This window comes from Sorex araneus, chromosome 2, assembly GCF_027595985.1.
Source record: "Sorex araneus isolate mSorAra2 chromosome 2, mSorAra2.pri, whole genome shotgun sequence".
In the NCBI taxonomy this organism is placed as follows: Eukaryota; Metazoa; Chordata; class Mammalia; order Eulipotyphla; family Soricidae; genus Sorex; species Sorex araneus.
Window position 1 is genome coordinate 162,227,729 of NC_073303.1, and position 104,788 is coordinate 162,332,516.

General features: G+C 38.8%; 2 protein-coding genes across 2 annotated transcripts; one reads left to right on the forward strand and one right to left on the reverse strand.

Moving 5' to 3' along the window:
* Positions 1–11,984: 11,984 nt before the first annotated feature.
* LOC101549814 (olfactory receptor 5AC1-like) lies at positions 11,985–12,908 on the reverse strand. The gene has a single exon (XM_004607013.2). It carries the CDS (start codon positions 12,903–12,905, stop codon positions 11,985–11,987), a length of 921 nt encoding a protein of 306 aa, XP_004607070.1. The 5' UTR covers positions 12,906–12,908.
* A 30,144-nt stretch (positions 12,909–43,052) lies between these two features.
* Positions 43,053–104,545, forward strand: GABRR3 (gamma-aminobutyric acid type A receptor subunit rho3). The gene is given in 12 exon segments (XM_055124522.1): positions 43,053–43,090; positions 49,136–49,250; positions 57,315–57,380; positions 66,411–66,492; positions 66,495–66,598; positions 66,601–66,635; positions 70,422–70,504; positions 72,639–72,779; positions 84,699–84,848; positions 93,426–93,500; positions 93,503–93,621; positions 104,258–104,545. Coding segments are annotated over 12 exon segments (1,296 nt in total).
* Positions 104,546–104,788: the final 243 nt, after the last annotated feature.

The window sequence follows — 104,788 nt, forward strand, 5'->3', positions numbered from 1 at the left end:
TCTCCCTTTCTCTTCTCTTTCTTTTTCTCTCTCCACACCCTCAAATATATTTTTCCCCTAAGTAAAACTAGCTTTACTTTATCAAAAAGTGTTTTGATAAAACTTCCTTGAAGAAAATAATTCCCCATTTTTACTAGAAAATTTCAGTTCAAGACTTACATTGGCTATTTAAAAAGCATAAACAGAGGCTGGTAACACTGGCAGTAATCGTTGAGTATGGTGCTGTAAACTTACAGGAAATTCCAGGTAATACCATTCATCCTGAATAAAATAATAAACCATGTCTTTTGGCAGGCATTCTGAACTCTTTTTTTCCTGCATGTTTAGAGAATTGCTACTTATATATATATATTTTTTTAAAAAAAAACAGTTGAAAACTGTTATTTACATACTCCCCTTAAGCACCCCCATAACTTCATTCTTAAATGTTGGCAAATATTTCTGATTGTGTGAAGTTTCAAAATTCTTGTCACGCTAGAATGCATATTCATTTTAAAGACATGATGTACTAAGTATATTGTTTTTTTCTCTTATTAGTCCAACAAAGAAATTGTCAGCAAGATGTGCTACATTTCTAAAGTATCTAGAATCAAGCTCACCTCTAAATACTGTGATATACCAAAGTCACTTGGGAACTGTTTTAAAATTCAGTTTAACGTGTCAATCTTAAACATGACTGACTCTTTGGTACTTTTCTGAATAGACAAAGAATAGACTTCATTAGGTGGTGGCATAAAAAAGTGGGTAAACACATAAAATATAATAGTATCTATTCAAATCCTCACTCAACAATATGTAGCTTTGTAAAGATTCAGAGAATTCAAAAGAACATATTTGTTTGCCTATTCAGTTTTCGATTGCTTTCTCTTTCATCTGATACATAAATCATCTGAAGATGTTTTTCAGATGTTCTGAGTATTCATGAAAAAATCCTTAAATTACATGTTCAGAGAAAAATAATAACAATAAAGGATTGCATTCTCACCCAATTCCTATAAAAAGATGTAGAGATGTCATAGCAAAGCAATAATATTCATGAAGATTTTTTAAGATGCAAGAACAAAAATCTTAAAGACACTTATTCATCTCATATTCATTTGAAGAGAAAGGTATATATATCTTCCCATCTTCTAACTTGTTTATTAAGATAATATTGTACTCCCTCAATGTCACATAAATATTCCCTATTGAATAGTGTCAATCTACTGGGCATTATGGACTAATAAACAAATCCCTCCTACAAATAGATTTGTGACTGTTATATTTCATTTCTATTCTAAAAACAAAAATGACAAGGAAAACAGATTTTGTAGTCGGTAAAACTGATATATATCATTATCTTTTTAATGCATATTTTTCTATCTTTTGCCCATGCATGTTGCTATAATTTTGCATACTTACTGATGCATCATTTAAATTTAAATATTTGATAGCATTAAAAGAAAAGTTGAGAAATGAAATATTTTAAGTTGTTTCCATTTTTAAAAAATGCATCAAATTAGTCAGTATCCAGCAATCAGAAAGAACCTTGGAAAAGTTGTGCAAAATGAAAGACTCTGCAGTTAGAAGCTCTGTAATAAGGATGTTAGAATAACCCAGAAAGGAAGGTGATTATTACAAGGTTGTTTGCTGAAGGAGAGAACAAGGATTCATCAGCTGATTACCCAACAGTTGCTGAACAGGCTGTTCCTGAATGACTAGTTTAAGATTTCTCTGGCAAGATAGTAAAAATTATAATTAAACCTCTGTTCTTAGCATTTTGTGCCTATTACCTTGTTTTTAAGTAATCAATACTTTAAATTAAAATTACATTACAGGTACATATACTATTTCATAAGCTACTTTTAGGTTGATACTACGTTTTAAATTTTTCTATGTCATTAGTTTGAAAACATATGACCTATGTAAATTATTCCATAATTTTTCATAAAAGTAGGCAATATTTTGTCCTAAAATTAAAGGAATTTGTAGGGTCTACAGCAGTAGTACAGAGAGGAGAGCACTTGTCTTGCACTCAACTCACCAGCTTCTACCTTCGGCATCCCAAAAAGTCCCCAAGCCTACCAGGAGTAACTCCTGAGTGCTGAGTGAAGAGTAAGCCCTGAGCATCCTTGGGTGTGACCCAAAACAAAACGATAAGGGAAAGAAAAGAATTTGTCTAAGTTCATGTTGTTAAGATCTTCAATGGGTCCACTGAGAAAACCTCAGCAAATTATGAATTTTAAAATTATTTATTTCCCAAGTTTATACAAGCAAAAAGAATTTAAACATAAGCCTGTAGATATTTGTTTTGTGTGTTAACACACACTCATAATGCACATAATTTTCTCTAAGAAAGTAGAATTTAGAATTGGATCTATAAGTATAAACAAAGATGTGAAGAACTCAGGAAACAACATTAGTAACAAGACAAAAAAAATGTAGAAATAAACAGAGATAAAGGAGATCAATTCTAATGGAAGAACTCGTAATTGAGTTTGAGATTTAAAAAAAAAAATCTATACATGAGGGCTGGAGTGATAGCACAGCGGGTAGGTCGTTTGCCTTGCACCCGGGTTCGAATCCCAGCATTCCATATGGTCCCCTGAGCACCGCCAGGAGTGCATGAGCCAGGAGTGACCCCTGTGCATCGCCGGGTGTGACCCAAAAAGCAAAAAAAAAAAAAAAAAATCTATACATGAGCTTTGTGCAGTGGCAGTATCATAGCCAGTGAGGTTTATCTGAGGCACAGTTATTGTTAATTTTTAAAAATCTGTAACTCTCCGGCCCCAATGGGCAGGTGAGCTGCCCTGAGGAGGAAGGGAGGGGAGGAGAGGGCCGCCCGTGGGCCAATGGGGACCAATGCCGAACATCTGCACAGCCCCGACTGCACGCAAGAGCATAAAGTCCGACCTGGCTTTCAGGTTCCAGAGGGACCCGGCGAGATGCCAGAAATGGATGGAGAATTGTAGGAGAGCAGACTTAGAAGATAGAACACCATATCAACTAAATAAACATTATCGATTATGCGCCAAACACTTTGAGACCTCTACGATAGGTAGAACTGTAATTAATAGAGTCCTTATAGGACAGTTCTTCAAGATAATGCAATCCCAACAATATTTGATCTTACCAGATATTAGAACAACCCGCGTAGTAGACACAGAAAACGGATAAAAGAATTAAGTGAAGATGAAATCAGGACTCTGAAACAGAAAAAAAAAAATTGAGGAACCGTCTGAATAGGAACTAAAACATAAAAAAAAAAAAAAACAGCAATATTCAGAACCCTGGTGCAGAAGAGAGAGGTGAAGAACAGGATGAAGATGTTTTATCTTTAACTCTTGAAGAGAAGGAAAATCTTTGTTTGAAATTTTGATTCTCATGGGAAAACAAAATATACCTCTGGATAGGACATGAAGCTGATGAAATCCCAGGTCTCTTTACTCCTGATAACTTCCAAGCACTGCTGGAGTGCCGAATAAATTGTGGTGAAGAGATTCTATGGAAGCGCTTTGAGACAACAGCAGTTAACACATTGTTCTGCTCAAAAACACAGCAGAAGGGCTGGAGTGATAGCACAGTGGGCAGGGCGTTTGTTTGCTTTGTACGCAGCCCACCAGGGTTCGATTCCCAGCATCCCATATGGTCCCCCGAGCAAGGCCAGGAGTAATTCCTGAGTGCAGAGCCAGGAGTAATCCTGAGAGTCACCGGGTTTGACCCAAAGAGCAAGGAAGTTAGGAAGGGAAGGAGGGAAAGTACACAGCAGAAACAGTTGCTCAAAACTTGTGAGAGCTGTATTCAGGAAGAAACACTCAGGGAAGTAAGAGACTCTCACATTCTTTTCCATTATCACTGACAAGGTCGTGGACATAGCAGGGGAAGAGCAGCTGCCGTGTTGGTGAGGTTAGAAGACTTTAAAATAGGGTTTATCTTCCATTTGAAAGCATCTTACAGAAAAGCTATGATGATCTATGTAGGCTACCCAGTCACTATCTTGACCAGTAGATCTCTTATTGAGTGTGTTCATTCATACGCCTATTTAAGTGGAGTTTGAACTCGTGCTTTGGAGACTGAACTGTTCTAAAACGTGGCATTGAGAGTTGTATTTAGTTAAGTCATTTTAGACATAACATTATCACTGTGGATGCAATATTTGGGTATTGAGTTATCAGTTCCTTGAAGAAATAAAATTTGAGGATGTATGGGAGAAAGGAATTTGTTTTATAAAATGTTACAATAAAGCTCACAACGGACCTTTGACTGGTAAGAGTTCTAAGTATTACTGTTAAAAATCTTTACTGAACAGTGAAGAGAATTACCAAAGAAATGTGAGCTTGTCAGAGGGTAGATTTTAAGTGTAGATTTTGTCTTTAACAAGTGAACTTAAAGAAACAGGTTACAGTTTGAATGGATGAGTCTGCCATGGTTGTTCCATATCTGTTTGTTGTTGTTTACATTCCTTTGTTGAGCCTACAAAAACTTTCAGCAAGAATATATTAAACTTCTGTTTCATGGTCAAAATAGGATCAGAGGTCATGGATACTGACAACTGATTTGCTTTGTTTTCTTGTCTTTTCTCCATGATTATTATCTATTGTCTCATCTTGATTTATAAGTAAAACTTGGAGAATCCACAAGAATTATTGTTTTGTGGGTTTCCTGGGAATATTATGAAAATATTGCTACTGTTTTTGGTGAGGGAAATCAATTTTGTATGATTTATCTAACCTAAATAAAATGTAAATTTTGTTTAAAGTTTGTGTACTTTATTTTGAATCATACATGCTGTTGTGTAAATTAAACAGTGTCTTTGTAAAAAGCAATGCTATAAGTGAATCCTACACAAACATCAAATGGAAATGCAAGATAATCCTGAGTCTAGCTTTTTTGTTAGATGTATACTGTGCAAATATTTTCTCCAATTCAGAAACATGTCTTTTCACTTTGGCCAAGTCAGTGAAAGTTCAGAAAATTTTCAGTTTGAAGCAGTTGCGTTTGGTTTAATTTGGTTTTACTGCTATTTTCTTTTCCAATAGAGTTGAACTCCTTGCAAACACCCCACAAATCAATATCATAAAATGGTATGCCTGGGTTTTCTTTGAAGTACATTCTTGGATTCAAGTATTACACTGAGCTATTTAATTCATTTTGAGTTGCTGTTTGTCAATGGTATGAGACTTTGGTCCAATTTTATTCTTTTACATGTAACTAACCAATTTTCATAGTACCATTTAATAAAAAAATTTTGACATCTTATTTCCTATTTTTTGTGTCCTTGTCATAAAAAAAGTCTTCAAACATATTAGGGAATAATTCTGGCCACTCAATTCAATTCCATTGTTCTGATTAATCATTTTTCCTCCAGTACCTCACTCTACCAGTTACTTTATTTTTTTTTTAATTTTTTATTGAGCCACCATGTGGAAAGTTTTCAGGTTTAAATCTCAGTTATACAATGCTCGAATACCCATCCCTTCACCAGTGCTCATATTCCACCACCAAGAATCCCAGTATAGCTCCACCCTGCCCCCTCACACCCCTAACCCCCCCACGCCCCTAGCCCCCCCACCCTAAGCCCCCCCCCCGCCTGTGTAACTAATAAATTTCACTTTACTTTCACTTTGATTGCATACAATATTTCAACAAAACTCACTGTTATTGTTTGGAGAGTCTCTCCCCTAAAGTCAGAACTGCTGAAAAGGAAGCATTAGATAATTTGTTTTCCATTGCTGAGGATGAAGAGGTATGAGGTCGAGTGACCACACTTAGCTGCCTCTCAGTTTTGGGTTTCTGTATTTTAGTATTTTAGTAACTAAGTCCAGAGAGATATCTGCCAGAAGTTGCATCGTTGCCTACTTGTACTTCTCAGTTACATTATATTACACATATGAGTGCAATCTTTCTATGTCTGTCTCTTTCTTTCTGACTCATTTCATTCAACATGATACTTTCCATTTTGATCCATTTATATGCAAATTTCATGACTTCATGTTTTCTGACAGCTACATAGTATTCCATTGTGTAGATGTACCAGAGTTTCTTTAACCAGTCATCTGTTTTGGGGCACTCTGGTTTTTTCCAGATTCTCTACCAGTTACTTTTTTAAAAAAATAGTTAATATATTGAAATGCCTATAATTTTGTCCTTCACTATGATATTACCTACATTTAGTCCCTTAAATATTCATATAATTTTAGAATCCTTTACTATTTCTGGAAAATATTTCAGGATGTACACTTGATATTTGTGCTCTACCAGATATGAGACATTTGATTCTTCTCTAACAGCTACCTTTATAGTAAATTGCTTTGATTCTTCAGGAGTTATTAGGATTATATACAATTTTTAGCAGTGCTTTTTTGTTTGTTTTATTTTGGTTTGGTTTGGGGGACACACCTGACAATACCCAGGGCTTACTCTTGTCCGTAGTGCCCTACTGACAATACTATCTCTCTGGCCCTAAAGCAATATTTTTTTGAATGTTATTAAAAGCCCCCTCTGGAATTCTGATGGGGATTTCTTTGAATCTGTATTATGCTCTGGGTATGATGACTGTTTTAGCATTAATTAATTTTGTTAAACATTTAAGTATGAAATATTTTTCCATTTCTTTTAATATGACTTAGTTTTCAATCTATACCTATATCACCCTCTCTGTTAATTCCTATGTATTTAATTTTCTTTTTACACAACTGTAAATACAGTTTCTTCTTCCTTCTTTTATAAATCATTTTTGCCCATTAAGAATTGCAACCAATTTTGTGCATTGTTTCTTTAACATGATGCTTTATTTGGATTTATTGTTTCTAGAAGGGATTTGGTTATTTGGTTATTTGCTGATTAAAGTATTATCTGTCATAACATTTGTTAGATCCTATGAATTCATGCTTCAACACACATTCATAAGTGATCACTAGGAAAGATTCTTTAAACATTCTTTAAATAATGCATTAGAATTTTTATATATGTATAGATATATGATTTTATTTGATTGACAATATTGTCACCTTGACTTATGATACTGTTAATAATAGGGTTTCATGTATAATAAAGTTTCATACAAAAAAATATTCCAACACCATATTCCCCAGCAGAATGTCTGCTTTCAGTTACCACCATCTCTATGTTCTTGCCATACCCAATACCTACCCAATACCACCAAGGTAAGCTCAGTTCTGTAGACCAGTTCTCAGATTCTGTTACATTTGGCCATTTGCTATTCTCTTACTATGCTTCTTTACACTACACATATAAATCAATTAATTCATAATTAAGTTATCAATTCCATTTTGAATTAAATTTTGCCATTGTGTGTGAGTTCTAAGTTTCAGTGAGTTAGGATCTGACTGCAATTTTTTTACATATTTTTGACCAGATTTCCCATACCAGTTTTTTTCAAGCAGTTTTCTTTTCTCCATCTGTTACTCTCAGATTCTATGTCAAGACTAGCTGCCCCTATGCCTAAGGATCTGTCTCTGGACTCTCAATTTTGTTTTATTGATCTGAGGTCTGTCTTTATTCCAGTACTATATTGTCTAGATTATTAGATCTTTGTAGTATAACAAAGTTGGAGGGAAAGCCTCCAATATTCTTTTTATACTTAGGATTGCTTTGGCTATTCTGGGGGATTTTACTTTGTAAAAAGGAATGCTATAAGTGAATCCTACACAAACTTCAAATGGAAATGCAAGATGATCCTGAGTCTAGCTTTTTGTTAGATGTATACTGTGCAAATATTTTCTCCAATTCAGCAGCATGTCTTTTCAATTTGGTCAAGTCAGTGAAAGTTCAGAAAATTTTCATATAAATACCAAAAGTATTTGGTCTATGTCTTAGAAAAAATAAAAAAATTGCTCCTGGTGAGGTTTAGGGGACTATGTGTAGTGCCAGGGATTGAACCTGGGTTGGCCATGTGTAAGGCAATTGCATTGACTTTCTACAGTGCCCTGAGTAGGATTGTCATGTTGACAACATCAATCCTTCTAATTTACACACAGGGGTTATGTTTCCATTTCCTCAAAACTTCCTTATTTTTTAATATTTACAGTTTCCTTATTTTTCATTATTTATAATTTTCTTCTTATAAATCTTTCACCTCTTTTGTAAAGCTGATTTCCAGATACTTAATTTCCTGTGGCACAATAATTAGTGAAGTTTTTCTTTCTCATCTGTTTTAATGCTGTTTTATAGGAATGTTATGGGTTCTTGCTTGTTAATTTTGTACTTTCCACTTTATTGTTCAAGTGTATTTAAATTTGGAGGGAGGAAGGGATTGGTAGTGTCTTTAGAATTTTCTACATATAACATCATGTTATCTGAAAATAGTGAGTTTGACTTCTTTTCCAGTCTGGATGCTTTTAATATCTTTCTTGCTTGATTACTGTGGCAAGGACATCCAATAGTATGTTGGATAATACTGGTGAAAATAGACAACCATATTTTATGCAAGATCTTAGAAGACTTCTAGTTTTTAATCATTGAATAGGATGCTATCTTTGGGTTTATGTAAATTATTACACACTGAGGAAACTTACTTATATTCCCATTTTATTGAGAGATTTTAACATTAATGGGTGTTGCATCTTGTCAAATTCTGTGAATTTATCTATTGATAATGATCATATGGCTCCTATTTTGCTATATGCTAGTATGGTGTAATTCATTGATTGACTTTACATATGCTTAATCATCCTTGCATGTTGGAATAAATCTTACTTGGTCATGGTGTATGATCCTCTTGACATTTTGTTGGATTTGGTTTGATAATATTTTGTTAAGTATATTTGTGTCTATATTCACTATGGATATAGTGGTCATGGTATCTCTACCTGCTTTTGACATGATGCTTGCCTCAGAAAAACTGTACAGAATGATTTCTTTTTCTTCAGCCTTCAGGAAGAGCATGAAAAAGACTGGCAATAGGTCTTCTTTAAAGGTCTAGAAGAACTTGTGAGTAAGCCCAGCTGGACACAGGGTTTGGTTTGGGGGAAATTTTTTATTACTATTCAATTTTCTTAGTATGCTCAACTGTTCTGTTTCCTCTTGGTTCAGACTTGCAACATTACTAGAGCCCACAATTTTATCCATCTCTTCTAGGTTCTTCAATTTTGTAGCATAATAATTTTATAGTAATTTTATAAATTACTATAATGATGATCCTTTGAATTTCTATTCAAACTCCTCTTTTATTTCTGACTTTTTGCTTTTTAATTTTTTTTCCACAGCCGTTGATGTTCAAAGCTGACTCCTGGCTCTGCACTCAGGGTTCACTTTGGGTGGGCTCAGGGGACCATATGGGATGCCAGGGATCAAGCCCAGTGTCAGTGGCATGAAAGGCAAGTACCCTACCCATTGTACTACCGCTCCAGCCCCTAATTTCTAATTTGAGTATTAGAGTTTTAGTTCTTTCTTTCTTTGTGAATCCCGAAAATGGTTTACCAATTTTATTTTTAAAAAAAAAACCTCAGTTTTATTCTTTAAAGATTGTTTAGCTTTGTTTCATTGATTTCTGCTCTAAATTTCATTTCCTTCCTTCTTTTTGCTTTGTGTTCCCTTCATTGACTCTTTTCTAGCTCCTTAAGTTAGGCTGCTAGGTTACTTAAGCCCTCTCATGCTTCTTTCTTTCTTTCTTTTTTCTTTTTTTGCTTTTTGGGTCACACCCGGCAATGCACAGAGGTTACTCCTGGCTTTGCACTCAGGAATTACACCTAGTGGTGCTCGGGGGACCATATGGGATTCTGGGAATAGAACCCGAGTCGGCCACATGCAAGGCAAATGCCACACCCACTATACTATTGCTCCACCCCCTCATGTTTCTTTTTTAATGAACACTTGCATTACTAAGAAATTCCCTCTTAACACCACTTTTACTGTGTCCCATGTGGTCTGATAACTCATTTGCTCCAGGAATCTTTTGATTTCTTCTCTGATTTCCTTTTTGACCCTCTGATTGTTCAGTAGTAGGTTGTTTAGTCTTCAAGAATTTGAGTTTTTTCTTCATTTATGCTCTTTATTAATTTCCACTTTTAAAGAATCGTGGCCTGAGGATACTTGATGCAATTTCTATCATCCTTGTTTTATGGAAATATGTTTTAAGACTAAGTATATTATCTATCTTGGAGAATGATCCATGCACACTGGGGAAGAATGTATATTCAAATTTTAGGGGATAGTCTTATTTCTGTCTTCTAGGCCTATCTCTTCCATTTCTTTCTTCAAAACCAGAGTTTACTTGTTGAGTTTTTGCCTAATTTACATATCCAGTGGTGATTGAGAAATGTCAAAGTCTTCTACTACTATTATATTACTGGCAATATCTTCCTTAAAGTCTCTGCAGTATTTTTAAAATATACTGGTGGTCCATCATTATATGCCTTTATGCTTAAGTGTATGTTATTTCTGATGTATTGATTCTCTGATGATTAAGAAATGACGGTTTCTGTCCTTTATAGCCTTTTTAAATTTGAATGTTTAACTTTATGTTGTTTGATATGAATATGCCACTCAACCCTCTCAATGGAAGTATACATTGTTTTCTAGCCTTTGACTTTGAGTCTGTGTTTACCCGGATGTTTAAATACACCTTTTATAGACAGCAGGAAGTTGAGTTTAATGTAAATTATTTAATTATGAGTTGATTATCTCATCTGATATTTCAGATAGTTAATTCTAGAAAAGTATATATTAATTTTCTGTATGTATGTCCAGAAGAGCATTCTCATTCAAATTATTTAATAAATTTTAAACAAAAGTTGTTAAGTATCCAGAACAGTTACAATTACAGAAATAAAATTATTTTACATATTTAAATGCTACATTTTATCTTTAATCAACTAAATACAAATATGTTAATTTTAAAATTATTTAAAATTTTATAGACACATTTATTTTAAATAGCTGAAAATAATATATTTTGTCATCTTTTGAGTTACAATATTACTTTGGTATACATATTTCTATGTCACCTATAAATATTTATTAGAGAAATGATTAAAAAATAATTTGCTTAAGAATTATTTAGTGACCAGGATGATAACTCATCTGATAGAGCATTTGCTATGTATACATAAAACTCTGGATTTAATTCTTCTTGGCATCAAAAAAAAACTAATTTGAAGAGCGTAATTATCTTTCAAGCAGGATTTATAAATGCTCGATCTTCCTAGAAAAAAAATAGCTCAAAATATGAGGGAAAAACAAGCTCGAAAATGTGTGAATCTGTATCTGTACCCTCATGGTGATTCATTAATTAAAGAATAAAATAAATTTTTAAAAAATTTTAAGAAAAAAGATAGCTCAAAAGAAGCTTAAAATTTAAAATATTCATATCTGGGAACACAAAAGGAAATTCATATTACAAATACTTAGTAACTTGGAGGTTTCTATTTCCCTTTTGTCCTTATAAAAGATGAGTTTAAAACAATAATAACAGAGCAATCGACATTGTGCAGGAATTAAGGTGCCTTGCACGTGACTGATCCTACTTCAATTCCTAGGACTGCATATAGTCCCCTGAGCACAGTCAGAATTGAGCCCTGAACACCTCTGGGTAAAACCCAAATTTCCCCACCAGTTTCTTTATTTAAATGATAAAACACACCCAGAGACATGTTTCAGCAGTTATACCACTTACCTTAAATGCTGCTGACCTGATGTTAATTCCAGGCACCCAATATGATTCCCCAGTTCCCAGAAGTGAGTCCTGAGCTCAGAGGCAAGAGGATGTCCTGAGCACCACCAGATGTAACCCCCAAATAAAACACAAATAATAAAACAATAACAAATGTATCAAGTGGAGTCTGTCCTCAATTTTCTCATTTCTTTTGATGATCTACATAATTTAGAACATCAGAAAAGATGAAACTATTTATTCAAAGGAATATTACTTATTTATTTAACATTAATCAAGTCTTCTCTATTTTGTACAAAACTAGAGCTAGATATTGTGCTTTATGTTAACAGAGTAAAATGGGAAGGATTATGAAAGTTTTCTTTTAAAATATTCATTTTTGGGTTAATTTTCTCAGAGCACCTAAAACTTCCTTGTTCCTTAAGCTATAAATAAAAGGGTTCAGCAGAGGGATTATAATTGTGTAGAATAGGGAATACATCTTATCCTGATATTGATCTGGGCCAGACCCAGGGCGCACATACATGAAGAAGAGGGTGCCATAGAACAAAGTCACAGAGAGCAGGTGGGCACTGCATGTGGAGAAAGCTTTGCTCCTGCCCTTTTCAGACTTTTTTTTCAGGATGGCAAAGAGGACACGGGTATAGGAGATTAAGATGGTCATAAAAGTAAAAGCTTGTATAGAAGCTGAGAAAATAAAAAGCACTGATGCATTAATAGATGGGTCTGTGCAAGAAATTGTAAATAGGGGCAAGATTTCACAGTAGAAATGATGTATGATATTGGACCTGCAGAAGGTTAACCTAAACAACAATCCTACGTGAACTATGGGATGCAGGAAACCGATAACATAGGACACACTTATCAACCAAGTACAGACTTTGTTGGACATCATCACTGGGTAAAGCAAAGGGTTACAGATTGCTACATAACGGTCATACGCCATCACTACCAGGAGGAAACATTCTGTGGTGGCACTGAAAGCAAAAACATAAAATTGGGTGAAACACTCAGCTATGGATATCATATGAATCTTAGATAAAAGATTCACAAGCACCTTGGGAGTCACAGAAGATGAAGACCAAGCATCGGCAAAGGCTAAACTTCCAAGGAAAAAGTACATGGGGGTGTGAAGATGGGGGTCCTTCCAGATGAGATAAATTAGCCCAAGATTGCCCACCATGGTGATAAGATAGATGATGAAGAACACTAAAAACAGGGGCACCCGGAGCTCTGGAATATCAGTTAGTCCTGTGAGAACAAACTCGGTCACCTGCGTCTTGTTTGTTTCCATCACAGTCACTTGGAGTAATCACTACAAAGAGAATAAATAAAGAAAAATTAATTAAATAGGTTTATCATGAAACTAGTACTGTATTGATAGTCCATATTATTCTATTTCAGATTCCTTTATTTTTTTAATTAGTGAATCACCATGGGGTACAGTTACAAACTTACGAACTTTCATGTTTGCATTTCAGTCATACAGTGATCATTTACCCATCGCTCCACTAATGCCCATCCTCCCCCACCAATGTTCCCAGCATCCCTCCCACCACCACCACCCCATCCCCCCTCCCCACCCCGCTTCTTTGGTAGGGCATTCCCTTTTGTTCTCCCTCTTTTGGGGTGTTGTAGTTTGCAATAGAGGTATTGAGTGGCCATCATGTTTGGTCTTTCGGCACGCATCTTTCAACATGAATGGGTCCTCCCAACATCCTCTACTTGGTGTTCCCTTCTCTATCTGAGCTGCCTTTTCCCCAGCATATGAGGCCAGTTTCCAAGCTGTGGAGCAGACCTCCTGGTACTTATCTCTACTACTCTTGGATGTCAGTCTTCCATTCTGTTACTTTATATTCCACAGATGAGTGCAATCTTTCTATGTGTCTCTCTCTTTCTGACTCATTTCACTTGACATGATACTTTCCATGTTGATCCACTTATAGGCAAATTTCATGACTTCATCTTTTCTAACAGCTGCATAGTATTCCATTATGTAGATGTACCAAAGTTTCTTTAACCAATCATCTGTTTTTGGGCACTCTGTTTTTTTCCAGATTTTGGCTATTGTAAACAGTGCTGCAATGAACATACAAATGCAGATATCGTTTCTATTATACCTTTTTGCTTCTCTGGGATATATTCCCAGGAGTGAAGATATGGGTATGGTGTGTATCTTTTAAAAAGATAACTAAGAATTCAAGTATATTTTAACTTGAGTTGAGGAATAAAGGGGGCCTGGACCATACTCTGTGGTGCTTAGGGGTTACTCCTGACTCTTACTCAGAAATCACTCACTTCTGATAGTGCTCAGGGACCATATGTGATATTGGGAATTGAACCATATCAATCACATGCAAGGCAAGTTTCTACCCTTGTACTATCTCCCTGGCCTCCTTTTAAAGTATTTTTGAGAAATGCTACTTTTTAAGACTTAAATATATACATATATTTACTTGAAGGATTATAGAGACTACAAATATTAAATGACTTGGTTCAATAATTAATAACTATAACTATCTTAAAATTGAATATATTAGCAGAAATGTTCTATAGAATTAAGAACAAAAAGGACTATTTATATTAAAATTTCTAAAAGACATTACTGAACCCTGGTTCAATGGTATCCTCAGTTTCTCAGAAACTCATTCATGTCTTACAAATACACAAAAAATAGACTCTATACTTTGCATGAATGATATATTCATTCTCTACTTAGAAGGTTATATAATAGGTTAAATAATAAACCCTAAAGTAAATTTTATTTATTCTATTTCGTTTTGGTCATCATTGCGACTTAAATTTTTTCCAGAATCACTCCTAAATTCTTAATAGACCCTTGATGACACATATCTCAAAACAACTTGAGATTTAGACTTGATTCCGTTTTACTTTCTCTGACAAACTCTCCTGAGGAAGAATATTTGTCAGCCAACAAGATTTTATTTTGTACCTCCAAAGATTCATACATACATAGAATACTAACTGATTTTATACCTGCAGTGATAAAATAACATTTCTTTGTTTTAAGGAAGTAGACAAATGAAAACAAGAAATTATATGGGTTTGGGATAGATCCAAGAGTTGTGTTAGACATGCAAAAGTAGGTAACTACCATCCAAGTAACAATGAATACCTCAACATTTCAGAGATACAATTCTAAAACATTTGTAAGAACTTATGCTTTCTGCTCTTTTTTTAGCTTGCAATGAGATTACCATTATCCAGAGAGAATGACATATCACAAAGACACAATGGTAGAATGGATGACCAGTGTTTTGAATATCCAGGCTTAACTGAAATAACAACAAAAAAGACAGTTTGTTTAAACTGTAAATCAAATTAGAAGAAAGGAGTATAGGCGTCGACTATCATAAATATAGTCAAGGCAAATTAGAGCCCCAATTTGAAAGTTCATCTATAAAGGCAAAGGAGCAAGTCAGAATCTATAAAAACCCAGGAGGATGGGAAGGGTTTAAGCCTGCCTGGTCAAGATACATTCAATAAAAACTCTGCATATTCTGAACACAAACGTTTTAAGTTTTGAATCCCTGACTCAGTAAAGCAAAGCAAAGTCAACCCATTTAAAATCAGGTATGCATGCAATAATTCAAAGAAATACTTAAAAACTGAGAAAGGGTCTTTAGTAGGAAGCAGACACCGCTATAGGGGTGTGGGGGGAAGGGGGGATACTGGGGCAATATGGAAAGAAGCTGACCCTCTGGTAGAGGGTGTGGTGCTGGAATATTTTGAGCATGAAACACTGTCATTGCCTCTATTATAAATCACGGTGCCTAAAACAAAATAAAAATTTAAAATATCCTTGGATTTAAAGCTTCCTGTTTTATGGCATGACCTCCAAAATGGGTTTATGTAACATTTAAAAATTTTTTGTAATCTATTGCTTTTTTCAATTGTATCACAGTGAGATACACATTTATAAAGTTGTTCATGATTGGGTTTCAGATATATCGTGTTCCATCATCCATCCCTTCCTTCACCAGTGTAATTTTCCCACTGCCAATATTCCCAGTGTCCCATTCCCCCCCCCACCATCCCCCTGCCCCATGCTTCTATGGCAGGCACTTTTCTTCTCGATCTCTCTCTCTCTGTCTCTCTGTGTGTCTGTGTCTGTGTCTGTGCCTGTCTGTCTGTCTGTCTGTCTGTCTGTCTGTCTCTCTCTCTCTCTCTCTCTCTCTCTCCCCACCTTAGGGCATTATGGTTTGCAGTACAGATACTGAAAGGTTATCAGTATGTCCCATGTCCCTTTACCTATTTTCAGCACTCAGTTCTAGTCCAGAGCGATCATTTCCAACTACTTTTATCATACTGGTCCCTTCTCTATCTATCCTAACTTTCCTTTGCCTCCCACACACTTGTGGCAAGCTTTCAAACATTGACTAGTTCTCCTGGCCCCTGTTTTCCCTGGCCTTGGATAATAGTCTCATACTATTGTTTTTATCCCACAAATGAATGTGCATTTTTTGTTACCACCTGCTTCTGTACAGAAGGCAGCTGAAGACTTTATTCCCCAACCGTGCCTCTCCTGATTTGAAACATTTTCTCCCCAGCATCCATGTGGTAACTGAAAAAGCAGGAGAAATGTGGAGAGTTAAAGACAGAGTTTTTGAATTGAATTTTGAGATGTTTGTTAGAACTTTGAACAGTAAAATGTCTACAGAAGAATTGGAGTATTTAATAGAAATGCTTCTAGAGGGTTCTCCCCCCTTAAAAAGAGGGGCTACTGTGTGCCATAGGGTATTGTCAGTACTAGAGGGGAGAAATTATATTAGTATGCTAAACTGTACTGAAGGAGAGAAATTTGCATTTGACATTCATGTCAATCATTCAAAAGCATGTGCACAGGAGGTGGGACATTTGTCTTGCATGTGGCTGACACAGCTATGATCCCTGATACCACATACGTTCCACCAAACCCCAGAAGTGATCCCTGAGCGAAGAGCCAGGAGTAAGCCTTGAGCAACACCAGGTGTGGCCCAAATACTAAAAAAAAAAAAATTAAAATTAATGTTTAAAAATACATGTGCATAAACACACTGGTAACATTTCCAGTAATTGTTGAGTGAGAGCTGTGTTCTCTAATTTAGTAAAAGATTAATTTATATTTTACAATCTGAGAGAACACAATGATATTTGGCTCTTGGCAGATGTGATGAATTCTTTGGATTTTTCTTCCCTTGGTTTATCTCCAGAGAAATATCATCTAAAAAAAATTCCAGTTTGTGACAGCTGTCAAAAATTCATAGCTATGATTTTTTAATTATTAAAAAGTCTTCCTGACTTATAGTTCCCATTGTAAATGGAAAATATTTTCCATACCATGATAAAATGTAATGCTTAAGGAAGAAAGTCCTAGGTAGATTGATTTTGTAATTTATTGTCAAATTGAAAAATAACTAAAAAAATTTTAAAAACCTTGAATCTCAACCCAAGTTTATATTTCTCAGTGAGTCTTTGAAGTCACACTTTGTGACCCTTCTTTAAGGTTCTCATTTGTAAAGCACTGACTTTTGTAATATTTATTCTGCCTTTTCTTTATGAGAATCTGATTTCTCTTAGTAGTTTAATAAGTTGCATATAGTAGTTGAGTACATTGGCTTCTCTATAGTAGCATGCATTCAAACCTTCTTTCTACAAATATATAGCCTGCAAAAATATATTTTAAAAGAATTGAACATGACTTTTTTAAATTACTTGATTCCAATTTGCTTTTTGTTCCATTTAGTATATGTCATCAGAAGGAAATCAGCTGTTTTTCACAACATAATAATAAATTCTTGGCACTAAAATGGTGTGTTTTATCACTTTTACTGGAAAGAATAATAATAAAATTAAGTACAGAACTCTCACCCAGTTTCTCTTTGAGGATGCAGTGCTGCCATAAAACACAAATTTTCATGAAGAAGGCTTAAGACTCAGAAACAAAAAAAAATCAGATAATTAATCATCTCATGTTCATTTTTTTTGAGAAGTGCAGCGTGAAAGGAAATATATTTATATCTGACAAGCTGTTTGTAAAGATAATATTAAAACTCCCTCAATGACACCAAAAGATTCCCTGTAGAATGACGTCAATCTACTGGGCATTATGGACTAATCAACAAATCCCATCTAACATCCCCTTTTGTATTTACTAATTTTATAATTTCTTTTTTCCTAATACAAAGAATCACAGGTTAATTAGAAAAAATAAAAATATAGAACGCACAAAAAATGAGTATTTGGAATCTACTATCTCATAAGTATAATTAACAGTTTTATTTCTTTTTCAAACATTTAAGTACATATATTTATGCAGACTTATATACACAAATAATAAATATTTATATATAATTTATGTAAGCATTTTATATATACTTATAAAATAAAACAATAAATTTTTAATTGAAAATATTTAGATGACTAATTGGAATAATAGCTGAAATACTAATTGAAAATACTAAAATGACAGTATTTTCTATGTCATTAATTTGAAAAAATCGGTGGATATTTTTTACCTGCTAATTTAATTTTTCACAAAGCACTGATTTCATAGACCTAAAAATAAGGCTAATTTGTCTAAGTATGTATGCTTTACTAACATTTTTTTTCTTAATCTGCCATAGGACCTCTGGGAAAATCATGCCAATTTATACAATACTATATTTTTAAACAACTCTTTTCCCAAACTTTATATTACCAGAAAAAGACTTCTTACATATGTATAATACACACGTATTTCCATAGTCATATTTATGTCTAAATATATTATTAAATTCGGTAAGAACTATATATTTGGCAAGATGGCAAACTACTATAAGATATAAAAGTATTCTTTAATGTATAAAAAAACGTACTATTGGGGCTGGAGCGATAGCACAGTGGGTAGGGCATTTGCCTTGCATGTGGCCAACCCAGGTTTGAATTCCAGCATCCCATATGGTCCCCTGAGCACTGCCAGGAGTAATTCCTGAGTGCAGAGCCAGGAGTAACCCCTGTGCATTGCCGGGTGTGACCCAAGAAAGCAAAAAAAAAAAAGTACTAGTTTACCTTAAATAGGATATTTTCCCAAATTAATAAATTTTATGCAGTCTCAAAAAAACATTTGCGATATTGTTTGACCAGTAGATTCTAATTTATCTGGAGGGCTAAATCAGTTTCTTTTAAATCAAAATAATTTTTGAACAAAACAATAAAAGATGTTCTATGTCAGGTTTTCAATGTCATAAAGTTGCCTATAAAGATTGAAGCCCAGTCTTATGTCATCTAAGTTCACTACTAGTATACAGACTCACTAAAACTTTACTCTCTCTTCTAGACATAGGGAAAGAAGATTATCAGTGGGGAAGTCAATGTTTTCAAGCAATTTTTCGAAAGTTAGAGTAGGGAAAGAGCTCAAATCTGACTCTGCCTCTGATTGTATGTAGCCAATTTGAATTCAACAAGACTTACCCTCTATATTTTGAAGTAATGCTAATAATCTGCTCTTATAAGTTTACAAAAATCAAATTAGAAGACTGTCAGGATATTTGCCTGGAAGGACCAATGATAGCTCGGTAATAGAACAAATGCCTTACAGGACCTTAGTGTCATAAAAGATCGATAAGAGATTATGAAATAGTAACTTTTTGTTCTAATTATTTATTTTAGTATATCAAAAGTTTTTAGCAAAGATAAAGAAAATAAACTATTTAGTTAGTGAATTTACTTTAGTTGAACAAAAATGAGATAAATATATGCTGTCATTTTGTCAATTTGTGACGAATGCAATTTTGGTTGTACACAAAATCTTTAACAATTAGCTTAAGCCATCTGCAAGTTGGTATAAAGATTTGAAAATAATAATTTATGGGGACTTAATACACATCTTCTTTAGGATGAAAACCTATAGACATAATTATTTATTTATTTTTTTAATAGTGAATCACCGTGAGGAACAGTTACATACTTACAAACTTGCATGTTTGCATTTCAGTCATACAATGATCGAATACCCATACCTCCACCAGTGCCCATTCACCACCACTGATTCCAGCATCCCTCCCACCAACCCCACCCCATCCCCCCCACCCTGCCTCTGTGGCAGGGCATTCCCTTTTGCACTCTCTCCTTTTGTGTGTTGTGGTTTGCAATAGAGGCATTGAGTGGCCCTTGTGTTTGATCTATAGTTATAGACATAATATTTTGAAAGAAAGCATTAAGTATTTTAATGAAAATTATAAACTCTGTATTTCACAGCTAGACACCAGATAGCAACATTTATATACTCGCATTTTTCCTTCTAACCACAGTATACTTTTAACTCAGAAAATTTATTACTTTTTTCACAACATCATCAAATAATTGTTCTATACTTAAATTTCACTAATTATTCCCAAATTTCTCATATGTGCTGCATTGCATTTCTTTGTTGTATCTAACAAAATTTCTTTAATCCAAAACAGTCTTGTTTCTTTCCTTTGTTTATTTTTGTTAACCTCAATGGTTTCCTGTTTTGTTCCTTCCTAATGGTCCACTAGATGAAACAATGTGCCAAGTTTTCAATTGTCATGTGGAATGGTCCCCATTCTGAATTTGACTAATTGGCTTTGTGTGGCTTGTTTTTCTTAATCTCTGTATTTTCTATTCCCTATAGAAATTATATCTAAAGTCTTGGTTGAGAATTTTGGCGAGAATACTTCATAGATGATGCTATCAGATGCACATTGTATCAGGAAGCACAGAATGTCTGTTGCATATTACTGAGGTTAGCATGATCCCTGGGCTAAGGTGATGGCAACCAAATCTCTCCACTGTAAGTATGCTTGACCTAACATCCACCAAGTAATTGATAATATGATATTTGAGCACTATGCAAATACCTAGGTCTCCATCCATTTCTTAGATAAGATTTAGTGCCTTTGGTAATTTAATGCCAAAATGATAACAGAGTTAACACAGTTATTAGCAGCTTTTAAATGGCAATTTTAATAATATCAGATGCTCTACATATGTTTAGACTGCATACTTTCAATACAAATGCAGAAAGAGAAAAGACTATTATAAGGTTTTAAATATATGAATTCAAGTATAGTTAAAATGTTCAAGTTAATATTTAAATATAAGGTAGTCTCGTACTAAAAAGAAATCAATATAAAATCTAAAGTGATCATTTTGGATGTTTGAGCAATTTTAGTGACCTGACTCTAAAATGTGACCCAAATCCTACCTGCCTCTGAATCATGTGACTTGCTTCTAAATAATGCAGAACTTCAGATCCACCAGTGATCTCTTGAACTCAATGTCTGTGGAGAGATACTCATTGAAGTTTGAAAATTACAACCTCAAATGAAAATTTTCTATCACTGACTTCTACTTAAATAACCACTTGTTAATAGTTACTTAGAAGGTATTCACTTCAGCTACATAAATATATAAGTAATTTATACTAGCTTAGTGATATGTATAATAGAATATATATAAAATAAATGGATTATGTAGAAATGCCCGTGGTTATAATGTATTAATTAAAAGTCACTGTCACTGTCACTGTCATCCTGTTGCTCATCGATTTGTTTGAGCCGGCACCAGCAACATCTCTCATTGTGGGACTTATTGTTACTGTTTTTGGCATATCCAATAACCAAAGACAAAAGCAATTATCTACTTTAAATATTAATGGTTGGAGAAAAATCATTCAATGAGGACATAAAAAGGAAGTAGAAATTGCTATTATAATTTCAGACAAAGCACACTTCAAAGAAGAAAAGTTATCAGGAATATTTTGAAGGGGCATTACATAGCATTAAAGGGCTCAATTCTCCAAGACATCCTTAACAATTTTTAATATTTCATAGAAATAGTACAGCAGGCAGGGCATTTACCTTGCATGAAGCTGACCTGACTTTGATCTCTGGAACAATATGATCCTCTGAGTCCACCAGAAGTGATTCCTGAGTGCAGAGCCAAGAGTAAGCCTTCAGCACATAAGAGTATGCCCTCCAAATTCCCCCTCTGAAAAAACACAATTCTTAATATGTACAGCCTAAAAACAGCATCAAACTTTGAATCTTAAACATTAATAGAGCTGAAAATTGGTATACGTGGATACACTTTCACTACTGGATATTTCATCACTCTTGTCACAAGTTGAGAGATCCAAAAATTCAGAAAATCAATTCGATATAATTGAGATCTACAGATTACTATGATGTACCATGTACCAATACCTGAACACACACACTCTTCTTAGGCTTAAAAGAAACATTAATCAATTATGCTCTTAGACTACAATGAGATTAAAATAGAAGCTAACAGCAGAAAAATATTTGGGGATAGATAAATATGAGAAAATTATATGACACACTAATAAATAACACATTGGTCAAAGAATAACTCTCAAATTTTATTTCAACTAAATGAAAATTCCACCTAGCAAAATTTTGAATGTTCTGTAAAAGCAATATTTAGGGAAAAATTTGTAATACTGAATGCATGTACTATTTAATCTAAAATAAATAACCTAATATTCCTAATAGGAAACTTGAAAAAGAGCAAATTAAATAATCAGAACAAGCACTGTAGCACTGTTGTCCAGTTGTTCATTGATTTGCTCAAGCAGGCACAAGTAACGTCTCTATTGTGAGACTTGTTACTGTTTTTGGCATATTGAATACACCACAGGGAACTTGCCAGGCTCTGCCATGAGGGCGGGACACTCTCAGTAGCTTGCCGGGCTCTCCGAGAGGGACGAAGGAATAGAAACTGGGTTGGCTGCGTGCAAGGCAAATGCCCTACCCTCTGTGCTATCACTCCAGAACAAAACAATAAAAATTAGAGCAGAAATAAATTAACTAAAAATAGCTTGATAAATTATAAAACAAAATCTAGGTATTTGAAAAAGAACAAGAAAATTAGTGAGATTCTAGCTACCATAACTCAGAAAAAACATTAATATGATATATTATTAATAACTACTAATATGCTGTATTAAAAGAGTCATCATTACATATACTAGGGTGTACTGAAAAGATAAAGTAACATAAACAAGTATGTGTCTATGAATTCAATGACAATGAGGAAATGGACAAATTACTTTGAATATACATTAATAAAACTTATACAATACGAGTGCAATATCAATCTGACTACTGCTAAAGAAATTGAATTAATAATTAATATACTACAAACCAGAAAGTACCAGCAATGTACAAAAATATTATATACCATGATCAAGTAAACTCTGTCCCACATATGTAAGGCTATTTTAACAAAACAACAAAGACCAGATACAATATAAAAATATACCCCATCACCACTTCTTTTCAACATTATACTGAAAGTCCTAAGTAAATCACTTGTATCACTTGTGATCCCATTGATCTTTGATTTGCCCAAGCAAGCACCAGTAACGTCTCCATTCATCCATGTCGCATGCTAGTGTAGCACAAAGGTATCTGCTCACTCCAGGAACACAAAGAGCCTCAAACCATTCATTCAGGTTTTGACGAAGAAGTCTGACCGACTCATTGGTGGGCGACTATGCGGTCTTTTGATGTCCTGTGGAATCCAGTCGGTAACAGCTCTAATCCAGCAGTTGTCTCTGAATCACATTACGTGTGCAGCCCATCTGATATTTGACACCTTGGTAAACAATCAGCATCACTGATTGTTGACCATCGACAGAAGTTGGAGCCCCGGATTCCTTCTCTCACTTGAGTGAAACATCATACTCCAAGCTTATCTCTTTCGATTCCTCTTTGGGATACCCGAATAGTGTTCTCATCCTGTTTTCATAGGACCCAGGTCTCTGAAGCATATATTAGTGCACGAAGAAAGATGGAGTCAAAAACATGTGCCTAGTCGGGCGGAATACAGACTAGAGACTGAACATAATGCCCACTCAACACCTCTATTGCAAACCACAACACCTAATCAGAGAGAGAGAACAGAAGGGAATTCCCTGCCATAGTGGCAGTGTGGGGTGGGGGGAGACGGGTCTGGGGAGGGGGGGAGGGATGTTGGGTTTACGGGTGGTGGAGAATGGGCACTGGTGAAGGGATGGGTTATTGAACTTTGTATGGGGGAAGCATGAACATAAAGATGTATGGATCTGTAACTGTACCCTCATGATGACTCTCTAATTAAAAATAAACTAATAAAAAAAAAAAAGATGTGCCTAGAGCTGGAGATTCTTCGTCCTCTTAACAACTTCTTCGAAGCTCTTGAAGGTGGTCCATGGTGCTCTCTTTCTCCTGCACAGTTCTGGCACCAAGCCTTTCCTCACGTTGAGTTCTGAACCCAGGTACACATAGCTGCTGCATTAGAAGATGTTTGTTCCATTGAGAGAAAATGGAATATCAGGGACTAGTTCGTTTTTCATGAATATTGTTTTGGTGAGACTCAGCTTCAGTCCGACCTTTCCACACTGGCAGTTAAGCATTCGTCAGCCGGCATTTGTGCCACTTGGCTAATATTTGGTGTTGTTAGAACAATGTCATCATCGAAGCAGAGGTGGTGTAGTTGGGATACCCGAATAGCTTTCTCATCCTGTTTTCTATCTTCACTCCTATTCCTTCCCATTCCAGTTGTCGCATGACATTCTCGAGGGTGGCACTGAAGAGTTTAGGTGAAATGGTATCAACCTGCCAAACCCCTCTCTTTATGTCGATGATCACTTCCTTGTAGAATGGTGAGATCCTGGTGGTGAATCCATAATACAGCTCGAAGAGGATCCTGATGTATTGAGTTTGATAGCCCTGTTTGGCTAGGGCTTTGATGACCGCTTCAGTCTTAACAGAATCGAAGGCCTTCTTTAAATCAGTGAATGTTAGACAGAGTGGCATCTTGAACTCTTGCAAAACCTCAATGAATTTGGTCACCATGTGGATATGGTTGGTCTTGCTGAATTCGTTTTGGAACCCGGCTTGCTTGCATTGTTGTCCTTCGTATAGTGTTCTGCCCATTCTATTCATCTTCCCACATTGCCACAATAGTGCAAAAGAGCTCCCAGTTGTAGTCATTCTGGGAGTTTTCTTCTTAAACTTAAACTTAAACTTAAACTTTGCATTCCTTTCTCCCCACTCTGTGAAGTAGAATTTTGCATGAAGGAGATGGTGGTCCAATCCTGTTTGAAATTTTGGGACAACAGCAACATCGGTCAGACAAAACCATCGATTGAATATGATGTAGTCAATTTCGTTGTAGAACTGTCCCCCAGGAGACTCCCATGTCCAATGTTTAGATTTGGTCGACATGATGAACTCAGACAGTCTCTCACCCTGTTCATTCCATTCTAGGCCATGGGTCCCGATGTGGAGTTCTTCAGGCAACCTTCTCAGTCCTATCTTGGTAGTAAAATCACCAACAATGATCTTGTAGAAGGTGTGGTCTTCTTTATAAAACTTCTCCAGCTCCATGTAGAACTTGGAATATCTTCTTCATCATAGTTGGATATGGTGCATAGACAATGCAGATAGAGACTGCTGGCAGTGAGCCACATCTATTCAAGCATAATCGTCCGATTCGAGTTGTTAGGCATTCGAATGAATCAATGCTCTTGTCCAGGTTCATGTTGACAAGGACACCAACACCACCAACGCCTCTATTGTCATATATTCTGAGGAACAGTTCTTCTCCAGTGTCGAAAATGGTATGATGTGATTGATGCCTTCTCGTTTTGGTCAGACCAATGATGCTGTACTTGATCTTCTGCACTTGCACCATCAGGTCCTTAATGGATGCTTCTGATGCCAGCATATGTGCATTGAAAGTATAAACAGTCATTTAAGTCCTTCTTCTTTTTGGCAGTTTAGCTTGTCCCTGAGATCTTATCAGCCTCTCCTTGCTCATCCTTCTTAACGTTGCCGTAATGGGGGCTCTTTCAGTGTCAGGCAAATGAGGCCCATTGTTGCTGCTTTTGGCAAATCAAGTATGCCACAGGTACTTTTCAGGCTCTGCTGTGCAGGCGGGGTACTCTCAGTAGCTTGCCGGGCTCTCTGAGAGGGATGGAGGCTTTTAGGGCGGTATCTAATCACCCTTACAGGTGTTCCCATGGTTCACATCATATTTGAACCCCATCAAATATAGTGCTGTAATTATGGAAAAGTCTTATGTTTTATAAAGTAAATAATAAGACAAAAAGGATATTTAAAATTACATTTTGTAAAGGAAGCAATAAAATTCTCTACTTATAAATGGCATAACCCATTGTGAGGAAATCTGAAAAAAGAATGACCCCCCAAAAAAAACCCTGAAGCAAATAACTGATTATAGCAAGAATAATCTTAGTGTATGAAAGTCCTTTCCTTTCCTAGATAACAGCAAGTAGAACTTGAGGTTAAGAAAGCGATATCATGGGACTGGAGCGATAGCACAGCAGGTAGGGCGTTTGCCTTACACGCGACCGACCCGGGTTCAATCCCCGGCATCCCATATGGTCCCCCAAGCACCGCCACGAGTAATTCCTGAGTGCAAAGCCAGGAGTAAGCCCTGAGCATCGCTGGGTGTGACCCAAAAAGCAAAAAAAAAAAAAAAAGAAAGAAACTAAATTTTAAAAAAAGCAATATCATGTACATTGTTATGCAATCAAATTAAAGCCTTAGATAAAAATCTTATAAAATACATGCTACACATGGATGAGGAATACTCAAAAGCTTGATGAATAAAGTCAAAGAAACAAAGAAAAATGTAGAAACAGTCCATGTTCATGGAAAGGCTCAAAACTGTCAAAGTGTAAGTTTTTCCCAATTTGGGCTATATTTTAAATGTAATATCAATTTAAATTTCAAAAATCTATTTTGCAAATGTCAACAAATTGACTTTAAAGTTTATATAGAGTCAAAATACCCAGACTAGACAACACAATTTTGTAGTACTGTAGCACTGTCGTCCTGTTGTTCATCAATTTGCTACAGCAGGCACCAGTAACGTCTCCATTGTGAGTCTTGTCATTGTTTTTGGCATATAGAATACGCCATGGGTAGCTTGCCAGGCTCTGCTGTGCAGGATACTCTCAGTAGTTTGTTGGGCTCTTCAAGAGGGATGGAGGACTCAAAGTTGGGCTGGCCGCGTGCAAGGCAAACGCCCTACCTGCTGTGCTATCACTCCAGAAGAAGAAAAAAAATAAACTGATGTAATCAACTTGAAGACTTTAAGAGCTATTTATTTTAGGCTTATTATAAAACTTTAATATAAAACTTTTAAGATAAAACTATAAAACATTATAAAACTTTAAGAGCTACTTGATTTAGGCTTACTATAAAACTGTCACTGTCACTGTAAACTGTCATCCCATTGCTCATTGATTTGCTCGAGTGGGCACCAGTAACCTCTCCATTGTGCTACTTGTTTTTATTGTTTTTGGCATATCGAATACGCCACGGGTAGCTTGCCAGACTCTGCCATGCAGGTGAGATACTCTCAGTAGCTTGCTGGGCTCTCCGAGAAGGGCGGAGGAATCAAACCTGGGTTGGTCTATGTCAATTTATAGAGAAATAATGAATGCATCATCTGTTTTTAAAATGATAAGGTAGTTACATTAAAATGTTAAAGTTCTGCTTTGCAAACGGCTATACCAGAATATAAGACATGTCACAGACAGGGGAGAGGGAGATTAATTATAAAGGATGAATCTGATACAGAACTGCATGCCAAAATACATAAGAACTCACAAAATTCAATAATAAGAAAACAAACAACATATTTAAAAGAAGGCCAAAGACCATTTCATGCATTTAGTTTGCAAAGAAGCATATCAAATACATCCCATATCAGAAATGTAGGGGAAATATAAATGAAAGCAATATTCAGGTACACCACCAGAATAGACAAATTCAGTACAGCGATAATACCAAATGCCTAGGATTAGGAGCAACAAGAATTTCTCATTTCTTTATGCAGGAATAGAGAATAAACTTTTAAAGACACTGGGAGTTTGGGGACTGAAGCGATAGTACAGCAGGTAGAATGTTTGCCTTGCATACAGTCAATCTGGCTTTGATGTCCAGCATCCCATGAGGTTCCCCAAGCACCACCAGGAGTAATTCCTGAGTTGCAGAATCAGGAGTAACTCCTGAGCACCACTGAGTGTGTGACTTAAAAAAGAAAAAATAAATAAATAAAGTTTAAAATAATTTTTTGGAAGACATTGGGAGTTTTGGATGATAAAAACAATAATTAACACAATTGCAAAAGAAACACAGGCTGAAACTAAAAGACAAATAACTGAATGGGAGAAAATATTTGCAGTTTACACATCAGTTAAAGTATATCCAGAATATATATAGTACTCACACAGATCAGCAACAAAATATCCAAACACTCCATCCAAAAAAAATAGAAAGAAGAAATGTACAGGGACTTCTCTGAAGAAGACCAACAGATGTTCAACAGGCATATAAAAACATTTAAAAAATGTTCACCATCACTTATTATTACATAAATCCAAATCAAGATGACAATGAGGTACTAACATATCAAAAATATTGGGACAAACTGTGTTGGTGGGGATGTGGTGAACAGGAACTCTCCTCCACTGTTGGTGCGAATATTGAATGAACATTCAACCTCTGTGGCAACAGAATGGAGGGCATCCAGTAAACTCATAAATGAGTTACCATATGACCCAGCACATTAGGCCATCTACCTCCAGGATAGAAAAGTATTCATTCAAAAGGATGTATGCACACCATTATTCATTGCAGCACTGTGCACAATAACTAAGATTTAGAATCAACTAAGATGACCAATAATAGATCATGCAAATGTGGTATGCATACACAGTTTAATACTACATAGAATGTAGTAAAGAATGTAATTTGCTGCAACATGGGTGGAAGTGGAAGATATTGAAGGAGGTAGATAGGAAGGACCCCTGTAGCAATGAGTTCTTGGGAGGGAATAAGACCAACTAGCCCTAAGACTGTCAGGACCCACCTTATGGGCACAGGAACTAAGGCCTCGTAAGACCTTTACCTGATGCCAGCACAGAACCAGTGCCATTTACAAGAATTCTGAAAAATATACAAATATGGTAAATATCTAACCAAATTTATATGAAATAAATATTTTGAAACCTATTTATGCTGATTTTCAAAATCTTCCTAAGTAGAACTATACTATGCTCTTTGGTTGGAAGGTTTAACATTATGATGTGGCAGCTGATTTTCAAAATCTTCCTAAGTAGAATTATACCATGCTCTTTGATTGGAGGGCTTAACATTATGATGTGGCAATTCTCAACTAATTGATCTAAGAACATAATGCAATGCCTACAAAATCTCAGCAGAAAATTTTGTAGATATGAAAAACTAACTCTTATACAGAAGAACAAAGGAACTAGAGCAATTAAAGCACATTGAAAAAAAAAAGGAAATTGAAAAGATTTAAGATTTACTTACTACATGGACCAGAGAGACAGGACATAGGGTAAGGTGCTTACCTTGAATGCGGCCAATATGAGATTGAGTTCTGGCACCACGTAAGGTCCCTCTAGCACTACCAGAATTGATCCCTGAGCACAGGGTCAAGAGTAAGGCCTGCACACAGCCAGGTGTGGCCCAACTCCCCAGCCTTCTCCCCCACCCCCACCAAACAAAACAGACTTACTACTATAAAGAAAGCTACAGTTAGCTATTGTAAAAGGAACAGTAACATAGACTCTTGTAACAGAATAAACTGTCTCCAATAAGCAGCAGAAAAATATGTTAGCCTAATAAAATAAAGTTAAACAAGTGTTATTATAAATTTGGCAACAGTCTATAAAGGAGAGAATATGACTTGTGTGAGGTTGCAGATGGAATTTATATAGTAGAGACAAAAAGAACTAGTGGCAACAGGAATATAAAAGTCTTAAAAATTAATTTTTTTAAAAAATGTATTAGTAAATCACCATGAGGTACATTTACAAACTTATGAACTTTCATGTTTGTATTTGGTTTACATTCCTCCACCAGTGCCCATTCTCCTCTACCAATGTTCCCAGTATCCCTCCCACCACCCCCACCCCAACCCCCACCACCCCACCCTACCTCTGTGGTAGGGCATTTCCCTTTTGTTTTCTCTCCTGTTGGATGTTGTAGTTTGCAATAGAGGTATTGAGTGGTCATCATGTTCGGTCTATAGTCAAAAATGAATTTTTGAAGAAATTAATTTTATCCTTCTTTGTTTTGGCATTCTAGTTCGTTCCTGAGATTTTATCAGACTCTCTTTGTTCATCCTTCTAAACGCTGCCATATTTGGGGCTTTTTTGGTGTCAGGCGAATGAAGCCCATTGTTGTTCCCGTTTTTGGCATATCGAATACACCACGGGTAGCTTGCCAGGCTCTGCCGTGTGGGCAGGGTACTTTCGGTAGCTTGCTGGGCTCTCCAAGAGGGATGGAGGCTTTTAGGGCGGCCTCTAATCACCCTTGCAGGTGTTCCCATGATTCACTTCATATTTGAACCCCATAAAATATGGTGCGCAAACTATGGAAAATGGGTATTAAGTGTCTTATGATGCGTCCGCAGACAGAGGATCTTGTTTCTAGGTCTCGTTGAACCTAGAGTTCAAGGTCACAAAGTTCTGCTTACCTGGTTTTTCGGGGCTTCACTCGTGCGTGAGGTTCAGCCCAAGTGTCCGGAGAGCAGCCTGGAGCGTGGAGGTGGCTGGGTAGTCTACAAGTTGTTCGCTCCTGTCATCCTGAATAGAATGGGCAGGACACTAGACGAAGGACAACCATGCGAGCAAACCGGGTTCCGAAGGGGATTCAGCACGATAGACCATATCCACACAGTGACCAACTCATTGAAGTTTCGCAAGAGTTCAAGATGCTGCTCTGTCTAATGTTCATCGACTTAAAGGAGGCCTTCGATTCTGTTGAGACTGAGGTGTTCATTGAAGCCCTAGCCAAACAGGGCGTTCAAACTCAGTATATCTTCGACCAAGAGTGTGGAAAGGTTGGACTGCAGATGAATCTCAACAAGACAAAGTTCATGAAAAACGAACTAGTCCGTGACGTTCCATTTGCTCTCAATGGAATGAACATCTCCAAATGCAGCAGCTATGTGTACCTGGGTCAAGAACTCAACATGAGGAATGACCTGGCGCCAGAACTGCACAGGAGGAAAAGAGCAGGGTAGAAAGCCTTCAAGAGCATCGAAGAAGATGTGAAGGGACAAAGAACCTCCGGCTCCGGGCATATCTTTTCGATTCCACCTTTCTTCCTGCACTAACAGGGAGCTGGGCCTTATGAAAACAGGACAAGAACACTATTTGGGTATCCAAAAGAGGAATTGAAAGAGCCATGCTAGGCTCTTTCTCACTTTCACTCAAGTGAGAGAAGGAATCCAGAGTTCTGACCTCCATTGACAATCAAGAATCAGGGAGACTGTCTCGTTTGCCAAGGCGTCGAAAATCAGATAGGCCTGACACATAATGCGGTTTAGAGATGACCACTGGGCTAGAGCTGTTACTGACTGGATTCCACAGGATGTCAAAAGACCACATGGCTGCCCCCCTATAAGATGGCTAGAATTCTTTGTCAAAACCCTTAACGAATGACTTGAGTCTCTGGAGTGAGTTTCCTGGAGTGAGCAGATACCATTGGGCTACACTAGCATGAGATAGGGACGGATGGAGACATTACTGGCACCCGCTCAAGCAAATCAAAGATCAACAGGATGACAAGTGATACTAGTGATTAATTTTGTCAAAAAAGAAACAAAAATTTTGTAAAAGTATAGCTCAAAGATAACTTCAATTTTAAGCCCGGGATTTTAGGAAAATGATATTTAACATGATCAAAATATTTATGCTAGAATCAAAATATTACATTAATATAAATCACTGGGCTTGAGTTGGCTGAAAATAATAATTGTGTTAATTGTATTTTCAGCCTACTAGACTCTATGCTAAACAGGCAGCATTCTCTCATCAGTTCTGACTATAATCCTAAATGATGGGTCCTTTAATGTTATTCTTAAATTAGTTATGAAGCAATTGATACAGAAGAAAGAGCTAATATATTACCAACAATCTTGCAATTCTTGTATGGAAGCATTAAAATATTTACCCAGGAAATTGTGTATTAAATACCACATTATCAGCCAATATGTCTTTCTATCTCCTACCAAACTTCAAAGCCCTCTAAAGCAGTCAGTTTACTGAATACCAAAGACAAATGGGAAGGCAAAAGAAGTGAAAAAGTGGTCTAAGGGGCTAAAGAAATAGTATATAGGTAAGACTCTTGCTTTGCAGAGAGACAACCAGGATTAGATTCCCAGAACTACATATAGTCAGTCCCCTGAGATCTGTCAGGAAAGATTCCTGAGCTAAGAAAGATAGGAAGAGGAAGGGGAGGAGGAGGAGGAGGAGGTAAAGAAGGAGGAGGAGGAGGGAGGAGGAAGAGAGGAGGAGGAGAGGGGAGGAGGAAGAGGAAGTAAGGGAGGAGGAGGAGGAGGAGGAGGAGGAGGAGGAGGAGGAAGAGGAGGAGGAGGAGGAGGAGGAGGAGGAGGAGAAAGAGAAGGAGGAGGAGCAGAAGGCACCATATACCCATCAGTAACAGGATTGTAAACCACAGTGCCTAACGGGGTGGGAAGAGGGAAAAAGAAAACTGTCTCTACTTAGCAGGCTGAGGGACAGAAGGGAAACTGGGGACATTGGTGGCAGGAAGTAGGGATTGCTGTTGGAATACTGTTTGCCTGAACAGCTTTGTAAATTTGTTTGATTCGGATAGTTTTTTCCTAATTTTACAAGCTCTTTACTTTGAGAGAGTTTCTTTTCCTGCTATTTCCTAGTACTGCCAGAGATAAAGTGAAATGCTAATCAACTATCTAAATTAGGAAGGAAACTTTTAAAATAGATTCAGTGTTCAAAGAAAACAATGGTCTATCTTCAAGATAAATGGATTTTCCTTGATAGCAGGGATTTTTCCAAGAATAATTAGGTTCTGTATCATTGATCTTTTCATAGAGTTTTCCTTGTGTTAGTAAGAACAAATCATTTTCTGTATGCTTTATAAGAGTGTGTGGTCTGCAAGAAATTTTTTCTCCGTGTGGTCTGCAAGAAATTTTTAGCCTATGCTGCCATCTCGTGGTAGTATTGTACCATTACATTATACTCGGGTGGAGAAGACTCGCTTTAGCGCGGCTCACATCCCTTCAGGGGCTCCAATCAACAGCCCACGGTGTACGTCTTGGGAATGAAAACGGTCTGGGGTTGGGGGTGGGGTGGGGTGGGGGAAGATGCTCTGTTGGGGGTGTGACGATTTGGGGCTACAAACAAAAACACCGTTTCCTGAGCGAGCAAGTGGTATAGCAAACGCCCCCTATTGACTATTCTTGGCATGAGCAGGTTTTATTAGATTGCAATAAACTAAAGCAAGAACGAAATTAGAAATCAGAGAGCAAATCTGAAGTAAAAGAATGAATCCGTCCTGCCTAATTTTTCTCAGACATAAAATGAGGAGGGTTAAGTCTAAATGATTTCAAAAGACCTTTCCACAGTAACAATCTATGAGTCTACGAACCAGCTCAAGATATTTAACCTAGGTCCGGCAGACACAGGAAATTTCCTGGAGACTGGGGACTAGTTTTTCGCAAGATGTTTTGGTTATAGTATCAGTTAGAACTTCAGTTTTCTTTAATTTTGTCTTTTCGGTAAAATAATAGAAGCGTGTCCTAAGATGAACAGCCGTACTCTCCAAAGGTGGAATAAATACTGCCTTCATTATTGGGGAAGAGGAGTGAACGGGAGGGAATTTACACACGGAAGACTTAAACCATCACAAATTCTTCATTGACTATTCCTGGTAGTTGCTCTCTCGAATTTCGCTAAGTGAACCCAAAGAGCTGTCAGTCAACTATTTCTAGACAGGGCCTTTGTCTTATGTTTATTTTGCAAAAAAAAAAAAAAAACCATTTTTACACAAAATAATCACTGTATCACTGTCATCCCGTTGATCAATGATTTGTTCAAGCAGGTATCAGTAACATCTCCATTCGTCCTAGCCCTGAGATTTTAGCAGCCTCTCTTTACTCGTTCTTCTGAATGGTATTTACTTCCTGGACATGTTCTCTCAACTTAAGCCTCAGGTGCCCTTACTTCCTAGCATCCCAAAAGCAGGGTCCCAACAAGAGACTGGATGGATCCAGGGCAAGCTGTGAGCTACCCTCGCATCGAAATGGGTCTGGCCAAAGTGCCATAATGCTTAACTATAAGTTAAGAGCATGGTCATGTGTAAAAAACTAAAGCTCACCGAGGGGCGAGTGCACTTGCGGGCTCTCCAGGCAGCTCTGTCTCACCACCCGTGTTCGGTGCCCCAGAACCACTGTGTGTGCTGTCAGTCGAGGGCAGGCGACGGAAGGAAGAAGGAAGAAGGCCAAACTGATTGCTCGATCCGTTTATTTCATTCTCTCCCTCCGCTTCTCTCCCGCTCTCCTGGATCTCTCCCCGTGGATCTAGCCCCGTGGATCTGGCCCCGTGGATCTGGCCCCGTGGATCTGGCCCTCCAACCCACTCTCACAGCCTAGTTAAATCTCCACAGCATCAGGGGGTTGGGGCATACACGTAGGTGTGGTCACCATCAATAGGGTAAGGTTCCTTTCCTTAGGGGATGCTTCTCCTAGGACTTAATTCTCTTTCAGCAGAAGGATCCACCCAAGGGCGGAGTCCCATGAATGTGTTTCTCTTCTCCTCAGCCAGAAAACATATAAGAATTCATAATATTAATTATTTTGTATGGACACAATAAGAGATGCATTAAAGCTTATAGAATTGCTCTCCTGGGGCCATCTCAATCTCAGACTACAGTGCTCAGGCCAGATCAGTCTTTCCTATCCCTGGCAGGGTCCCAGTCTCATAATTACTATTGGATCATGACAGCATTTGTCTATGATCAAGCTCTTAACTTATAGTTAAGAATTAGGCACTTTGCTTTTGGACCCGGCTGTGGAAGGAGCATGATGGAGGGGCCCGAGGGGGCGCCCTCGGACCCCAAGCAGCCCACTGAACTAATTCCGGCATGGGACCAGAGACCCCACGGCGTGCTGAAGCTGTGGGACCCGGGCATCCCCCAATTCTTTTAACCTGTCTCTCTCTCAACTCCTCCCTCCTGAACACAGCGCAGGGGCCGCGGTTTTCCTGAGCGCAAAACGGAGTCGCCGATTCAGCCAAAACAGGACGTGAGCGCGCTTGCGGGAGTCCCCAGGGGGCGGGGGCGGCGACCCCCGCCCACCGCAGTTAGATACTTAAACCCACCTCCCCCACGTGTGCTTCCTTTTGGACCCGGCTGTGGAAGGAGCATGATGGAGGGGCCCGAGGGGGCGCCCTCGGACCCCAAGCAGCCCACTGAACTAATTCCGGCATGGGACCAGAGACCCCACGGCGTGCTGAAGCTGTGGGACCCGGGCATCCCCCAATTCTTTTAACCTGTCTCTCTCTCAACTCCTCCCTCCTGAGCACAGCGCAGGGGCCGCGGTTTTCCTGAGCGCAAAACGGAGACGCCGAGCCTCTCTCTAGGTTTCTCCATCTTATGAGCACCATAAAAGGGTAAAAGTTTATAGTGATGTTATTTCTGGTTGTACTTTCCCTGGACTTTATACAGAAACCCAAAACCGCGCGGCCGTATATACAATGAAATGACTACATTGTATAAATGTCATCTTAGTATGAGCAATATGTAATGGTTCCTTTCTAATGGGGCGGACTTTTGTGGGAGATCCTAATAGTAAGTCTGTTGCTGAAATATTGAAGGCAATCAAAGTGGTAGCCATCTCATTAGACTGAACTAAGCTATATCCCCACGCCGGCTGAGAAGAAATTTTCTTCTTTCTCGGGAAGAAACGCGGTGTGTCATCAACTACAGTGTGATGCCCATTAAGCAAACAGACCTGGTGGCGTGGGAATGGGATATAAGGGGAAAAATTATGTACAAGGAACAGCGGGACGCTGGTGGAATCTCGAGCCGGAGCCGACACCAGCGCAAGACCGTCGGTTCCAGAGACTGCTTGCAGATACTCTACAAGTCTATCAACTAAGCCAGAGCCCCACGCCTGCTGATGACGGGAAATAACCATCCTTTTCGGTTTTTTTTTCCCTTGTCAGGCAGCGTGGCGATTACTAAAACAGGCGTGAACTCGGTGGCGCGGGGCAAGGGGGAAAAAGAAAAACTATGTAACAAACAGCGGGACTTAATATCTCTATATTCTTAGCAATGGAGAACTATCAAATGCCTCCTTGGCAATAGGACTGCTTTTCTTTTTTGGGGGAAACCCCAACAACGGTAGTGAGTTGTATGTTGAAACATGGAATGTAATCGAAATAAGGCGTAAACGAAGTGAAACATATCATGTGCAAGGGTTGGGACTGGGGAGGTGGGAGGGGGCGGCAGGTATACTGGGGGGGTTGGTGATGGAAGATGGGCACTGGTGAAGTGAAGGGTGTTTGAGAACTGTATAACCGACATAATCCTGAGAACTATGTAACCCTCCACATGGTGATTCAATAAAATTTAAAAAAAAAAAAAAAAAAAAAAGAATTAGGCACTTTGGCCAGGCCCATCTCGATGCCAGGGTAGCACATAACTCACCGCTTGCCCTGGATCCTTCCTGTCCCACGTCGGGGACCCTACTTTGGGGTGCTAGGAACTGAGGGCAACTGAGGCTTAAGTGGAGAAAGCAGAGGCCCGGGAGGGAATAATATTCGAGGCCAATTAATTCCCAAGTTATAAAAACATAATATTGTCTTCTTGTGTCTATACAAAACAGACATAGCTTTAAAGTAAATTATTCAAAAGGCACAAGAAGAGGAGAAAGGCAATATTAACTTATATAATATAAATTCAGTATCTTAGGAAGGTCTGACCTTGCAAATTAGCAGTCAGATTAAGGGAAAGCCGCGGATTAACTGTTTTGGGGAAGAGAACATGGAGAAGTGATTATAGCTAAACAAAGGGATGGGAGAGATTCGGGAACACCTTGATGGGTGAGACTGGGGTAAGCCTAAACTCTGGGTAAAACCGGGACAAGCTACTTGTGGCAAGGAGGGAAAGGGCAAAGTAATGTCATCCTACAGTCATGGACAAATACTGTCACGATCAAAAAGTAATAACTAGATTTGGACCCTGCTAGGGTTAGGAATGATTAATTCAGCCTGAGCACTGTAGTCTGAGTCTGCGTCAACATGTTCCCAGGAGAGCCACCCTACAAGCTTAATGTATCTCTTACTCTGTCCATACAAAATAATTAATATTAAGAAGAAGAATCAAGATGTCAATTAAGATGTTAATTAAGTTATTGGACTAAGGAGAGGAGGAACACCTCTAGGTGGGATTTCCACTGTTGAGCCTGATGGGTGGTCAGGAATGGCCTTTGATAGGTTGATTCTGCCATTCCCAATGCTGGGGAGCTGGAGAGAGATGAGGGAGAGACCAGGCCAGCAAGATGGAGCGCGGAGAGACTAGCAAGGGGGACAGAGGGAGAAGAATGTAGGGGAAGAATGCAGGTGCAGGCGCGTGGAGACAAGAGACACGGCTGCGAGAGGGAGTGCAGAGAGATAAGTGGAGAGACAGGAGGAGATGGGAATGAGGGGCTGTGTGAGACTAGAATAGGGAGCTTAGTGAGACTGGGGGCTGGAGCGATAGCACAGCTGTAGGGCGTTTGCCTTTCACACAGCTGACCCATGTTCGATTCCTCCTCCCCTCTCAGAGAGCCCGGAAAGCTACCGAGAGTATCGCGCCCGCATGGCAGAGCCTGGCAAGCTACCCGTGGCGTATTGGATATGCCAAAGACAGTAACAAGTCTCACAATTGAGATACTGGTGCCTGCTCCAGCAAATCAATGAACAACAGGATAACAGTGCTACAGAGCTACCGTACTACTACTATAGAAAGAACCACAAAGCCCAAAGTAATCAAAAGGGGAAAGTAATAGAACTCAGAGACGAATCAATAAAATAAGAACAAAAATGTACAAAAAGATTAATGAAACCAAGAACTTGGGCGTTTTTGCTTGTTTGTTCAAAATACTTATGTTTCCGTTCTTGTTTTATTAGAGTCAAGGTAATGTATTTACAATGGTAAATACATTTATGGTCTTGGTGTACACACTTACCTCACTTCACTGCTACCAATGTGCCCAACCCCTTCCCCCCACTCCCTTGTATCACATCTCATTTATATATTTTCCTACCACAAATATGGTCTTCTCAGTTTGTACTCCAGTATCCAGAGTTTATAATCTCTGGTGTACAGGGGAAAAAAACGGGACTCAGGACTTACTCCTGGCTCTGTGCTCAGCTATCAGATCTGACATCACTGCAGGGACCATAGGTGAAGCCAGCGGGAGAACTACAGAGCTACATGAAAGGCAAAAAAATAAATTGTCCATAAATATAAATGCATAACTTCATATAATTATAAACAGAGTAAAGAATAATAAAATATTAATTTATTTTGAATGTATAATGTTTTAAGTAAATACATTTAAATACTAAGAATTATATGCCCAAGGAACAGCAATTATTTGGTCTTTCTCACGCTGGGGTTGAGGTTACAGTAACGTTTACTTTCATGCTCACAGTGTGCAAACTTACTGCCCCTCCATCATCACCAGAGGAGCCAAGACCCCTTCAGCACTATTCCACTTCTGGTCCATCTTTTCCTCCACGCCTTGCCTCCACCTGCTTGGTAATCCCAGTTCTGTACTCAAAGGGGTGGACTGTTGTCATTAGAGGCCTTCTATCCCTTTGCTTTGTTTCTTTATATAACATACGTAAGTGAGATCATCTGGTATGTATTTGTTCTTCTCCCTCTCACTTATTTCATTTAACATAACTCCCTCTGGCCCTATCAAAATTCAAGCAAAAGGCAAGAGTTCATCTTTTCTTAAAACTGAGCAGTTTTCCACTGTGTATATGTATCACAACTTCTGTATTCTCTCACCTGTCATTGAACACTTGGTTGTTTACACATCATGACTACTGTAAAGAACACACGTGTGCATATGTGTTATCAAACTAATGCTTTTTCTATTAGTGGGAAAGAGAGCAAGAATTAAAATCCTCTAGGTCACAGGGAGTTCTTTTTAGTTCTTTTTTTTTTTTTTTTTTGCTTTTTGGGTCACACCTGGAAATGCCCAGGGTCAGTCCTGACTCTGCACTCAGGAATTATTCCTGGTGGTGCTCAGGAGACCATATAGGATGTTGGGAGTTGAACCCAGGTCGGCCGAGTGCAAGGCAAACATTCTACCCCCTGTGCTATCACTCCAGCACCCACAGGGAGTTCTATTTATAAATTTTTGTTTGTTTGGGAGGAATATCCAGATATGCTCAGGGCTTAATCCTGGATTTGCACTCAGGGATCACTCTTGGCAGGATTTAGGGGATCATATGGAATAATGGGATTTAACCTGGTCAGCTATATGGAAGGCAATTACTATCCTTCAGCCCCCTGTTTTCAAATTTTTGAGATATTGCCAGCCTGTTTCTTATATAAAGGCATTAAGAAGATATTTAAATTTTAATTAAAATTAAATTTTAATTCCCATACAGGCATTTGGAAGAGTTTTTAATGTATTTACTAAGAGAAGACATAGCCAAATTTAAATAAATCAACATTATAAAGTGGTGACACAAGATTCAAGATGTTAAAGACACAAATCAATTTAAACAAATTTAAGAATCTCCTTCACACTAAATTTCTGGGAAGGAAATAGCCTTTTTTTAAAAAAAAAAATCCTTAAAATAGTTCATCTGTTGCTATATTTCTCACACTCCGATGTTCCTTTTGGAGGAATTCAATTTCATTTGCATACAGATTCAGTGGTACTTTGCATCCACAGAGAGAATGTATACAGGGGACAGGAAACTATCTACAGAATATTTATGGCAAGAATTTAACACTGACAGTGTATTCCACTCTCAAAGACCAGCTTCGTTTTTATTTATCGAGCATGTTGATCATACCCAAACTTAAATTGAGCTATCCTTGGCTTCAGTGACTTAAGCCACCAAATTGAAATAAAATTATTTTATTTATGCTGTATGGCTGTATGTTCGTCCCTGATTTTATCAGCCTCTGCTTGCTCATCCTTCTTATCCCTCTCAGAGAGCCCGGCAAGCTACCGAGAATACCCCACCCACACGGCAGAGCCTGGCAAGCTACCCTTGGTGTATTCCATATGCCAAAAACAGTAACAACAGTGGATCTCATTTGCCTGACACCAAAAGAGCCCACAATACATATTTTATTTATAAATAAAATAAAAAGCCATAATTTTTAGCACAATGGTAGTCATGGATTTGGGGAGGGAAAGAATTCTTCCTTAGTCCTTTCTGGATAAAAAGTAACAGAGTGATAATACAGTCCTTTCTGGAGAAAAAGTGGCCAGAGTGATAATACAGAGGGTAGGCATAGGCCTTGCCCATAACCTGAGCTGGGTTCAATCCTCAGCATGTCTTATGATCTCCCAAGCAATATCAGGAGTAATTCCTGGGTGTTGGGTCATAACTAATCCCTGAGCATCATTGTGTGACCCCAAAAGTCAAAATAAATAAATAAACAAATAGAAATGAAAAAGAACAGTGAAAAAAGAAAATATTTTCAAATGTGAAATTAAAATTTATTCATCATCTTTGTCTCCATTTTTTTTGCTGAGTCATCAAATGTACTCAGAGGACATTGTTGGATTAAGGGGATTTAACATCTGACCTCACTGCTTGGTCCACAGAAGACTGAAGCGGACAGAGCTTGCTGAGTGAAGGACCACGTCTCTCACTAAGAAGAATCTTCCCTGGAAAAGGATGGTACAGAGTCAAGACGAAAATGCAAATAGATGCTTGTTTTTCCTAAATTGATGATGATCCAGACAGACATTTGATTCTAAGGGAAGTCAATCCCTTTTTTATAAGTCATTTGTTATAACAAATGACACAGCACTGAAAGTAGTGTGTTTCTCTTTTTTTTGGCGCCTTTTACTTGGCCATATATTTTTTAAAGACACGTGAGTAAGTAATATTGGTAATAGTATTGATTATGCCCATCTGCATTTCTTTCTTTCGAAGAGATGGTTCTGATTCCCTGCTGGGCTTCATTGTCTGTCTCTGGGCAGTATTGACACCAAAAATATTTCTCACATGAAACACAGTAAGGGACTGACAAATGGCCTACAGCAAAAAACTCTTTTGTGCTATCGCTGGAGCGATAGCATAGTGCGTAGGGCTTTTGCCTTGCATGCGGCCAACCCGGGTTTGATCCCCGGCATCCCATATGGCCCCCCAAGCACTGCCGGGAGTAATTCCTGAATGCAGAGCCAGGAATAAGTCCTGAGCATTGCTGGGTGTGACCCAAAAAGAAAGAGAAAAATAGACTCTGAGAGTTGACCTGCAGAACTGGGCTTGCCAAGGGGCAGGATAGTAAGAGGGCCTGGGAAGCTGGCATAAGGGGGGGTGTAGTATGCTGGAACTTTATTATTAAGAATATTGAAAGTCATGGCACCTAAATAAAAATGCTAAATCATCACTATCACTGTCAACCCCATCGTTCGTCATTTTACTTGAGCGGGCACCAAATCGTAAGTAAATAAATAAAATCCTTTTCTTACCTTTGAGATGTCGTTTTAAATGCCAAGGTATCATTAGCCTTACCCTTATCTGTAATCAAAATGTTTGGACATGCTCTTAAGGGAGTACAGATACTAGCTGGAGTGACCAGTTCATCCCCACCTTGCAAGAACTTTGCAGGTAGGAGCACTAACAGTCCGAGGAACCCCCTCAGTTCAGGAAAAGCTGACCAACTGTCCACCCTGCTGCCTTAAATAGCCAAGGGAAAGAGGATGCCCACGATATCCAAGGAAGGTTTTCACTAACCCAAAGGTTTCCGAAAAATCTCAGTGGGAGAACTGAGTCACGAAGGGGAAGCCTATCACCCAGTCCACTTTTGCAATCAATGGGTGACAGATGTTTCAGCCAGATTGCTCTCAAAAAATTTGAATATTTATGAAGCACTCACAATAAGATCGGGAGCAAAAACATAAAATTTTAATAAATTCTTCAGAAGCCTCACATTAAAAGACCAAAAACAAGCAAACAAACAAACAAAAAAGCTGCATGTGCTTGGGGACTGGGAAGGGGGTTGAGGAGGGGGAAGAAAATAGTTAACTAGGTTTTTAATTCCTGCTCTTCTAAAGATTCAGAATTAGATTGTGTGTGTGTGTGTGTGTGTGTATGTGTATGGGAAGGTGGGTGAATGTGTACATTAGTTTATGTTTGTCTTTTCTTTCTAATAGAAAGGATTTCAATAGTGATGACCTATATAAGCTATGCTGATAAAAAAAAATTGTTTACTGGGGCCGGTGAGATAGTACTGTACTGTATCACTGTCATGCCATTGCTCATCCATTTGCTGGAGCGGGCACCAGTAACGTCTCCATCGTGAGACTTGTTACTGTTTTTGGCATATCGAATATGTCACGGGGAGCTTGCCAGGCTCTGACTTGCGGGCGAGATACTCTCTGTAGCTTGCCGTGCTCTCAGAAAGGGGCAGAGGAATCGAACCCAGGTCACTGTATGCAAGGCAAATGCCCTACCCACTGCACTATCGCGCCAGCCCTAGGATATTTGCCTTGCAGGCAGCAGACCTGGGTTTGATCCCCAGTATTTCATAAAGTCTTCTAAGCACTACCAGGAGTTAATCACTGAGCAAACCCAGGAGTAATCTCCAAGCATCACCAGATATGTCCTTCCCCCCAAAAAAAAATCAAAGTTTATATACTCAATTCCTGGGATCAAGTCACTTCCTTAAGTGTTAGTCCAAAAGTCTAATGCTAAAAAAAAATAATAATAATAATTAATTAAATAAAATATTTAAGTCAATTAAACATGTCTAAAGAGGGCGGGGGAGCCTGCTTTCTGTAGTTTGTTTTCATGCTTCTACTTTAAAAATGATACAAAGTATTATTTTTAAAAGTATCATTTTTAAGTCAAATTCAGAAAGTGATTTATAACCACTTTCTGAGTTTGACTTAAGGTTAGTAGGAGCAAGGTAATATTTGGGAAGTGTGGCATTATACCACTAGATACATTCTAGAATGTTTATAGTATCATCTACTATTCAAGCCGAAGGAGATTCACCAGATTTGCTAGGTGAATGGTAAGGAGAAGGAAGGTTGACAACCGGGGCAGAGATGTTACTGAAAAAAATCATGAGTTTTTTAGGTGTCATTTAAGAGACAGGAAGAAAGCATTAGTTGTTCGTTGTGGTGGGGTGGATCTTTTTTTATTTTCTTTTATGTTAGATGTCTTCATTTAAATAAAGCAAGAGTCTGGGGTTTCTGTTCCATGGTGCTACATGTATTCATTCCCACTTTTCTATATTCCAAGTGTGCTACCCTTTCAGTAATAAACTAGAGTATGGCTCATTAAAATTTATAGCAACCTCTTTTGTTCTTCAAAGAAAAATTCTCTAGGGAAGGAGGGATTCAGTAAGCGATGCCGGCTCAGAAGCAGCCACTTCGAATGAAAGCCAGGTATTTTCCCCAATGAGCAAAGTGATCCAGTCAACCAAATTCTGAGCCATCGCTCTGCACTCTCCTTGTGATAGTTAAGCAAAAAAAAAAAAAAATAGGTGTTACATTATAAAACAATTTCTAGAGAGGAACACAGTACTCTTCAGGCCTTGGTATATGAACAAGCGCTATGAGACTGCAAATAACTTCAGGCACCCTCGGTACCCAGGCTAGAATTCTGGGGTCTTCTCAGAGTCACGGTGGGCAGTCTCCCCCAGGATCCCCCACCCACCCCCCAGACTTCCAGAAGCCCCAGCAGCCAGTTCTACTCCCCCAGCCACCACCATGTTGATTTACTCTACCAATTCCCATCTAAATCTCTGAGGAAATATAAGCCAAGCAGCTAAAATTCATGGGCACGCAGATCCCCACAGCTGAAAACTCCAGGGTGCCCTCTGGCGGTGGGCAGGTAGAACATGCACCCTGCCCAAGCCCTCACCCCCACCCCCCTGGAGCCACACCAATGGCTCAGCATGAATATTCTCTGCAGAGATGCCGAACTGAGAGTAATTTTAGGTTCCCCATGCCCAGGCTGGAAACTCTGGGCTCTTCTCAGAGTCGGCGTGGACAGCCACCCTAAACCCCAATACTAGTCCTGGCAGCCACGCCCACCTTCACAGCCAACACCGTGTCAACTCATTGGCCCAGACCAGAGATCCTGAAGTCTCTGGACACCTGCTAATTCTTCAATACTGAGAATCCAGTAGGAGTACAACCAAATTAGACGAGAAAATAACACAGAAGCCAACTAAACTCAACAACAAAAAATAATAACACAGAAGGCTCCACGAGCAACAAACATCTTAATAAATTCTGAGACAAGGATTTAACAAACTTGTGATCAGATAAAATAATTTTCACATAAAAAATGATTTTTTTATACTTACTGATTTTAATACTCGTCGCAGCATCTCTCTCTCAGAGAGCCCGGCAAGCTACCGAGAGTATCCCACCCACATGGGCAGAGCCTGGCAAGCTATCCGTGGCATATTCAATATACCAAAAACAGTAACAATAACAGGTCTTATTTCCGTGACCCTGAAAGAGCCTCCAATCCTTGGGAAAGACAAGTAAGGAGAGGCTGCTAAAATCTCAGGGCTGGGAGGAATAGAGACGTTACTGATGCCCACTCAAGTAAATCAATGAACAACGGGATGACAGTGATACAGTGATTTTAATATTAGAGTTTTGTTATCTCATCAATTTCAATTCTAGAATTGTATCAATAGTTGTGGGGTTTGTCTACAGTAAAATAAATTGAAGTTTGTTTTGAAATTTTAAATGCTATGGAATGTTTTCCCACACGCCATCTAATTATCAATATATAAAAATATATTTATTTACTTTGCAACTTACTCTTCTGTAAAGCAAGAGTGAATGAACATAAAGTAGAACCAAAATTTTGCTCTGAAAATTAGAAATGGGCAATATACATTACCCTTCATTTATGTGCATTCTCTTGAGAATATACTGTATGTACTATCAGACCTGAAAGCAAACTATGGCAGATAAATAAGGTTATTGTTTTGACAAAGGAAGGGACTTGACTCCCTAGTGATAGCAAGAGAATTAAGGACATAGATTTAGCAAGTTTTTATTAATTCTTTAAACAATTTTATTAGTGTCCATGATATATGCCAAATACAGGTGGAGGTTAAGAATACCAAGGGAGGGGCTAGAGCGATAGCACAGCCGGTAGGGCAGTTGCCTTGTACGAGGCCTATCTGAATTCAATTCCCAGCATCCCATATGGTCTCCCAAGCACTGCCAGGAGTAATTTCTGAGTGCATGAGCCAGGAGTAATCCTTGTGCGATGCCGGGTGTGACCCAAAAAGAAAAAAAAAAGAATACCAAGGGAATATAATACTGTCTCTGACCTTAGGAATAATCAGAGAAAATAAGAATCAGTTCAAATCTGCTTGCAATAGCTAATTACTAAATTTTCAGAAAATTTACATGCTGGTTGTTGAAATTAAATATTATTAAAATTATGTTATATATACATCAATTAAATCATATATAGTACTTTTATAATGGTTACAACTACTTAAAAGACCTCTTCTTGAATGTTGTATGCTTGAAACCCTACCAGGAATATATTCTAAATCAGAAACAAAAAGTTCTGAACTGAATTTGGTGAGCATAATCATAAATTAACCTCTTTATTTTGCATATTTGCTTCTCTTACCCTTGTTCTACTTCAGTCTTCATTATATTATTCCTTCAATCTATGTCATTTTGTCTGTTCTGCGAGTTATGAAGATTTTGAAGAGGACACCTATATTTTAGAATTATAATGGAGCTCTGAGAGGGAGGTAGGGGTGAGGGTGAGAAGGAGAGTATATACAAGTTTTGAAAGGCGTATGTGAGCAGGAATGATTTTCAAATAATCAGTTTCTGGTTCTTGGCTTCCTTTCACCTGTTCCTGGCATGTACCCACCTAAAACTTAACCTGCATCTCCTTTATGTCCTATCATTAATGATTGTTTTATCCCATTTGGCAAAATAAAAACTACCTGTCTTTCTTCCAAGTCCCGAAGCTCTCTGTGACCAGTATATAAAACCTTCCCACATACAGAGAGACCATTACAAAGACTGTTGTTGGGGTAGTGAATGGACTCGGTTGAAATAATCCCTATTTTTTTCTAAACTACATCATTTTCTACTTTGTTGTTGTTGTTGTTGTTCTTACCAACATTGAAAGAAGACTAATAAATTTCTCTGCCTACGAATGATTAAAAGTAGGAGCCAGAGAGATCGTTCAAGGGGCTGAGTGTATATTTTGCATGCCAGGGTTCAGGTTTAACCCCACACACAACACATGGTCCCTAGTGCATTGCAGGGAGCTCAGAGCTTGGAGTAGACCCTGGGCAATGCTAAGGTATGGACTCAAACTCCCCAAAACAAAAAAAGATCAGGAATAATGTTGATGATCAAGCAATACATGTAAATTTTGGAAAATAAATCTAAATACTAAAACAGTACTTGAAACAAAATGTTTTCAGTATGTGGCAGTTCCAAACATAACAATGAACAAAGGTTTTCAATACATTATCTATATAGGTAAAATAGTACCAACAGGACTTATCTAAATCTGTGTTTCTAAATATGCCTCAGTCTAGTAATGAGTAATATCTATTTACATATACATGAAATAATGAAGAAAAATTTGGCATCACTTCCCTAAAATATTCATTTCTGTGACAGGAGAAATAACACAGTGGGCAGGGTATTTATTTACCTTACTGGCTGAGCCAGTTTGATCTCCGGCACTTCATATGATCCCCTGAGCCCCATCAGGAATGATCCCTAAGCAGAGTCAGGAGTAACCCCTGAGCACAGCTGGATGTGGTCCAAAATATGGGAAAAAATAAATATACATTTCTAATAAGTTTAGTCACAATTCTGTAAGTATTTATCAACATTATATGCGTTTTGATCTATTTTAAATAGTCATACACATTTTAGAAAGCTAATTTTAGTGTATGTGCATAAATTCTTGCAAAGAAGTATGATGGACTTATAAATCCCTATGAAAGGGGCCCATTTGCCTTGCAGAGGTCAGACCCAGGTTTAATCCTTAGAACCCCATGATTCCCAAGTGTCCCTGAGCCCCACCGGGAATGTATTCCCTTCCCCCAAAATAGACACCAAAACTCTATGAAGGAAAGTTCCAAGAAAATATAATGATATAAAATTTCTTATTTTTTTAAAGGAGATTTTTCATATATTCTGGAACTGCATAAAATGTATGTTTATATTCATCATATATATAAAATTTTTTAAATAACATTTATTAATTGGTTAGTAATTTTAGTACATGATAAGATTATAGGTGTTTAATTCTTCCCCCCCAAAAAATATTTTTATTTGTCATGGTGATTCACAAATGTGTCTAAAATAGAGTTTCAGGCATACAATATTCCAATTTCAATCCACTATCAGTGTCAACTTCCCTCATCCAAACTACAATAATTACATTTAAACATCTGCATAAATACGTGTGAGCGAGTACCTCGATTCTCAGTGTTTTTTAAGATTTTGTATAGATCACATAATGATTCTCATGGAAATGGATGTGGCGTTAAAAAAGTTAAAAATAAATAAAAATGAGACATCTTTTTGTGTATCACAAGAGTCCTCAGGTGAGAACAGATGTGTGTGCTTTCAGGTACTGCCAAGAATGCACTTCAGAGTAAGCTTTGTAGTCGATGTTCTTGAGATTCTTAATTAAGATTTATCCTGTCCCATCCATAGAGAGGGATGCTTCAAAAAGGACATTCGTGCATGGCATTTAGTTGTTTTAAATTACCAAATGAGCTCACAAATTTTCACAAATTTCCACCCAAATTCACATTTTCATTTTTCAAAATAATAACTAACCCAATGTTTATAAAAACATCTACGATTTTCCAAGCCAGTGGTTCTCCTGAGAAATTGTTATAAATGCAAATTCCAAGTCCAAACCTATTGAATCTAAGTCTCTGGGCATGGGGCCCAGCAAACCAAATGATTTGGGTATACGCCAAAGAAGATAATATTTATAAGACATCTGGCATGGGGCCTTGAACATAGTAGGCATTTAATAAAATCTAGCTGCTATTACTTTTTCCATTAAATAATCCATTCTAGCCCCTTGAAACTTTCCTACCAAATTGAAAATCCTTGGAAGAAATGGTTCTTCCAAAGTGTTCAATGATTCATAAGATATAATAACTTAGAATTCATTGTTTTCTAACCCAACTAGACTTTTTTCTTTCAACTTCTGTTTTTATCAAAGGCAAATATATATATATGTATGTATATACGTATATATGTATAAATGATAGCAAAGCGGTTGGGCGTTCACCTTTCATGCAGCCGACCCATGTTCAATTCCTCTGCCCCTCTCAGAGAGCCCGGCAAGCTACTGAGAGTATCGCACCTGCACGGCAGAGCCTGGCAAGCTACCCGTGGCGTATTGGATATGCCAGAAACAGTAACAATAACTCTCTCAATGAGAGATGTTACTGGTGCCCGCTCAAACAAATCGATGAGCAACAGTGACAGCGACAGTGAAGGTTTCAACATGAAACTGTGCTATTGAAAGACCATACTGAGTAATGTCAGGTGCCTGTACACTTGAATATATTTCCTCTACCCTCTGCTTCAGGATGCAAAATTCTCACTCTCAAAGTGATTCTAACTTTGAGAATTAAGAAATTCTTATTTTCTTAATTCAAATTAAGAAATTGCACCCACAATTTTGTTATGATATTTATTAGTATTCGGAACTCCGAATAACAAGAATGAACCTAGCAGAGTACCCAGGGTCTGTGGTTGATGTTGATGACAGTGAAGGCAATGATGACAGACACACTTTCCTGGAAAGTGGAACTGAGCAATGCTCTAGGCATCTGAAAATTGCTACATAACAATAACCCAATAATTCTGCTGACCAGATACTTAGTTTCCACTAGAAAATGTGTATCACAGACTGAAATGAGTCAGAGACACTAGGTCAGCACCTTAACCACATTTACAGCAACTTGACCTGGAGAATAACAGGTTTACAAACAGATAAGCACTCTTCCCACACCGGAGAGACAGCCCTCATTCCCTCTCCTGCACCCACCCTGACACACACAGATGGATTTGACAGTTGATTGAAAGACAATCAACTGTCAAATCCATCCATTTTTTCCATATAGATTTTGCTTCATTCAACAAGTTCTAGAACCCACGAAAGAGATTCTTCCTGTAATCCCAACCTGCACCCATTACTTTCTGTTCATTTTTATCTTAGTAAAATGCCATCTTCATTGATTTGCAGCAGCAGTGATTTTGAGATATATTTCTATATATTTGTTTATATGTGTGTTTTTATATATTTCACAATATATACTTTATCCATTCTTCTGTTGTTGACCATTTGGGTTGTTCCCATTTCTGGTTATTGTACCTAGAGGTATGATGAACATAGATGCACATGTGTCTTTTTAAGTCTTTTTGATGCATATATTTCAGGAGATACCATGTTGAACACAGAAGGATAAATGTTCAGATTTACAGGGGTCTCAAAAGTATTTTTCTCCTTTGGATAGACAGCGAACAAGAAGGCAGAATAGGAAAGATGACAGTAGTAAAGTGAGGTCTCTACAGGAACAGTAGAGACAACAGCCAGAAGATTGCTCCAAGTTAGAAGCCAAGTCATGAGCTGGGGGAGAAGGCAGCTGGAATAAAGAAGGGATCACTAAGTCAATGATGGTTGGAGGGATTGCTTGGGATGGGAGATGTGTGCTGAAAGCAGATAAAGGACCAAACATGATGGCCTCTCATTATTTGTATTGCAAACCGTAATGCCCATAAGTAGAGAGAGAGTGAAAGGAAATTGTCTACCATAGAGGCAGGGGGAGGGGTGGGATGGGGAAGGGGAGGGATACTGGGGACATTGGTGGTGGAAAATGTGCACTGGTGGAGTGATGGGTATTCAATCATTGTATGACTGAAACTCAAACATGAAAGCTTTGTAACTGTATCTCATGGAGATTCAATTAAAAAAAATTGTTTAAAAAAGAAACAAAGTGTGGTCTCTGAAATGTGAGTAATTTCATATCAAGGATCATGATTTTGCAATAAGAGCTGGATTTGGAGGTAGTATCTTTGCAAAACTCTTATGTCATCATTCATTGTTAAGTGGAGTTTTAAACTTTTGAATTTAGAAAATGTAAATCAATTAAAACCGAAACACCGTCATCAATTTTCTATAGATACAATATGGGATACAATCAATTAGTGAATTGGAATTATCCACCTGACTCCTAAATCCATCCTGCCTCTTCTGTTAGTGAGAGAAAATATTGCTTTCCTGAACTGACAATTTTCTGAACAGGAGCCTATAGGATCAGTGAGAGTAAGCACAAGAAGACAGAATGGGATATCCCCACAGCCCAACAACTCTGGGTGATGTTGTTACTGCAGGCCAGAGAGCGGCTTTTGATTCCTATTGAGTTCTGTTACGAGCATCAGAGACTATTTTGCTGAGTTTATTTTTTTGTTTACTTTGGAGAATTTCCTCACACTTATTGAACCTAATTTAAAAATTTAATAAGTGTGAGGAGATTCTATATAAATAGCCTCGAAATTATTTGGGTTTAGAGACCAGTTTCTCACTTGAGATTTTATCTTCTTGTTCTTCATATATCATCACTACTTCTCAGGGGAATTGCCTTTACAAGTTTCCTAAAGATTGCTAGAGCCCTTAGCTATCATTCCCAATGCACTGTCTCTCTTTCCCCAAACCAAATTTAGTCGAAGTTTGAATAACACAACCTGCAGCTATCAATCAGCTCTGAACCTTGGTCTCTAAACGGTTTCTAAAATCTTTTCCCCACCTCCTTTTTGAGTGGAGAAAATCTAGCACAAAACAAACCCTGCCTGGCTGTGAGTCTTTTAAGTCATTAGGGGGCGCCAATCACACGGGAATGGCTGGAACCTCATCCCCGGAGCAGCAGTTAAGGGAATTAAATGATGTTCTCTTTTCAACACTGATTCAAAAGAGTTTCCTTAATTCCTGTCATAGGAGATTCCTCGATTAAATGAACTCTTCTCCGAAAGAAAAGGGTTTTTGTGAGGGTGGGTGCTTTTTAGACTGAAAAGACTATTGTAAGCCAAAAAGAGAGAGAAAATAACTGTCCTTGAATTTGGACCTGTTTCAGCCCAGAGAAAGGATTTGCCCTCAGAGTGGTCCAAAGATCATCTGCAGAATCCCCTGGGATTTCTCGGGCTGCTGCTCAGGACACAGCACAGCTGTCTGAATCAAAATCTGCTTTGGGTGGGTGGCGGGGGCGGGGGGGGGGAAGAGAGCACATTCTGCAGTGCTCAGGGTCTGTTCATGGGTCTGTGCCCGGGAGGGATCCCCACATACTCCTTGAGCCCCGCCCCTCCCACCGTTCCTCACCTTCCACGTCCAGGGTTGCACCGGTGCAGTGTACGGGAACCAACCAGGACCAGAGAAGCATCTTAACCCCTGTACCATCTCTCCAGCCCGAAAATTGCTTTATTTAAAAGAAAACCAAATATTTGAAAACACTTTATTATTTGAGAAACACTGCTCTAGATGACTAAGAGCCCACTTTTATATTTATTATTTTTTGTTTGCATGGGGGTCACACCTGGCTGTGCTCAGGGTTAACTCTAGGCTCTTCCTCGAGGATCGCTCCTAACCATGCTCAGTGGATCATTTTTGGTGCGAGGAACCAAACCAGCAGCAGCAGCATGCAAGGCAAGCACGGTGACCACTGAACTACCTCTCTGCCCTACCCCCTCCACTGCCACCCTTTATTTTTACCTTAAAACATCTATGCCTTCCCATAACATTTCAAATCCCCAGGAAACGTACAACCAATTGACCTTAAATGTCCACTTCTCTTGATCTGTTAGAAATAATGTTGGTGTGGATCTGAGGAGAAAGGGACCCTCCTTCACTGGTGGTGGGAATGTCGACTGGTTCAGCCCTTTTGGAAAACAGTATGGACGCTTGTAAAAAAAAATTAGAAATTGAGCTCCCATTTGACCCAGCAATACCACTTCTGGGAATATATCCCGGAGATGCAAAAAAGTACGGTCAAAATGACATCTGTACTCGAATGTTCATTGCAGCACTGTTTACAATAGCCAGAATCTGGATAAAACCTGAGTACCCAAGAACAGATGACTGGTTAAAGAAACTTTGGTACATATACACAATGGAATACTATGAAGCTGTTAGAAAAGATGAAGTCATGAAATTTGCATATAGATGGAGCAACATGGAAAGTATCATGTTAAGTGAAATGAGTCAGAAAGAGAGGGATAGACATAGAAAGATTGCACTCATTTATGGAATATAAAGTAACATAATGAGAGACTATCACCCAAGAATAGTAGAGATAAGTACCAGGAGTTTCGCTCCACGGCTTGGAAGCCGGCCTCACATGCTGGGGGAAAGGGAAGCTCAGATAGAGAAGGGAACACCAAGTAAAGGATGTTTGGAAGACCCGCTCAGGATGGGAGATGCGTGCTGAAAGTAGACTCTAGACTGAATTGATGGCCACTCAATACCTCTATTGCAAACCACAATTCCATAAAGGAGAGAGAGAGAACAAAGGGAATGCCCTGCCACTGAGGCGGGGTGGGGTGGAGAGGATGGGGTCGGGGTGGTGAGAGGGATACTGGGATCATTGGTGGTGGAGAATGTGCACTGGTAGAGGGATGGGTACTCGATCATTGTATGACTGAAACAAAAGCACGAAAGTTTGTTAAGTCTGTAACTGTACCTCACGGTGATTCACTAATAATTTTTTTTTAAAAAAAGAAAGAATGATAGGACATTTGTTAAGTGAGAATGAGCTTTTATTTGATAGTTGTAAATTTTTGTTCCTGAGGTTACCCTATGTGGTATTAAAACTGTCACTGAAATGCACTCTTAAGTGGCAGGTGTCTAACCATCCCATGATTAAGAAATTTTTCTGATAATCAGGAACTGGGGCTAAAGGGTGTCTAAGTGGCTTGAGTGTTCAGTAAGTTCAGGCAGAAAAGTATCCACAGATTCAATCCAAAGTATCAGTTTGGTAGTTCTGTAAAATATAGCTGTTGCTTGGACAGAACTGCTTCCTTATACCAGTGACCCATTTTTCTGTTCTTTTAAGGCTGCCTTCCTAGGGAAATCAGGCTGCAGTATGTGCAAGACAAGCTTTAATCTACGCTTTCATTATGCTTGTCCAAAACACAAACACACACATATACTTCTTTCCTCTTGAGCTAAATGTAACTTCAGCACTTCTCTTGCCTTAATGTGTTTTCCTAATTAGCTTTAACATTAAAACCAGCTGCTACTGCAGTGGTTTTTTTTTCACTTTTATAAAGCATTAGAAGATTAATTGACTCATTATGTAGAAACAGGAGGATATAAATTTAGGGGAGCTTTTTGTTTAACTTGGGTTATAAATTGTAGCTCATTTTCTTTATTTATGTTTTCCCTAGCCTTTACATCTCCCAAACTAAGGGTTTGTTGGGTTTTTTTTAAGTCTTATAGATGTAGATTTCTTCTTTACTTTAAAGTGAAATCAATTCAGCATCAAGATACAGACTTTTAAGTGAAGATAAAAACTGAGGTTGTAAAAACTACTCATGTGGTCTTTGTTTGTCAGATCAGAGGAATATACAAGAAGCCAGAGGGATCTGGCTATATTTAGCTAGCTTTATGTTTTGCTTTTTTGCTTAAGTTTTAGGTTTCTGGCAAGTTCTCTTCTAAACTCTCTGAACATAAGTATCTCCCTATGTCAAATGAAGTTAAAATTTCTTCTACCTAACTAAACAGCCATAATGCCAGTGTGAGATAATAGATTATATAATGCATTTTAAATGTACTATATGAATAAGATAGAACTTTCATTTAATTCTCCTTATCCCACATATATAAGAAACATAGGATGATCTGTCTTTACATATATATGTAGATGCGTAAAATTGGTAATCATGATAAATTATAATCATGATGATTAAAATTTAAGTTTTGCTACCTTTCAAGTAATTTCATATAGAATGCATAAAAATATCTTTGAAATGATTATTAATAAGTAAAATTATTATTATAGAGAAATTACTGACTCAAAAGATAATGAACAAGTTGGTTGATGAGACATTGAGTAGAGTTAGGCTAAGAATCTGACATGCTTTTTTTCCTTTAGTCTCTCTCACAAGGACCTTATTAGGTAAGAACCACATATTTATTTTCCTTGTTTTACAAATGAGCAAGTCAAACCACGGAAGAATTAAGGGATTTACAATAGTTGGACGTTAACTTGTGCTTATGTGGCTACAAATTCCTTAACTTTTAATACAACTGCTTAATTGAAAACCTATGGTTCTGGCTCCTCATCGGTGAAAAGAGTAATCTTTGGAGTTTTTATACAGCTCCTAAATTGTATCTAGCTCCGTGTCTTGCTTTGAGTGTGTCTCACCTTCCACTCTGTCCTCAAGAATGTCAGAGGACACTATAGATTCGTAAGCCAGGGAGTAACCTCTTGTTTAAAGGAGACAAAAATGAGGCCAGACTGTCAAAAAAGCACCTGAGAGCAAATACTTTCCCAGGAAATTAACAGGCCCATCCTCTCAAAAACAGTCTATGGCAGGATAAGTTGGTGGAGACCAAGACTTTTCCAGGAACCTATTTCTAAGGACAAGTCTGGGTTTCACATAACCCTGATGTGTTTTGTGATGTGTCCAGTGGTGTTTTCTAAGACAGGTCCTGGCTTGCAGACACAGTCGTCAGCAATTAGGATCTACTTTACAAAGCATGAAATCTTAGATTCAATGTTTTCTCTGATTTTGACATAAAATATTTCAATTAGAATCACTGTAGCATTTTTAGAGATAAATGGACTAATTATCTAAATGAGGGTATTGGGTCAGGTGTTGTGATTTACATTCCTTGGGCAGGTTCAAGTTTGCTTACTTGCAGTAGTAGCATTTATTTAGTGACATGTATTGAGACCATTCCAGCTTACTGACTGCATATTAATTACAGTCCCCAATTGTCTCCAACGTGTTATTACCACTCAGATTTTATAAGTGAGAAAATTAATTTTAGTACAGGTCTGAGATTACATTTGAGGTATAGAGTTATGTGTCTACAGTGCCAGACTTTTTTTCCAGGGTATTCTTTTACCTGTCTGAGACTTTTTTCAGTCCCTTGGAACAGTTCTTACCAACCAGCCATATGGCCCCGCTGTGTGTCCCAGGATATTCTAAGGGTACAGTGGGTGAAAATTGTATAACTAGGGGGAGGGAACAGAATAAGACTAGAGTGCCAGCCAGTAGAACAGGACGGTCATAGGTAGGAAACAAGGTTCGGAGTTGTCCACAGTTGGGAAAAGGTTAAAAAACACGGCTCTACAGTATTCAAGTTTATGGGAAGATCATTCATCCTGGGAGGTCCGCTAGATTCATGGATGAAAGCTCTCCTGGATTTTCAGATTGATATTTTTTACTAAAATTAAATTTTAAAAAGGGGAACAGACCTTTAAAGAACCATAGTTGAACCCAGGACAGGAGAAGACTGCATTATTCCCAAGTTAATATTTAGTCATAATTATCATTGAACAATTCTGCTTAGAGAGTTGTCATTATTCATGAAGCAATAAGTAATTGATCCAACATGGGAGCAGTTAGTGATTAGGGCATTCCTGAATACTGAAGCTGAAATATATTGAATGACAAATCAGTGGTTGGCCAACTAAAATTATTGTAAGGAATTATATTGAAGGCACAAACTTATGAAACATGCAAAAAATCTGATGTTAATAAAGCGAATTAAGGCAGTTAAGGAGGAAAACCATAGATGACAGACAGGGACTGGTGAAGCCTATCTTGTTTTATAATGTGTTTTACATTTAAGACACAATAATTAGAGACTATTGAATTATATGTATATGCATGTCAGATACAGCACGTCAGGATATTAATTAATCCTCAGTAAGGAAGCTTGTGGGTCTAACCTTTCTAAATCCTAGAATCTTGATTAAAACAACTACCTAAGATCTATCAAGGCAAGAGTATTACTTTTTCAAGTTATATTTAATGTTTTTAACTCAACACTATATAGAGATTTTTAATATAAAGAATATTGGATACCGTCAAAGGAAAACATAAATATTATAAAAGTATATGTTAGTTATATATCAATATATAAATTACTTGAGATATATAATGTAATTTACCTCAGGCACTGGTGAGAATTAACTGTGAGTCATAAATAACAAAGGCATTTTTCTTGGGTCGGAGCCATAGTTCAGCAGGTAGGGCATTTGCCATGCTTAACTCAGGTTCGATCCCCAGGATCCCATATGATCCCCCAAGCATTGTCAGCTGCAATCCCTGAGCAATGCTGTGTGTGGCCCAAAGAACAATCATCATCATCATCATCATCATCATCCCGTTGATCATCGAATTTCTCGAGTGGTCTCAGTAATGTCTCCATTCGTCCTAGCCCTGAAATTTTAAAAGCCTCTCTTTACTCGTCCTTCCCAAGATGCCGCATTGGAGGCTCTTTCAGGGTCAGAGGAATGAGACCCATCATTGTCACTGGTTTTGGCATATGAATACACCATGGAGAGTTTGCGAGGCTCTCCCATGTGGGCAGGAAACTCTTGGTAGCTTGGCAGTTTCTCCTAGAGAGAGAACTAGGTTATAAGATGTCGTGCAGCCCAAAAAAACAATTAAAAAAAAAACCATAAAGACATTTCTCTGTCTCAGACTGGTCTTAACTCATGTCATTCAGGTTCTCTGAGCCCATGAACCTAATTCTGAGAGACCCATGTGCAATCAAATTCCAATCATTCTCTGTCTGAAGTTACTCCAACTCTTGACTTTCGGTATATTTTCTTCACTTTATTTTGAGGGGGAGTTAGGGAAGGTGTGGAGGGGCCACACTCAGCAGTACTTGGGATCACTTCAGTGGTGCTAAGCAGATCATGCTGCCTCTGGAACTGAACCAGGGGCTCCAGCATGCAAAGCATATGTTCCACCCCTGTAAGCTATTTCCCCAGCTCATCCGACATTCGTCTAAGAATATTTTCTTCATCCAAATGTAGACTGTTATTCCTGATGGTATAGAAGGGAAATGTTCAGCATCCCTATATTAACTATTTTATCATATGTGTTTCTTCAGTCTGCAAACACTGTCCAAGTGCAAGAAATTTATTTTTGTAGGAAAGAAAAGGGTCCCATGTACTTCATGGGAGAAAGTCTACGGTTATTCACAAAGCCCATGGCTGTTCAATTCCCTGTTTATAAAATATGATCATTACCATTGGGAATACACGATTTTACACATGCTCAGACAAGTTATCAAGATATGATTTATTTTAGAATATCTATTAGCTAGAAAATAAAAACTAGAAGCACTACTTCTATACTATACATAAATTATAAGGAAAATATTGCCTTGTTTCCAAGGAAATATGTTATGATTACTGAAATAGACGTTATGTATATGTGTGCTTTTATTATTTTAATTAAATGTATATATCAATGGATAATAGAGAAATTTGTAACTAAAAATAATAAACCCAAAAGTAACACACTTACAATATTGATCTCTCTTGGCTTTAAATGCCACTGAAATAATTGTAACAATTTAATATCTGTTCTTCTTCTTCAACAGTCTCCCATACCAATGGATATAGATGTCCAGGTTGAAAGCATTGACAGCATTTCAGAAGTTAACATGGTAACTTTACCATGGAGATCTCATTGATCTCTTTTGAAAGAACAGTTTTAATCATGTCAAAATCACTGGCATTTTATTAAATCATTTTATGTATGCAGCTTATATTTTCTTTTCTTTTTTTAAATGTAGGAGTACTGCTATTTTTTCAGCTATTGATGAAGCTGATTAAATTGGGCATGAACTCCACATTACATTTAAGAATTTTTTTTTCCATTTTTAAATTGAATATCTATGAGATAGACCATTACAGGGCTGAAACGATAGCAGAACGGGTGTTTGCCTTGCATGCAGCCGATCCAGGTTTGATTCCTCCGTCCCTCCCAAGAGAACCCAGCAAGCTACCAAGAGTATCTAGCCCACACGGCAGAGCCTGGCAAGCTACCTGTGGCATATTGGATATGTCATAAACAGTAACAACAATCTCACAATGGAGACGTTACTGCTGCCCGCTCAAACAAATAGATGAGCAATGGGATGACAGTGATGTAGTGATACAGACCATTTCAAAGCTGTTCATAATTGGGTTTCAGGCACACAATGATCCAGCACACATCTCTCCACCAATGTACATCTCTACCACCACCAATGTCCTCTGTTTCCCTACCACCATTCCCAACACTCCACCCCACCCCACACTCCCTCTATGGGAGGTACTTTCCTTCTTATTCTCTCTGTCCTTTTCCTTCTGTGCATCATGGTTTGCACTACAGGTGCTAAGAGGTCATGCTGTTTTTTCAGGGCATTCAGTATTTTTATCCAGACAGTAAGGCTGGAGTGGCTTTTTAATTGGATGGCCGCTTTGTGTTGTGGATGTGACTGCTGAGGCTTCTGGAAGTACAGGAAGGTGGGGGGAAGTAGTCCATTCCGACCTCCAAGAAAGCCTGGAGATTTTAGTCACAAAACCCACATACCCAAATTTTCAGCAGATTATATCTTGGTGAGGTCCATCCTAAGGCGGTGGAGTCAGGCAGGGGAATGGTGGCGATTTTGGATTGTGAAAGCAAGTGCCTGCTGGGTGGTTTGCTTGGGCTGATCCCAGGCCAACCTGCCTCCCTCTAATTTACCTGGGTCTCTTCAGCCATGTGCAGGTCAGAGATTAACTGTGGTTTTTTATCTCTTTTGAGATTTATTTATGGGTCTCTGAAATAAGGCCAATAAATGAGCTGGTGTAGCTGAGCCAGAGGTGGTTTGTGGTCGTGGCTCCCACATGTCTAACTTTTGGCTGTTTGATTTCTTGGTAAACTTGGCCCCAAGTTGTTGGGGTCTGATCAAAGTCACAGAGGCAATTTTGGGGCATCAGGAAGCCTGAAGACACCATCAGTCTGCGCAGTTTATCTTTTCTATTTTGTTAAAGAGATCTGTAGTCACTCTGCACAACTGTTATCTCAACTTCTAACCATGTCTTTCTGTTCTCGATTACGGTTCTCTCCTTGTTCCTTTCATGCCCTTCTCTTCTATTGTACTGTGCTTATTTGTTTATTTTGTCCAGTGTTTTCACAGTGGTGGGTGTTGTAACCATCATGATATATTTAGCTATGTATGAACAAGGAGCAATTGCACTAGAAGAATGGATGGTGTGTGTTTAGTGTTAAATCACTACCTGAGACATTACCTATAAAGTGAGAAGCAGTTGAACCATACTTTATTAACTTGATTAACTCCTAAGTGTTTTGATGAATGCTGAACTTGTTTATCTGTAAACAGAAAATAACAGGAAAATGATAAATTATATTTTTTAACTCATGATACTAAAACTTGAAGAAATTACCTGCATTCCATTATATTCTCAGCAATTTTGAGAGGCTATTTTATTTTGCACAAAATATCTGCATTTGTATAGGTTATTATTTGTGAACTAGCAAAAAAATGACTTTAAGTGATCAGTTATCAGGATCTTCGACCTTAACTTTCCTTTTCCTGTCTTCTTTGCTATTTGAATCCTTCGTTTTGCCTTTTTGGGGTTTCATTTTTCTCTCCCCCTGACATGGTTTAATCACTTTCCTCGTTTTGTTTGCATCTCTTTGCTTTTCAGCCAAATCTGGTAGTACATAAGGCTTATTCCTGACTTTGCACTCAGGGATCACTTCTAACAGGTTCAGGGGACCATATGCAGTACTGGGCATCAAACATGAGGTAGCCATGTGCAAAGGAGGTACCCTAACCATTGTGATATGACTCATAGGGTTCTGGTCCACACTTTATTCTTAGCTTGTTCCATTTTATTTACTCCCACATTTATTTGTTTATTTTGGGGACACACCTTGCAGGGCTCAGGGTTCTCTCCTGGCTCTGCCCTCAGAAATCACCTCCAGCAGGACTCTGGGTGTCATATGTCATGCCTGGGATCAAACTTGGATAGGCTGCAGAAGGTAAGTGTCTTACTTATTGTACCCTCTCCAGCCCCACTTCCCCTTAAAATCATATTGTCTCTACTATTTCCAGAGTTGTTTATCTTTTAAAAATTTCAAAGGTTTTTCAGGAATGAACTTTAAGAAATAATGGTAAATACCATGACTAGATTAAAAGCACTAGTCCACTCCAATTTGTCTTCAGATATATTTTTTTCCTACTAACTCTCCTAATTGCTTATATAGTTTCAGAGAATCGCTTAGCCCATTTTACTGTATCTTTCTATATGCTAGATATGGAAATAAAAAAGAAAACATTTTATAATTTCACTTTTTTTTTGCTTTTAGGGTCACACCTGGTGATGCACAGGGGTTACTCCTAGCTTTGCACTCAGGAATTACTCCTGGCGGTGCTCAGGGGACCGTATGGGATGCTGGGGATCGAACCCAGGTTGGCCAAGTGCAAGGAAAATGCCCTACCTATTGTGCTATTGCTCCAGCCCCTAGTTTCACATTTTTATGACCATTTTCTTGTTCTTCAACAGTTGACATCCATTCTTCCATTTGCACCAATATTTATATTTAATTTTATTCACTTAGATTGTTCTGTTTTTTTTCCATCATCTCCTGCAGCAGAATTTCTTTTGTTTCCTAGCAATCCTAATACTATTTGTAGTTATTAATGACAAGGGCCTTAACAGGTGCCCATATAGGTAAGATGTAGCTTTTGAATTCGTTTTCAGTTAGTTTCAATTTGGATTTGAGTTTAAGTTTTTATTTATTGGTTGAGGGTCATATTGAGCTCTAAGCAAGGCTTACTCCTGGCTCGGCACTCAGTGGTCATTTTTGGTGGTACGAAGGGGCTCTTATGGGGTGCCTGATATCTAATTGGGGTCTGCCATATGTGAGGCAAGCACCTTAATCCTTATATTACTTCTCAACCCAAATCTTAGTTTTGTTTTCACAAGGATTTTTCTGAAAACCCAATAAGTAGCAAATATTTTTATTATAACTTCCTTTCAAAGGCGTCTCTGCCCTCCAGTTTTTCTTATGATGCATACCTGACTTGTCCTTTAAAATTCATCGTGCTGAGGGCTGGAGCAATAGTACATTGCCTTGCATGTGGCCCACCCGGGTGCAATCCTCAGCATCCCATAGGGTCCCTAAACACCACCAGGATGAGTAACTCCTGAGTTCAGAGCTCAACCCTTGAGCAACGTTGAGTGTGACCAATAAATAAATAAATAAAATAAAAATAAACAGTTTCATCGTGCTTTATTCATTAATGGTACCCACCTGATTCCAGTAGTCATTTGAGTTGCAACCTGAAAATGAAAGTTTGTTTTCTTTCATTTATGACTTTAAATATGGAAGCTTGGCTGTAGGAATGGGATTAAAAATTAAGCCAGAGGGATGGAAGTGTGACTCAGCAGTGCAACACTGGCCTTGTGTGTGTGAGGTCCTGGGTTTGATTTCTGGCACTGCCTTATATTATTTTTATTTCAAACCCTTTTTTCCACCAGGTTCTTAGTTTTATGTTTGCCAATGTAGTCATTTCAATGTACAACTCATTAGAATTCTACAGTTGTACTGTACATTGACCTAAATACTTCATCATCCCTATTGGAATGTTTTACGTTTGTTCTTCTGAAATTTTTAATGATTCTTTTGGAATAAGTATTTTAGATATAACACTATATTAAATTTTCAACTTAATTCTATGAAAATACAGTATATAAAGTCTTACATACAGTATTTTTTGTGGAAAAATTCAGCTTCTATATATTATCTTGTAATACACAAATAATACAATGATAAAAATGTATGGAAGAGAAATAAGAAAAAGTAAGACTTTCTTAAGAAAATAGTACCTTGAACTTATAAATTAAAATGTAAGATCAAATAACATCTTTTCTTTTTTTTTTTTTTTTGGCTTCTTTGGTCACACCAGGCAATGCTCCAGGGGTACTCTTGGCTCTGTAATCAGGAATTACTCCTGGTGGTGCTCAAAGGACGATATGGAATGCCAGAGATCAAACCTTGGTCAACCACATGCAAGGCCAATGCCCTCCCCACTGTACTATCAGTCCAGCACACATGAAGGAAATTTTATAGAACATAAAAATTCCAGGAAACTTTACACAAAATCTTTTACTACTTGTGGAGCCAGAGTGATAGGACAGTGGGTAGAGCATTTTCCTTGCATGCAATCAATTCAGGTTTGATCCCTGGAATCCCATATGATCCCCGGAGCACACTGCCAGGAATAATTCCTGAGTACAGAGCCAGGAGTAAATGCCTCAGCACTGCCAGGTGCAGCCTAAAAAATCAAACAAAAAAATTATTATTGTAACATTGGAATAAAATATTCAGCCAATGTCTTTCTTGCCTTTTTCATTATTAAATATTTCAGTCCAATATTAAACCATAAGCAAAACTTCTCTCACTTAAATCCCCTAACTTCTGAAAGGAACTAGCCCCATAGCATTCAGGGACCTGTCTGCTCATTTGGGTCTTCCTTGAAAAAACAGTTTATACAGGCACTTGCTAAAGCTCTTTGAACTGGAAATGCAGGGTCTCATTTCCTCTCTTCTGGAATAATCTCAAACCACCCCTGAATGATCCAGTCTGCATCTAAATTGTCATTGTTTCCATCCTGCAGCTCCCAAAATAGAATTTCATTGTTTTCCTTTAAAGAAGGTCAACTTTGGCATCAGCTCAAACTGGCTTAGCTTCTTCATACCCATTTCGAAAACGCTTCCTAACAAATTATCAGTGACTCCTCAGTATTGTCTTCTTCTTTAGTCTCTGATATTTCACCTTCCCACCCTTTCTTGTTCTACCCTGATTTCACATTCCTTCCCTTTAACTTACGTCCCTTTTCCTGTTAAGCTCTTGAGCCTACCTCTGGCCATCGTGCCAGCTGTACCTTCTATACGCTGAGCCTTCACTGGCACATACCAGCCTCCCCTTTAACTTCATAGCTTCACTGTTGTCCAGTGACCTTAGGATCAGAGTGAGCATCTAATTAAAAATATGTGCTTATTAAAGCAATCCACCCCACACAATTCCCTCTAGCATATTAAGGTAATAAATGACCATTCTATTCATTCATGGTCAGCCTCATCCCAAATTACACATGCTGATGTTTCCAAGTTAACTTCAAGTAATAATACATATGTACTTCTGCTCCCAACATAATAATAACAAACTTCTTTGAAATTAGTTGGTGAATTATTTGTACTTTGAGACTCATTCTTTGTTTTTATAGTAAACAATCTGTGATATGTGCACATTTAAGAAAAATTTTGAGTGTTGGGGAATAAATGGTGGTAAGAATGAACTGAAAGGTTAAACAAGCTGTCATTGCCCACACCCAGTGACTTAGGCAAAACTCAGAAAGTTTCTATTTAAACAAAATATTAAATGTAACCACAGAGAATCAAATAAAGCACAAATTCTTGACCAAACTTGAAGCTAGTCAATGTTAATTACAAAGTTATTCATGGTTGGTTTCAGGCACCGATATTTCAACATCAATTCCTTCATCGGTGACCACTTGCCTCTGCTAATGCCCATCACACTTCTAAACTTTTTCTCAGTTATTATAATGTTAACACAGTTTTCTCACCTTTATCTTTATCTCCTTACAACTTGGATGCACATTAAATTACCAAGTCACCCAGAATCAGATTATGTAGGAACAAACTTCTGGAGAAAATATGTTTTAATAAATTCCCCGGAAAGTGTTTTGCACACTAGAACTTGAGAACTATGGTTTGTGTGCTATTCTTTCTGTCTCCAAGCTGGGAAGGTCCTTAACTCTGTCCCTGGACCTCTGACAACTTGCTTTCCACTACTAAATTCTAATGTACTCAGGTTATTGTAACATAATGGTTTACACTCAACCGTGAGGTGGGATTTCTTCAATAAAATTAAACCAAATTCATGAGTATTTGTTTATAATGAGGAGAAAAATCAAAATACAATTATATTCTTTTGAGATAGATCTGATTTCCAGTTATTTCCTATTCCTGTATCACTGTCATCCCATTGTTCATCAATTTACTCGAGCGGGCACCAGGAACATCTCTATTTCTCTCAGCCCTAAGATTTTAGCAGCCTTTTCTTACTCTTCTTTCCCAACAATTGAAGGTTCTTTCAGGATCGGGGGAATGAAACCTATTGTTACTGTTTTTGGCATATCGAATATGCCATGGGTAGCTTGCCAGGCTCTGCCTATACTTGTTTGATTACATAGGTACAATATAAACAAAAATAATTCACATTAAGTGAGTCTGCTCAATTTTAGAGTAAAAGCCAGACCACATGAAAATAAGTATGTGGGGCTGGAGTGATAGCACAGCGGGTAGAACATTAGCCTTGCAAGTGGCAAACCCAGGTTCGACCCCCAGCATCCCATATGGTCCTTCAAGCACCTCCAAGAGTAACACCTGAGTGCAGAGCCAGGAGTAATGCCTGAGCACAACTAGGTGTGGGCCCAAAAATAAATAAATAAATAAATAAATAAACAAACTAAACATGAAAGAGCCTTGAGAGGTGCAGCAGTCAAGAGTGAGGCTGAGAGCTGGATCCCTAGGGCTCCCTGACATCCCTCCTGTCCGTAATCCCTTCAATTGCAATGACTGTGGCTGGCAGCTGTGTGCAAGAGCGCAGCCAGGAGTGCTAACTCCCAGCTCTGACATGTGAGCACAAGTGGACAGAGCAACCCCCCAGAGAGCATGCCAGAATGGAAACACCCTAACTAAGGAGTGCAACCACTGGTGAGCCCCTCAGCTGTGTGTGTGTGTGAGTGTCACCCCCAGAAAAAGCCAAATGTTGGGAAGGTGCAATGGTGGTGGGGCTGGTGTTGGAATACTGAATGTAATAAATAATGAACAGCTTTTTTTTTCTTTTTAGGTCACACCCAACAATGCTCAGGGGTTACCCCTGGCTCAACGCTCAGAAATTAGTTCTGGCGGTACTTGGGGGGACCACATGGGATGCTGGGAATTGAACCCAAGTCAGCTGCATGCAAGGCAAACACCCTCCCTGCTGTACTATCACTCTGGTCCAATCATGAACAAGTTTATTAAAATAAATATATAAATAAATTAAAAACAAAAGCAAATGCAATGCCCATCATGGCAACATCATCAACAACAGAGAAAATGGGAGGAGGGCACTTTACAAAAAATCTACTATCTCACAATGAATTAAGTAGTTGCAGTTGTTAGTGACTGGATTTTAGGAACACGATGTTTCAATACCAGTCTCTTTACCAGTGTCCACATCCCTCCACTAACGCCCCATTTCCCTCGACCCACCCACCACTGTGACAGGCACTTCTCTTTTTAAAAATTTATTTACTTTTTTTGCTTTCTGAATCACACCAAGCGATGCTCAGGCTCTGCACTCAGGAATCACTCCTGGTGATGCTTCAGAGACCATATGGGATGCTGGGGATTGAACCCCGGTCGATCACTTACAAGGCAAACACCCTTCTCACTATACTATGGCTCCGGCCCGGGACAAGCACTTCTTAAAAGAACTGTGCATCTGTGTGCAAGGCAAGCTCCTCTCCAGCCTGGAGTCAGTTCTGACTAAGTACTGAACCCAGGTGCTTAAGCATGGACCACTTGCCTGAATATTCTTTTGCACTTTTTCTGTTGTTTTGAATCTACTCTTAGTGGGCTCAGGGGACCATATGGGGTGCCAGGGATTGAGCCCAGGTCATCCTATTGCAAAGCAAGCACCCTACCTGCTGTACTAGCTTTTCAGCCCAGCCCCCTAACTTTTTTTTTTTAAGTGTGTGTGGGGGTGGGGGTCATACCCGGTAATTCTCAGGGTACTCTTAAGCCCATCTTCCTTTGTGCTGGGCCTCGAACCCCTACCTCATATGCAAAGCATGTGTTTCATCCCATTAAGCTATCTCTACCCTCTCCAACCTTAATAGTTTTCTTCTTGAAAAATCCCACTCAGTATCATAATACTCTACTTCCATTTATTTCTGCAGTGACCTATTTGAAACCTATTTGGTTTCACTGCACGCTTGCACATGTGCAGGAGTGTGCATGTGTGTGTGTGTGTGTGTGTGTGTGTGTGTGTGTGTGTGCAAGAGCGCATGTGTGATGCTAAGAATTAAACCCAGGACCTCTTTACACAAGTCCCAAACCTGTGAGCCACATCCCTGCCCTCCCACCCCTTTCCTTTTTCAAATCCTGGCCTCCCAGACACACAGAATGAGCTCTCATAGGTGGGCTATAAAGAAAGGTGTAATAGTAAGATAACAAATGCCCACGGCAACAGAAATGTGAGAACAGTCATCAGAAGGAAGTATGCCACTTGGGGGTGGAAGTATAGGTGAGGAAGGGAGCAAGTGTGGAGGGAAATGTTCCACCTAGAGGAAGGGGGAGGGGCTGAAAGGTGGTAAAATTTCCTATTCCATACAAAAATATTCTCTAATTCCCAGAAATTTTCAAAATTCATGGATTTGAGGTACGTAAAACTCTAGAACTGAAGCTCACAATCATCCTAAATCTAACTGATGATAATGTAAAAGTTTTTCAGGTCATTAGCACCAAGGGCAATCAAACCACCAGGACTAACAGCATTGAGGGATGGTCATCGTGAGCCATAATCCTACAGTAGTATTGACCTGTCTCTTTTTCTCTCTGCCTAGGACTTGACAATAACTTACCTAAAGCATTACTGGAAGGATGAGAGGCTCTCCTTTCCCTGCACAACAAACAAAAGCATGACCTTTGGTATCGATTGATCAAAAAGATTTGGGTCTCTGATATCTTTTTAGTCCATCCCAAAATATCTTTCATTCATGATACAACTGCGGAGAACATCATGCTACGTGTAGCCCCACCCCAAAAAAAACCATCCTTTTCAGTCTGAGGTGAGAAGGGCTCTCTACCGCTTTTGGCTTCCTTGAATCAAGTGGTCTACCCAAAAGTAAGTGGGTTTTACTTCAAACTAAATTTACAATATATATTGTTGTATGTCTGGTGATGCCAGAGATTGAGACACAAAAAGATGTGATTTTTCCTGACTCCAACTTGCATATTTCTAAGAATGGTTTTCTAGACTAGCTTTATCTAGCCTGGGGCATCTGTTGGTGTATCACAGGAAATACGTTTGGACAAAATAGAGGAATGCTAAACTAAGGAAATCTTTAAAGGTTGGCCCAACACACACTTTTTTAAGTACAAAAGACTATTTCTTTGCTCCTCACCAACTTTACCTGATTCTGTTATCTCCACCAAAATTTTAGAATCTCGAATTAACTAAAAATTGTTTCCTTAATTATCTCTATTATTTTTATGGGGAGGTATAGTTGTCATATACGTTCTCACAAAATTATTCACTTCTTTTTTCATTCATATTTTCAGGACACTTATTCTGGCACTTTTCTGTGACAGCCTTCCATATTTAATGTGCCATCTGTTCTTTTAGTTTAATGAGTCCCGTGCACACTGTTGTTTATCACAGGTAATTCTAAAAATGTTTGATAAATTTCAGCAATCCAACTTTTTCCATGTCTTAAAAACCCCAGAAAGATATTAATTTTTTTTTAATTTTAACTTTTAAAAATGTTTTCTCCAAGATTTTAGTCCTTAAAACTTGTGAAGCTTACCAATATGGCAGGGGGGAAAAAAAGGATCTTTGCAGGTGTGATTAAATTAAAGATCTCAAGATAAGAAAATTATCCTGGATTATCTGGTTGGGACCAAAATGCAATCTTAAGCGTAATTATAATAAAAATACAGAAGAGGGGGGTGACATGGGAGGGAAACTGGGGACATTGATGTTGGGAAATGTACACTGGTGAAGGGACCAGTGCTGGAGCATTATATGACTGAAACTCAACCGGGAACAACTTTATAACTCTATCTCACTGTTATTCAATCAAAAAAAATTTTTTACAAAAGGAAGAAAATTGCAGAGAAGAGTAGACAGCAGAGAGAGAGTCGAAGGCATCTGGCCATAGAAATAGATACTAGAATGATTTACCCATCAGCAAGGACTGCTTGCAGCCCCAAGAAGCCATGGAAGGCAAAAAAAAAAAAAAAAAGGATTTTCCCCGAGAGTACCTCTGGATGGATCAGGACCTTTCCGATACTTTGATTTTGTTCCAGCGATATTAATTTCATACTCCCAGCTTCCATTATGAGAGAAAAAATAATCCTGTTGTTTAAACCATCAAAGTTTTGAGAATTTGTTACGGGGAAAAGAGGAAACTAATAGATCCATTTTGTTCATAATAATACCTTTCTCTGACCCAAAAGAGCTATTACCAGACATTTCATAAAGGCTGTCAATTTATTTTAATGCCTTTAAAGGAAATTATTACTTTAATATGACTTTTGAGTTGAGGGTAACATAGGACTGTAATTAATAGTGGCATTGAGTCTCTCAAGAAAACAGAAGCAGAATGTAACATCTGGTGAAGAAATCACTGTGTTAAATTAATTATGTTGATGAGGAAATGTCCACTAAAGAAATAACTAAAGAAATAACTCAATAGGTTGTCTTTACCTTGCACATTCCAGGGAAAGATTTGGCCCTTGCCTGACTTCTGGGAGATAACCTCTAAGCCTCTGGAATATCCTGCCTGATAGGGTTTGGGGTCACATCAGAAAGCCTACACAGACAACGTGATTTATGGTGGGGGCCTTGGGACACATAGATCAGCCTAATCTCCGTTGATCTCTGGAGGGGCTAAGACTAAAGTCAGCCATATAAAGTCAGCCCACGGGAAATATTTTTTGCCCCCTCAGGCTCTAATAGCTCCCTGACTTGGACCTACTGCACCCCTGTTGACACACAACCTTGCTGGAAGAATTAAGCTCCATCCACTTCACCCTGTTCACGTAACAGTTCGCTCCTGAACACTGTCGTATGCACCTTCTTCACTGTAGATTTTAATCAGTAGCCACTCATTTCACTAAACTGAAGCTATCGGTATAACTTTTAATGATATCTCTAAGTTCTCCTAGGGAATTGTTGAACTTTAAGGTAGTTTTGGGGAATTCCTGAACCCAGAAATACTCACTATCATTGTTTGCCCAGTTATTTCAACTGGAATTTGGGGCAGCCCACGCCCAGAGCCAGGTCAGGCTTAGCTCTGACATGCTAACTGACAGCTATTCTCTCCTTGACCAGTCTCTCCCCAGGCTCCTTTGAATGTTCTATCATTTAGCTTCACTCTGGAGCTTCTGTGCTTGGCTTTCATAAAGCATTTCAGCCAGAATCTCTATCCTCAGTATATGATCCCCTTTATGTAATGTGGTTCCTAACCACCACCACCACCACCACCACCACCACCACCACCACCACCACCACCACCACCCCTAGCTCTGTCCATGATAACTTACCACCCTAACATACATTCAGCAAGGATCCTGCTAGGTCTACTAGACCCAGAACCCCCCAGCCTATTTCCTCAGAGAATCCCTCCAGCCACCCTGTACTCCTTGTCAATAAATTTCCAATCTTCCTTCATATATTTGATCTTCTTCTCTATTAAAAAAAAACAATAAAAGGTTTTCCCTTACCATTCCTTATAAAAATATCACAACTATTTTTTACCCTCAGGAGTTACTCTCAGAGGACCATATGGGATGCCAAGGATTGATCCCTGATCCTCGTTCGGCCACATGCAAAACCAAAGGCTTAACGCTTGTACTATTGCTTTGGCCCACAAATAATTTGTTAACACTACTCACTTAATTTCCTTGGATATTAATTTATTCAAGAGGAGTAGGAAGGAAGCAAGCTCCAAGACTACAGAGGCCTCTTCCAGTCTTTAAGTATTAGGAGTATATCACAGTATGTTTAATAACACAGAGCCATTCAGATGAGGCTCAGGCATGGCATTTTGTGGCATGATGACTGATGGTAGAGTTCCGCTGATGGAAAATAAAATGTTTCCACTTCTCTGATTAACTTGAGAGCACCATAGATAGGAGCAGCTGTTGCTGCCTTTGTTTTTTACAGACTTGCTCAGGGGCCTTTTATGAGCCTCTGATCTGCTATTGTGAGTACCAATGTTTTCACTGTGAGACAGGATCAGAGTATAACAGCCTATGCCTGAAGCCAGGAAAATCTAGGAGGATATAACATTTGAAAAAACAGTCCTCATTGGCATGCAAGCCTTTTGTCTTAATAGCATCTGAATTATGTATTGTGCACATAAACCTATAACTGAAAATACTTTAGGCTTTTTCCCTCACTCCTAGAAGAAGAATTTTGTCAGGTAAAAAATATTTGTCAAAGAAATCTTTGCCCTTGTGTTTTTGTTTTTAACCACCATCCCTTTCCCTTATTACTAGGATCTATTTAAATTTAGATCTTTACAAACAGCAGACAATTGTAAAATCTATTTCAAAGTCTTCTCACATGAAAATATGTTTTTCCTGAAGATATCAGGACCAGGAAATAGTGAGATTAGAAGCAATTATTAAAACAGGAATTTACACATTAACTCTCAGTTTTTAGCATATCACCCACCTTCCTGGCTTGCTTCCTTATGTGCTATTTGGATAAACTATGGTAACATTTGTCTTACATTATTCTTGAAAGGTTCACAAAATGGGCAAACAATAGAGGTCTTTCATGTTACATTCTTATATGGCCACATGGTTAAACGATCTGCATTTTCTTCCTGTGGTTCTTTTTGTAGGATAACAGTTTTAGCCATGTGCTTTATGGATTTCAACAGGTTTCCTCTTAATACTCAAAGATATTGTCTTGAACTGGCAAGCGGTAAGTCCGGCTTCTTGAGGGAGTGAGTACACGAGATCTGAACACAACATCATATACTTGCACATAAATGAGTAAACATTCAATAAGCACTCAGGAGCCAACGAGGAGGTATAGAGAGTAAAGCACTTTCCAATTGACCTCTGGTTCAAAGCCCTGGCATCACATGTTGCCCTTTGAGCACTTTCAGGGAGCATTCCTGAGCATAGAACCAAGGATAGTCCCTAAGCACTGCTGGGTGTGACTCAATCCCAATAAAACTTTTACAGTGAGAAACTTTGGGGCTGGAGAATTAGTACAGAGAGCATGGTGCTTGCTTTGCACACAAATGACCTGTGTTCAATCCTGAGCACTGCATATGGTCCCAAATATCAAGCATTTTTTCATCCCTGAGCACAGCTAGGTATGGTCCCCCAAAGCAAACCAAACAAACAAAAAACAAGCATTGAGATATCTTACAGAAATGCCATGCTTATTCCAGAAGTTGTTTATTTGTTTTTTATTACAAACAGTGATGAGAAATTATCTCTCAAATAAGAAGATTCAGAAGGAAAGGTATGTTAATAATTACATATTCTGAAATTTTCCCAGTGCTTAAAAAGACACAGATCCCTGCCAAAGCTATGTTCTCTTTAATGTTATTTTAATGTAGACTGATACAGTCATTCCAAATTTGGAATGTTCTCGAAGTCATGTCCCCAGTATGAATCACAATCTTTCATGAAGTGTTCTAGGCTTCCTCAGAAGAACTCAGCTTGGCTGACACCCAAGGACAGTAGATACAAGGGCCAGGAGGATTGTCCCATAGCTGGAAGCCTGCTTCATGAGAGGAGGAGAGAAGGCAGATGGAATAGAGAAGGGATCACTAAGAAAATGATTACTGGAGGAATCAGTCGGGATGGGAGATGTGTGCCAAAAGTAGATAACGGGCCAAACATGATGACCTCTCTCTGAGTGTCTGTGCTGCAAGCCATAATGCCCAAAAGTAGAGTATTGTCTGCCATGGAAGTGGGGAGAGAGTGGGAAAGTGGGGGTATACCAGAGATATTAGTGGTGGGAAATGTGCACTGGTGGAGGGATGGGTGTTTTATCATTGTGTGATTGTAACCCAAACAGGAAAGCTTGTAACTATCTCACAGTGATTCAATAAAATTTTTTTAAAAAAGAAATCTTGTGCTGGTAGGAGGGACACTGGGATCATTGGTGGTGGAGAATGGGCACTGGTGGAGGGATGGGAGCTCTAACATTGTATGACTGAAATATAAGCACGAAAGTTTGCAAATCTATAACTGTACCTCACGGTGATTCATTAAAAAATAAAAATATTTTTTTTTTAAAAAAAAGAAGAACTCAGCTCAAGACAAGACTCTCTAATCAGAGTTCTGTCAATGGACATTGGGCCCACTCTGTGTCAGTCACTTTGGCCCATAATCTGTTTTTGAAAGGACAGTTTAATTGTTGACAGTAGGGCTGGAGTGATAGCACAGCGGGTAGGGGGTTTGCCTTGCACTCGGCTGACCTGGGTTTGATTCCCAGCATCCCATATGGTCCCCTGAGCACCGCCAGGAGTAATTCCTGAGTGCAGAGCCAGGAGGAACCCCTGTGCATCGCCAGGTGTGACCCAAAAAGAAAAAGAAAAAAAAAAAGTGCTGACAGTAATTTTCTATAATATGTCCAAAATGCTGTGAATCCGAGTGATTGTTTTGTACACAGATTCTCCTCTCCAAATCCATGAGAAAGCTTCTGTGCCTTTTTTTGATTTTGAAAAAAGCTTGTTGAGTGAATTGATTTTGGAATTTCACCCAGAGAGATTCCAACTAAAGGAGAGAGGCCTGTGGTGTGAGGCAGCCAGGGCATCTTCTGATGCACAACGGGGGCAGCTATGTTAACAGGCTTTACTCACCCCTGGGAACAAGTCATTCCAACCACACTATACCAATACTCAGGATCTGTATTTTAAAGTTTTTTTTCTTTTCAGAGGTATTGGCATTGTTCATATATTAGAAAACATTTTTCATCACCCAATATATGCATGGTATTGAAACAGTCACAGGGGATGTAGAGTCATATAACTCAGGGTTATAAGCCTCATGGAGTATTTTAGCCTATTCTAATTGCAAGAATGTTATTTTATTAGGTGCCTAGAATGGAGGGGATCTGATGTTGTACTGGAAACATGGAAACAAGTCTCTACATACTGATGAGGATATTTTTCTTTCTCAATTCTTCATTGAGGAATTTACTGTGTCCAGTGGATATGCTTTCAATACTCGCACAGGTGTGGTTTTCTCTAAGGATTTAACATCAGCACTCCTTGAGTGTTGACTCTATGCAAAGCATCAAAACATCTGAAAGGGGGCTGGAGCGATAGCACAGCAGGTAGGGCATTTGTCTTGCACACGGCCGACCCAGGTTCGAATCCCAGCATCCCATATGGTCCCCTGAGCACCGCCAGGGGTAATTCCTGAGTGCAGAGCCAGGAGTAACCCCTGTGCATCGCCGGGTGTGACCCAAAAAGCAAAAAAAAAAAAAAAAGAAATCTGAAAGACCTGAATCCAAATAGGTGATCCATTTAGTCACTGGTTTCATCCTCCTACAGGCAGCTACCCCTCTTATTTCAAAATATTTCTTCTCATGCAATGACCTCTCGCAGGATGCTTTATTTCTGCTCTTGGTCTCTATGTTCTACTCTTAATGTAGCCACAGAATATTGTCGTGAAAGACAGAGATCACTGATCTTCCTACCCAAAACCCACCAGTTAGTGTTTGTCTATCACACAACAAAATTGAAGTTTCTCAACATGACCTACAAAGTTCTGTGTGATCTCTTTCTGACCTCACCCATTGCTCCTGAGTCTCCATCATAAATATTCTGTTCTTCCAATATTGACCTTTTTATTGCTTGCCCTTAAACACCCATCTCATTCCACCCGGATTACCTCTGCTTTGGAATGTCCCCAATATTCCCAACCTCTGACTTCCCCAACCACCTTCTTGTGCTCTCACCCCGCTTCAGTCTTCAAGTTTCTCTCAGAAAGTTTTTCTCACCTTCCTTTCTAAAAGGGTAACTTTCCTCACCATTAAACGTCTACACTGTCCTCCCTGCTGGCACATACTGAAATACATCTTTACTTGACTGCTCTGTTGTCTGAGTGCCTGACTAGAAAGAGTCCTGGGACTCTATACTACTGTTCACCATTTCCTCTCCAACGCCTTGCAATGTTCTTGTTACTTGATAAGTTCTCTACAAATACCAGCATAGAGTACCAATTAGGAAAGTTCATCAAGGAGGCAGAAAGATAGTACAGGAGGTAAGGCACTTGCATGTGATTGCTTCAACCAGGACCCTGGTTTGAATCTCCAACACTCCGTGTGGTCACCTGAGCACCACTAGGGGTCACTTCTGAACATAGAGCCAGGAATAGCTCCTGCTGAGCACTGGGGCGTGACCCTAACCCTTTCTCCCCCTCACCCCACCCCCAAATATTTACCAATACCTAGGTAGAAAATTCACTGAAAGTTTGGGGCCGGGGTATGGAAGGGGGTGTGGGCTATAACCAGCTATGTTCAGGGCTTACATTTGGCTCTGTGCTCAGGGATCATTTCTATTGGTTTTCCTGGGACCATGTGCGATACTGAGAATCAAACTAGGTCATCCAGGCAATGCATGTGGACCTTCACCCCTACACTATCTCACTGTTACCAAGACACTTTTTAAAAGCATATTTGAGGGACAGGAGAAATAGTACAGAGGATAAGGAATTTGCCTGACCTATGGTGGACCTGAGTTGGGTCCCTGGCACCTAATATGATTTCCTGAGCCCACCAGGACTGATTCCTGTGCCCAGAGCCAGGAATAAGTCTTGAGCATGCTGGGTGTGACCAACAAACAAACAAACAGACAAACAAACAAAAAATATTTGATCTCTGTTGATTAAAGTCAAAAGAACCTTGTCTTCCCTGATTGTTAGCATTTGGAATCAGATCAGGCAGAGTGCAATTAAAATAGCATTTTCTATTTTTGAAATTATGCTCAAGTGAAATAATAATTATTCTTAGTCAACAACAGCCTCTGAGTTTCAGAATTGTTGGAGCCAGAATCCTTCTCTTTGCAGTGCTTTGATAGTGGTGACATTTCTGCCCAAAGGTGTTTCACTCAGCCCTTAAGGCCTGGAGAGAAGTTGCCAAGTAATTCTCTGTAGTCTAATCATTAAGCGATGAGCAAAAATTAGCATCATAAAGAACTAAAAGACTTTAGCAACAGCTTTATAGCTAGTTAGACCCAGAAGAAATGCCCTATTTCACTTCATTTATTTGTTTTACTTTGGTTAGGATTAAGTAGATGATGCTATTAATTGCAATAAAGTTTACTGCCTTTTCTGATTATATAACAACAAATCTATTTATTTTAATCATTGCCATATCCTGGCACTTAGTTGATGCTCAGTAGCTGAATGATAAATAAATGAATACATGATAATTTGCAAAGGATTCAGAAAACCTGAAAGAAAAAAGGCTTTGTAATCATTCTCATAAAGTATGTAGTTATTTGGATGGATTTTCTGCTCTTCCATCTTCTTTTCTCTGTTTTTCTCTATATAAGTAAATATAGATATGTTTTAATCAGGATTTTTCATGCTCTTAGTCCTAAATTCAATTAAGCAAAGGAATGCATGCAATGAACAATGATACATATTAAAGTATGATTTATAGATATTTAAATTTTTATTGGGTTTTTAGAGAGGATTGGTTTGGGTCACATTTGGAAGTGCTCACAGATTACTCCTGATTCTTTTCTCTGAAGTTATTGTTGGCAATACTCAGGGGACAATATGCAGTGGCAGGGATTTAACCAGAATTGGCCACAAATGAGGCAAGTGCCTTAACCTGTATTTTTTTCCCTCTGGCCCCTCATTTTCATTTCATGCACAGGGGTTACTCCTGGCTCATGCACTCAAGAATTACTCCTGGCGATGCTCGGGGGACCATATGGGATGCTGGGAATTGAACCAGGATCAGCCATGTGCAAGGCAAATGCCCTACCCGCTGTGCTTCACTCCAGCCCCATTTTCATCAAATGACTTTGGTACATGAGAGAGATTATGAATAAAACCTTGCAATTTTGATGCTGTTCAAATGTGATGCATATAAAATATAGAAATTCGGTGCTATTTCTTACAGAGCATGCATACAAGATGTATAATAATAGTAATAATGACTTCTTTATATTTTGAAGCATAACATCTATTAGTTTGCTGCAGGTTGACTTTAGGTTGACCTTGCGACCACTCACTACTTTCGGACTAGCCAAGTGGCTGGAGCGATAGCACAGTGGTTGGGCGTTCGCCTTTCATTCGGTTGACCCGAGTACGATTCCTCCACCCCTCTTGGAGAGCCTGGCAAGCTACCGAGAGTATCCAGCCTGAGCGGCAGAGCCTGGCAAGCTACCCGTGCATATTGGATGTGTCAAAAACAGTAACAATAAGTCTCACAATGAGAGACGTTACTGGTGCCCACTGGAACAAATCAATGAGCAAGGGGATGACAGTGACAGTGAATATCTATTAGTATCTATCCAGCCTTTCTCTCAAAATAAGGTAATAAATCTCCCTTCCAATTAACTTCATTACCTGGCCACTCCATTGGCACTACTATCTCTTTATTTATGCTTCTTAGATTTTTTTGAGGTTAGAGAACAGGTTCAACTCTAGTTTATTTTTGTCTTCTGCTCATATTTTAAAATCTGTCTAAAGCTTGACAGAATACTTGCATTGGAAAACTTACTACTCAGAAAGATACTTCTGTGTGTTTAAAAATGTGATAAAAATTCCTAGTTTTCAAGTATAGTTGCAATTTTAAGAAAGTTACAAAAAGAAATGGGCATACTACTTTTTAAGTCTAGAAATATTAACGTGCCTCACCTTTAAGAAAGGAATTTTTGGGTTATTTTCTACTTTTCAGGGGGTTCACACCCTGCAGTGCTCGGGACTTACTCCTGTCCCTACACTCGAGGATCACTTCTGGTAGGGTCAAGGGACCAAAAAGGGTGCTGGAGGTAGAACCTGGGTCAGCTGTGTGCAAGACAAATGCCTGCCCTCTCTAGTATCTCTCCTGCTCCATTTTCTATTTTATTTCAATATTCTAGTCTCTTTTATTATTTATTTATTTATTTATTTATTTATTTATTTGTGTGTGTCCCACCCGGCGATGCACAGGGGTTACTCCTGGCTCATGAACTCAGAAATTACTCCCGGTGGTGCTCTGGGGACTATATGGATTGCTGGAAATCAAATCCAGGTTGGCCGGGTTCGAGGCAAATGCCCTACCCGCTGCATTATCGCTCCAGCCCCAGTATCTTTTAATTTTATAATGTATTTTGATAAGGGGCTGGAGTGGTAGCACATCGGGTAGAGTGTTTGCCTTGTATGCCGCCGACCCGGATTCGATTCCTCTGCCCCTCTTGGAGAGCCCAGCAAGCTACCAGGAGTATCTCAACCACATGGCAGAGCCTGGCAAGCTACCATGGTACCAAAAACTGTAACAAGTCTCACAATGGAGACGTTACTGGTGTCCGCTCAAGAAATTGGTAAGCAACGGGATGACAGTGACAGTGACAGATTTTGATAAGATCAAAATGGACTCCAAGGTATGTTTTAAGTATAAGAGTAAAATAATTCCTAAAGTTGTAGCCAATTATCAAATTAGTAATCATACCTAGATTCATTCAACTGTTTCTTAGATTTCAGAAAAGTGATCAATTATAAATTATTTATTAATTTATTTTTTATTAGTTTATTTTTAATTAGAGAGTCATCATCAGGGTACAGTTACAGATCCATACATCTTTGTGCTCATGTTTCCCCCATACAAAGTTCGATAACCCATCCCTTCACCAGTGCCCATTCTCCACCACCAGTAAACCCAACATCCCTCCCCTCCTCCCCAGTCCTGTCTCCCCCCCACCCCACCCTGCCACTATGGCAGGGTATTCCCTTTTGTTCTCTCTCTCTGATTAGGTGTTGTTGTTTGCAATAAAGGTGTTGAGTGGCCATTGTGTTCAGTCTCTAGTCTGTATTCGGCCCGCATCACCCTTCCCCCACATCACCTCTGACCACATTTTACTTGGTGGTCCCTTCCCTGAGTTACCCAGAGTTAGACCAGCCTCCAAGCCGTGGAGACAACCTCCTGGTACTTATTTCTACTATTCTTGGGCATTAGTCTTATAGTCTATTATTCTATATTCCACGGATGAGTGCAATCTTTCTATGTTTGTCTCTCTCTTTCTGACTCATTTCACTGAGCATAATACTTTCCATGTTGATCCACTTATATGCAAACGTCATGACCTCATTTTTTCTAACAGCTGCATAGTATTCCATTGTATAGATGTACCAGAGTTTCTTCAACTAGTCATCTGTTCTTGGGTACTCAGGTTTTATCCAGATTCTGGCTATTGTAAACAGTGCTGCAATGAACATTCGAGTACAGATATCATTTTGACCATACTTTTTTGCATCTCCGGGATATATTCCCAGCAGTGGTATTGCTGGGTCAAATGGGAGCTCAACCTCTAGTTTTTTGAGAATCGTCCATATTGTTTTCCAAAAGGGCTGAATTAGCCGGCATTCCCACCAGCAGTGTAGAAAGGTCCCTTTCTCCCCACATCCTCTCCAACAGCGGTTGCTTTTGTTCTTTTGGATGTGTGCTAGTCTCTGTGGTGTAAGGTGGTATCTCGTGGTTGTTTTGATCTGCATCTCTCTGACGATTAGTGATGTAGAGCACTTTTTCATGTGCCTTTTGGCCATTCGTATCTCTTCCTTGGTAAAGTTTCTGTTCATTTCTTCGCCCCATTTTTTGATGGGGTTGTATGTTTTCTTCTTGTAGAGTTCAACCAGGGCTTTATATACCATTGATATCAACCCCTTATCTGATGGGTATTGTGTAAATATCCTTTCCCATTCTGTAGATAGTCTTTGTATTCTGGTCACTGTATCTTTTGCGGTGCAGAAGCTTTTTAGTTTAATATAGTCCCATTTGTTGATCTCTGTTTTTACTAGATTGCTTAGTTCCGTGTCATCATTGAAGATACCTTTATCTTCAATATCGTGGAGGGTTTTGCCGACCTTGTCTTCAATGTACCTTATGGTTTGTGGTCTGATGTTGAGGTCTTTAATCCATTTTGATCTGACTTTTATGCATGGTGTCAGGTCGAGTTCTAAGCCCATTTTTTTGCATGTGGTCGTCCAGTTGTGCCAGCACCATTTGTTAAAGAGGCTTTCCTTGCTCCACTTCACATCTCTTGCTCCTTTATCAAAGATTAGATGATCATACATTTGAGGTTGTGTGTGGGGATATTCTACCCTGTTCCATTGGTCTGCAGCTCTGCCTTTGTTCCGGTACCATGCTGTTTTAATTGTTACCGCTTTGTAGTACAGTTTAAGATTGGGGAGGGTGATGCCTCCCATCATCTTTTTCCCAAGAATTGTTTTAGCTATCCGTGGGCGTTTATTGTTCCATATAAATTTCAGGATTGCTTGCTCTGCTTCTTTGAAGAATGTCATGGGTATCCCTATAGGGATCGCGTTAAATCTGTATAATGCTTTTGGGAGTATTGCCATTTTGACAATGTTTATTCTCCCTATCCATGAGCAGGGGATATGTTTCCATTTCCTCATGTCCTCTTTTATTTCATGGAGTAGCGTTTTATAGTTTTCTTTGTAGAGGTCCTTTACTTCTTTAGTTAGGCTGATTCCAAGGTATTTGATTTTCTGGGGCACGATTGTGAATGGTATTGCTTTTTTCATGTCCCTTTCCTCTGTCTCATTGTTTACATATAGGAAGGCCATGGATTTTTGGGTATTGATTTTATAGCCTGCGACTTTACTGTATAGGTCAATTGTTTCTAAGAGTTTCTTACTAGAGCTTTTAGGTTTCTCTAGGTATAGCATCATATCGTCTGCGAATAGTGAGAGCTTGATTTCTTCCTTTCCAATCTGAATCCCCTTAATATCTTTTTCTTGCCTGATGGCTATTGCTAATACTTCCAATACTATATTAAAGAGAAGTGGTGAGAGTGGGCATCCTTGTCTTGTCCCCGATCTTAGAGGAAAAGCCCTTAGTTTTTCTCCATTGATGATAATGCTTGCCCTACGTTCGTGGTAGATGGCTTTGACTATCTTGAGAAAAGTTCCTCCAAAACCCATTTTGTTGAGAGTTTTTATCATGAATGGGTGTTGGATCTTGTCAAATGCTTTCTCTGCATCTATTGATATGATCATATGGTTTTTATCTTTGTTTTTGTTGATGTGATGGATTATGTTGATTGATTTCCGAATGTTAAACCATCCTTGCATCCCTGGGATGAATCCCACTTAGTCATGGTGTATGATCTTTTTGATGAGTTGTTGGATTCTATTTGCTAGTATTTTGTTGAGGATCTTTGCATCGGTGTTCATCAAGGATATTGGTCTATAGTTTTCTTTGTTAGTGGTGTCTTTGTTTTATAAATTATTTAACTTGATCTCCTGGGAACCAAACTCAGTGTTTTTCTCATATTAGTATTATGTTTAGATACAACATTCTTGTCAAAATTTAGACAATAAAGATAAAAAACAACTAATGACCACTAAATGACTAGTAAAGGTTTATTGTGCCCACAGTAACAGCTGAGAAACTGAGACCACTGAACCCAAAACATGGAATGATGCTTGAAGGTGGATTTTTACAAAGCAATTAAGATTGTGAGAAGACAGTAGCTGTTGACTCTTCCTAGTGGCTTGGTTGTAATATTAAAAAAATCTCTCTGAAAAAGTGAGAACCAACTCGGTTAGTCTTGGTAAGCGGTTTAAGTTTTGCATATGATTTCTAGAAAAATAAACAAGAAATGAACTGGGGCAAGTTCAAATAGCAAAACGATGTGACTAAAGTGATTTTGTCTGCTCTGGTACTTCTCAATGCAAATATTCCCCTATTTTTCTTTAATTTTATCAGCTTCATGAAAAATACATTTTAATATATTTTCTTGATTCTTATTGTTATAACTGCCACCATAACCAGTACTCCAAAGTTAGCCATGCAGGAAAAGAAAAAAAAAAATACGGCATTTCTAGTAAAAGTCAGCCTGAGCTCACATCCTGTCTCTACTATTTGTTAGAAATGTGACATGCTTAATACTTCTAAATTTCAATTTCCTCATATGTGAGTTGGTTTTATAATACTCTCTGACTCTTAAGATTGTGAGGATACATGATTGAATACACTGAAATAACTTATAATAATATCTACCCACTAAATATTAGTTAATACATACCATCATTATTTTCATTTACAACATCTTAATCCTTTCAACTTTCATAGCACCAAAAACTATTGAAGGGGAGAGCCTTCAAGTATAACACCTTCTTGTCTTAGGACTGACTCCATGATTTCTGCCCTCCGTTCCCTTCTCCTGGTTGCCAAGTCTCCAACCTTATCCTCTCTTGCGTTCATGCCCTACTTGCTACTGAGTGACAGCGTAATAGAAGCAGGTGAACTGTTCAACCCCAAATTCAATTCCAATGTCAAAACGAATGTGACACATCCATAGCGAAAAGGTAGGAAGGGTGTTTTGCTACTTGTGTAAGGAGGTTTTTCCAGGGAGAAAGGTCAGGCTCCCAAGTCGCTCTCAGAAGGGTTTGAGCAGTTTGGGCCTTGGGTCACTCTGAGGAGAGCAGCTACCCTCTCTATCTGCCTGCAGCTCGTACCCAGGCCAAAACTCAGGCCTGCAGACTGGGAAGGAGCTTTTTCCATCTGGGGGTGTGGGAGCTGGAAAGGGACTATAAAACTGACCAAAAAGGAAAAAAGAGAAGGTCTTTGGTTGTTTTCGCCTACTTGATCCTGAAAGATTGCAAGATTAAACTGTTCTAGATTCATTCCAGGAATGTTTCCTTGCCAGTCCTAGACAAGGCACTGGATTGCCGAGAAGAGAGGTTCTCCAGCCGCCAGGCTGCGATGATGCCAGGGGCCCTTGTCTCACAGAGGCCCAGAACTGAGACTGCAGGACTCTGAGGAAGCTGCTATTAAGAAGCCCAACAGAGGCAAGAACTCTTGCCAATGTATATTTCTCACATAAGGTCACTGTCATCTCGTTGCTCATCGATTTGTTCGAGCGGGCACCAGTAACGTCTCTCATTGAGAGACTTATTGTTACTGTTTTTGGCATATCCAATACGCACGGGTAGCTTGCCAGGCTCTGCCGTGCGGCTCCATACTCTCGGTAGCTTGCCGGGCTCTCCAAGAGGGGCGGAGGAATCAAACACGGGTCGGCCCCGTGAAAGGCGAAAGCCCAACGGCTGTGCTATCGCTCCAGGGTTTCATGTTTGAAAGAGAGAGAGAGAGAGAGAGAGAGAGAGAGAGAGAATTAATAGCTTTTTTTCACACACATTATGTTTATAGCATTTTGCTCTGTTTGTGTGCTCTGCAATGAAACCAAATGAATATATTTTGATATATTTATTACATATCAAAGTAATAGAATAAAGAAAACTGGCTTGAGAGAAGAGAGAAGGGTGATTGACTTGGTGTTTTGATTTAAATTATGGGATTAAGGAGAGGGCTCTCCTTGCGCAAGGCACCACTTGCATGCTTTCAAATTCCCATGAGTGCTAAAAGACAAGCGTGCAGGTTTCTTACTAGCTTACCTGGTTGTAGAGCAGTGTTGGATCATAGTTCTAAGCATTTTAGGTTTAACATTGGGTTGTCCTTGTTCCTCAGACGGGGAACTTAGGAAACTTAGGTTTATTGAGTTACATCCACCACAGTGCTCCCGAGGCACACCCAATTCCATGGGGTATTCCCAATCTTCTGTGTTTATCTTTAACCTCTTTTCTGTGCTCTTTTCTCCTATCTGTTAATTACAAATATTCTCAAATCAGACACTGTAACTTGTAAAGTCGAATCTGAGGGCTCTGGATTTTGTATATATAAGTGAAATATTATTTTCTTCTTTCCGTTATGTCCTTTGCCCTCATGGAAGAGCCTGGCAAGCTCCCCGTGATGTATTTGTTATGCCAAATACAGTAACAATAACAAGTCTCATTCCTCTGACCCTGAAAAAAGTTTCCAATCATTGTGAAAAATGAGTAAAGAGAAGCTGCTAAAATATCAGGGGTGGGAGGAAAGGAGACATTACTGGCACCCATTCAAGTAAATAGATGAACAACGGGATGACAGTGATACAGTGATACATCCTTTGCATAGTTTATTTTAGAAAAATGTCCTTTTGTATCGACACAGGAAGACAGTTAAAGCTATGCTTTTGTAAGATGGGAGTTAATTGACTCCAAATAATATTCAGTTCTGGGCATCTGTTTTCTCAACTTAAGCCTGTTACCCTTAGTTCCTAACACCCCAAAAGGGGATCCCGCTGAGGAACATGGATGGACCCAGGGCAAACCATAAGTTACCCTGGCTTTGAGAAGGGACAGGCTAAGTGCCATAAGAAGTATAATAAGTTAAGAGGCCATCATGAAACAAACTCTGACATGACACAAAAGAAATAATTGAATAAGGATCCTGCTGGAGTTAGGAAAGACTAACCTGGCCCGAGGACTGTGCTCTGGGATATATACCGAGAAGTCCCCAGGAAGAGCCACCCTTGAAGCTTAATATGTCTCTTACTGTGTTCACACAAAATGACTATAAATATTAAAAAGTAAATTTAATATGATTGTTTAAATTGATTACTAGCAAAGGCAAGGAGAAAGCAATATGCCCTTATGTAGAATTCTGCCTGTGGGTGAATCTCCTAGTAGTAATCTAGAGTGCTGGAGCCCCTGGTTGAGATTCTATTCTTAGAAGAACTTCCCCTGAAGGGAAGGCAGGGGACCATCAGGTCATCGTGGGACAGTGACTCAGAACTACAACAGAGTAGGAGAGGAAATGGATCTTGAGAGCTATGAGCAGTCAAGTATCAAAGCAAAGTCATACTTTATTTTATATTATTTATTTTATACTATTCAACATCAAGACCTCACAGCTTTGCTTCCTAGATTGGTAAAGGAAGCTCTTCCAGGGGCAAGGTGCTTGCCTTGCTGAATCAAATGAGTCAGAAGGAGAGGTTCAGACACAGAATGAGTGCACTTATTTGTGGGATATAAAAAAACATGTATAAGACTAATACCGAAGGACAATAGAAACAAGGGCCAGGAGGATTGGTCCACAGTTGAAAGCCATGTAAAGTGCTGGGAAAGAAGGCATTTGGGATAAAGAAGGGACCACTATAACTAAGATAGTTGGAAATGGTCACTCTGGATAAGAATTGCATGTGAAAGTAGGTAAAAGAACAAACATGAGGGGCTGGAGCAATAGCACGGTAGGTAGGGCATTTGCCTTGCACGTGGCCAACCTGGGTTCTATTCCTAGCAACCTATATGGTCTCCCGAGCACTGCCAGGAGTAATTCCTGAGTGCAGAGCCAGGAGTAACCCCTGTGCAACGCTGGGTGTGACCCAAAACAAGCCAAAAAAAAAAAAAGAGTAAACATGAAAACCTCTCAGTATCTGTATTGCAAACCAAAATGCTCTAAAGTGTGTGTGTGGGGGAGAGAGAGAGAGAGGGAGAGAGAGAGAGAGAGAAAGAGAGAGAGAGAGAGAGAGAGAGAGAGAGAGAGAGAGAGAGAAGAAAGGGCCTGCCACAGAGACAGCTGGGATGGCTGTTGGAACATTGTACGAATGAAACCCAATCATGAACAGCTTTTTTAACTGTGTATCTCATGGTGATTCAATTAAAAAAAAACTGACAAATTAAAAAAAAATTTTAAATGAATTTATGAAGAGAAAAAAGATGTTCCATTAGATTTGCTTTTTCACAGCTATCAAATAGGTTGTTGGCTGCTGCGGCAGTCCTTACTGATGTACTGAAGAATTGCCCATTTGCAATTGCAAACAATATATTTTGGGTGAAGGTCTTTTAAAGGCCATCACAGAGATATAATTACCATCTAACTCTGACCTACAATCATGAAATTTAAATGGAGAACTTTAAGGAAACTGCAATTCAGTTAGTTCAACAACCCTTGATGTGATGTCAGGGTAAATAAGGGTGAGTGTTAAGAGCCATATCTGCTAAGAGTCTAGAGTCTCAAGAAGCAATTGTGTCACTGAGTGTGGTATTCCTGTGAGAAAGCCCATTCTTATGAAAACTTTGGCTTTTTCTCATAGGTTGGTACAACAGAATTTACATCAACTTTGTGCTAAGTAGGCATATTTTCTTCATGCTGCAAAGTTATTTCCCAGCTATTTTGATGGTAATCCTTACATAGGTTTCATTTTGGGTTGACCAAAGAGCTGTTCCAACAAGAATGTCTCCAGGTAATTCAGCACCTTTGAAATGTTAATGTGGGAGTAAGGTTTAGGAAGAGGAATTTTTTTTAAAAGGATGACAGAGAAGGAAAAAAGAGTGGTGATTTAGTAGGGATAATTAGATGTGCAGTGTAACTCTGGTTAAAGTTTTTTATGTTGACAACTGCAAGGGTAAATTGTAATTGACCTCTTTCCTGGGAACCCTGACATTGGATATGAAGCCTATACTTTCTAGAAAGCAGCTAATTCATAATGAGTGGATGAAGTTGTGAAACATAAACATTCTCATTTTGTAAACCTATCTTGTCTCCCTTTGGGGAAAACTCCCCATTCCTTGCCAAAGTTACTCTGTTCTGCACAACAGCTTTTACGTGGCAAAAGAAAAGACCTTCAAAATAATTCTTACTATACTACCTTCAGTAAGTCTTAATAACTTACTTCTTAGGATAGGAGGAATGCTCGAACTTGGAAATGTGTTAAATAGAAATTGGGCTGATTCTAAATGTCCAAATCAGACTCAACTGCTTTTGTTAAGAGGTTTCAGGGGGAGGAGCTTTGTCACCTTGGTAATTTTGCTCAACAATAAAATATCTACCATGTTATATTACTTGATGCTTATATTATAGTCATATTTTATATTCTATTTATAGAATTTTATGATGTTATACTGAGCTCATGACTATTTATGCTACTGTCACACCTTTTTGGCAAACAATCCAAACCCATCTGGCAACCAATTCAGACCCCATTGAGTCTTTCTTTATAAAGCTAAAGATGCCAAGCTAAAACTTCGATAACAGAATACATAATAAGAAGAAACCAAGAACTTACTCCATATGTTTTCCTGACTGTTCCAAAGCAGAGTTTCCCCGTTTAAAATGTTGTTCTTTTTACTCATGCTCTATTTACAGAAAAGATGATTATAAGTGGTTTATAGTCATTATAATTAACACCATTTATTCCAGAAAGGATAGTTTCTAAGTTAATGTTTACAAATTATATGCATATTTCAAAAGATCATTTGAAATACAAATTATCATTAATATTAATAATTTGTTCACCTCTTTCCCCCATTAAAAGCCTCAATCTACAAGCATATAAAACTTGAATAGCTTAAAGGGCAAAAATGCCATCTGACTGAGTAATTAAGTTACCAGGGCTATTACTACACATCAGAGCAACATCTGTGCCCTGACCTCAGTATAGGAGTGGGGTCATATAGGCCTAAATAAGAGATGGAGTCACATAGCCCTTGAGACAGAATACAGAAAGCATTCAGTCTAAAACTTATTTTCAATTAAATTCCTAAAACTTACTGCTTAGCATGTATGTTTCAAAAATGACCACCAAAACTCTGGGTCCACGGTGAATGGAGAACACTGGGGTGCATTTAAGTTGTTTTTGAAATATTTTACTTCTATACCCTCACTTGATCCCTCAAGATTAACAAAAGCATGTAAAATAAAGTACAAAGCAGAAGTTTTCATCTTATACCCTTTTTAATAAAGAGAAGTATTATCCAGTTACACAACTCTCTTATCAGGCTTTTGAGTCCTGTCACTCCCTTATTTTTTAAATGTAGCTGCCCTGTTTTACTCATTCTTAATGGTTTTTTTTTTTTTTTTTTTTGCTTTTTGGGTCACCCAGGTCGACCGAGTGCAAGGCAAACGCCCTACCCACTATGCTATCACTCCAGCCCCTCTTAATGAATGTTTTGCTGCCTGAAAGGCCCCATGACTAACGTATCTCACATGTCTTTTCTCAATTCTCTCCTTCAGTTTTTCTTAATGAAACATTAGACAATACTTAGATGTTTTTCCAGATTCATAACCAATTGTAGATCAAATGCCCACTCTCACCTTCTTCATTGGTAAAGTGAGATCATTACACTGCCTTTTAAACTTCAGAATAAAGTGGAAGTATCCAAGTCAACTGCCTAGGCTTATGCCTAGTCCAGGTAGATTTTATTTTTTTTTTTTTGGGGGGGGATGCACACCCAGCTGTGTTCAGAAATTACTCCTAGCTCTCTGCTCAGTAATCACTCCTAGCAGTGCTTGGGGGATCATTTACTGTGCTGAAGATCTAACTGGGTTCAGGCACAAGGTCTTACTTCTTATTCTTTATCCCAGGGAAAGAGAAGTTGTCTGCTTCATGGCCTCTTCTCATGGGTTTTGTTATATCTATCCAACATATTAAGTAATAGGGTCATTTACCAGGAAATATGAGGCAAAGAACAGCAGCTAAAGCTCTTAAGCACAAAGTCTCTTCTAAAAGAAAGTGCCTCCTAATACAGGGCATGCCATTTACTTGGAAAAAAACGAATACTCAGGAGCAATTTATTTAACCATTATCAAGATTACCAGAACTTGTGGGCAGGACTCTGGCATCAGTTTTGTGAGATGATGGCTGTTCGGTTCCAGCTACAAAGCAGTTTTGGGGTATTCATCCTATCTCCCTTCCTTTGAATAACTTATTTTCTTTCTGCCTTGACTTACAGGGAAAATGTTTTTACGCCTTTAAAGATAATTGTAAATGGCATCCTTTTAATGAGGTCACCCACCACACAACTATATAAAGGGCAAATAGATTCAATAATTCTGTGAGGGATGCACTACTGACTACAGCCATCCTGTATGATTCTCTCTGCCCATCCAAAATTCAAAACAAAAAGAAAATGGCCAACAGAGCACATAAAGGAATCGCTTCCCCTAAACTGAAGAATTTTTAGGACTCTGTGTGTGTGTGTGTGTGTGTGTGTGTGTGTGTGTGTGTGTGTGTGTCCTCAGAGTTAATATGGTGACTTGGGTCTGGTGACTAGACTAAATATTGTCTCATATCACTTTCCAATTATGTTTCTCAATTTTGGCAGACGGGAAGCTACTTTTCTGATTCCAATATAGAAGAAGCTTCTTTTGACTCAATGGTCACCATATAATTTAAAACTCCTTTAAATTTTTCAAGTGAGATGTTCACTTTAATGAGTTTGGAAGTAATGTAATTTGTCAAGTTAATGTAGTTTAAAGGCTTACTTATAAGTGTGTTTAATGTACCTATAATATTCTTGCTTCAAATTCTATTGCCTTAGGAATTTATGTACATGGTTTTTTTTATCTTTTACTCCCTTGCTGAACAACGCCTCCTCTCCACTATTACTTTATTGCTTATTTTAAACAGAGAATATATAGAATTCTCCTTTCAAAATAAATAAAGTTATTGTAAATTAGTTGGTGTAAGCACCCTTTTAAAGAAAATAACTGATTGCTTAGTGCTCCCTGACAAATATAGATAATGTTACTTCCCCTTATTGTCCTAATAGTCACCCATTTAAAATCCATGCTAAGGCCTATCAGACATGTAAAGCTGTGTGTTCATTCTCAACATTTTGTGTACTAAACCCTCCTGTTACTACTTGGGGTTTTCTTTTTTTTTTTTGGTGTGTGTGTGGTGGTGCGGGGGGGGGTGGGGGTGGAGGAGGCTTGGTTTTATTTATGTTATAGCTTCTGTGTCTTAAAAAACAACATGTTAAAATGTGTAAACTAATGAGGTAAGCTACTAGATACTAGATAGAAATAGTAGTTCAGTACCATTTTGTTTTACTAGTGAAATGTTGAAGGGGGCAAGGATTTTTATGTGTTGAAAAGCACAAAGTACTTCATGCTTCCTGTTGTAAAGTTTTTAGTTTTTAAGTATGATTCTACTCTATTTAAACACGGTGGTTTACAAAGCTGTTCATAATACAATTGTTTTGGGCATTCAAAATTGCAACACTAATCCCTCTACCATGTGACCTTCCCTCTGTCACTGACTCTAGTTTCCTATCCACCCACCCACAATCTTGCTCCTTAGCAGGCACAAAATAATTTATTTTCTATTTTAATTGTTTTGGCCCCAAGACCTCTAATCATTCGCTTTACCTGATAAAATTGCATGGGTGGTCGTGCGAGAGTGCCAGCAGTTGATTGCCAGCTATTAATTGTTACATCAAAATGTCTAATGAAATTATAAAAAGTTACTTCTGTAAAAGAAAATTTGTGAAAATTGTTATATCTCACAATAGGGTCATTAAAGCCATTGTCTGGGAGTTTACTGAGCTGTTTGTTGCTAGTTCGCCTTCTGTGTCATTGCTTTTGTTTATTGAGCTTAGTTGGCTTCTGTGCAACTTTCCCATCTAATTTTGTGTGCTCCTACTGGGCAGTTGGTATGGTGAAATTTGATGGTGTCCATGGCTACGCACTCCAGGAGCTCCAAGATCCGTAGAACTGGGTCAATGAGTTTGAGCAGCTTGCATCTTTTCGGTGAATACTGGCAAAGCTGTGAAGCTAGATCGTTGCTTACATGGCATCTGTAAGATCTGGGTGTGGCTGCTGAGGCTTCCAGCAGTATGAGGGGTGGAAGGAAGCTGCCTGCCATCAGCCCTCAAACCAGCATACCTAAAATTTTTCATTGGCTTAGGTGTCTGTAGCCGTGAAAAATTCAGTTAGTCATGAAGCCATGAAAATGGGCTATTTGGGGGCTGGAGTGATAGCACAGCAAGTAGGGCATTTGCTTTGCACGCAGTCAACTCGAGTTAGATTCTCAGCATCCCATATGGTCCCCCAAGCACCTCCAGGAGGGATTCCTGAGTGCAGAGGCAGGAGTAACCCCTGAGCATTGCCAGGTGTGACCCAAAAAGCAAATCAAAACAAAACAAAACAAAAAGGACGTTTTGTGTGGTTTGCATGGCTGCCTGCCCCCACCATCTCCACTAGGATGTCAGAGTTTTATTTTTTTTTTTTTAATTGAATCACCATGAGACAGAGTTACAAGCTTTCATGTCTGAGTTACAATCATACAATGGTCAAACACCCATCCCTCCACCAGTGCACATTTCCCACCACCAATTTCTCCAGTATAACCCCCGCCTTTCTCACCTTCCCCCTGCCTCAATGGCAGACAATGTTCCCCATACTCTCTCTCTACTTTGGGCATTATGATTTGCAATACAGATACTGAGAGATGGTCATGTTTGGTCCTTTATCTACTTTCAGCATGCATCTCCCATCCCAATTGACCCCTCCAACCATCATTGTCTTAGTGATTCCTTCTCTATTCCAACTGTCATCTCCCCCAGCTCATGAGGCAGGTTTCCAACTATGGAGCAATCTTCCTGGCCCTTGTGTCTACTGTGCTTGGGTGTCACTCTCATGTTATGTTATTTTATATTCCACAAATGAGTGCAGTCTTCTCTGTCTATTCCTCTCATTCTGACTCATTTCACTTAGCATGGTACTCTCCATGTCTATTCACTTATAAGCAAATTTCATGACTTCAGCTCTCTTAACAGCTGCATAGTATTCCATTGTGTAGGTGTACTGAAGTTTCTTTAACCAGTTGTCTGTTCTCGGACACTCGGGTTGTTTCCAACTTCTGGCTATTGTGAACAGTGCTGCAATGAACATACAGGTGCAGATGTCATTTCTACTGGGCTTTTTTGGGTGACAGAGTTTTCAGCCTTGAGACCTGTGTCCCCTTGAGTTTTAGTGGCTTGACTTGCATCTCTTCCAAGATTAGCAGTTGTTTTTGTTTTATTAGTAAATAAAACACCCCCAGCAGTGCTGTGTACCTTGGGGCTATTCTCTGTCATGAACATAAAGGTGCCTGGGGGTGTCATATCAGGTGACACTCAGTGTTATTTTGGTCTGTGGTGCTGAGGAGTAAACTTGAGAGTATCATGTATAAACAGTATTATACATGTTATACATTATTGTTATACAGTGTTATACATTATTGCTAAAGCTTTCTGATCAGATGACACAATTTAACACTGAGTTTTATGATCTCTGGTCAGAAATGCTCTCTATGCAGAGGATGGTTTAGGATTATGAAAGAAAAAGGAAATTTACAAATCATGCAAGTTGCTGCAACATGGATGGAAGTGGAAGATACCCGCTAAATAAAGTAAATCAGGAAAAACACAGATAATCTCACTTGTATATGGTATATAGTTTAACCAGATGAGGAGGAAACGCAATGTTTTAACATGGTGGACAGTTGGGGACTGGAGACATCAGACAGCATATAGGGCATTTACCTTACATGCATCCAACCCAGGTTGGATACCCAACATCTCATATGATCCCCAAGCACTGCCAGAGTAATATCTGAGCTCAGAGCAAGGAATAACCCCTGAGCACTGCTCAGTGAGTCCCAACAACCAAAAATATAAAATAAAATAAATAAAAAGGTGGATGCATGGATTGCCCTTAACCAAGAGTATAAGAAGGAGAATGACAGAGAAGGAAAGGAAACAAGGAAGAAGAGACAGATGGGAAATGGCAGGGGGAAGAGGTCAAGGAGATTTGGATAAATTGATGGTACAAAGGAGCACCATAGCGAAATATCCAAACCTCAGAGTCAACAACACTGAAAAGAAGAGATCCAAATTTTAGCAGCAGAACCAAAACCTGTGCCTATCATGGAATTGGTACTGGAACCAATACCCTGGAGATGGGATTGGTACTGGAACATCATGTGTTTAAAGCTCAACTATGTATAGCTGTGTAAATAATGGTGCTTTAATAAAATTTTAAAAAAATTTTTTTTGCTTTTTTTTAGGGGGTCACACCTGGTGATGCATAGGGGTTACTTATGGCTCTGAACTCAGGAATCACCCCTGGCGGTGCTCAGGGGACTGTAGGAGATGCTGAGAATTGAATCCCGGTCGGCTACATGCAAGGCAAACGCCCTACCCGCTGTGTTATTGCTCCAGCCCCCCAAAATTAATGATTTTTTTTAAGAAGGGAAATCTTCCTTACAGGTGTAGAGTGATTCAAGGCTGGAGAGATAGTTCAGAGGGTAAGGCACTTGTGTTGAATGTGGCTGCAGTAGTGGCAATGGGTCAAATCCTGACACAACATATGGTCTCTCATGCACCACCAGGTGTCGTTCCCAAGAACAGAGCCATGATGGCCCCTGAGAACTGCTGGGTATGTCCACCCCCAAAATTAAAAAAACAAAACCTGAAGATAGAATGAGATGTATCAGAATTGCATGGAAAAGGCAAGGGTTCAGAGAGAATGGTTTCAATTCTGCTCCTGACAAAACCTGGGCTAATTACTTGGCCACTCCCAGCTCATATTTCTTTCCTGCAATAGGTGGTGATAATATTGACCTAGGTTGGTAAGAAGTAAATAAAGCCTAGTAGGCTTTTAAAATGATCTTGCCTTTATCTGCTCATAAACCTGTAACATTAATCATTTTTCACAGCTCCATCTTCCTATCACCAGGAAGGCAGAAAACATCCAGACATGCAGAATGTTAATATTATCATTATGGCAGGGAATTGCAGCTCAGTCAAGACAGAGGCTTGCCCTTAATGGTAAAAGCTGGAATATCAGCTAGTGTCCTTTTTTTTTTTTTTTTCAGAAGTTCGGTGTGTGAAGAGGAGATTTAGGACCCTACAACAGTGACTGTCAAATTATTGACTTGTGTTAGTCTTGATCATACAAAAGGAAAAACCATTTGAGGTTGAAGAGCTCTGTGGAGTTGTTGCTGTCTTTGTTAAGGGCTGCCTTCAGAGAAGAACCCTGCAGAATTATTGGATCTAGGGTGGGTGTGTTGGTAAAAGCAGTCCTCAAGCTGTGTCGGTCCATTCAGGAGTAAATCACAGAGCTCTTCCTGCTGTTGGGACTCTGATGTTGACATTAAAATGTCCTCTCAGCTTATAAAAATCATTAAGGATTCCATTTGCACCTCCCTGGTGGAAAGTTAAAACATAAAATCATGTCAGTTAGTGTACATTTCAAATATTTACAATCCTGTGCCTTCTCTTCAGGCAGAGAAGTCTTGCAATATCCTTCTCAGAAATTCACGTAGACAAAAAACAAAACAAAACAAAAACCAGCTCTCCCCCAAACTGTGTTTTATTTAGGAAATATCAGAGACACTTTCCCCCTCATTGTCCCCCAGAGCTCTAACTTCATTTTCTCTGATTCCCACGTCAGAGGGAAAAGAAGAGGAAGGAGGAAAAGAGAAGGGATGGAGGAAGGCAGTAAGAAGGAACTGGAAAATAAGAGAATAAAGGGAAAGGGAGAGGAGAGAAAAAGTAATTGACATTTTAGTTGCTCAGAAATGGGTACGCTGTACTGAGCTTTCATTAGCACACTCCCATTTTGTATATGAAACAAGCTACATTTCAGCAATAAATCACAAATAGCAATAATGATGGCCAGTAAATATTCTATGTGAAAGATACAAAGAATAGCTGTCTTTCAAGCTACTGAAGACCACTAGAAGCTTCTAAGAAAGAGCTTTTGATCAATAAAAGACTTAAACAAAGACAAATTCTTTGAAGTACAAGTTAAGAAATTCTGGGGAAGATTAGTAAATTTGGTTTTGGAATTTTACAGATTGTTGAGGTGCCAAGATAAATTTAATGAGAGCTTCTTGTTTAGGCTCACGATGTGTACCAGTTACCAACCAGGGGCTTCCCTTCATCTCTGCTTCCTCTCATTATACTGTCTTGGAAATGTAGTCCCTGAAGTAATCTAGTACCAGATTCTGGAACTGAATGGTTATAGTGAGTTCATATCTATTCTTAAATGGTAGGAATCACCACAGGGCTGACCATGTTCACGATCATCACTGGCATGAGTGCCTCCACACCTCAGGTGTCGTAGATCAAAGTATGAATGGGCACTTATGGGTCAGCTCCATCTTCGTGTGCCTGTCACTCATTGAGTATGCAACCGTGAACTACCTCACCACACTGGAAAGATGGGAACAATTCAAAAGAAGAGGGAAGGTACTGTCTTGCTTTTGACTGGCAGATTCCATTTGGAAAGAGAGCAAGGCTCTTCTGATTTAGAACTCTCTCCTTGTATTAAGTATATATGCCTTGACAAGACGCAAGTTAACCAAGTGTGAAATTTTAATATTAAAATGTAGTCCTCTGTTCTATGCCGGATGATTTCTGCATCCGTCTCCTCATTCACCTTTGTCAGGAGATTTTTGATATGAAGAACTTGTCTCAATATGCTCCTCTCCACTAACTTTAGCCTAGAGGAGGAGTTGATGTATAAACCACATTGTTTTATTAGTTGATAACGATTACTATAATAATAATGCATAGTATCTAATGAATAGCTTCTTATATAAATCATCACACTAACCACATATAAAATATTATGTCATTTATTTTGCAGAGTAGTGCTGAGAGGTCGGTACTTGATCGCTCTTATTTTACACAGGTAAATTAGAAGCAGGTGGGCGTAACTTGGTCATGGCTGCACAGCACAAGAGGAAACATGATTTGCTTCTGGGTTTCCCTGACTGTAAAGTCTGTGCTAATCATGATGAGTCTGTTGGGGCTGGTGCAATAACACAACACATAGAGCATTTGCCTTGCACGTGTCCAAACTGGGTTCAATCCCTGACACCCCATATGGTCTCCCCAGCCCACTAGGAGTGATCCATGAATACAGAGCCAGGAGTAAGCCCTGAGCACTATTGGGTAAGGACCAGTCCCCAGTATCACCCCAAACTACTCCCACCCCCTACACACTAAAAAAAAAAATGAGTCTGTTTCTGTCCACTGAGAGCTAGGATTTATGGTTTACTTCTTGTCACTAAGGAGAACAGTAGAACAGAAATATTTTTCTCCTCTCCATATACTGGAGCAAGTACCTCTGGACTCTGCATAATTGTTGTACCCAGTTTGCACAATTCTTGGAAACAATTGTGCACAATTCTTTGAAAGCTTCACATAATGGTAACACCTCACATTTTTTCAAAAAAGAAAAAAAAATTGACATAAAATCTGCAGATCATGGCTGCCGAGATGTGATCCCGGGGGCCACACACGTGTGCGGCCTCTCCGCAGCTGCACGAGCATGAATCCAGACCCAGCAAAACCTCTTTCGGCATGGGCAACTCCTCACAGAATGTCTCCAGCCTGAGTACTAAGCCGTGTGCCCACCCAGGAAGGGAAAGGCCGAGATGTGATCCCTCCATATTATGACGACCACAGATGGGGTTTTCAAGCTTGCAATGATCCAATATCTGGAAGAAATCTCCCTGGACTTAGTTGTTAAAGTACAGAAATCCAAAACCACGCGGCCGCTACCGCAGCTGCACGACCTCTATTTTCTTCATAATAGGTCTGACTCTAGTGGGGTACTCCTAACAATAATAGTGAGGTTTGTGTTGAAATATTGAATGTAACCAAAGTAAGCAGAAAGTAAAGTGAAACTTATCAGTTACAAGGCGGGGGTGGGGGGGGGGTGGGGAGGGCGGGGGGTAGGGGGGCGGGATGGGAGGTGTACTGTGTGGGGATTTTTTTATTTTGGTTGGTGGTATATGGGCACTGGTGAAGGGATGGTTGTTTCAGCATTGTATAACTGAGACTTAAGCCTGAAAGCATTGTAATCTTCCACATGGTGATTTAATAAAAAAAATCATGCAGAGGGGCCGGAGCGATAGCACAGCGGGTAGGGCGTTTGCCTTGCATGCGGCCGACCCGGGTTCGATCCCCGGCATCCCATATGGTTCCCCAAGCACCGCCAGGAGTAATTCCTGAGTGCAAAGCCAGGAGTAACCCCTGAGCATCGCTGGGTGTGACCCAAAAAGCAAAAAAAAAAAAAAATCATGCAGAGAAATGCAGAATGTTTCTTGTGACATTGTTTAATAAACAGGAAGAGAGTTCCCTCTACCTACTTTATTTCTGAAATGACTAAGACCATTGGATCTCTGTAGTATGAACTGACATCGGCCATAATATTCGGAAAATTGTCAAAATAATTCATTTGTTTATTAGTTTATGCTTCAAATACAGATATAGATGCAGAAAGATTAAATATACATATAGGGGCATATATATGTATACCTATACAGCACACGCATACGCATAATTCTAGATATACTCACATTGGCTTAAATTCTTATATGGGCATTTATACACACCACAAAGTATTCAATATTTTTATACTTCCAGAGAGAGTATTTCACATGCTTTTTATAGTGCTTTTAAAGCTTCTCCTATACAAACCCTCTACTATACAGCTCTTTAAAGTCGGTCTTGCAGAAATTATACCCCTATTTTAAAAATGAAGATGACAAGTTTTACAGAATTAAAGTGATTTGCCAAAGGATTCACGGCCAACTGAGCTACAATTGCAATTCAGATCTCCTGTAATATTATCTTCATTCTTTTGAGTCAAAGCTCTGGAGGAACTGTTTTTGTTGTTGTTGTTTTGTTTTGTTTTATTTTGTTTTGTATTTTTATTGCAGGTGCTTCAATGTCTTTTACTGATAATATGTGAGTGTGTGACCCTGACACATCATATACCTATAGTGATTGCCATTTAGGTGTGAGAAAACCAGGAGCTTTTAGAACTGATATGTGACAATGGGTATCTATACATATTCGGGATTTATTCAGATTTTCATTCAATGAATCTGAGTGTCTATATTTCGAATAGTCTCCGGATGATATTGACCCATTGTCCATGTCATGAATAGCAAAGATTTAGATCCGTGTTTCTCAGAGCCAGTAATGCTGATCCCCTGGGGAGTGCTGACACCGTCCAAGGGGGCAGTATTAGCCTTTGGGTGCTCGCTGTGTATTAGTTTAAAGGAGGTAGATTTCTCAGGGGACATTGAGTGGTTTTATTTTCTAAAGAGGTGGCAGTCATTCAAATAACTTGGGGAATCTCTAATTTAGATCATGTGTGAAATGAAGATAACAGAGGAAAATGCATGATGAGAGGAAGAATGCACTTTTTAAACATTTTTATTAATTTAATTTTATTAGCATGGAGGCAATGTGGTTTATAATGGTTGATGATGCTCATGCTATTGGTGTATAAAGTATAACTTTTGCAAAATATGATGGTGCCACCCCGACCAAGATGCCCAAAACCCTCTACCACTGTCATTAAGTCAAAGAAAGACATTAAAAAAATTTAGGGCAACCTCTACCTCCAGTCTTTTGACTTCAAATTACCTACATTCTTTTTTACTCTTTCCTGCCATGAAAAATTTTTCTTTGCATAAGAAGCACTAATATTTTAAAATTACTTTTTCTGCTTTTATGATAAAGTACATATACAGAACTTTTCATCTTAAGTGTACAGTTTGATAGTTAAACATATATTCACCTTGTTCTTCAAAAACTTTATGCATCAAGCAAGGATGGTTTAACATTCGGAAATCAATCAACATAATCCAGCATATCAACAAAAGTAAAGATAAAAACCATATGATCATATCAATAGATGCAGAGAAAGCATTTGACAAGATCCAACATCCTTTCATGATGAAAACCCTCGCCAAAATGGGGTTTGGAGGAACCTTCCTCAAATAGTCGAAGCCATCTATCACAAGCCTACGGCAAGCATTATCCTCAACGGGGAAAAACTAAGGGCCTTTCCTCTGAGATCGGGCACAAGACAAGGATGCCCACTCTCACCACTCCTCTTCAATATAGTACTGGAAGTACTTGCGATAGCTATTAGACAAGAAAAAGAGATTAAGGGCATCCAGATAGGAAGGGAAGAAATCAAACTCTCACTATTTGCAGACGACATGATACTATATCTAGAGAAGCCTAAAACCTCTACTAAGAAACTCTTAGAAACAATAGACTTATACAGTAAAGTTGCAGGCTAAAAAATCAATACCCAAAAATCCATGGCCTTCATATATGCAAACAATGAGGCAGAGGAAAGGGATATGAAAAAAGCAATCCCATTCACAATCGTGCCCCAGAAAATCAGGTACCTCGGAATCAGCTTAACTAAGGAAGTAAAAGACCTTTACAAAGAAAACTACATAACGCTACTCCATGAAATCAAAGAGGACATGAGGAAATGGAAACATATACCCTGCTCGTGGATAGGGAGAATCAATGTTGTCAAAATGGCAATACTCCCTAAAGCATTATACAGATTCAATGCGATCCCTATAAGTATACCCATGACATTCTTCAAAGAAATGGATCAAGCAATCCTAAAATTCATATGGAATAACAAACGTCCAAGGATAGTTAAAACAATTCTTGGGAAAAAGATGATGGGAGGCATCACCATCCCCAACCTCAAACTTTACTACAAAGCAGTAACAATTAAAACAGCATGGTACTGGAACAAAGGCAGAGCCGTAGACCAATGGAACAGGGTGGAATATCCCTACACACAACCCCAAATGTATGACCATCTAATCTTTGATAAGGGAGCAAGAGATGTGAAGTGGAGCAAGGAAAGCCTCTTTAACAAATGGTGCTGGCACAACTGGACAACCACATGCAAAAAAATGGGTTTAGACCTTGACCTGACACCATGCACAAAAGTCAGATCAAAATGGATTAAAGACCTCAACATCAGACCACAAACCATAAGGTACATTGAAGACAAGGTCGGCGAAACCCTCCACGATATTGAAGATAAAGGTATCTTCAAAGGTGACACGGAACTAAGCAATCTAGTAAAAACAGAGATCAACAAATGGGACTACATTAAACTAAAAAGCTTCTGCACCGCAAGAGATACAGTGACCAGAATACAAAGACTATCCACAGAATGGGAAAGGATATTTACACAATACCCATCAGATAAGGGGTTGATATCAATGGTATATAAAGCACTGGTTGAATTCTACAAGAAGAAAACATCCAACCCCATCAAAAAATGGGGCGAAGAAATGAACAGAAACTTTACCAAGGAAGAAATACGAATGGCCAAAAGGCACATGAAAAAGTGCTCTGCATCACTAATCATCAGAGAGATGCAGATCAAAACAACTTTGAGATACCACCTCACACCACAGAGACTAGCACACATCCAAAAGAACAAAAGCAACCGCTGTTGGAGAGGATGTGGGGAGAAAGGGATCCTTCTTCACTGCTGGTGGGAATGCCGACTGGTTCAGCCCTTCTGGAAAACAATTTGGACGACTCTCAAAAAATTAGATATTGAATTCCCATTTGACCCAGCAATACCACTGCTGGGAATATATCCCAGAGAGGCAAAAAAGTACAATCGAAACAACATCTGCACATGTATGTTCATCGCAGCACTGTTTACAATAGCCAGAATCTGGAAAAAACCCGAATGCCCCAGAACGGATGACTGGTTGAGGAAACTTTGGTACATCTATACAATGGAATACTATGCAGCTGTTAGAAAAAAGGAGGTCAAGAATTTTGTAGTCAAGTGGATGGGCATGAAAAGTTTCATGCTGAGTGAAATGAGTCAGAAAGAGAGAGACAGACATAGAAAGATTGCACTCATCTATGGTATATAGAATAACAGAGTGGGAGACTAACACCCAAGAACTGTAGAAATAAGTACCAGGAGGTTGACTCCATGGCTTCGAGGCTGGCCTCACGTTCCGGGGAAAGGTCAACTCAGAGAAGCGATCACCAACTACATTGTAGTCGAAGGCCATGTGGGGGAAGGGAGTTGCGGGCTGAATGAGGGCTAGAGACTGAGCACAGCGGCCACTCAACACCTTTATTGCAAACCACAACAGCTAATTAGAGAGAGAAAACAGAAGGGAATGCCTTGCCACAGTGGCAGGGTGGGGTGGGGGGGAGATGGGATTGGGGAGGGTGGGAGGGACACTGGGTTTATGGGTGGTGGAGAATGGGCACTGGTGAAGGGATGGGTTCCCAAACTTTGTATGAGGGAAGTATAAGCACAAAAGTGTATAAATCTGTAACTGTACCCTCACGGTGATTCTCTAATTAAAAATAAATAAATTTAAAAAAAAAAAAAGAAAGAAAGAAAAAAAAAAACTTTATGCATCAAAACTTTATCTCCTTGTAAAACTGAAACTTGTAGTCCTTAAACAGAATCCTCACCTCAACCTTCCCCTGCCCCCTGGTAACCACCATTCTAAGCAACATTCAAAGTTGCAATTGTCAAGGGATAGTAAGAAGGATGCCCTGCCTGGTGGATCCCAGGAGTGATCCTTAATTGCTGAGCTAGTAGTAAGCCCTGAATACTATTGGATATGGCCCCCAAACAAAATTAATTTTTTAAATTTTTTTAAATAAAGGTGCAATTATCTAAAAATAATCCTACTGTCATTTGTAGAGTTGTGGGACTTTAGGAAAAAGGACAAGCTTTTGAATCATACAGGATGCCAAACCTAACCCCACCACTTTTTGATGGGATTTCTTCCTATAAGGATTCCATGATAGGGGGCAGGTCAAGGATATGTCTGTGCATTTGGGATCTAGTCAATGATACGTCTCTCCTCTATACCAGAATTCCAGAATTGGGAATTCAGTTTTATGGAGAGAGAGAGAGAGAGAAAGAGAGAGAGAGAGAGAAGTGGGAGTCAGACAAATGGATATGATGATGTCACTTTTGTAACTGATATAACAGTTTAACAGAAGTGACCTTGTTCTGTGATCAGGAGGGATCACAAATACTTCACTGAATTTCACATTCTTTTCCTCTTAGTCACTGACTGTAGGATAATATTGGTTTGTCCTTTCTCCCTTGCCGCAGGAAGCTTAGGTATACTGGGTTGCAGTGTTCCCAAGTAACTCCCATTCCTCTGTGTTTATCTTTAACTTCTCCTTTGTGCTCTCGTTCCCCTATCTGTAAATCACTCATTTTCCCTAACCAGAACCTGTGACTTGTAAAGTCACATTCTCCAGAGATCTCTGGGTTTGTATTTGTAAGTGAAATATTGCTTTTTTCTTCCCTTATATCCTTTACATAGTTTACCTTAGAGCAATATCCTTTTTGTATAGACACAGGAAGACAGTTAATGTTGTGCATTTATAAGTTGGGAATTAATTGACTGAATAATATTTACTCCTGGGCATCTGTCATATTTACTTGATTTAAGCCTCAGTTGCCTTTAGTTCCTAACACCCCAGAAGCAGGGTCCCAACAAAGGGACTGGATGGATCCAGGGCATGTGGTAAGCATAGAAACGGGACAGGCCAAGTGCCATAAAACTTCTAAAAAGCTAAGCGCACAGTTGTGAACAAATTCTGTCATGACCCAAAGCGAAGTGACTGGACAAGGACCGTGCTAGGGTGAGGAATCAGGATTAGGAATGAGACGTTACTGGTGCCTGCTTGAGCAAATCAATGAGCGACATGACAGTGACAGTGACAGTGACAATCTGGCCTGAAGATTATAGCAAGATATTCCCAGGAAAGCCACACTTTAAAGCTTAATATATCTCTTACTGTGTCCATACAAAATGACTAGAAAGATTATTAAGAAGTAAATTTAAGGTGATTGTTTAAATGGTTATGGACTAAGGAGAGGAGAAATTTAGTCTTAGATGAAATTCTGCCCTTGAGGGGATCTCCTAGCAGGATGAGGGTTTTGTTTTACAAGAGCTTCCCCAGAAGGAAGGGCTTTCATATGTTGATTGTGCTACCTCACCTATGTGAAATTGCTACCCCCAATCCTCAGTGATTGTTCTCTATAACTAAGACTAGACTATGGGAATGGGTTGAAGGAGGAGGAATATGGGCAAAGAGTGAGACTGGAAGGAGGCAGAGGAAGACTAGATTGGAATAAACTGCAATTGATCACCAACTAGCCTGGCCCCGTTTTGTCCTTTCATCTATCACCGTCAGCCATCTGGGGTGGGAAGGCAGACTGGCCACCGGACAGCCTTTCACATGGTGAAAGAGTGCCACGTTTATTTTGTGACTACACAGTTGACACGTATGACTCTTTTGATAAGGAGTCTTTTTACTTCACTTCAGAGAATAAGACTCAACACCAAGGCAGATGCCAAAGTGAAGAATATCGCAGAAAAGACTAAAACATATGCACAACTTCGTGGTACATGCCAACTTCTCCTCCCAACACTCTAGGATGAAGTGCCTCAGGGATGATAAAACCAAGAGTGTTAGGCTATAGAGTTCATCTTTAAAAAATCATCAAGTCATAAAAAACTCATTTTCTGCTACCACTATTGTTACCACGATGCACACATTACATTCACATCTCCCAAACACAGAGAGTTGGGAAAACATCAAAGACAATGGAAAACGTTTTTCTAGTGTTTACCTTTCCCCTTGGAGAACAAAATCGATTTTCTTTCTTATCTGTTTATTCAAATAGCTTCCTACTTCCAAGACTTGGCACAAAATAGATTAATAGTTGAGATATAATATGTGCTAGCTTATTTGTGGGCTACAGGAAAAAGTTGAAGACCAGTTCTAAAACAGTTTTTATTAGAATGTCCAACCTTTAAACCTGCAAAGTTGCTATCCTTCTGATAAATTTTATGCTGAGAGATCTAATGAATTATATAAGTAGTTCTAAATTATCATAATGGAATAAAAGCAAAATGGAATCTTGCTCTTCAGAGAAAGTATTGTCTTCTTTAACATGTTAATGGTATTTTTGTGAAGGTAAAATGGTGTCTGGTTGAATGACTCAGAAATATACTCTGCGGCTAAAAGAAAGTATTGGAAACTATGTAGTTATTCTATCCACAGAGCAGTTGAGCATATTGTTGTCTTTACTAGTTATCTGAGATTAGTCTTGATCTCACTTCATGTTTATTTTATAATTTTCAAATTAGTCTTGATCACATTTTATGTTTATTTTACAATTTTCATCATATAATGAAAAACTACAATCAAAACAAAAAGAGAAAATACAAATTGAATTTGGATCTCTTGTTAGTTTACTGACTACAAAATAGTCTCTGTCATTTAAGTAAAATCAATTTTCTACATTGTTATGAACCACAGGCATGTTTTGGCTGAATTTGTCAGAGTTCTCAATCATTTTATCTAGTAGTAGACTGTTCATATTTGTTCATTTTTGAAACTTCCCTATAGATCAAGAAATGATTTTCTTCACTCAGAAAAGCAATTAGTAACAGCTGTTTCCTACACAGCCCTGTACCAGTGAGAATCACTATTACCCTTTATGTAAAATCCTAGAGAAAAATAGTAGTTTAGATTCAATCAGGCACTGGAACTAGAAAGCACTGATAATTTGGTTCTTCTAAAATATAAGCCAAATTAAAACTGCTAACTAAACTAAACTATGTTAGCATCATGTGAAGTGTTTGACAATTTTTATTTTAAAACAATGACTAAAATTATTCCCTGTACCATCCAGATGATGTCGTTTTGGTTTAGGGTGAAAAACACACTGAGTGACCATCCTGAGGAAAAAATAGACTAAAAAGCAAACTCAATTGATTTATATTGTTTTTCTGAAAAATCATATTCAATTTGAATCCACAAAGTTATTGTGAATAATTTATGCTATTTAGCAACAAAGGGGGAAATCTGAAATACATTGCCTTTTGGGGAAACACACAGAGTATAGCAGTCTATCAGGCAAGGACTAAATTACAAAACACTGACTTTATAATTTTGTAGCATTTGTTTATATGATGCTGAGATATCTCTATGGAAATTGTTACAAACCTCACTAAATTCCTTTTAAAAATGAATCTCTAAGATGTTCTTTTCCATTTATTAAAATAACTTTTAATTAGCCACCAGAAGCCAAACCAGCATTCTAGTCTTTAAAATGGGCGAAACATTTTAGCATTTGTTGACAGCTATTAAAACTAATAGTTTAGATATTTTTACTGCAGTTTCTATTTGTAAAAGCATAGTGCCAGAGCTGGAGCAATAGCATAGCGGGTAGGACATTTGCTTTGCACGTGGCAAACCCAGGTTCAATTCCCAACATCCCATATGGTCCCCCAAGCACTGCCAGGAGTAATTCCTGAGTTCATGAGCCAGGAGTAACCTCTGTGCATTGCCAGGTGTGACCCAAAAAGCAAAATAATAATAATACTGGAAGTGACAAAAGGATAGTGGTGGAGTGTTGTGGGCACTTTGGGGAAAGGGCAGTAAGTTTGTACACTAAAATCATAAGTATTTATGCTTATGATTTTAGTGTACAAACCCTGTACCTAAACTACAACAAAAAATTGAAAAAGATGTTTAGCATTAAGTGCCCAGCAACTGATGAGAAACAGAAATGCTCCAGGCCACTTTCCACATGCTCAGGCCAAGCCTCACAGATGAATGAACATATTCCTGGACCGCATGGCCGCAAAGCAGCCGCACAACACATTATCATAAAGGGAAATAAATATATATGTCTCTCCGAGAGCGCTGCAAGCTACCAAGAGTATCCCACCTGCATGGCAGAGACTGGCAAGCTCCCCGTGCCGTATTCGATATGCCAAAAATGGTAACAATAACAGGTCTCATTCCCCTGACCCTGAAAGAAGCTTTCAATTCTTGGGACAGACCAGTAAGGAGAGGCTGCTAAAATCTCAGGGCTGGGATGAATGGAGACGTTACTGGCACCTGCTCGAGTAAATCGATGAACAACGGATGATAGTGATATAATGATACAGTGAATAATAATAATAAAAGCATAGTTCTAACTAATAAAGGTTTTTGTTTTTTGTTTTTTCAGTGTTCTGGAATGTTCCATATCAATACAGTTCAAGACATGGCCTTTGATGGTTGTTGCCATCTTCATGAGTGTGACATTGATGATATTCCCTTTTCTCTGCACCCTGGAGAGGTCTCTATCTGAGGAAGATCCAGAGACAAGCCCATTACAGATTCCCATCAGATTTAAAGAAGAAAATCCCTAGGAGGATGTGTTGGCAGAATCATTCTAGAAAACCACCACATTATTGATACCTATTCAAGGATTTTATTTCCCATTGTGTGTATTATATTTAATTTGTTTTACTGAGGTATCAATGTATGAAATATAACCAAAAATGTGTAAAGCTTTTTTGGCGTCACAGTTTGTTAAGAGTGTGAACAATAGTTTACTATGACTCAGTCTTTGCTAGACTGAAATGACTAGTGATCTCTTCTGCCTTAAAGATTTGAAAATTGACTGTTAACAGAGAGCAAAGACTAAGATCATATGAGAATATTACTCAATAATAAGAGTTGTAGATATGTGCATTATGAAAACTCAGTTGCCATA

Coding starts and splice junctions, on each gene's coding strand:
- LOC101549814 (XM_004607013.2), bottom strand. CDS start 12,905: ATGGAAACAAACAAGACGCAGGTGACCGAGTTTGTTCTCACAGGACTA.